General features: G+C 44.8%; 5 protein-coding genes and 1 long non-coding RNA gene across 6 annotated transcripts; 3 read left to right on the plus strand and 3 right to left on the minus strand.

The window, feature by feature from the left end:
- Positions 1-25,595: 25,595 nt before the first annotated feature.
- On the plus strand, positions 25,596-34,492 carry LOC135543287 (cytochrome b-245 heavy chain-like). Its single transcript, XM_064970444.1, has 13 exons — positions 25,596-25,704; positions 25,801-25,893; positions 26,485-26,595; positions 26,700-26,784; positions 26,911-27,059; positions 29,508-29,689; positions 29,910-30,042; positions 30,139-30,231; positions 30,365-30,618; positions 31,014-31,176; positions 31,632-31,778; positions 32,265-32,389; positions 32,542-34,492. Exons 1-13 carry the CDS (start codon positions 25,660-25,662, stop codon positions 32,657-32,659), a joined length of 1,698 nt encoding a protein of 565 aa, XP_064826516.1. The 5' UTR covers positions 25,596-25,659; the 3' UTR covers positions 32,660-34,492.
- Positions 33,626-36,898, minus strand: LOC135543288 (dynein light chain Tctex-type 3-like). The gene is made up of 5 exons (XM_064970445.1): positions 36,758-36,898; positions 36,381-36,422; positions 35,941-36,064; positions 35,697-35,774; positions 33,626-34,860 (listed from the first exon to the last, which is right to left on the minus strand). The coding sequence occupies exons 1-5, from the start codon at positions 36,779-36,781 to the stop codon at positions 34,784-34,786; spliced, it is 345 nt and encodes a 114-aa protein (XP_064826517.1). The 5' UTR covers positions 36,782-36,898; the 3' UTR covers positions 33,626-34,783.
- Positions 36,899-37,061: 163 nt separating this feature from the next.
- LOC135543289 (X-linked retinitis pigmentosa GTPase regulator-like) lies at positions 37,062-52,754 on the minus strand. Its single transcript, XM_064970446.1, has 17 exons — positions 52,499-52,754; positions 51,233-51,358; positions 50,898-50,990; positions 50,406-50,468; positions 47,271-47,429; positions 46,928-47,077; positions 46,565-46,723; positions 46,099-46,254; positions 45,778-45,902; positions 43,762-43,959; positions 42,505-42,697; positions 42,153-42,265; positions 42,008-42,067; positions 38,242-38,403; positions 38,108-38,156; positions 37,855-37,973; positions 37,062-37,726 (listed from the first exon to the last, which is right to left on the minus strand). The coding sequence occupies exons 1-17, from the start codon at positions 52,527-52,529 to the stop codon at positions 37,490-37,492; spliced, it is 2,193 nt and encodes a 730-aa protein (XP_064826518.1). The 5' UTR covers positions 52,530-52,754; the 3' UTR covers positions 37,062-37,489.
- A 1,095-nt stretch (positions 52,755-53,849) lies between these two features.
- On the plus strand, positions 53,850-103,918 carry LOC135543290 (tetraspanin-7-like). The gene is made up of 8 exons (XM_064970447.1): positions 53,850-54,081; positions 95,977-96,165; positions 98,482-98,556; positions 98,794-98,889; positions 99,103-99,258; positions 99,335-99,418; positions 100,435-100,516; positions 102,144-103,918. Exons 1-7 carry the CDS (start codon positions 54,001-54,003, stop codon positions 100,501-100,503), a joined length of 750 nt encoding a protein of 249 aa, XP_064826519.1. The 5' UTR covers positions 53,850-54,000; the 3' UTR covers positions 100,504-100,516; positions 102,144-103,918.
- LOC135543009 (uncharacterized) lies at positions 86,251-87,114 on the minus strand. Its single transcript, XR_010456168.1, has 2 exons — positions 87,000-87,114; positions 86,251-86,766 (listed from the first exon to the last, which is right to left on the minus strand). It is a non-coding gene; the product is annotated as an uncharacterized LOC135543009 (long non-coding RNA).
- Positions 103,919-104,839: 921 nt separating the features above from the next.
- LOC135543291 (mid1-interacting protein 1-B-like) lies at positions 104,840-106,526 on the plus strand. Its single transcript, XM_064970448.1, has 2 exons — positions 104,840-105,025; positions 105,229-106,526. The coding sequence occupies exon 2, from the start codon at positions 105,557-105,559 to the stop codon at positions 106,028-106,030; it is 474 nt and encodes a 157-aa protein (XP_064826520.1). The 5' UTR covers positions 104,840-105,025; positions 105,229-105,556; the 3' UTR covers positions 106,031-106,526.
- The last annotated feature ends 37,653 nt before the right edge of the window (positions 106,527-144,179 follow it).

A 144,179-nucleotide genomic window follows, 5' to 3' on the forward strand; every position in this document is an offset into this window, starting at 1 on the left:
CCTCTAATTTCTAACCTTTCTGGCTCTAGAAGTTAATACTGACAGACAGAAATAGTACCGTTTGGCCTAATGGACTAAATCTGGAATGTATCACTCATTGCGCTTACGCTAAAGAATACTACTGGAGGCGCACTGTAGCCTCTTCAAATGGGAACACACATACAACCAATTTGAATGTATACAAAGCTGTCTGTTCGTACACTTCTGTTTGCACAATTGATATATAGAATTCCACAGCAAAGTCTAATTCTATATTAGATTCCTCACAGGGGGCACCATAAATGTTGTGTCTTTACTATTATTAACTGAAGACTGATAGTTTTTATCAAAGATTCTCTGTAATTAGTTATTACGAGATTAGACTGATTAATCATACTAGGAAGTCGGGGCACCAAGGAAAAATATTCAGATTACAAAGCTATCTTTTCCTAAAATAACTTTTCAGATATTTTATCTGATCAATTATTCTTCGAATTAATGAGTTATTTACTTTACCTCACATTAGTCTCATTACAAACTTTGTAAATGGTTGGTTATCTGCACAAACCCAGTCTTCACTATGAGTCATCCATACATCAACTGTCTTAAATGATGTATTTATTACTAACTAAGTAATTCACAGAAATGCATAAACAAACAAGGTAAATGTGGTTACATGAAATGATTGAGAGAATGTGCCCTAGTGGGCTAAACCGGCATGGCGGCTTGTTAGACATCCCACTTTTCTGTCTTTTTTAATCATCTGCAATGGGTGAAGATGAAAGATCCTGTGCACTGTCCACACTCAACGAAAGCGAGAAAAAAAAGGAAGATGATACAAGCAGATGGTATAACAGTGAGGATAATCACTGGTGTTTGCTGGTGTTTGCGCTCTAACCACAAGGCCATCCACTAGGCTCACATAGCGAGGATTGTTACATTATTATGGTGTGTGAACACGATAATCATCTCCTACAGTTCCGTGATTCTGCGAGCTATCCACACTGCAGCTATTATGGTCTGTAGGTAAGATATTCAAACCCACACATTCAGCACCACTAGTCATAAGATCCCTGCAGACTCCAATTAACCAATGACGCAAGGCATTCGTCTAAAGACATGTGACTCAAATGAGATATAGAGCGTTTTGCTCAATGTTTCATGGGACCTATCCAAGACATCCAGCTCTCTGGTGGGCCTGTGCGGGATGGGGATGCAGCCAAGCGAGAGACAAGGCCGGCTAATGAGGGAGCGGATGTCCTGTCCTGTCCTCTAGGCCTGATGATGTTTAAAAACATCATTTTTTTCCCTTTTAAGCTGCGAATAGCATTTCAGCTTGGTTAACGATATATACTATACCTACAGTAGGTGAAAGACACTGTCTGGTTGTACAAGAGGCTTTCAAAACAAAGCAGGGAGAGGTGGGGGAGTGTGCAGAGTAAAAAGTATTTATTTGAGAGATTGACGTCCTTTCATGGTCATCAAAAACAGGTTTTCCTGTGTAAACAACACATAAGATATTGCAGTACATACCTGCTTGGTTGTACACAAGGCTTCCACCACATGGAGGGGTGGGGGAGGGGGGAATGCAGGTTCAGCAATCTATAATAAAAAACAGTTTTCCCATGTCATGTATTATAGCGCAATATTCTTTAATACATAGGAGAGATTAGTACTCTTTCATGGTCATCAAAAACGTGGATTTATTTTCACTGTATATATTGTAACGATTCTCGTCCTCGTCTGATGAGGAATATGAAGGATCGGACCAAAATGCAGCGTGGTACGTGTTCATATTTCCTTTAATTAACTGAACACTAAATACAAAAGAACAAGAGAATAAATGAAAAGCGAAACAGTCCCGTATGGTGCAAACACTGAAACGGAAAACAACTACCCACAACCCATAGTGGGAAAACAGGCTGCCTGAGTATGGTTCTCAATCAGAGACAACGATTGATAGCTGCCTCTGATTGGGAACCATACCAGGCCAAACACCTAGAAATATAACCCACAGAACCAAAACATAGAATGCCCACCCCAACTCACGCCCTGACCAAACTAAAATAGAGACATAAATAAGGAACTAAGGTCAGGACGTGACATATAGTCGGTAAACATTTCAATATATGGTGTACTCCTGTTGTAGTCTTTCATGTGACAAATAAACTTTGATTTGATTTAATTGTATTCATTGTAGGAGTACTCCCATCAAAATAGGGTGGTTATTTTATATGTAAAAAACAATCAGATATATGAAAATCATTAATGTGAAAACATAACATGTACAAGATGTATATACTGGAGCTCCCCTGTCTGCCCTGGGGAGGCCTTCTGACCGCAGGATGCTCCAGAGGGCAGCTGCTGCTTTAGGACTATCACCATGCACCATTTTAATGGACATCATTACAGGGCTCATCATACAAAAAAATACAAAAGAACAGGTAGCAAATTCTCTCTCCAATTGTTCCAACAAGGAATTGAATCAATGCAGGGATTTAGAGTGATTACTTAAAGTGCCCAACACGGAGTCGCTAAGGTTACACAGTGGCTAGTGCTTACTGCTGGACGGGGATAAGTGGGGAATAGAGCGTCTGTAAACAAAGGTGTGGGGATACAGAGCACAGCCTAGAGTATACCCCAAAATACGAGCTTAGATGGAGAAACAAATGAATGCTGTGTTTTAGACATGATGAGCAATGGAAGGTGTACAATGACTAATGTGTCTGGTACAATTATGCAACTTTCTCCATTGACATTGGGAGGAGCAGACACCAGCTTACATGTATGTGCTTGCAAAACAGTTTCAATTTTCAGAATGGCTTTGGCTGCTTTTCTATGCAAGTCTCTTATTACGCAATGTGTCCAGAACAGACACTCATATGATACATGACACCGGAGAATGTAATTAGGGAAAGATTAAAATATAGTCCAACAATATAGTCCTGTTCATCATCTCACTCTCTCACCTGTGGAGAATCTTCATACCTGAGGCTGACATTGATTCGGTTACAGATGAAAGCAAGTAGGGGATAGATCTAATGCATTCTGATTCATTAGGGAGTAAACTCTCTATCCTCCCCCTCTTTCTCTCTCTCCTCCCCTCTTTCTCTCTCTTTCCTCCCCTATTTCACTCTCTCTTCCTCATAAAATGCCTGATGTGTTGCCTTCACTCTCTCCATCTCTCTCTTTAAGATGGTACCCGCCCTCGTAATGCTTGAGAAGGATGGAGTCTTTGCTGTCGAAGGTCACACACACTTCCCAAAGGCAACAGCAGGGACTTGCTTAGGGACACAGAGATCATAGTTACAAACCAAGAGGTCATATGTTGGATCACCAGGTTCTATTGGCCATGTAGGGCCTCTGGTGCTGTTTTGGGATAGTGGAAGCCCTCTAAAAATAGACTGCCATAATAATTAAATCTATGTTCAACCCTGGTTTGTTTCTGTACAGAAAGTACTCTTCTCTCGCTCTCCACCTCTCCCAGTCTCCTCCTCTCTCTCTTTCTCCCCCTCTCTCTGCCCTGTAGCGGCTGTCAGAATGGATGAAATTCTCTCACATCAGGAAGATGTTCTGGAGTGAGAGAGGGAGTGAGAGGAGAGAGAGTAGAGAGAGAGGAAAGAGGGAGTAGAGAGAGGGAGGAGAGAGGGAGGAGAGAGAGGAGAAAGAGAGGGAGTAAGGAGAGAGGGGAGAAGGAGTAGAGAGAGAGGAGACGAGGAGAGAGGGAGTAAGTAGGCCAGATGAAAGTAAGCTCTGGGGATTCAGGTCTTTTCATTTCAGTCAGATCGTTTCAGTTCTGGACACAAACCGTGTTAGTGGTAGAGATGAGAGTGTGTGTTTACATTGCGTATATTGTCTAAGGGATGAAGAATCAAGGGGTAAAATGCACAGCTTCAAATGTTCACCATTGCACTTATCACCAGATTTTGTGACTTTTCATCACATTTGGTACAATCCTGACCTGTCTTGTATTACTCTGTGGCACTGTGTGATAGGCCAGTGACCCAGTACTAGTGGATGCACAACAGAAACACAAACCAACATTGTTGAGTGTAATGAGCCAACATTAAAATAGAAAGTTCTGACAAACAAAACTTGACCAGAGGTTAGGGAGGCACCGGAGTGGGACTTGATCAAGGCTCATGGGTACTGAGAGCAGTTCATGGGGTTATGAAGAGGCGCAGGGGGGAAATACAACAGAGAACAGAACGCAGGCTTTAGACTGGAGAAGGGTAACATTTGGGATGGAGCCGGAGGCAGCCTTTTAGCCATGCCAGGCTGATTGCTGGGTTGATGATTGCAGTCTGTAGAGTGGCTTCAGGTGAATTGGTTTGGAACTATCGACAGATCTGCAGAAGTGGAGGGCAAAGTCCCCTGTAATGGTGATTGCAGAGTAGCCTCAGGAGGAATGGCTAGTTCAGAGAAACCGGAGGTAGACGGTGGTAAAGGACATGCCTGGTGCCACCGTCCAGGTTCCTGTCATGTGTAGAGGCCTGGAGGTGCTGAAGGGAGAACTTCAGGGTGTGTTTCTCTGGACAGCGGGTACTACTAATACTAATGAGTCCTCAGGATAATAGTCATCATGCGCTAGAATGTTGCAGGGGCTCCATGCAGTCAAAAAGGCAGAACCCGGTTTTAATAAATACCACTGGGGGGAAATCAAGGCATTTTCTCCCTAGAAAGTGAAGACATACCAGGTCACAGATAGTGATGTATCGAGCGTCTTCTGAACACTCAATCACACCATGGATGCACTGTACTGTACAAACATCCAAGTTAACATAACATTTGAAAGAAGATAATATATAATATATATAAGACAATATGAGAAGAAACACTCGAGAGGTCTTCTAATCATGCATGCAGAGAGGAGTTTCCCCCCTGTTAATGAATTTTTAACGTGCCAAGGAGACCATTACATTCCAGTGCATCAAAGACATCCGCCAGTTGTTAGTGACTGGACATTAAATATTTACAGGCCCTGTTCTGTCAGTCAGCTAAGATACATTAGCAGGATCTTTCTTAGGAGCTGACCAGAGTTAATATTCATGACAATGAGAAACGCGAACATAACGAGGAAGGAGAGTTATGCGTCAAGTTAACTTTATATACTCTACCTCCATAAAATAAATTAAGAGCCAGATAATTCAGCACCAAACATTAATGAAATTGTAACTGTATAACTCTACTCGGGGAACATTAGGTCCAGTCATTTAGATTACATTTACATGTCAGCTTTTAGCGTTTAAGATCAAGGTTACAGCGTAGGTTGAATAAAGCTCCTCTTCAATCATTACAGCTTGTATGCAGAACGTAATGAATGCTCAGGGAGAAAACGGTGTAGATTCACACGCAGAGCGCAGCAGGTGTTAATTTGACCTTCACAGAAGGCAAGAATAGTTTTCACAGGCAGGCAATGGTCATACGCAAGTAGGCAAACAAATCAAAACTAGGGCTGAAGGCTATAACTGGTTCTCACAAACACGCTAGGAAAAGGCTTAGTGGAGTCAAAATGAACAATATCTCCCAAAGGCACAAACAGAAAGAACTGAACTAAATAGGGAGCTGATGAGACCAGGTGAAAAATGAACACAGGTGAAATCAATTAACAAAAATGAAAGACAGGGCTACGTTCAAGAACACAAAAAATAGGGCTAAGTTCAAGAACACAACGAAACAGAACATAAGGTTGACTGAGAAAATAAATGCAGAACCTTACACAGAATTAACATGTGATTACTGTACACATGATTGATTTCAACACCCTTGGAATGTAATATCTCATACCAGACTGACATCACCTCTCAAAAATAGCCTTATCTTTTCGACTGGGTATTGAGTTAAACTGAGGCAAATTAAAAACAAGGGTGACCTTTTACTGGGTGTCTGGAGCCAATAAGGACTTGGAACCACAGAGCTGTTGCATTAATATAGATTAGAGCTGCAACACATTCATGCATGACCACCTGATCACTTCAAAGGCTGTAGTCACTGCTGTAGTCTCTGCTGTAGTCTCTGCTGTAGTCTCTGCTGTAGTCTCTGCTGTAGTCTCTGCTGTAGTCTGCTGTAGTCTCTGCTGTAGTCTCTGCTGTAGTCTCTACTGTAGTCTCTAGTCTATACTGTAGTATCTGCTGTGGTCTATACTGTAGTCTCTGCTGTAGTCTATACTGTAGTCTCTGCTGTAGTCTATACTGTAGTCTCTGCTGTAGTCACTGCTATAGTCTCTGCTGTAGCCTATACTGTAGTCTCTGCTGTGGTCTCTGCTGTGGTCTCTGCTATAGTCTCTGATGTGATGTAGTCTATACTGTAGTCTCTGCTGTGATCTCTGCTGTAGTCTATACCATAGTCTCTGATGTGATGTAATCTATACTGTAGTCTCTGCTGTAGTCTATTCTGTAGTCTATACTGTAGTCTATACTGTAGTCTCTGCTGTGGTCTATGCTGTAGTCTATACTGTAGTCTCTGCTGTGGTCTCTGCTGTAGTCTATACTGTAGTCTCTGCTGTGGTCTCTGCTATAGTCTCTGATGTGATGTAGTCTATACTGTGAGTCTCTGCTGTGATCTCTGCTGTAGTCTATACTGTAGTCTCTGCTGTAGTCTCTGCTGTGGTCTCTGCTGTGGTCTCTGCTGTGGTCTCTGCTGTAATCTATACGGTAGTCTCTGATGTAGTCTGCTGTAGTCTATACTGTAGTCTATACTGTAGTCTCTGCTGTGGTCTCTGCTATAGTCTCTGATGTGATGTAGTCTATACTGTAGTCTCTGCTGTGATCTATGCTGTAGTCTATACTGTAGTCTCTGCTGTGGTCTCTGCTGTAGTCTCTGCTGTGGTCTCTGCTGTAATCTATACTGTAGTCTCTGCTGTAGTCTATTCTGTAGTCTATACTGTAGTCTCTGCTGTGGTCTCTGCTGTAGTCTATGCTGTGGTCTCTGCTGTGGTCTCTGCTGTGATCTCTGCTGTAATCTATACTGTAGTCTCTGCTGTGGTCTCTGCTGTAGTCTATACTGTAGTCTCTGCTGTGGTCTCTGCTGTGGTCTCTGCTGTGGTCTCTGCTGTGGTCTCTGCTGTGGTCTCTGCTGTAGTCTCTACTGTGGTCTCTGCTGTAGTCTATACTGTAGTCTCTGCTGTGGTCTCTGCTGTAGTCTCAAATGTAGTCTCAAATGTAGTCTCTGCTGTAGTCTATACCATAGTCTCTGATGTGGTCTCTGCTGTAGTCTATACTGTAGTCTCAAATGTAGTCTCTTCTGTGGTCTCTGCTGTAGTCTATTCTGTAGTCTATACTGTAGTCTATACTGTAGTCTATACTGTGGTCTATGCTGTAGTCTATACCGTAGTCTCTGCTGTGGTCTCTGCTGTAGTCTCTGATGTGATGTAGTCTATACTGTAGTCTCTGCTGTGGTCTCTGCTATAGTCTCTGATGTGATGTAGTCTATACTGTAGTCTCTGCTGTGGTCTATGCTGTAGTCTATACTGTAGTCTCTGCTGTAGTCTCTGTTGTAGTCTCTGCTGTAGTCTCTGCTGTGGTCTCTGCTGTAGTCTCTGCTGTAGTCTCTGCTGTAGTCTCTGCTGTAATCTATACTGTAGTCTCTGATGTAGTCTGCTGTAGTCTATACTGTAGTCTATACTGTAGTCTCTGCTGTGGTCTCTGCTATAGTCTCTGATGTGATGTAGTCTATACTGTAGTCTCTGCTGTGATCTCTGCTGTAGTCTCTGCTGTGGTCTCTGCTGTGGTCTCTGCTGTAGTCTATTCTGTAGTCTATACTGTAGTCTCTGCTGTGGTCTCTGCTGTAGTCTATGCTGTGGTCTCTGCTGTAGTCTCTGCTGTGGTCTCTGCTGTAGTCTATACTGTAGTCTCTGCTGTGGTCTCTGCTGTAGTCTATACTGTAGTCTCTGCTGTGGTCTCTGCTGTAGTCTATGCTGTAGTCTCTGCTGTGGTCTCTGCTGTAGTCTCTGCTGTGGTCTCTGCTGTAGTCTATACTGTAGTCTCTGCTGTGGTCTCTGCTGTAGTCTATACTGTAGTCTCAAATGTAGTCTCTGCTGTAGTCTATACCATAGTCTCTGATGTGGTCTCTGCTGTAGTCTATACTGTAGTCTCAAATGTAGTCTCTGCTGTAGTCTATACCATAGTCTCTTCTGTGGTCTCTGCTGTAGTCTATACTGTAGTCTCTGATGTGGTCTATACTGTGGTCTCTGCTGTGGTCTCTGCTGTGGTCTCTGATGTGGTCTCTGCTGTAGTCTCTGCTGTAGTCTCTACTGTGGTCTCTGCTGTGGTCTCTGCTGTAGTCTACACTGTAGTCTCTGCTGTGGTCTCTACTGTAGTCTATACTCTGGCTTTGGTCTACTGCTGTGGTCTGAAATGGCTCTGCTATGGTCTCTGTGTAGTCTCAAATGTAGTCTCATGTAGTCTCAAATGTAGTGCACTATACCATGAGATCTATGTGGTCTCTGGGAGTCTATACTGTAGTCTCAAATGTAGTCATTAATGACATACCATAGTCTCTTCTGTAGGTGACCCTGCTACATATACTGTAATGTTGATGATGTGCTGCTTTCTCTGCTGTATCTCTGCTGACATCTCTGCTATGGTCTCTGCTGTAGTCTACACTCTAGTCTCTGCTGCTGACGTCCTGTATGACTGCTTTACTGTATACTGCTTTACCTCTGTCTACATGATGTCCTGTATGACTGCTTTACCTCTGTCAACATGATGTCCTGTATGACTGCTTTACTAGAGGCTGTCTACATGATGTCCTATAAATGATTGCATTTACCTCTGAACTACATGATGTCCTGTAGTGACTGCTTTACCTCTGCTACTATATGATGTCCTGTGTGACTGCTTTACCTCTGTCTATATGCACGCTGACATCCTGTATGACTGCTTTACCTCTGTCTACATGATGTCCTGTATGACTGCTTTACCTCTGTCTACATGATGTCCTGTATGACTGCTTTACCTCTGTCTACATGATGTCCTGTGTGACTGCTTTACCTCTGTCTATATGCACGCTGACATCCTGTATGACTGCTTTACCTCTGTCTACATGATGTCCTGTATGACTGCTTTACCTCTGTCTACATGATGTCCTGTATGACTGCTTTACCTCTGTCTACATGATGTCCTGTGTGACTGCTTTACCTCTGTCTACATGATGTCCTGTGTGACTGCTTTACCTCTGTCTACATGATGTCCTGTGTGACTGCTTTACCTCTGTCTACATGATGTCCTGTGTGACTGCTTTACCTCTGTCTACATGATGTCCTTGTGACTGCTTTACCTCTGTCTACATGATGTCTTGTGACTGCTTTACCTTTAAGAACTTTGAATTTAACAAAACTTTGGGGAATTTCCCCGTCAAACCATGACCCATCTCAGTATGACATGGAAATTACATTTTAAGTGCTTGTTAATCACTTCTTATTACTCACACCAAGAACAAGTTACCTAGTAAAACACATGGATGTAAAAGCCCTGTAGGCTTATACCAATGGAAAGAAATCAGTCACATGTGTGCACATTACATTACATAGTGTGAAATTCTTTGGGAGAAATTATTGAGACATTTCCAGTACTTTCTTCTCATAAATATCCCCCTGCCGCTTCCCATATTCTGTGGCTCATATCTTCAGACGGCGCTAGGAAACGCTAAATAACTCATTGAAGTCAGTGCAACTGTGCCCACGCCTGGCCCCAACATGGCTACATAGTGAAAACCAGCTGATTAGCATGCCTTCTACAGTATCTCTAGTACTCCTCATCACCTTGATCAAAACAGCCGGGTTACTACAGCAGGGCCCCACTTATGACCGATCAGAATCCACTTCCACCAATCAGAGCAAATCAGTAACCAATTAGGACAGAGCACGGAGCACTTAATGTTAATTTGCTAAATGAATGCCTCCATGTTGTAGACTAAAGATAAGTCATTTAGTATTGATTGGGAAACTGACATTTGTACCCTCTTTAATCCAATTTAACTCAGAGAGTACAAGCCCTATTTGATTAAATCCAGTAATTGGGTTACAGAGATAAAGTTAGGACATTTTTAATGCAGGACTGCACATAGTGTACCAGAACCTAGTGGGTTATAGTTAAACTGATACTTGGACTCGTGACACATGGACATAAACACACACAATCTCACACACATCATAGGGGTCAAGGGAAAAGAGCACAGAGTAATCTCTAGCTTTGGAAGTTGTCAGGTCAGACTGACTGGAAGGGAGATGGAGAGAGGAAGACATTAGTCTCATGTTGCTACAGATGGGACGGCCTTTCTGCAGAGGGTAGATAAGCCTCGTTCACCTGAAAGTGGCAGACACAACAGCAGCTGGAGGCCTAGATGATATGGCTCATAGACAGATGGAGTGTTGCCGTATCACGGCTACAACTGAGCCGTCTATACAGGGAGAGACAAACAGCGTTCAGCTGCAGAACTTTAGTATATTGCTATAGTAGCATGGTTTAGAAGGGGTGAAAGAGATAGAGAGGGTGTGTGTGTGTGTGTGTGTGTGTGTGTGTGTGTGTGTGTGTGTGTGTGTGTGTGTGTGTGTGTGTGTGTGTGTGTGTGTGTGTGTGTGTGTGTGTGTGTGTGTGTGGGGCCTAAGAGCTAGGAGACAGCAGCAGTGTTGTTACACATCATGAACACACGTTGCCATGGCAAAACATGTGAAGCAATAACAGGGCAGGATTAGTTTGACCTCTAAAACATGCCTGCATTATGTATAGGCTCTGGGCAGTATATGTCCTTTAGATAGAATGGAGAGTTGAACGTGTTTCAGCCGCATGGCCCTTCTCAAGACAATCTCTCCCATTCAGACCACAGGAGGCTGGTGTCACCTTACAGATTTCTTTCAATTGCTAACAAGCATCGGTCAATACTGAAGCCACTTTCTCAAAACACTTCACACAGTCTGCATTACCAGCAAAACACTTCACACAGTCTTCCTTACCAACAAAACACTTCACACAGTCTTCCTTACCAACAAAACACTTCACACAGTCTGCCTTACCAACAAAACACTTCACACAGTCTTCCTTACCAACAAAACACTTCACACAGTCTTCCTTACCAACAAAACACTTCACACAGTCTTCCTTACCAACAAAACACTTCACACAGTCTGCATTACCAACAAAATACTTCACACAGTCTGCCTTACCAACAAAACACTTCACACAGTCCGCATTACCACCAAAACACTTCACACAGTCTGCTATACCAACAAAACACTTCACACAGTCTTCCTTACCAACAAAACACTTCACACAGTCTGCATTACCAGCAAAATACTTCACACAGTCTGCCTTACCAACGAAACACTTCACACAGTCCGCATTACCACCAAAACACTTCACACAGTCTGCCTTACCAACAAAACACTTCACACAGTCTGCATTACCAACAGAACCCTTCACACAGTCTGCCTTACCAACGAAACACTTCACACAGTCTGCATTACCAACAAAACACTTCACACAGTCTGCCTTACCTACAAAAAACTTCACACAGTCTGCCTTAACATCAAAACACTTCACACAGTCTGCCTTACCAACAAAACACTTCACACAGTCCGCATTACCAACAAAACACTTCACACAGTCTGCCTTACCAACAAAACACTTCACACAGTCTGCATTACCAACAAAACACTTCACACAGTCTGCCTTACCAACAAAACACTTCACACAGTCTGCCTTACCAACAAAACACTTCACACAGTCTGCATTACCAACAAAACACTTCACACAGTCTGCCTTACCAACAAAACACTTCACACAGTCTGCCTTACCAACAAAACACTTCACACAGCCTGCATTACCAACAAAACACTTCACACAGTCTGCATTACCAACAAAACACTTCACACAGTCTTCCTTACCAACAAAACACTTCACACAGTCTGCCTTACCAACAAAACACTTCACACAGTCTGCCTTACCAACAAAACACTTCACACAGTCTGCATTACCAACATGCATCTTGGCCAAACAGTTAATCTCACCTCCAAAACTCACTCAAACCATCAAAACACTTCATACATGTCTCAAAATAAGCTCGTTCGACCATAACACTGGCAACAATTCTCACCTAGAAAGCATACATTGTCACTCATAACACACTGCCCTAAAAGGGCACTAAGAACAGGGAGCATTACATAAATCATGAACTTTTCTCTTTGAAGTTTGAATGAATGTATTTAATTATAGAATAAGAATAAAACCTTTTCACTTTATTGACTGTACTAAAGTAATGTATATGTAACAAGAATGAATCAGAAACAAAGCCATTTGCTTCAATAGCCTGTATTCTTTCTATATCTTTGCATATAGTAATTTACTTGTAAAAAAAATGAAAAGTTGAAACAAAAACCAAATTCCTAAAATGCCAGTGCTGCAATTGTAAGGGATTTCTTCCATTGACGGAGAGGCAGACCAAAGCGCAGCGTGGTTATTTTGATTCATGTTTTAATAAATCACTTCACATGAACAAACTTACAAAAACAAGAAATGTGAAAACCCCAAACAGTCCTATCTGGTGCAGACACAGAGACAGGAACAATCACCCACAAACACACAGTGAAACCCAGGCTACCTAAGTATGATACTCAATCAGAGACAACGAATGACACCTGCCCCTGATTGAGAACCATACTAGGCCGAAACTTGGGGAATGCTGCTTTTTAGTTAGCTTTGCGACCGTATAGAAATACCCAAAATATAGAACAAACAAACAGACTGCCCACCCAACTCACGCCCTGACCATACTAAATAAAGACAAAACAAAAGAAATAAAGGTCAGAACGTGACAGCAATAAAACCATAAACATGTATAGTATAAATCACTCATAGTGTACAGTACTGTAAGGGTTCTAGTTCTCATCAACATGTATAGTATAAATCACTCATAGTGTACAGTACTGTAAGGGTTCTAGTTCTCATCAACATGTATAGTATAAATCACTCATAGTGTACAGTACTGTGAGGGTTCTCGTTCTCATCAACATGTATAGTATAAATCACTCATACTGTACAGTACTGTGAGGGTTCTCGTTCTCATCAACATGTATAGTATAAATCACTCATACTGTACAGTACTGTGAGGGTTCTAGTTCTCATCAACATGTATAGTATAAATCACTCATACTGTACAGTACTGTGAGGGTTCTAGTTCTCATCAACATGTATAGTATAAATCACTCATACTGTACAGTACTGTGAGGGTTCTAGTTCTCATCAACATGTATAGTATAATCACTCATACTGTACAGTCCTGTGAGGGTTCTAGTTCTCATCAACATGTATAGTATAATCACTCATACTGTACAGTACTGTGAGGGTTCTAGTTCTCATCAACATGTATAGTATAATCACTCATACTGTACAGTACTGTGAGGGTTCTAGTTCTCATCAACATGTATAGTATAAATCACTCATACTGTACAGTACTGTGAGGGTTCTAGTTCTCATCAACATATGTACAGTACTGTATAATCACTCATACTGTAGAGTACTGTGAGGGTTCTAGTTCTCATCAACATGTATAGTATAAATCACTCATACTGTACAGTACTGTGAGGGTTCTAGTTCTCATCAACATGTATAGTATAAATCACTCATACTGTACAGTACTGTGAGGGTTCTCGTTCTCATCAACATGTATAGTATAATCACTTATACTGTACAGTACTGTGAGGGTTCTAGTTCTCATCAACATGTATAGTATAAATCACTCATACTGTACAGTACTGTGAGGGTTCTAGTTCTCATCAACATGTATAGTATAAATCACTCATACTGTACAGTACTGTGAGGGTTCTAGTTCTCATCAACATGTATAGTATAAATCACTCATACTGTACAGTACTGTGAGGGTTCTAGTTCTCATCAACATGTATAGTATAAATCACTCATACTGTACAGTACTGTGAGGGTTCTAGTTCGCATCAACATGTATAGTATAAATCACTCATACTGTACAGTACTGTGAGGGTTATAGTTCTCATCAACATGTATAGTATAAATCACTCATACTGTACAGTACTGTGAGGGTTCTAGTTCTCATCAACATGTATAGTATAAATCACTCATACTGTACAGTACTGTGAGGGTTCTAGTTCTCATCAACATGTATAGTATAAATCACTCATACTGTACAGTACTGTGAGGGTTCTAGTTCTCATCAACATGTAATCATATAATCACTCATACTGTACAGTACTGTGAGGGTTCTAGTTCTCATCAACATGTATATAATAAATCACTCATACTGTACATCGAATCAAATAAAATAAAATGTTATTTGTCACATACCCATGGTTAGCAGATGTTAATGCGAGTGTGGCGAAATCTTGTGCTTCTAGTTCCGACAATGCAGTAATAACCAACAAGTAATCTAACTAACAATTCCAAAACTACTGTCTTATACACACAAGTGTAGGGGGATAAAGAATATGTACATAAAGATATATGAATGAGTGATGGTACAGAGCGGCATAGGCAAGATACAGGAGATGGTATCGAGTACAGTATATACATATGAGATGAGTATGTAAACAAAGTGGCATAGTTAAAGTGGCTAGTGATACATGTATTACATAAAGATGCAGTAGATGATATAGAGTACAGTATATACGTATACATATGAGATGAATAATCTAGGGTATGTAAACATTATATTAGGTAGCATTGTTTAAAGTGGCTGGTGATATATTTTACATCATTTCCCATCAATTCCCATTATTAAAGTGGCTGGAGTTGAGTCAGTGTGTTGGCAGCAGCCACTCAATGTTAGTGGTGGCTGTTTAACAGTCTGATGGCCTTGAGATAGAAGCTGTTTTTCAGTCTCTCGGTCCCCGCTTTGATGCACCTGTACTGACCTCGCCGTCTGGATGATAGCGGGGTGAACAGGCAGTGGCTCGGGTGGTTGTTGTCCTTGATGATCTTTATGGCCTTCCTGTGACATCGGGTGGTGTAGGTGTCCTGGAGGCGGAGCAATTGTGGGCGGAGCAGTTGCCGTACCAGGCGGTGATACAGCCCGCCAGGATGCTCTCGATTGTGCATCTGTAGAAGTTTGTGAGTGCTTTTGGTGACAAGCCAAATTTCTTCAGCCTCCTGAGGTTGAAGAGGCGCTGCTGCGCCTTCTTCGCGATGCTGTCTGTGTGGGTGGACCAATTCAGTTTGTCTGTGATGTGTATGCCGAGGAACTTAAAACTTACTACCCTCTCCACTACTGTTCCATCGATGTGGATAGGGGGGTGTTCCCTCTGCTGTTTCCTGAAGTCCACAATCATCTCCTTAGTTTTGTTGACGTTGAGTGTGAGGTTATTTTCCTGACACCACACTCCGAGGGCCCTCACCTCTTCCCTGTAGGCCGTCTCGTTGTTGTTGGTAATCAAGCCTACCACTGTTGTGTCATCCGCAAACTTGATGATTGAGTTGGAGGCGTGCGTGGCCACGCAGTCGTGGGTGAACAAGGAGTACAGGAGAGAGCTCAGAACGCACCCTTGTGGGGCACCAGTGTTGAGGATCAGCGGGGTGGAGATGTTGTTGCCTACCCTCGCCACCTGGGGGCGGCCTGTCAGGAAGTCCAGTACCCAGTTGCACAGGGCGGGGTCGAGACCCAGGGTCTCGAGCTTGATGACGAGCTTGGAGGGTACTATGGTGTTAAAAGCCGAGCTGTAGTCGATCAACAGCATTCTCACATAGGTATTCCTCTTACTGTGAGGGTTCTAGTTCTCATCAACATGTATAGTATAAATCACTCATACTGTACGGTACTGTGAGGATTCTAGTTCTCATCAACATGTAATGTCTAATCCAACCCTGGCAGTCTTCAGGAGAAGTGTCTCCACACCCTGTTAGTCTTCAGAAGTGTCTCCACACCCTGGGAGTCTTCAGGAGAAGTGTCTCCACACCCTGTTAGTCTTCAGGAGAAGTGTCTCCACACCCTGTTAGTCTTCAGGAGAAGTGTCTCCACACCCTGTTAGCCTTCAGGAGAAGTGTCTCCACACCCTGATAGTTTTCAGGAGAAGTCTCTCCACACCCTGGGAGTCTTCAGGAGAAGTGTCTCCACACCCTGGGAGAAATCAGGAGAAGTGTCTCCACACCCTGGGAGTCTTCAGGAGAAGTGTCTCCACACCCTGGGAGTCTTCAGGAGAAGTGTCTCCACACCCTGGGAGAAATCAGGAGAAGTGTCTCCACACCCTGGGAGTCTTCAGGAGAAGTGTCTCCACACCCTGTTAGTCTTCAGGAGAAGTGTTCCACAGGAGTCTTCAGGAAAGTGTCTCCACACCCTGGGAGTCTTCAGGAGAAGTGTCTCCACACCCTGTCTCCACACCCTGGGAGTCTTCAGGAGAAGTGTCTCCACACCCTGTGAGTCTTCAGGAGAAGTCTCCACACCCTTCAGGAGAAGTGTCTCCACACCCTGGGAGTCTTCAGGAGAAGTGTCTCCACACCCTGTTAGTCTTCAGGAGGTGTCTCCACACCCTGGGAGTCTTCAGGAGAAGTGTCTCCACACCCTGTTAGTCTTCAGGAGAAGTGTCTCCACACCCTGGGAGTCTTCAGGAGAAGTGTCTCCACACCCTGTTAGTCTTCAGGAGAAGTGTCTCCACACCCTGTTAGTCTTCAGGAGAAGTGTCTCCACACCCTGGGAGTCTTCAGGAGAAGTGTCTCCACACCCTGTTAGTCTTCAGGAGAAGTGTCTCCACACCCTGGGAGTCTTCAGGAGAAGTGTCTCCACACCCTGGGAGTCTTCAGGAGAAGTATCTCCACACCCTGGCAGTCTTCAGGAGAAGTGTCTCTACACCCTGTGAGTCTTCAGGAGAAGTGTCTCCACACCCTGGCAGTCTTCCTAGGAAGTGTCTCCACACCCTGGGAGTCTTCAGGAGAAGTGTCTCTACACCATAGCAGTCTTCAGGAGAAGTGTCTCCACACCCTAGCAGTCTTCAGGAGAAGTGTCTCCACACCCTGGCAGTCTTCAGGAGAAGTGTCTCCACACCCTGGCAGTCTTCAGGAGAAGTGTCTCCACACCCTGTGAGAAATCAGGAGAAGTGTCTCCACACCCTGGGAGTCTTCAGGAGAAGTGTCTCCACACCCTGTTAGTCTTCAGGAGTAGTGTCTCCACACCCTGGGAGTCTTCAGGAGAAGTGTCTCCACACCCTGTTAGTCTTCAGGAGAAGTGTCTCCACACCCTGGGAGTCTTCAGGAGAAGTGTCTCCACACCCTGTTAGTCTTCAGGAGAAGTGTCTCCACACCCTGTTAGTCTTCAGGAGAAGTGTCTCCACACCCTGGGAGTCTTCAGGAGAAGTGTCTCCACACCCTGGGAGTCTTCAGGAGAAGTGTCTCCACACCCTGGCAGTCTTCAGGAGAAGTGTCTCCACACCCTGGCAGTCTTCAGGAGAAGTGTCTCCACACCCTGGCAGTCTTCAGGAGAAGTGTCTCCACACCCTGGCAGTCTTCAGGAGTAGTGTCTCCACACCCTGGGAGTCTTCAGGAGAAGTGTCTCCACACCCTGTTAGTCTTCAGGAGAAGTGTCTCCACACCCTGTTAGTCTTCAGGAGAAGTGTCTCCACACCCTGGGAGTCTTCAGGAGAAGTGTCTCCACACCCTGGGAGTCATCAGGAGAAGTGTCTCCACACCCTGGGAGTTATCAGGAGAAGTGTCTCCACACCCTGTTAGTCTTCAGGAGAAGTGTCTCCACACACTGGGAGTCTTCAGGAGAAGTGTCTCCACACCCTGTTAGTCTTCAGGAGAAGTGTCTCCACACCCTGGGAGTCTTCAGGAGAAGTGTCTCCACACCCTGGGAGTTATCAGGAGAAGTGTCTCCACACCCTGTTAGTCTTCAGGAGAAGTGTCTCCACACCTGTTAGTCTCAGGAGAAGTGGAGTCTTCAGGAGAAGTGTCTCCACACCCTGGGAGTCTTCAGGAGAAGTGTCTTCAGGAGAAGTGTCTCCACACCCTGGGAGTCTTCAGGAGAAGTGTCTCCACACCCTGGGAGTCTTCAGGAGAAGTGTCTCCACACCCTGGGAGTCTTCAGGAGAAGTGTCTCCACACTCTGGGAGTCTTCAGGAGAAGTGTCTCCACACCCTGGCAGTCTTCGGGAGAAGTGTCTCCACACCCTGGGAGTCTTCAGGAGAAGTGTCTCCACACCCTGGCAGTCTTCAGGAGAAGTGTCTCCACACCCTGGCAGTCTTCAGGAGAAGTGTCTCCACAACCTGGGAGTCTTCAGGAGAAGTGTCTCCACACCCTGGGAGTCTTCAGGAGAAGTGTCTCCACACCCTGGCAGTCTTCAGGAGAAGTGTCTCCACACCCTGGCAGTCTTCAGGAGAAGTGTCTCTACACCCTGTGAGTCTTCAGGAGAAGTGTCTCCACACCCTGGCAGTCTTCAGGAGAAGTGTCTCTACACCCTGTGAGTCTTCAGGAGAAGTGTCTCCACACCCTGGCAGTCTTCCTAGGAAGTGTCTCCACACCCTGGGAGTCTTCAGGAGAAGTGTCTCCACACCCTGGCAGTCTTCAGGAGAAGTGTCTCTACACCCTAGCAGTCTTCAGGAGAAGTGTCTCCACACCCTGGCAGTCTTCAGGAGAAGTGTCTCCACACCCTGGTAGTCTTAGGAGAAGTGTCTCCACACCCTGGCAGTCTTCAGGAGAAGTGTCTCCACACCCTGGTAGTCTCAGGAGAAGTGTCTCCACACCCTGGCAGTCTCAGGAGAAGTGTCTCCACACCCTGGCAGTCTTCAGGATAAGTGTCTCCACACCCTGGGGGTCTTCAGGAGAAGTTTCTCTACACCCTAGCAGTCTTCAGGAGAAGTCTCTCCACACCCTGGCAGTCTCAGGAGAAGTGTCTCCACACCCTGGCAGTCTCAGGAGAAGTGTCTCCACACCCTGTTAGTCTTCAGGAGAAGTGTCTCCACACCCTGTCTGTCTCAGAAGAAGTGTCTCCACACCCTGGCAGTCTCAGGAGAAGTGTCTCCACACCCTGGCAGTCTTCAGGAGAAGTGTCTCCACACCATGGCAGTCTCAGGAGAAGTGTCTCCACACCCTGGCAGTCTCAGGAGAAGTGTCTCCACACCCTGTTAGTCTTCAGGAGAAGTGTCTCCACACCCTGTCTGTCTCAGAAGAAGTGTCTCCACACCCTGGCAGTCTCAGGAGAAGTGTCTCCACACCCTGGCAGTCTTCAGGAGAAGTGTCTCCACACCATGGCAGTCTCAGGAGAAGTGTCTCCACACCTTGGCAGTCTCAGGAGAAGTGTCTCCACACCTTGGCAGTCTCAGGAGAAGTGTCTCCACACCCTGGCAGTCTTCAGGAGAAGTGTCTCCACAACCTGGAAGTCTTCAGGAGAAGTGTCTCCACACCCTGGCAGTCTTCATGAGAAGTGTCTCCACACCCTGGCAGTCTTCAGGAGAAGTGTCTCCACACCCTGGGAGTCTTCAGGAGAAGTGTCTCCACACCCTGGGAGTCTTCAGGAGAAGTATCTCCACACCCTGGCAGTCTTCAGGAGAAGTGTCTCTACACCCTGTGAGTCTTCAGGAGAAGTGTCTCCACACCCTGGTAGTCTTCCTAGGAAGTGTCTCCACACCCTGGGAGTCTTCAGGAGAAGTGTCTCTACACCATAGCAGTCTTCAGGAGAAGTGTCTCCACACCCTAGCAGTCTTCAGGAGAAGTGTCTCTACACCCTAGCAGTCTTCAGGAGAAGTGTCTCCACACCCTGTGAGTCTTCATGAGAAGTGTCTCCACACTCTGGGAGTCTTCAGGAGAAGTGTCTCCACACCCTGGCAGTCTTCAGGAGAAGTGTCTCCACACCCTGGCAGTCTTCAGGAGAAGTGTCTCCACACCCTGGCAGTCTTCAGGAGAAGTGTCTCCACACCCTGGCAGTCTTCAGGAGAAGTGTCTCCACACCCTGGGAGTCTTCAGGAGAAGTGTCTCCACACCCTGTTAGTCTTCAGGAGAAGTGTCTCCACACCCTGGGAGTCTTCAGGAGAAGTGTCTCCACACCCTGGGAGTCATCAGGAGAAGTGTCTCCACACCCTGGGAGTTATCAGGAGAAGTGTCTCCACACCCTGTTAGTCTTCAGGAGAAGTGTCTCCACACACTGGGAGTCTTCAGGAGAAGTGTCTCCACACCCTGTTAGTCTTCAGGAGAAGTGTCTCCACACCCTGGGAGTCTTCAGGAGAAGTGTCTCCACACCCTGGGAGTTATCAGGAGAAGTGTCTCCACACCCTGTTAGTCTTCAGGAGAAGTGTCTCCACACCCTGGGAGTCTTCAGGAGAAGTGTCTCCACACCCTGCTAGTCTTCAGGAGAAGTGTCTCCACACCCTGGGAGTCTTCAGGAGAAGTGTCTCCACACCCTGGGAGTCTTCAGGAGAAGTGTCTCCACACCCTGGGAGTCTTCAGGAGAAGTGTCTCCACACTCTGGGAGTCTTCAGGAGAAGTGTCTCCACACCCTGGCAGTCTTCGGGAGAAGTGTCTCCACACCCTGGGAGTCTTCAGGAGAAGTGTCTCCACACCCTGGCAGTCTTCAGGAGAAGTGTCTCCACACCCTGGCAGTCTTCAGGAGAAGTGTCTCCACAACCTGGGAGTCTTCAGGAGAAGTGTCTCCACACCCTGGGAGTCTTCAGGAGAAGTGTCTCCACACCCTGGCAGTCTTCAGGAGAAGTGTCTCCACACCCTGGCAGTCTTCAGGAGAAGTGTCTCCACACCCTGTGAGTCTTCAGGAGAAGTGTCTCCACACCCTGGCAGTCTTCCTAGGAAGTGTCTCCACACCCTGGGAGTCTTCAGGAGAAGTGTCTCCACACCCTGGCAGTCTTCAGGAGAAGTGTCTCTACACCCTAGCAGTCTTCAGGAGAAGTGTCTCCACACCCTGGCAGTCTTCAGGAGAAGTGTCTCCACACCCTGGTAGTCTTAGGAGAAGTGTCTCCACACCCTGGCAGTCTTCAGGAGAAGTGTCTCCACACCCTGGTAGTCTCAGGAGAAGTGTCTCCACACCCTGGCAGTCTCAGGAGAAGTGTCTCCACACCCTGGCAGTCTTCAGGATAAGTGTCTCCACACCCTGGGGGTCTTCAGGAGAAGTTTCTCTACACCCTAGCAGTCTTCAGGAGAAGTCTCTCCACACCCTGGCAGTCTCAGGAGAAGTGTCTCCACACCCTGGCAGTCTCAGGAGAAGTGTCTCCACACCCTGTTAGTCTTCAGGAGAAGTGTCTCCACACCCTGTCTGTCTCAGAAGAAGTGTCTCCACACCCTGGCAGTCTCAGGAGAAGTGTCTCCACACCCTGGCAGTCTTCAGGAGAAGTGTCTCCACACCATGGCAGTCTCAGGAGAAGTGTCTCCACACCCTGGCAGTCTCAGGAGAAGTGTCTCCACACCCTGTTAGTCTTCAGGAGAAGTGTCTCCACACCCTGTCTGTCTCAGAAGAAGTGTCTCCACACCCTGGCAGTCTCAGGAGAAGTGTCTCCACACCCTGGCAGTCTTCAGGAGAAGTGTCTCCACACCATGGCAGTCTCAGGAGAAGTGTCTCCACACCTTGGCAGTCTCAGGAGAAGTGTCTCCACACCTTGGCAGTCTCAGGAGAAGTGTCTCCACACCTTGGCAGTCTCAGGAGAAGTGTCTCCACACCCTGGTAGTCTTAGGAGAAGTTTCTCCACACCTTGGCAGTCTTAGGAGAAGTGTCTCCACACCCTGGTAGTCTCAGGAGAAGTGTCTCCACACCCTGGCAGTCTTAGGAGAAGTGTCTCCACACCCTGGTAGTCTCAGGAGAAGTGTCTCCACACCCTGTCTGTCTTAGGAGAAGTGTCTCCACACCTTGGCAGTCTTAGGAGAAGTGTCTCCACACCCTGGTAGTCTCAGGAGAAGTGTCTCCACACCCTGGCAGTCTTAGGAGAAGTGTCTCCACACCCTGGTAGTCTCAGGAGAAGTGTCTCCACACCCTGGTAGTCTTAGGAGAAGTGTCTCCACACCTTGGCAGTCTTAGGAGAAGTGTCTCCACACCCTGGTAGTCTCAGGAGAAGTGTCTCCACACCCTGGCAGTCTTAGGAGAAGTGTCTCCACACCCTGGTAGTCTCAGGAGAAGTGTCTCCACACCCTGGCAGTCTCAGGAGAAGCGTCTCCACACCCTGCATTCATTGCATCCAGTAAGGACATCTGGTCATGTCGATGGTGGTAATAAACCTTCCACCTCCCTGCAGAGAAAAAGTATGGCTGCAGGAATAATACTGACATCCTGGGATGTGCAGCAAACCAGTCTGTGACTGCAGCAGAGTGGTTGAATGCCACATTATCCCACACAACAACGAAGGTAGGGGGTTTCCTGCCCCTCTATCCTCTGCTGGCACAAGTCCATTATGCAGGTCATCCAGAAAATAAATGAGCCTCTCTGTTGTAGGGGCCAATAAATGGTTTGTGTAACAGCAAACCATCATTGGACAGTGCAGCACACATTGTGATGTAAGCTCCTCTCTTGCCAGTGACATCCACGGTTGCTCTCTGTCCAATCACATTTCTTCCCCTGCGACGTGTTTTTGCCAGGTTGAATCCAGGTTCATCCACAAAGATGAATGTATGTGCAGTTTGCCTGGCTTTCATCTCCATTACTCTCTAAAATACAGTAAATCCACAGTTTTACACTACTTTACATCATGCTTAGCTGCGTATGTGCCTGTTTGGTTATTGAACAGACATCTTACCTGTTTCACTCAAAGTGTAAAGTGCTTCATCCTTATTTTATGTTTCTCTGGGACTCTAGCAATTGTCGTTGTGCTGACCGTATTCACATTCCCAAAAGTGGTATTGTCTGCCAGCACTCTGTCCCAAATTTCCCGCAGTTTTATTGTATTGTTGCCAATTGCCATGTCAACAATGGCAATTTCCTGCGCATCTGATAATACTCTGCCTCTCCCTCCTGTGGGAGGCAACCTTTGTATCCTACTGAAAAACACAAAGATAATCAATATATTTCAAAATGTCAGTACATGTAAAAATGTGAAAATACTGTACTGCACTGTAATATGTAGTTCAATTATCATTGAAGGATGCACATTTCACCTGTTGTTTTGCCGGTGATGATGCAACGTTGCACCCTTAAACCGGCCTCTCTCTCTCAAAGAGAGACCATGGTTTACAACATGGTCAATAATTGTGGCTCTTATCTCATCAGAGACCACCGCTCTTGTTCTTCCTCTCCTTTGTCCTCCACACATTCTCTTTCTCCCCAACAACCTGTCTTCCTTGATCCATGTTTCCAAATGAAATCATTCCCAAGCCATCCTCTTTTGTCTGTTTGGTAACAAGACTAAAAACAGGACACTTGGGTCGGCTTTCAGCTGAAATTGCAGTCAGCTGTGTTTGGAATTATAAAATATTCTGCTGAGATTTTCTATATGCTTCAATCTGGTTACTGCAGAAATGCAAAGCATTTGCCATCATTCTGTTTTGAATGTGTTGCATTTGAAAACATGTGCTGCAAATATACAGTTTTGCAGGTGGTGTATGAATGAGAAATGAATGTATGAATGAGTATGAATGAGAAAAGAGTTCATGGATTTCAGAGAATGTGGTCATTTGTAACGATGTGCGCTGAGAGTCAGGAAGCAAGTTGAGGGAGTGAGTGTTTTAACAAATAAACACAACATAATACAAAACAAGAAACACGAACAACGCACAGACATGAAACAAACAGAAACAATAACGCCTGGGGAAGGAACCAAAAGGACTGACATATAGGGAAGGTAAACAGGGAAGTGACGGAGTCCAGGTGAGTCTGATGACTCGCAGGTGCGCATAACGATGGTGACAGGTGTGGTGACAGGTGTGCGCCATACCCAGCAGCCTGATGCCCTAGGGGCCGGAGAGGGAGCACACATGACATCATTGAATGCATTTTGTGTGAAGCAAAGAAAAATGATTCACAGTTTGGTCCATATACATTTCTGTTTCGCTGACTGTGAAGAGTTTTGACAATGCATGTTAGTTTAACAGTATAACTTTAATCCGTCCCCTCGCCCTTAACCGGGCCGCGTCGCGCACCACTAGCGTGCACCACCGCTAACTAGCTAGCCATTTCACATCGGTTACATTAGCAATTGAAAAAAATAATAATTGGGGAGGACCGGCTTGTGGTAATGGCTGGAGCGGAATCGGTGGAATAGTATCAAATACATCAAACAAACCAGGTGTTTGATTCCATTCCATTTGCTCTGATGCCATTATTATGAGCCGTCCTCCCCCCAGCAGCCTCCGCTGAATCAGAGGCTGTATTGTTTTGTTGGGCATGCGTAACAATGTCCTATACTAGTGCTTTCACGTCATAGTCTTCATAATGTTGCGCTACAGCTGGAGTGAATGCTATCTCTATGGCAGACTAGTATAAGAATACAGTCAGGTAACAACTGTAGGGTTACTGTGAATGAGTCTAATGACAGTCTGTTAAGTGACTCAGAGTGCGACTGGCTGCAACTACAGTGAGGTTTCAAAGGCAAAGAGATGATGATGAATGATTTTCTGTCTGTCCTCCATTTCCCTTTCATCAATCTGTAGAATCACATTAAGTCAATATACTATTTCTTACTAGGACACACGCAGTAGACAATTCTACAGGGGTTTTGCTGAGAGAGGTATCAATTCACAGACATTGGATGATCTAATTTTGCATCAGTTATCAACACTTCTTAATTGGGAAATGAATTAGGTCTACTTTGACCATTCCTTTTTAACGTCTTGTCCAAATGAATCAAGAACATGTACTTGTAAGAGGAGGATACATCCATTGAAATACTGATGTGATATAGTGACCTCTTGTGGTCATACGGGGCTCTCACAGGGTTGTTGTCTGCTTGAGTTAGATCAACGTCTCACCATTTGTGGCCTACTTCTTTGGAATACTTAATATTTCATGATATTTTCACTTAGTCTGACTGAAAAAGCAATGCAATCAAACTAGTTAAGCATAATGACTAGACATCATTATCTGATATAGGTTTAGTTTGTCTTTCATATGTTATATATTTACATACATTACATACACCTTTAAATATATACTTGTTTTTATTAATGAAAAACTACATACAAGTTGATTAGAGATTTCACTTCTCCTGTGGAAATCCTTCACTTCTGCTGCATGGAAGACAAAGCGGTCCAGCCGATGGTCAAATAAAGAAATAAAAGCCTGTCATTGTGCAATACCTTGGGATGACAAAAGAGGTTGCTACATGTACTTCCCTAATGAAATAGCATGCAGTATGGGTGCATCTCATACTGAAGTGGCTTCCTTTCCTTTCCTCCTTTCCTTCATCCCTACTAGGCACACACAGGTTGAATCAACGCTGTTTCCATGTCATTTCAATGAACCAAAGTGGAATAGATGTTGAATTGACGTCTGTGCCCAGTGGGTCTGCACATATGTCATTGGATAAAGTTGGACAGGTTAAAGCAAATACCTGATGAAGGTAATCACCATGTTTCTTTCACCTTTGCTTTATTTTCAGATCAGTGCAGACGAGGAAGTTGAGAAGAAAAGAGGAAGCAGCATTAGACTATTGAGATGCACCCTCACTCACAGGGGTAGTGGTGGAAACCACATGTCCTGGTCTCTAGTCTATATAACTCAGCACATCACTGTCCCCCTTCCACTTTTCACTCTCTCTCTGTCTCTCTCTCACACACACACACACACAAACTCAATCATCATTTCACCATGGGCAACTTTGCTGCCAACGAGGGACTTTCGGTCTTTGTCATTGTAAGTCTGCCAAATTCAATTCTATAATTACTCCACATTTCTGTTTTGGGGTGTAATGTCCTACTGATCTAACCAGGTGAATTGGGTCTGTTTTAGCTGGTATGGCTGGGAATCAACGCTTACCTGTTTGTCCAGTTCTACATGAACTTCCTGACTGAGAGATGGTTCTACACACGGGTCCTTCTCGGGGTAAGTTTGAGAACCAAAGTCCTTTTCTATTGAAGAAATGATTGAAGAAATGGAGGTCAGTTTAAGATGTCATACTCTGCTCTTAGTGTATTAGACATCTCGGCAACCCAGAACCAAATATGGAGTGCTGTTGTCATCTGTCAGCAGGGCCTGCTGTATTACATATTTAGCACGTAGACCTTAATTCTTAGTTGATTTTATATTTACATGTATATTGTACAGTTAGTAGGTCATTCATATTGAATATGTGTAGTCCATATTATGCCTTAACCCCTCTTGTCTGACAGAGATTGAAACAAAAAAGGAATCACAAGTTGATGTGATATCTTTACTCTGTGGTTACAGCTGTGTGTATGACTGACTACGTGTTCCTCACAGGAAGCACAGGTGGCTAAACTAAAAGTAGCAATGACCAGAAGTGAAACTGAGTCTTCCCTCTCACTCCTGCTCAGTCCCTGAGGGCCCCTTTCAATTGAAACCAGTAACCAGAAGTTAAAAAAACCCAGATTCAAACTGTAAAAAATGGTGTTGTTCGACTAATTATTCCCACTTCCTCTCCCTCTCTATCAACCCTACTATCACTCCCCTCAGGATGCCCTCTCCTGGGCCAGGGCTCCTGCAGCCTGTCTCAACTTCAACTGTATGCTTATTCTGCTGCCAGTCTGCCGGAACCTTCTGTCCTTCCTGCGCGGCTCCATTCAGGTAACACAGACACACCCCGACCCTATTTCATTCAAATGTGTATGGGTAGTCATCTATAAATAATAGCTGTATCACACTTTTTCAAACTTTTCCTACACATTCAGTGTTGCAGTCGCACAGCTGCTCGACAACTGGACAGAAACATCACCTTTCACAAGCTGGTAGCTTACATGATAGCATTTCACACAGGTACCCTACTCACTAACTTAGTTTGCTTTACATTTGCCTTTGATCGTCTTCATTCGTCTTCATTGTTCATCAAACAGATGTCTCTGTACAGATTGTAATCTTCACTTTGCCTTTGTCCTTGCCTAGCGGTCCACATCATCGCCCACCTGTTTAACTTTGAGTGGTTCATGGGAGCCCAGCTATACAGGAACAGCAGCTCTCTGCCCTTTGTGCTGTCCCAGATTGGCACCGGAGACAATGCCTCCTACCTAAACCCCATCAGGACTGACCAGACCGTGAGTATTCTATTAGCCACAGATTTTCATTGTTCATTATGTCTATGACTACCTAGGACACTGCGTTCATTACGTTTATAATTGCCTAGGACACTGTGTTCATTATGTCTATGACTACCTAGGACACTGTGTTCATTACGTTTAAAACTGCCTAGGACACTGTGTTCATTATGTTTATAAATGTCTAGGACACTGTGTTCATTATGTCTATGACTACCTAGGACACTGTGTTCATTACGTTTATAACTGCTTAGGACACTGTGTTCATTATGTTTATAACTGCCTAGGACACTGTGTTCATTATGTTTATAACTGCCTAGGACACTGTGTTCATTATGTTTATAACTGCCTAGGACACTGTGTTCATTATGTTTAAGACTGCCTAGGACACTGTGGTCATTATGTTTATAACTGCCTAGGACACTGTGTTCATTATGTTTAAGACTGCCTAGGACACTGTGTTCATTATGATTATAACTGCCTAGGACACAGTGTTCATTATGTCTATGACTGCCGAGGACACTGTGTTCATTATGATTATAACTGCCTAGGACACAGTGTTCATTATGTCTATGACTGCCGAGGACACTGTGTTCATTATGTTTATAACTGCCTAGGACACTGTGTTCATTATGTTTATAACTGCCTAGGACACTGTGGTCATTATGTTTAAGACTGCCTAGGACACTGTGTTCATTATGTTTATAACTGCCTAGGACACTGTGTTCATTATGTTTATAACTGCCTAGGACACTGTGGTCATTATGTTTAAGACTGCCTAGGACACTGTGTTCATTATGTTTATAACTGCCTAGGACACTGTGGTCATTATGTTTAAGACTGCCTAGGACACTGTGTTCATTATGTTTATAACTGCCTAGGACACTGTGTTCATTATGTTTATGACTGCCTAGGACACTGTGTTCATTATGTTTATAACTGCCTAGGACACTGTGTTCATTATGTTTATAACTGCCTAGGACACTGTGTTCATTATGTTTATAACTGCCTAGGACACTGTGTTCATTATGTTTATAACTGCCTAGGACACTGTGGTCATTATGTTTAAGACTGCCTAGGACACATTGTTCATTATGTTTATAACTGCCTAGGACACTGTGTTCATTATGTTTATAACTGCCTAGGACACTGTGGTCATTATGTTTATAACTGCCTAGGACACTGTGTTCATTATGTTTATAACTGCCTAGGACACTGTGGTCATTATGTTTATAACTGCCTAGGACACTGTGGTCATTATGTTTAAGACTGCCTAGGACACATTGTTCATTATGTTTATAACTGCCTAGGACACTGTGTTCATTATGTTTATAACTGCCTAGGACACTGTGGTCATTATGTTTATAACTGCCTAGGACACTGTGTTCATTATGTTTATAACTGCCTAGGACACTGTGTTCATTATGTTTATGACTGCCTAGGACACTGTGTTCATTATGTTTATAACTGCCTAGGACACTGTGGTCATTATGTTTATAACTGCCTAGGACACTGTGTTCATTATGTTTATAACTGCCTAGGACACTGTGTTCATTATGTTTATGACTGCCTAGGACACTGTGTTCATTATGTTTATAACTGCCTAGGACACTGTGTTCATTATGTTTATAACTGCCTAGGATACTGTGTTCATTATGTTTATAACTGCCTAGGACACTGTGTTCATTATGTTTATAACTGCCTAGGACACTGTGTTCATTATGTTTATGACTGCCTAGGACACTGTGTTCATTATGTTTATAACTGCCTAGAACACTGTGTTCATTATGTTTATGACTGCCTAGGACACTGTGTTCATTATGTTTATAACTGCCTAGGACACTGTGTTCATTATGTTTATAACTGCCTAGGACACTGTGTTCATTATGTTTATGACTGCCTAGGACACTGTGGTCATTATGTTTATAACTGCCTAGGACACTGTGTTCATTATGTTTATGACTGCCTAGGACACATTCCAATGTCTTATGTAGTGCTATAAAGGCTTTAGGAATGCATAACGTGTTACAGAGTATTCTGTATTTAATGTAGCTATGTCAAGAGGTCAGTTCTGACCAAGGACAGAATGTTGACAATTGATAGCAGATTATGACAGAGAGGAATCTCCCAGCATAGAAATAGAATGAATAGAATGATAATGTATTTCTATGTTCCTCAGCCCATAACACACCATTACTCATAGGCTGCCTCCTCTGAACAGAGAGATATAATATTTGACTAAAACAGATCGAAAAATGGAAGGCAAATGTCCCACTTCTTGTAATATTAGAGCAAGTTCATTATGCTGAGTCAGAAGGAAGCATTTCTGAACATTACCGACTTCCCTAAATAGGTTGAGCAGATAGTCCCAAACACAGCCTCCACACTCCCTCCGAGGCAACAACATGACTGCATTACTCTGAAATCCCCCTTCTCTGATTGGGTCAGAACCCAACCATAGTGATGTTCACTACCATTGCGGGTTTAACTGGCGTGGTCATCACCTTGGCCCTCATCCTCATCATTACATCATCCATGGAGGTCATCCGCAGGTCATACTTTGAGGTTTTCTGGTACACCCATCACCTCTTCATCATCTTCTTCATCGGACTCGTCTTCCACGGCTTCGGGTGAGTCAGTTAAAACTCACAAAAATGTGCACATTCATTGTTTCTCCATAATACCCCGTTTGAGTCACTTGAACATTTCCTACAGACATAACATATTATTAGCCTCATTTTAAGGTGTTAAAAGGGTTCATACATGCTTATAACAAGTAATACAAGTATTATACCTGCAGGTAAAGCCCTACCGTTTTATTTGAAATCTCTCTAAAACGGTTTGCCACAGGCGAATTGTCCGAGGGCAGACCGCTACAAGTCTCCTGGAGAACAAGCCATCGCAGTGTGCAGATCAGTTTGAGTCATGGGGAAAGAACGGGACCTTTTGCCCTAAGCCAGAGTTTGCTGGGAACCCTCCTATGGTGAGCTATGACAGCTCGTTGTTTTTTTTTTTACATGACTTAAGTGTGCTGCTTCTTTTTTGTAAAGAACATTTTCTCTGTTGGTTTCCTCTTCAGACATGGAAGTGGGTGGTGGGGCCTATGATCTTGTATGTGTGTGAGAGACTGGTCCGATTCTACCGCTCCCAACAGAAGGTGGTCATCACCAAGGTCAGTACTGTCCTTCAAGCCAGCTTGTACACTCCCAACAGGCAATTTCTCTAACGGACAATTTCTTTTATCCAACAGTTAGTTGTCTCTTTTGGCCTCCATCTTGTTTTTCTCCCGTCCTTCTCCTCTCCAGGTGGTGATGCACCCGTCCAAGACCCTGGAGCTCCAGATGAAGAGGAAGGGCTTCAGGATGGAGGTCGGCCAGTACGTCTTCATGCAGTGTCCCTGCGTCTCCCAGCTGGAGTGGCATCCCTTCACCCTCACCTCCGCCCCCGAGGAGGATCACTTCAGCGTCCACATCCGTATCGTGGGCGACTGGACCCAGGGCCTGTACGAGGCCTGCGGGGGGGACAAGAACGAGACCCAGGAGGCATGGAAACTGCCCAAGTATGTGCTTGAATGCAGAGCTAACATTTTCTACGTCCCCGTCCCCTTAACTAATCTTCGGTTAAATATCCATTAGGTTGAATGTCAATTAGGTTTTTGTACTGCTATTTCTGCACTTCATGTCCCTACTTGACATCATAGTGTAGTTAGTGGGCTGTCATTTAGAACGTGACGATGGGGTAGTAGTGTTTCTTTTTACTGTGAAATAACGGTGAGGGGAAGTGCCACAGAGGAATGTGGTTTTCAGCAGTAGTACATTTCAACAATCGCAACATTGTGTAATTGTTTAACGAGAAAGTATCCAGTATATTAGATTCTGTCATGTTTTTACCATATAAATGTAATTAGAAGACTATTAAACTGTTATATGACTGTAACTCTCTCCCTGGATGCAGAATGGCGATAGATGGCCCGTTTGGTACGGCCAGTGAGGACGTGTTTGGCTATGAGGTGGTCATGCTGGTGGGTGCTGGCATCGGGGTCACCCCCTTCGCCTCCGTCCTCAAGTCAGTGTGGTACAAACACATCCAGGAGAACCAGAACGTCTTCACCAAAAAGGTGAGAGAGGGACTCTGTCTGTCTGGTTTATTGTCTTTCCAAATTGCAGTGTAGGGTACCCATTTCATTCCACCAATGTTTCAACTAAAATGTTCTTCATTGCATTGTGATTTGCTTTTCTATTTCATTTCATCAAGTGAGAGTAAATCTCACTGCTATGAGTGCAATGTTCATTTATTTTCAACGTTGACATCGTTCTTTTAGGCTGCTCTTTACTTCTTGTTATATGTCCAATTTGTAAATTCAAAAGGGCACTCGCACATCTGAGCTATCTTTGTTGCAGGTGCACGGTAACAGTTGAATAAGATGAGGAAAAAGGAGAAACCCGCACACTGCTCTTGATAGTATCACTGCTCTTTATTAAGCTTCACGCTGCGGCCTCAAGGCCTTCGTCAGAGCTTTGTTTCGTCCAATATGTGAAACGGACATTCTTTCTTCCATCTCCTCGATGCCAGATCTACTTCTATTGGCTGTGTCCTGAGACCCAGGCGTTTGAGTGGTTTGCTGACCTGCTGCAGTCTCTGGAGGGACAGATGACAGAGAAAGGCATGGTGGACTTCCTCAGCTACAACATCTACCTGACCCGCTGGAAAGAAACCGAGGTCAGCACACCACACTTTTCAGCAGGAGCGCAACTTTGGTTTTAGAAGCGGGGGGGGACATCTTTAAAAAATGTATATATATCCAGTCGGAAAAAACACTCCAAACAGCCTACCCGACCACTCGGAGATGTCCTCATGGTCCTAAAGCACACCTTCGCCACATTTTGTATCACATTCCAATGATAAAACTGTGGGGACAAAAATCTAAATTCAGAATGTGGTCCTCCACCCGTCCACAGAGAAAGTTGTGCCCCTGCTTTTCAGAGTAATGCTGAAGAGAACTAACATTTTCTTAAACTCAAAAGACACACCGATGTACAGATACACAGCACTAACACACACATATTTATGTTGTATGTACAAGGATGAAAGCTAAAAAATCTGCGTTGTCTCAAACTGAATAACTATTGCCCATAGATGAGAGTGGGACAATGCATAATCACAAAATTAATCTCAAAAAGTGATATTTTTTTTTTTTTACAAAAGGCTGCTCACTTCAGAGTTCACCATGAGGCAGAGAATGACCCTATCACAGGGCTGAAGCAGAAGACTCTGTATGGGAAACCTAACTGGGACAATGAGTTTACTACTATTGGGACAAAGCATCCAGAGTGAGTGCCTTTCAGCCTCTTCTAATCCAAATTACAGCCAACAGAAATGCCATATTCCAGAGAGACACATGAGTAAATTACTCAAATTGTAAAATGTGTTACATGTATAGTTCACAACTTGTGGACTATTTGTAATTAATGTGTGTGTCCAGGAAAAAAGTAGGAGTGTTCCTGTGCGGTCCCACCCAGCTGGCTGACGTCTTGGAGAAGCAGTGCCTGTCTCACTCTGAGGCTGGTGTCAAGTTCATCTTCAACAAGGAAAACTTCTGAGACCCCAACACCCCTCCAAGAGCACCAATTATTCCTACTTTATCAAAGGTAGCTTTCAATATTGCTCAGACCCAGAGTATCTTCTGGCTTGTCAGCATTTTCACATTCCTAAACTGTTGTGTTGTTATCCCCAACATAAACAATCAATGGTTTTTATATGGATTCTTTGGGTGAAACACATTTTTTTTTAAACTTAAGTGCCCTTATCTCACAACAGTTTATCAGATCATAGCAACAAAAATGGAAGTAAACTACACTGTTCTAATGATCATGACCTTCCACACCCCTCCTCAGTGACACCTCACAATGGGTTTCTTGCACAAATCTGTGAAGAAATGACCAAACCTACCCGCATTTACCACAGAGGCCAGAACGTTATTCTTGTTCTGCAATACAACATGCAAACACAGAAACTCTAGTGTCAAAACTCTCTAGTTCCACTTCCTCCTGTTTCTGGTGGTGTATTTACAAGTTAGTATAAGCAAAATAACATGCATAAAGTTTACTTCATTTAAAATAATATTTTCTTTTCACTGCACCAGGGAGTCTACCAGACATTTTGCCTTTGCAGCTTTCTTCAGTGTGTAGGTACAACAGACGTTTGTCTAAAATGAAAATGAGCAGCAACAAAAAGCTGTTTGGGATGTGATATTGTAGTTACCCCAGCTGCAGCTTCTCCTGCTGGACTCAATAGCAGCTGAGAGTTTCTGTAGGCTGGCCAAGTGAGTGATACATTGCAGCTACCAGTGAGCACACTGAGTCAGTCCTATGTGTGTACGTGTGGGAGTTCAGCGTCTCTTTTTACTGAGGTCAGTCAAATAAACCTAAAGTGCTGGTGAGGAAAAGTCTTGCAGCGTGTGGCTGATCAACTAGACTGCCTAAAGTATTGTGATAACGCTTGGCTAGAGTTGTTCTGCATGGTGTTGTATTTGTGCTGCTTGATAAGTTATACACGGACATCTTAAAAAGGTTTAATTTGAACGTTTAATGACATTCAGCTATGGGTCCTACAGTCTATTGATGGCACCTTCCACCCCACAAAATGACAGGCATATTACTATTTCTATGGAACTTGTTATTTTATTCTTCATCTGTTTAAACAATGATTGCAACTTGAAATCGTGTCTGTATACAATATCCTGTGATCGGTTTACATAGCATTTCCTAAAGCAAGTTCATCTGATCTGTGATGTAAAATAATGTACATAATAAACACTGCTTTTCCTCACCGTATATCAAGGAAGTGGGACAAAAGGACAAATATAAGCACCCACCAAAATAATTACTTATTCATTATAAGTAAAGCCAACATTATAGTTGGAACATTGGTATCGTAAGGTAGCAGCTTTGAAGACAAGCTGTCATAATAGGAATATTTCAACTGATGCATTTAAAGTCAATGAATAAAGTGTCTTCGGGGTGGACAGCATTTCAGCCCATCCAGAGCATTTCAATAGATGCAGTAGATCGGTCAATGGAACGCAGACCGTGGGGATAGAAGGACGCAGGATTGGCGCACATTCAACAAATCTAACAAAGTAGATATTTGTCAAATCCGTCATGATTGATGTATTGTAACGGGCCCACAATGTGGTTACTAAAGTTCGATTTGGATATATTTGGCTGTTTTCACTGCATAACGTTCAGAAGTTGTCCATTTTCAGGTTTAGAAGAAGTGACCGCTAAATGCTAACTCCCATTCATATAAGCTGGTAGCATAGCTAGCATACAGAAATCAGTGGTGGTCATCAGTCGGTTTTTCTTCTAGTATTACATTGTTTTTGATTATTGCATTGTTGGATTTTGAGTTTGCAATAAAGGCATTTCACTGTACTTGTGCATGTGACATAAAAAATGTGACTCTTGATGACATGATCATGTCTTGTCAAATATACAAATAACCACATTTTTCTGGAGGGCAATTAGGAGAGTCGGGATCTTTCCTACAAGCATTTCCATTGTTTTGGTCGAGTTCCATTGACCCCTTTACCACATCTATAGCCGTATCGCTGCTTGTCCCATTCAGCATAGAATGTACAGTGAGCTACTGATTACTGAATATCTCCCCTGCAGGATGGGTGAAGCATTGCACCTTCTATAAGCAGTATCAGGGTTGGTCCTGGTCTAGGGGGTTAAGGCCACAGCAAACACACTGACCACACAGTACATGGTGCGGTTCTCCCATTTCACTGTGCAGCTCCCTGAGAGAAAGGAACAGACAGTGCATGAGTCAGTTTGATAAGCAGTGTTTCCTAGGCAGCTGGGGAGGGCTGGTTTAGTGCCCCAGGACTACCTGACATGATGACTCCTTGCTGTCCCCAGTCCACCTGACCGTGCTGCTGCTCCAGTTTCAACCGTTCTGCCTTATTATTATTCGACCATGCTGGTCATTTATGAACATTTGAACATCTTGGCCATGTTCTGTTATAATCTCCACCCGGCACAGCCAGAAGAGGACTGGCCACCCCACATAGCCTGGTTCCTCTCTAGGTTTCTTCCTAGGTTTTGGCCTTTCTAGGGAGTTTTTCCTAGCCATCGCGCTTCTACACCTGCATTGCTTGCTGTTTGGGGTTTTAGGCTAGGTTTCTGTACAGCACTTTGAGATATCAGCTGATGTACAAAGGGCTATATAAATAAATTTGATTTGAAGAGACATGTGGTTCCACCCCAAAGTGCCGCATGTCATGATGACACCTGTTTTGTTGAATGAAAGAAGATTTGAGATAGACAAGATGGCAGCATACACATTGATGATTACTTCATGGAGTTAAACTTTTTTTATTTTTAATAACGGCGCATTTTCTAAATTAAAACACCACCTGCCACTGGACATTTCATAATATACATGTTTGGCTGAATCAAGAATGAAGTATCGCCAAGTTAAGGTTGGTTGAAAATTCTCTGTGCTACCAAACAGTACTTAACCTGTAACTCCCAGTAATTGACACCAACAATCTTTAGTTAAATATCATTATCCGGTGTAAGAATTTGTAACTAGAAAACCCTTTGAACTGAGCAGTGGTGGATGTTATCTTACCATCAGTAACAGTGTCCCAGTAGCAGGAGTTAGCTGTGTGGAGACCAGCACCACTCTTCTGCATGACAGCACAGCTGACTGTAGAGAGAGGAACAGGCAGGGGTCAAATTATGATCATTGTTAACAAAATATCAGTAAGCAATTGTGTTTTTTCACATGTTCTTCACCATACAATAAGTTTGCATGCTGGATTTACAGCAAAATGAACAAGTCTGTGTTCAATAGGAGATGAAGGCAGCCATACCAATGTACTTGTATGACTTAGTCTGTTTGACCAGCAGGGTGAGGGCTTGCTCCACAATCTTGGCTGTCCACTGGTTCACAGTGTCCTGTCTGTAGCTCTCTTCACCAATGATACTCTGAATACACTGCAAGACAGACAGTTTGGACACAGACACACATCTGAGAAGGCAGGCCCCTTTAGGCATGTGGGGAGCATGGGACCTGATGTGAACAGTGCTGTATTCAGAGTCACGTCTATACTGGGGATATGAGCGTTTGTCTTGAGTAACCAGGGGACAAACAGACTGCGAAACTGGATGCTGTTTCACATGATACCTCACTGTCAATTTACACTTAGTAATAGCTAGCTAAATCCATATTTCAAAATCCATCTTAAATATCCATATTCCCATTTGGTTATTCAAAGGTATTGATGCTGAATCAATAGATAACGTTAGTTACCTCTTTCACGGAGTTACTGGCCTCTTCAGAGTTGAAAGAGCCCTAGAAACAACGATGTGTCAGACTTGCACTGGCATCTCTTCAACTCATCACACCTTTTACTGCAGTTAGAATGGTCAAAACTCTAGGACTAAAACTGAAATGCAGTAATATCAAGGTAGTTAGGTAAATGCTGTAACGCAGAGATCGTCTTGGTAGTTTAAATTTTAAATAGTATCTAGCTAGTTGTCTTTTCCACTGTAATTGTATGGCTATTTGGCTAGCTAAGAAGATAACTCGGCTAGCTAACAGGCGTTGTTGTGCCAGCCAGTTAGCTATCTACATTCTGGATTTCATACTCAAGAGACGAACGAAATAGTTGGTAACATATTCAGTACCTCTTCACCAGAAAATTCCTCCATCCTCGCCTTCTTAAAAGTGATAGAAATAACTGCTTTTCCAGTGAAAATCTGCTCGATAAATGTTTGAGATTTCCTGTTTGCCGTCACAGGTAGTTAACGAGTGGAGGGAAGCAGGTCACAACCCCAAGAAATGACCCGAGGTTCTGTGAACACTGCCACCTAGCGGGCGAGCCTTAAAATAACACAGGATTAAAGAGGACGGCGCTTTCCAGCAATCTCGTTGGATTAAAGTGAAAAATTTTACTAGTATCCAAATCATGAGATGATTGTCACACAAGAACCAAGTTCAAACGGTTTATGAGACGATGAAAATAACATATCAGAACACACACAAATGTCATATTTCCCTGAAAAACACACAATAAGGTTACATTTAAAGTGCAATTGTGCATTTGGGATATTTCAGTCAGCAATAAATAGTATATCTTCACAGTTTATAACACACAACTACGTTATAAAAACACAACCAAAACACACTGTGGTTAATTAAAGACATTTTTGTGCACGTTAAATACAAGTATACACATTTATAATACACGTTTCGCATATGGGAAGTTTGGGAACTGAATGTCAATAAATAGGTCACTTTGTGAGAAGTTCGCTAGTGTTCAAAGTGGAGTGGTTGTTTGTTGTGTACAGTCAATGTGCATCCTCTTCAAGGGTTTATTGGTGCTGCCAGTCCAGTTCTCCAACACCCAATGAGTGGCGTCACAGTAGGGTGCAGGTGGTAGAGCGGGAACCTCTCGCACCAGAGTCCGAGGGTACTCTCAGAGGGGGCTGTGCACCACTAGCGCTGGTCTCTGATGGATCTCTGTTCTCCAGCCCTGCAGAGGGACCCTTGGCACTGGCAGGCAGCTCCCCCATGCCGGTGCCCTCTGCTGGGGCTTCCGCACTGTCCTCTGTCTGCTTGGCTTTGGAGGAGGACAGGCGTTTGAACAGCAACAGCTGAGGGCAGTAGAGAGGAGAGAACACAGTGAGATCTGACCTACTCAATCACTGACAATCACATAGCTTTATGAAGTGGTTCTGTTGTTTAGCTTATGCCTCTTTGTTCTAATGACTTTCTGTCATACCTTTCTGTTGGTCCTTGGTTGGTTCTTGGGTTTGTCCTCTGTTGTTTGATTCTGCAGCTGAGTGCTGGATGCAGAGCTCTCCTCTGTCGGAGCCAAAGGACTGGGCTGACCTGAGTCCTCTGCAACAGACAACAGACACTTCATGTTAATCCATCCACCCGTAGCACAGAAACAGTAAAGCATTAACCACAAATAGTTCAAGACAAAGTTCACCTGTTTGTCAGACATTTCAGAAAATCTCTTTTATGCTCACCTTTCTGCACACCGTCTGGGAGAGTTTCTTCTTTCACACCCTCTGGTCCCTAGAAAGAGGGAATTCTGTTTTAGAAGTTAACAAACATACAGGTCCTAGATCTGTAGATTAGGGTCATCGGTAGGGTAGCGTACCTGGAGGGGTTCTGCTGTGGACTGGCTCTGACCCTGTAATGATTGTCCCTCCATGTCCTCAGATTTCTCTTTCTCCTCTGCTTTGTTGTTCTCCTCCTTCTCTTCTTCCTCCTCTTCTTCTTCATCATCCTTATGTCCTTCCCCCACTTCAGCTCTTAAATCCTGCAAAAAGGGATGAGAATGAGTGGGGCAGACTGGTTAAAATAAGCGATAGTAAGTTAGGTAACAGATTCAACTTAGTCACAGGGGAGAAACTGCACACTGGCGCACACACACACACACACACACACACACACACACACACACACACACACACACACACGAGGGAGAGTCAGCACTACAGAGACGTGAGGAAGACTAGAGGTGGGAGCTTCACATTGGATATGGATAGTGGAGTCACAACAGGGAGCTAAGGTATTACAGACGGGGATAAAGGAAGAAAGGGATCCCACCTGTCACTGGAACAGTTTAATGCAAACAGCACTATGTATTCATGTGTAGAGAATGTGTTCAACACAAATTATATCATACGTGATGGGACTAGTTCTTGACACTGATTTTGATAGTTTTAGAACAACACATATTTATTTAAACATAAATAAAACTATTCTGTAATATTCATTATATCAAACAAATCATGATAAAGAAAAAATTTAACAAAATCGTTGGAGGGCATGTCTGGAATATAGTAGCTACTATTAGTAAATTGTCTTTACAGAAGAACAAAGTTGAAAAGGGTATTTAAAAAAAAACATTTTAGCATCAAATCTTAACTGCCATGTAAAATGGTAAAGGACTATACAAGGAGATTGAAAGACAAGGCTGTGGACATTCAGTTGATACAGTAAAACAAAATGGAAGTCGTGAATAAAAACAGTGAGACTGTAAAGGCAGTTGATATACAGTAAAACAAAATGGAAGTTGTGAATAAAAACAGTGAGACTGTAAAGGCAGTTGATATACAGTAAAACAAAATGGAAGTTGTGAATAAAAACAGTGAGACTGTAAAGGCAGTTGATATACAGTAAAACAAAATGGAAGTTGTGAATAAAAACAGTGAGACTGTAAAGGCAGTTGATATACAGTAAAACAAAATGGAAGTCGTGAATAAAAACAGTGAGACTGTAAAGGCAGTTGATATACAGTAAAACAAAATGGAAGTTGTGAATAAAAACAGTGAGACAGTAAAGGCAGTTGATATACAGTAAAACAAAATGGAAGTCATGAATAAAAACAGTAGGAGAAAAATCAGACAGCACTGGTTTGGAACAGAACAGATAGGGCTATCATTTGAGATTGAGGTACTGAGGTAAAACATTGTCCCAGAACTCTTCCCCTTTCCCTGACCTCTGTTTGGACCCGTTACCTCTGGCCACAGCATTCTGATGACTCTCCTGGCCTTCATTAGCTTTTCCTTTGTCAACCACCTCTTCTTCCTCCTCCTCCTCATCTTCACTCTCCTCCTCCTCCTCTCTGGCTTCATTTTCTTCTTTCTCCTCCTCTTTTCCTTCTTCTTCCTCACCTTCACTCTCCTCCTCCTCTCCAGGTTCTTCTTCTTCTTCCTCATCATCTTCACTCTCCTCCTCCTCCTCTCCAGGTTCTTCTTCTTCCTCATCATCTTCACTCTCCTCCCCTCCAGCTTCTTCCTCACCTTTACTCTCCTCCTCCTCTCCGGGTTCTTCTTCTTCTTCCTCATCATCTTCACTCTCCTCCTCCTCCTCTCCAGCTTCTTCCTCATCTTCACTCTCCTCCTCTCCGGCTTCTTCTTCTTCATCCTCCTCCTCCTCTTCACTCTTATCCTCTTCTTCCTTCTCCTCTGCAGTACTGCTCTCTTCCTCTCCTTCCTCCCCTGCCTCTGTTCCACTGCCTGCCTCATTCTCATCTTCCTCCTCTATAGATCCTACACTCTCATCCTCACCTTCCTCTTTCTCTCCATCTTCTTCATCCTCCTCTTCATAATTGGATTCCTTACTCTTGCTCTCAGTGTCACTATGCGATACTTCCCCACTCTCTTCCTCCTCCTTGCTCTCTCCCCCCCCTTCTTCCTCCTCCTCCTCTCCCACACTCTCTCCCTCTCCTCCCACTGGGCTACTTGTCCCGCCACCCTCCTCCTCTTCCTCCAGTCCACTCTCCTCTTTCTCTGCATCCTCAAACTCACTTTTGTCTCCCTGATCTGTTTCAGTCTTACATGGCTCATCTCCTCCCTCGCTCTCCTCCTCTAATTCAGAGATCCCTCCATCTTCCCCCTCTACCTTCACGGTGTCATCATCCTCACTGTTTTCCTCATCTGTCACCTCATCACAGCTCTTGGCCACTTCTTTTCCACCCCCACTTTCTGCCCTCCTCATTTCAACCCCTCCCTCACTCTCTTCCTCTTCACCCTCACTCTCCTGCTTGGCCGGTGTCTGATCGTCGCTGCTCCCTGTCTCGTCTCCACTCTCCTCCCCTCTCCTCTCCTCCTGTTCTCTGTTGTCTGGGGGACCAGAATAGGACCTGCATTGCTCCTCCTCCACCCCCTGATCAGAGCTCCCCTGGGCGGGGATGATGTTGATGCGGACTGCTGTTCTCTTGCCTCCTGGTTCGGAGGATGCAGATGACTGGCTCCAGGAAGACTGGGCGTCCTCAGCACTCTGTCTGCTGAACCTCTGGGTCCTGCTCTGACTCCGGACTGACTCACTGTCTGAGGGAGAACCAAACTGTCTGGCTGTCACTAGCCCCACACCTGACCCCAGAGAGGACACTCCGGTCAGTAAGCTGCGCAGCGGTGTTTGTTCAGGTGGTTCAGTCTTTGGTTTGCTCTTTTCTCTTTCTGTGTTTTCATTCGTTGTTTTTTGTGGCACTTCAGACACCAGGTCTGGTTCAGTTGTCTTATCCACAGGCAGTGCATCAGTTAGCTTAAGGCCTTGTGAATGTCTCCCACGCTTTCTATCTGGTGTCCTAACAGCTACATGTTGACTTTTCACCTTTGTAGATATAGAGTTGACCTCTAAGAGAGTCTTTTTGACCTCTGCACTTTGATCTTTGGCTGCGCCCTTTATTTGGATTGACTTAGAATCCACGACAAATCTCTCCCTAACTTTTCTCTCAACTGCTAACAGTTGTTTTTTCTGTGCGGACAGACAGGGTTTGGACTTGGCCGTGCTAATGTCCCCTATGCTGGAGGGCTTGGCAGGGCCAGCCTTCGGCTCAGCAGGCTTTATCGCCTCCAGAGCCACAACGAGGTTCTCCTTGTCACTGCCTTTGCCCTGGGCAGTCCTGTGGCGTGGTCTCTTCTCTACCACCAGAGACCTGTCACTGGAGCTCCTCAGCAGCTCTGTGGGCAGTGCCCCCCGTGGGGTGGGATCCACCCTCCTAGGGGTACAGAGTTCTGGCTGTTCCCCAGCCTTACCATGCCCTTTCACAAGCTTACCCTTCCTCTATCACCAGCACCAGGAAGCAGAGGATGAAGAAAATATGAAATAGTTAGAGGAAAATAGTAAACATGCAGAGAAAACAGAGTGAAGAACTCAATAGAGCTCAACGCTGAAAGAAAAACACAGACAGATGGTAGATAGTCACTGTAAATGGTACAGGGAAGCAGAATGGCTAGCGTGACGTAAATGAAAGTGCATGCCCTGAGTTCCTCAGTCAGACCGTCCCTTGTTCAGGAAGACATATTGATAGTGCCGAGTAATTTTGCAAGGAGCTTGCTGGTCAGTGCGCAGAAGCTGCTTGATCATAATAAGAAAAATCCTTAGTTGACAGTTATGCTGTGTGTGCATCTTACCTTCTGTACAGGGGACAACGTCAACGTCTTGTCACTGGGGTCCATTTTCATCACATGAGTCTGTCACAAAGAAGAGACTTTTGTACAGAACTTCTGTATGAAAGCGCCACAGAATGTACAGGACAGAATTGGGTTGGTGACTCACCATGTTGAGGAAGTCCGTGGTGTCTCCCAGATCTTTAACACTCTCGTTGTCCATCATGTTCTCCACAGTGCTGCTGTCTCCCTCATCCCTTCCCTTCTCAGCTGACCTCTTTTCTGCCACCAACAAAATATCACAAGAATCTTTTCACTTCTTAAAAAGGAATATATAGGCTCAAGAGAAGTTAGGAGAAATGTGAAGAACTGCATTGTGATGTGATAATGAAAAAGGGACCATGCTAGCTGTTGAAAATGCAATGCTTCACCAAGGAATATGCGTGTTTTCTAAATAGTTCAACATTCGAAACAGATATGCCTGCAATGTAATGTAATGCAATGTAGTTCAGTGTAGATACCCTTCTTGTTAGACCCAGTGCTCCTGTGTTGGTGAATGCCGTTGTGCACCTTTCTGTTGGTTAGCTCCTTGGGGGGCAGACTGGAGGGGATGGTCTGGCTGGACACGGGCAGGGGTGCGGAGGTATTGAGGTGTTCGGACGTCAGGGGGGGCAGGGTCCGGAACATGAGCCCAAACTGCTCTGGTGAACGCTCCTGAAACAGAGAACACAGGGTTAGTTAGCTGTGTTAGCTTAGCTAGCTTACTTATATCCACAACTTGTTAGGCCCATGATTAGGCTCCAGGTTGTTACTTATATCCACTACTTGTTAGGCCCATGATTAGGCTCCATGTTGTTACTTATATCCACAACTTGTTAGGCCCATGATTAGGCTCCAGGTTGTTACTTATATCCACAACTTGTTAGGCCCATGATTAGGCTCCATGTTGTTACTTATCTCCACTACTTGTTAGGCCCATGATTAGGCCCAATGTTGTTACTTATATCCACTACTTGTTAGGCCCATGATTATACTGCATGCTGTTACTTATATCCACTACTTGTTAGGCCCATGATTATACTCCATGCTGTTACTTATATCCACTACTTGTTAGGCCCATGATTAGGCTCCATGTTGTTACTTATATCCACTACTTGTTAGGCCCATGATTAGGCTCCAGGTTGATATTCATCTCCACTACTTGTTAGGCCCATGATTAGGCTCCAGGTTGTTACTTATATCCACTACTTGTTAGGCCCATGATTATGCTCCAGGTTGTTACTTATATCCACTACTTGTTAGGCCCATGATTATGCTCCATGTTGTTACTTATATCCACTACTTGTTAGGCCCATGATTATGCTCCATGTTGTTACTTATATCCACTACTTGTTAGGCCCATGATTATGCTCCAGGTTGTTACTTATATCCACTACTTGTTAGGCCCATGATTAGGCTCCAGGTTGTTACTTATATCCACTACTTGTTAGGCCCATGATTATGCTCCATGTTGTTACTTATATCCACTACTTGTTTGGCCCATGATTAGGCTCCATGTTGACAGTGCTAAAAGGTGAAGGATGTCTAGTTAGGGATCTCCTTAGAGAACCAGGCCACTAACATTAAAACAAACACTGACTCAATAGTTTCAGACAACTATCTGAGGAACTAGACCGCAACATCCCAGGGACATGTGGCGGTTCAGGGACTGGATGTTGAGACTCCCAACACTCCCACTTTTACATGTGTGGACCCCCAGGCCAGTACCCAGTACCCACCCTCTCTCTCCTCCTGACCCGGGCAGAGAGGCTACTGTTCAGGGAAGCAGGGGTGGAGGTGAGGGTGTCCCCTAAGAGCTCTGTGTAGGACTTCTCCAGGTAGTCCTCTGTGACATCATTCTCCTCCAGAGTCACTTCCTGGCAGCTCTTGTCTCTGGGCTTGGCTAGAACCAGCATGTGGCAACCTCCGCATGTCACCTGGAACAAAGACAACATGTAATTGACCTGAATCTTGCACGAGACAAAATTATAAGATAAGACTGGATGTCCAACTATCATCACTTTTTTACGCTTTCAGGGAAAAATCTAAACTTGAGATAAATGTGCAAAATTTTCAATTTGGCATCAGCGATGCTATGATGTCAAAGTGAAATTCTGAAATTACAATTCAGCCTTCAGTTGAAAACATGAGGTACAGTTGAAGTCGGAAGTTAACGCACTTAGGTTGGAGGCATTAAAACTCGTATTTCAACCACTCCACAAATGTCTTGTTAACAAACTATAGTTTTGGCAAGTCGGTAAGGACATCTACTTTGTGCATGACACAAGTCATTTTTCCAACAATTGTTTACAGACATTATTTCACTGCATCACAATTCCAGTGGGTCAGAAGTTTACATACACTAAGTTGACTGTGCCTTTAAACAGCTTAGAAAATTCAAGAAAATTATGTCATGGCTTTAGAAGTTTCTGATAGGCTAATTGACATTTGTGTCAATTGGAGGTGTACCTGTGGATGTATTTCAAGGCCTACCTTCAAACTCACTGCATCTTTGCTTGACATCATGAGAAAATCAAAAGAAATCAGCCAAGAACTTCGGAAAAAAAAATGGAAGACCTCCACAAGTCTGGTTCATCCTTGGGAGCAATTTCCAAATGCCTGAAAGTACCACGTTCATCTGTACAAACAATAATATTCAAGTAACACCTTGGGACCACGCAGCCTTCATGCATTCTGTCTCCTAGAGATGAGGTACTTTGGTGTGAAATGTGCAAATCAATCCCAGAACAACAGCAAAAGACCTTGTGAAGATTTTGGAGAAAACAGGTACAAAAGTATCTATATCCACAGTAAAACGAGTCCTATATCGACATAACCTGAAAGGCAGCTCAGCAAGGAAGAAACCACTGCTTCAAAAACTACATGAAAAAAGACAGACTACGGTTTGCAACTGCACATGGGGACAAAGATCATACCTTTTGGAGAAATGTCCTCTGGTCTGATGAAACAAACATAGAACTGTTTGGCCATAATGACCATTGTTATGTTTGGAGGAAAAAGGGGGAGGCTTGCAAGCTGAAGAACACCATCCCAGCCGTGAAGCACGGGGGTGGCAGCATCATGTTGTGGGGGTGCTTTGCTGCAGAAGGGACTGGTGAACTTCACAAAATAGATGGCATCATGAGGAATTTAAAATTATGTTGATATATTGAAGCAACATCTCAAGACATCAGTCAGGGAGTTAAAGCTTGGTCGCAAATGAGTCTTCCAAACGGACAATGACCCCAAGCATACTTCCAAAGTTGTGGCAAAATGGCTTAGGGACAACAACGTCAAGGTATTGGAGTAGCCATCACAAAGCCTTAACCTCAATCCTATAGAACATTTGTGGTCAGAACTGAAAAAGCATGCGCAATCAAGGAGGCCTACAAACCAGACTCGGTTACACCAGCTCTGTCAGGAGGAATGGGCCAAAATTCACCCAATTTATTGTGGGAAACTTGTGGATGGCTACCCGAAACGGCCCACGCTAAACAATTTAAAGGCAATGCTACCAAATACTAATTGAGTGCATGTAAAACCTGAGCCACTGGAAATGTGATGAAAGAAATAAAAGCTGAAAGAAATCACTCTACTATTATTCTGACATTTCACATTCTTAAAATAAAGTGGTGATCCTAACTGACCTAAGACAGGGAATTTTTACTAGGATTAAATGTCAGCAATTGTGAAAAACTGAGTTTAAATGTATTTGGCTAAGGTGTATGTAAACTTCCGACTTCAACTGTACATACCGCTTGGACGTTGTACTTGAGGAAGCGTGGACAGAGAGTGGGCTTGAATTGATTGGTGAAGTTCTCCTCTCCAAGACCCAGCTTCCCATGTCTCCCGTCCCCAAAGGTATAGAGAAGACCATTGTCTGAAACCATGACAACTACGTGTCAGTCAACTTAATAGACGCGAGCAATGTTAATCATGGCAAATAGAAATGGAGTTTATTCATAAAATGCTAGTACCACTGTTGTATAAAAGTTTGCACATTTACAATATCTTTGTAACATTTTCTGAATTATAACTGTTTTGGGGTGAAAATGGTGTCCGCTAAGCCTGTTTACCTGTGATGACAGCAGTGTGGTTCTCCCCACACATCACCTGTCGTACTCGGCCCTTCCTGAAGTGATCCACCGCTCTGGGCAGCCTCGCCTCAAAGATGAAGGTCCCCTGGCCCAGCTGACCAAACTGACCCAGGCCAAAGGTGTACAGGTCCTCCTCTAGAGTCAAATCAAACACAGCGCTACATGGTTAACCCACTATCTCCTGATGCTTTGTGCCATGGAGAAAAACCCCAGACAGTTTCATTACGCATATAAAACATAAAAGTAGTACACAACCACAAACAGGTACAACAAAATCTTATAACAATGTGCATTTAGACTTTACACGACCTAACTTCACTATTTGGATAAATACGAGCATTTTAAGGACACTCTCAAAATGGGACCAAAACCTGTTCATGGGACATGCAGAAAGCCACAGCCTTGTGAGAGTCAACTGTCCATTGGTTGACACCAAGCTGCCTACCTGTCACAGCCACGGTGTGCCCACCTCCACATGCCACCTGGGTCACCTGGTCTGTGATGCCCTTCACCAGCTGGGGCATGCGGTGTCCATGGAGCTGACCCGTGGCCAGGCCCAGTTTGCCGCTGTCACACTCCCCAAATGTGTACAGGCCCCCGTCAACTGTGACAAAAGAGATTCCCTGTTGATTAATTGCATTAACATATTTACCTATTTTTATATCTATATCTAGACATTATTCTACCAACCCAAGAAAAATGACATGTTCATACACAATGGGGTAACTCCCTATTCCTACAAAGTTGTGGAATCATGTGACCTGCCACACTGACAGTGCTGAAGTAGGCTATACCATTGTCCCCTCACCAGTGACGAAGGCAGAGTGGTAGTACCCACAGGACACCCAGGCCACTGGCCGACCCACAGTGACCTCCTGGGGGGTCAGGGCACTGCTCTCCTTCCCCAGGCCGATCTGACCCTCAGTGTTGTCACCCCACATGAACAGCGTTCCACTCTCTAGAACAAGGACATCATCACCGTGATTATTTACAGCAAAAACCAGGTGAGGAGGAGCAACAGAAATATAGACAGTTGATAGTAAATTAGTGCAACTCTGGTCTATGAAGTAAAAATGTTTGTCATCAATATGAACCAGAAGACACTCATAGTTGTAACTCAGAGGTTATGACTTATAACGGGAGATTCTTACCTGTGAGGGCAGCAGAGGTGTTGGAGCCGGCAGCAAGCATTTTGATTGGTCCATGTGAACTGAAGAAGTCCACCAATTGGAAGGCTGTCCTCTCCTCACAGTCTCCCAGACCGAGCTGACCTTCGTTGTTTCCACCGGTAGAGTACACGTTTCCCCGAGCTGTGGACAGGACACATACATGAATCAGTCTCAGTTCTACTACCACAAGGATTATAATATAAAACATTAAAGGCTAAACTTCACTTTCCTGTGTTTATTTATTTATATATATATATATACACATCATACGTTTTAGAACACCTATGCATTCAAGGGTTTTTACTTTATTTTGACTATTTTCTAAATTGCAAAATAATAGTGAAGACATCAAAACTATGAAATAACACTTATGGAATCATTTAGTAAACAAAAAAAGTGTTAAAGATAATCAAAATATATGTTCTATTCTTCAAAGTAGCCACCCTTTGCCTTGATGACAGCTTTGCACACTCTTGGCATTCTCTCAACCAGCTTCATGAGGTATTCACCTGGAATGCATTTCAATTAACAGGTGTGCCTTGTTAAAAGTTAATTTGTGGAATGTATGTCCTTCTTAATGCATTTGAGCCAATCAGTTGTTTTGTGACACGGTATGGGTGGTATACAGAAGATGGCCCTATTTTGTAAAAGACAAAGTCCATATTAAGGCAAGAACAGCTCAAATAAGCAAAGAGAAACAATAGTCCATCATTACTTTAAGACGTGAAAGTCAGTCAATACGGAAAATTTCAAGAACTTTGGAAGTTTACTTCAAGTGCAGTCGCAATGAGTCGGTGTCCAAATCTTTGACTAGTACTGTACTGTATGCATGTATGTATGTATGTATGCATGTATGCATGTATGTATGTATGTATGTATGTATGTATGTATGTATGTATGTATGTATGTATGTATGTATGTATGTATGTATGTATGCATATATGTATGTATGTATGTACAGTGGGGCAAAAAAGTATTTAGTCAGCCACCAATTCTGCAAGTTCTCCCACTTAAAAAGATGAGAGAGGCCTGTAATTTTCATCATAGGTACACTTCAACTATGACAGACAAAATTAGGGAAAAAAATCCAGAAAATCACATTGTAGGATTTTTAAAGAATTTATTTGCAAATTATGGTGGAAAATAAGTATTTGGTCACCAACAGACAAGCAAGATTTTGGCTTTCACAGACCTGTAACTTCTGTCCTCCACTCGTTACCTGTATTAATGGCACCTGTTTGAACTTGTTATCAGTATAAAAGACACCTGTCCACAACCTCAAACATTCACACTCCAAACTCCACTATGGCCAAGACCAAAGAGCTGTCAAAGGACACCATAAACAAAATTGTAGACCTGCAGCAGGCTGGGAAGACTGAATCTGCAATAGGTAAGCAGCTTGGTTTGAAGAAATCAACTGTGGGAGCAATTATTAGGAAATGGAAGACATACAAGACCACTGATAATCTCCCTCGATCTGGGGATCCACGCAAGATCTCACCCCGTGGGGTCAAAATGATCACAAGTAAAAATAAAAAGTAAAAATCCCAGAACCACACGGGGGGACCTAGTGAATGACCTGCAGAGAGCTGGGACCAAAGTAACAAAGCCTACCATCAGTAACACACTACACTGCCAGGGACTAAAATCCTGCAGTGCCAGACGTGTCCCCCTGCTTAAGCCAGTACATGTCCAGGCCCGTTTGAAGTTTGCTAGAGAGCATTTGGATGATCCAGAAAAAGATTGGGAGAATATCATATGGTCAGATGAATCCAAAATACAACTTTTTGGTAAAAACTCAACTGGCCCTGTTTGGAGGACAAAGAAATGCTGAGTTGCATCCAAAGAACACCATACCTACTGTGAAGCATGGGGGTGGAAACATCATGGTTTGGGGCTGTTTTTCTGCAAAGGGACCAGGACGACTGATCCGTGTAAAGGAAATAATGAATAGGGCCATGTATCGTGAGATTTTGAGTGAAAACCTCCTTCCATCAGCACTGAAGATGAAACGTGGCTGGGTCTTTCAGCATGACAATGATCCCAAACAAGACACATTTCGAGGTCCTGGAGTGGCCTAGCCAGTCTCCAGATGTCAACCCCATAGAAAATCTTTGGAGGGAGTTGAAAGTCTGTGTTGCCCAGCAACAGCCCCAAAACATCACTGCTCTAGAGGAGATCTGTATGGAGGAATGGGCCAAAATACCAGCAACAGTGTGTGAAAAACTTGTGAAGACTTACAGAAAACGTTTGACCTCTGTCATTGCCAACAAAGGGTATATAACAAAGTATTGAGATAAACTTTTGTTATTGACCAAATACTCATTTTCCACCATAATTTGCCAATTAATTAATTAAAAATCCTACAATGTGATTTTCTGATTTTTTTTTCTCATTTTGTCTGTCATAGTTGAAGTGTACCTATGATGAAAATTACAGGCCTCATCTTTTTAAGTGGCAGAACTTGCACAATTGGTGGCTGACTAAATACTTTTTTGCCCCACTGTATGTATGTATGTATGTATGCATGTATGTATGTATGTATGTACACTACCGTTCAAAAGTTTGGGGTCAATTAGAAATGTCCTTATTTTTTAAAGAAAAGCACATTTTTTGGTCCATTAAAATATCAAATTGATCAGAAATACAGTGTAGACATTGTTAATGTTGTAAATGACTATTGTAAGTGGAAATTGATTATTTTTTATGGAATATCTACATAGGCGTACAGAGGCCCATTATCAGCAACCATCACTCCTGTGTTCCAATGGCACTTTGTGTTTGCTAATCCAAGTTTATCATTTTAAAAGGCTAATTGATCATTAGAAAACCCTTTTGCAATTATGTTGAAGCTTAAAACTGTTGTTCTGATTAAAGAAGCAATAAAACTAACCTTCTTTAGACTAGTTATGTATCTGGAGCAGCAGCATATGCAGGTTCGATTACAGGCTCAAAATGGCCAGAAACAAAGAACTTTCTTCTGAAACTCGGCAAAAGGCCTACTTAAAGGCATAGTCCTTGCAGGACACAAAGAGTCAACTTTCACTTAGTAATATGATCATAATTTGGTACATGTCATCATTTATATTGTACCTGTGGTCATAACTGTGTACTTACAAGTGTAAACTATAGTGTGATTTCTTCCACAGGCTGCAAGCCGCACCTTTTCAGACTTCAAAGCTTAGAGAAAACAAGAATGAGAAAGACACCCATTTTCAGATTGCAATCAGCCACAATAGCAGGCCAACCCTCTCTTTCTCTCCTCTGCTGCCCTCCTGCTCGGAAGATTAGATTATTCCAGATTACAGACCCCTCCAGATTGGGATTACAGCAGTGACAAATCTCTCTTTGTCTCCTGCTACTAGTATACCCATTCACAATTTACAAAACAACAGCATCATTACTTAGTTTAAGCCACAGAAAATCCAACTAATTTTGTGGGGGAAAAACATCATTGGACATTTGATTTCAGTAGCTATATTGTCTGTCGTCGTCCCCCACTCCCTCTTGTCTAGTACATTCAAGGGGAGATAAGTAGCTGTGTATGACAGCAATACAAGAGAGTACTGCTTTTGACCCAAAACAAAGGGAGAGCAAATTTAGACCCACCTTTCACACAAGTGGGCTTGTTCACCATGGTCTTTGATCCCAAACCCAGCTGACCCCAGTTGTTACTGCCAAACATGAAAAGCTTGCCATTCTCTGTTGAAAAATAAATCAATAAAACCACTTGAGAAAGCTACAGGAACAGCGACATTAATACTAATAGAAGCTGCAGTTGAGCAGCATTTCATTTGCATAAACATTTATTTGAAATGTGTGATTGGTGTGTTAGCAAATGATTTTATCCTACTTCAGGTGTTGCATGTTCTTCAGAATTGCAGGCCCATTGTCATATGGCTCTGATCACTACCATCAATTAGAAAATGTGATCGGTCACTGACCTGTGATCAAAGCTGTGTGCTCATCTCCACAGGCTACTTTCAGAGGTACATCATTTTTCAGCCAAAATTTACTGGGGACGTTATCTGCAAATTTGCTTTTTCCAAAGGTGAAGACTGCTCCCGTTTCTGTTAGAACACAAACAACATCGATCACACTTCAAACAGCTAGATAGCCAGCTAATAATACACAGTCATGGCTAGATGGGATACAAATTGACATCAAATTATGCATTTTACCTAACCCCAACCCAACATTTTATTTTTTTAAATTAACTAGGCAAGTCAGTTAACTACAAATTCTTATTTACAATGACCGCCTACCCCGGCCAAACCCGGACGACGCTGGGCCAAAGGTGCGCTGCCCTATGGGACTCCCAATCACGGCCAGATGTGATAGAGCCTGGATTTGAACCAGTGACTGTAGTGATGCCTCTTGCACTAAGATGCATTGCGTTAGCCCGCTGCACCACTCAGGAGCCCGAAAAGTTCCAATACAGCCATTTTTTTTTTTTTTATCTCAATATCAAATAATTTCTGGGTAACAATGAAGTACCTTAATGTGATTGTTTTCAATTAAAATAGTCAAAAATAAACAAAAATAGTTAGAAAATACTAGCAATTTCTCAAACAATTTAACTAGGACTGTCGGTGTGGTCTGAATGGGGAGGGGAAAACTGAGAAAAAAAACTAGCTGTTATTGGCAGAGGTTTGGAACTCTTTCTTATTGGTGTTTTAACTCATTTATCCCCAAACTCCATCCCACCAAAGCAGGCTGAAATTACAAGTGTGTTTTTTCAAACAGCTAAAAGGACATTGTCATAATTTCCACAATTTCACAGTATTATTGCAACCTCATAGTATGGAAATATATATAAATAAAACACTGGGAAATCACGTTGTTGGTTGCACTGGCCCTTTAACCCAATTCTCATAACCTGCTACTCAAAGTCCACTCTGATATAAACTGTATCCCATCTAGTCCAAACAATAATACACCACTAGAAGCTAATTTAGATAGCTTACCACATTCTCCGTGACAGACGTAAACAACGGCGCACACGGCGGTTGTCCCTTGTTGCCAGCTTGTTAGCTAATTTTAACTAGCGTTATCTTGCCTGGCTACTTTGCTCATGCGTGATAGTTTATGTTAGCTAGCCCACTAGCTAACGTTAGCAAGCAATATATTTCATGTTCATTCCGAAACATTTTCAAACGGGTGAAATAATGTTAACTAGTTAACGTTAGCTATATAGCGAGCTATCTTACCAGGTATCTCGTCTTCTGTCTCCCCTGCCATCGTAGTGTCAAATCGGCTTAGCAACTACACTACACAGGGTTAGCTGCTTCTATGCGTGTTGTGTGTTGTTTTCGTCCGAAACAACCCGGATGTAAACAAAATTTCACCTGTAGCAACCAAGGTTGCATTTCATTTTGATTCGAGTCGCACCCTCCCCTGTGTCATTTGGTCAGTCCCCCTCGCACATCTGGGGCGTCTGTTGAAAGCAATTGGCAGAAATAATGTTCCCTTTTTGCTTACATTTATCCAGCGGTCTCAGATCTGAAGGGGAATGAGGCAGGGCAGAGGGGAGGAAGCATATTATAAACTGAAAACCAGCGCAGGGATCAACTTCTATTATGCAGCCATACGTTACGTTCCCTTAGTCAACGAACGGTTGCGTGCAACGTCATCGATTGTGTCATCGACTGACAGATTGCTATAACATTATGATGCGGTTAGCTGATATGTTAAAGACCTATCCAGGCGTTGTAAGATGTGGCAGGCGTAAGGAACACCTGGGCAGAGGAACGTGCCGACAGATAAGTGGGTAAGATGGTTACCGGTGTCTTTTGTGCGGTCAGTGCCAGGGGTGTATTCATTAGTCGGATACCGTTTACTCCAAACGTAAAACCAATAGTTTTTATTGGACAAATTCAGTTAGGCATCTCCCCGTTTGGTTCAAACCGGTTTTACAACAGACAATTAACTGAATCAACTAATAATACACCCATGGTCAAAGATGGTGTTTAACTCTGTGGCTAGGTTTCCCTTAGTCTGGCTATAACACCTAACTCTCGAAGTCCTCCTGACTTCACAGTTAGCCTGGACGAGGTGAACTGGCCTATTAGACTATGTTTGTGGATCCTATGCCCCCGTTGGTTGCTAAGATCTTCCCCTTGCAGTTTCACGATACGTTGCAATCTCACATGGAACACCAGCCTGTCAATTCTGTTACCAGTCTGTGAACACTTTTCACACCTTGTCAGATGATCACATGAACTTTAGTCACTCTCCAAATGGCAATACCTCCTTTGCAGCCAACCATCTTGCTTTTACATTGAGCAAAAGACTTGTGGCTTAATTTGTGGATTAATTTATTTTCAATAGTTGTACCCCTAATAGTTAAAAAAAAAACAAGTGCAATAAATAGGCTTTGACTTTAAACAAGTATTATAATGTTTTGTAACGACTTTCACATAAAATGCAACACGTATTTTAAAATGATTCATTTACTTTGTAACACCTGTTATATACACCCCATAATAGTCATTGATCAGGGTTTTCACAGTAACCCGTGAACCCCGCCAGACGGCGCATGGTGAGGTCCGAGGCCTGTAGAACCACCTGCAGCTCATTCATTTACGGCCAGTGAGGAGAGAGCGACTGCGCTGTGAAAGACTGCGGGTGGATCAACTGAACCAACAAAGCCCAGTGGAGAATCACAGCAACGCAGCCCCGCTGAAAACCCAGCGCCCCATTTTACAGTAGAATGGCGTCAAGAAGAATGGAGACCAAACCAGTGATAACCTGCCTCAAAACGCTCCTCGTCGTCTATTCCTTCGTGTTTTGGGTAAGCAGACATGACAAAGCCATAGTTTATTGTCGTCCTAAATGTAATATGTAGGTAATAATCTAGTTTGTGAACGGTATTATTGAATAGTTTACGTTGGAAAAAAACGGATGTTGTGCCGTGCGCACAGGCTGCTGCCTTGGAACAAGTGCATGTTTATTAGTGGGCGCGCTGCGTGGACCGTTATCTTTATTATAGCCTGGCATTATTATAACGTTTGAATAGTTTTTTCCTCTTCTATGGGCTAGGAAATATATTTGTATTAAGTAGGCTATAAATTTTGAAACTAATGTTGATTATGTGAAATGTCGTTAATATTTTTTCACTAATACTGACGAAGCCATATTTATTATATATGTATATTTTTTACATTTCCTTTTCTGTGATTTTGTAAGTGGACAATAACATTTGCATGCTGTTGTAAGAATGTTAAGAATAGTCCAACAGGTAACCTAATCAACATCTGGTCACACTTTATTTGGATAGTCCGGATTTTCCATCTGTAGATGCTCTACAGATGGTCATACTATCAACAAACTATCTGTTGATAAGCAACTGCTTCATAAGGTACCGATTCAGGTTATGTTTAGAATAAGGGTTAGAGGTTAGGCTTAGAATAAGGGTTAGGGTTAGGATAAGGGTTAGGGCTAGGGCTAAGGTTAGGGTTAGTAGATAGTTAGTTGAAATGTTACTGATAGCCTGTAGATAATCTGTAGAACATCTCCAGATGGACTATCCAAATAATGTGATACCCAACGGTGGGAGGTTCAATGCATCAAATGGCGGCAGGTTCTCAAAGTACCATGATGGACACTGTGCACATTAAAGCAAAGGCGCAAACTCTCCTGTAGCACCACCCCAATTGGTTGAATTATGTGTGTGAGACTGTTTGAGTGTTATGCCTCTTATTTATTGAGATAGTCTATAATTGTCTCACTGTATTGGATGAATGATCTTATTGCTTTTCAGGAAGGAAATGGGGCTGGAGTCCCTTACATGAGGCATAGCAGCAGTGGTGGAAAAAGTACTCAATTGTCATACTTGAGTAAAAGTAAAGAAACCCTAATAGAAAATGTCTCAAGTAAAAGTATTATTGCTTCTTCAATCAGCACAACAATTTTCAGCTGTGCTAACATAATTGCAAAAGGGTTTTCTAATGATCAATTAGCCTTTTAAAATTATAAACTTGGATTAGCTAACACAATGTGCAATTGGAACACAGGAGTGATGGTTGCTGAAAATGAGCCTCTACGCCTATGTAGATATTCCATAAAAACATCTGCCGTTTCCAGCTACAGTAGTAATTTACAACATTAACAATGTCTACACTGTATTTCTGATCAATTTTATGTTATTTTAATGGACCAAAAAATTGCTTTTGTTTCAAAGCAAGGACATTTCTAAGTGACCCCAAACCTTTGAATGGTAGTGTACTCATACTTGGGTTATCACCTTTCAACAGAAAAAGAGAAAATCACTGGAGGATGTCTTTAAGGAGTACATCGACGACAGGGCATTACCACTTAGACTGTGATTGAACAGAAAGACCCACTCCAATGAGATAAATTGCTCCGATTATATGTAGTGGACCGGTGTTGTGTTCACTCTGGGATGCAACATTACAATACAAGAATGTGGAGGGAGTCGGATACAAATATAATTGGCTCATTCATCATGACACAATAGGACCAGTAATCGTAGTTCTGATCACATTTTCTCCCCATTCAATTTTGACATGTTATTCTCTGTGTTTATTGGCTTCTTGAAGTTGGGTTGGGCTTTGGAGGGATGTTTGATGTTATAGGTCCTATGCACAGCGCAACAGCAACAACCTACGTTTCTATCTTATTGAATATTATAAACCCGGTGGTTTGAGCCCTGAATGTTGATTGTCTGAAACACCGTAAACCACGGGTATGATAAAAAAGTACATTTTACTGTTCTAATTAAGTTGGTAAACAGTTTATAATAGCAATAAGGCACCTCTGGAGTTTGTGGTATATGGCCAATATACCACGGCTAACGGCTGTATCCAGAACAGCCCTTACCTGTGGTATAATGGCCATATAACACACCCAGTTGTGCCTTATTGCTTAAACAACCAAACCAGACCCAACCACCATGACCCATCCACCCAGCCAGCCACCCTGACCCATCCGCCCTGACCCATCTGCCCTGACCCATCCGCCTTGACCCATCCGCCCCGACCCATCCACCCTGACCCATCCGCCCTGACCCATCCGCCCTGACCCATCTGCCCTGACCCATCCACCCTGACCCATCCACCCTCACCCATCCACCCACCTTGACCCACACTGACCCATCCACCCTGACCCACCCACCCACCTGACCCGCCCTGACCCACCTGCCCTGACCCATCTGCCCTGACCCATACACCCTGACCCACCCACCCACACTGACCCATCCACCCTGACCCACCCACCCATCCACCCTGACCCACACTGACCCACCCGCCCTGACCGATCCGCCCTGACCCACCTGCCCTGACCCACCTGCCCTGACCCATCTGCTCTGAGGAGGTTGTTTGAGAGCTTACCAGGAGGAGGTTGTTTGAGAGCTTACCAGGGGAGGTTGTTTGAGAGCTTACCAGGGGGAGGTTGTTTGAGAGCTTACCAGGGGGAGGTTGTTTGAGAGCTTGGCAGGGGGAGGTTGTTTGAGGCCAGCTCAGCTGTCATTCTGCTCTGGGTGCCAACTCTTTTTGTCTCTAACTTCTATGCCAAGAGCTCCAACCCCAACAATCGCTACATTCTTAGAAAAAAGTGTTCCAAAGGCATTTTGTGGCTGTCCCCATCTGAGAACCCTTTTTGGTTCAAGGTAGGACAGTTTTGGGTTCCATGTAGAACCCTCTGTGGAAAGGGTTCTACATGGAACCTAAAATTGTTCTACCTGGACCCAAAAGGGGTTCATCAAAAGGTTCTCCTATGGGGACAGCCGAATAACATTTTTGGTTCTAGATAGAAATAAATGTGCTAAGAGTGTACCTAGAGCCTGGCTATCTATCTGTTATGTACTGCTGTTGCCTGGACCAGTACCAGAAAGGTTCTTTGCATGGTTACTGTGAGACTATCTGACACATTTGGCATAATTACTCAGCACTTCTCACTCCGTTCGTCACATTGTAGTAAACCAAGGGCTTAGCATTGTGTAGCGTATATGCCGGGAGTCAGCAAAATGGTGAAGAAGGTGATTTTAATAAAGAACCGAAGCAAATGAACAAACATGACACAATAGGACCAGTAATCGTAGTTCTGATCACATTTTCTCCCCATTCAATGTTGACATGTTATTCTCTGTGTTTATTGGCTTCTTGAGGTACATAACGTGAGAGAAAACAATAACACCTAGTGACTGAAGACAACTGAGGGATAAATAAAGGGGCGTTAATCAAGGAGAAAACTGTGGGTTGCCAGGACCGGTGGTTAGTAGACCTGCGATGTCGAGCGCGGGAGGGAGGGCGTGACACATTGTTAGATTTACTACTGTTATTTTGGAGAAATATCGTTTTGGGTACAAGACTGTCAGTGTCAAGACAACAAATAACTTTTATTTTGAAATGCTGTTTTGAACAAGCACCTTTTAATCATCTAATTAACCTGATAATAACGTGTAACTCTGCTGTCTAACATGGTAGCTGGTAGGGTCAGGCTATTAAAGGCTTCATTTAATGTCAGGCCGGAAGTGTCATTTCCTCAATTAAGATTTCTGCAGGGACTGAAGATTGACCGAGTTGTCGTTAGGTTTGTGGTGTAAATGTACACCATCACCATTGGCCAGACTTATTTTTATGGGTTGGTTTTCAACTTGTACACTCTTAGAAAAAAAGGTGCTACAAAGAGACAGGAACAATCACCCACAAACACACAGTGAAACTCAGGCTACCTAAATATGGTTCCCAATCAGAGACAATGACTAACACCTGCCCCTGATTGAGAACAATATCAGGCCAAACACAGAAATAGACAAACAAGACATCCAACATAGAATGCCCACTCAGATCACACCCTGACCAACCAAAACATAGAAACATACAAAGTAAACTATGGCCAGGGCGTGACAGTACCCCCCCCAAGGTGCGGACTCCGGCCGCAAAACCTGAACCTATCGGGGAGGGTCTGGGTGGGCATCTGTCCGCGGTGGCGGCTCTGGTGCTGGACGAGGCCCCCAGTTCACCGCAGTCTTCCCTCACCTTGTCCGCTTCCGTGACCTCCCAGCCACGGCAACCCTACTTAACAACACGGGACAGAGGGGCAGCTCGGGACAGAGGGGCAGCTCGGGACAAAGGGGCAGCTCGGGACAGAGGGGCAGCTCGGGACAGGCGGGAGACTCCGGCAGCAGCTCCGGACAGGCGGGAGACTCCGGCAGCAGCTCCGGACAGGCGGGAGACTCCGGCAGCAGCTCCGGACAGGCGGGAGACCCCGGCAGCAGCGCCGGACAGGCGGGAGACCCCGGCAGCAGCGCCGGACAGGCGGGAGACCCCGGCAGCAGCGCCGGACAGGCGGGAGACTCCGGCAGCACAGGAGAGGAGGAAGACTCTGGCAGATCCTGGCTGACTGGCGGATCTGGAAGAATCTGGCTGACTGGCGGATCTGGAAGAATCTGGCAGACTGGCAGATCTGGAAGAGTCTGGCAGATCTGGAAGAGTTTGGCTGACTGGCAGATCTGGAAGAGTTTGGCTGACTGGCGGATCTGGAAGAGTCTGGCTGACTGGCGGATCTGGAAGAGTCTGGCTGACTGGCGGATCTGGAGGAGTCTGGCAGATTGGCGGATCTGGAGGAGACTGGCTGACTGGCAGATCTGGAGGAGTCTGGCTGACTGGCGGATCCTGGCAGACTGACGGCTCTGGCTGCTCCATGCTGACTGGTGGCTCTGGCTGCTCCATGCTGACTGGCGGCTCTGGCTGCTCCATGCTGACTGGCGACTCTGGCGGCTTCTTGCAGACTGGCAGCTCTGGCGGCTTCTTGCAGACTGGCAGCTCTGGCTGCTCCATGCAGACTGGCAGCTGCAGACTGGCAGCTCCATGCAGACTGGCAGCTCCATGCAGACTGGCAGCTCCATGCAGACTGGCAGCTCCATGCAGACTGGCAGCTCCATGCAGACTGGCAGCTCCATGCAGACTGGCAGCTCCATGCAGACTGGCAGCTCTGGCTGCTCCATGCTGACTGGCGACTCTGGCTGCTCCATGCTGACTGGCGACTCTGGCTGCTCCATGCTGACTGGCGACTCTGGCTGCTCCATGCTGACTGGCGACTCTGGCTGCTCCATGCTGACTGGCAGCTCTGGCTGCTCCATGCTGACTGGCGACTCTGGCTGCTCCATGCTGACTGGCGACTCTGGCTGCTCCATGCTGACTGGCGACTCTGGCTGCTCCATGCTGACTGGCGACTCTGGCTGCTCCATGCTGACTGGTGACTCCGGCTGCTTCTTGCAGACTGGCGACTGGCGGCTTCTTGCAGACTGGCAGCTCTGGCGGCTTCTTGCAGACTGGCAGCTCTGGCTGCTCCATGCAGACTGGCAGCTCTGGCAGCTCCTTGCAGACTGGCAGCTCCATGCAGACTGGCAGCTCCATGCAGACTGGCAGCTCCGGCTGCTCCATGCAGACTGGCAGCTCTGGCAGCACCTTGCAGACTGGCAGCTCCTTGCAGACTGGCAGCTCCATGCAGACTGGCAGCTCCATGCAGACTGGCAGCTCCATGCAGACTGGCAGCTCCATGCAGACTGGCATCCCTGGCTGCTCCATGCAGACTGACATCTCTGGCTGCTCCATGCAGACTGACAGCTCTGGCTGCTCCATGCAGACTGACATCTCTGGCTGCTCCATGCAGACTGACAGCTCTGGCTGCTCCATGCAGACTGACAGCTCTGGCTGCTCCATGCAGACTGACAGCTCTGGCTGCTCCATGCAGACTGACAGCTCTGGCTGCTCCATGCAGACTGACAGCTCTGGCTGCTCCATGCAGACTGACAGCTCTCGCTGCTCCATGCAGACTGGCAGCTCTGGCTGCGCTAAACAGGGAGGAGACTCCGGCAATGCTGTAGAGGCGGAAGGCTCTGGCAGCGCTAAACAGGTGGGAGACTCCAGCAGCGCTGTAGAGGAGGAAGGCTCTAGCTGCGCTGAACAGGCGGGAGACTCCGGCAGCGCAGGAGAGGAGGAAGGCTCCTGGCAGCGCTGGAGAGGTGAGGCGCACTGCAGGCCTGATCCGTGGTGCTGGCACTGGTGGTACTGGGCCGAGGACACGCACAGGAAGCCTGGTGCGGGGAGCTGCCATCGGAGGGCTGGTGTGTGGAGGTGGCACAGGATGGGCTAGACCATGAAGGCGTACTGGAGATCTTGAGAGCAGTGCTGGCACAGGACATGCAAGGCTAGGGAGGTGCACAGGAGGCCTGGTGCGTGAGGCTGGCACCAACTTCACCAGCCAACTAACACGCACCTCAGGATGAGTATGGAGCGCTGACCCAGGTGCCATCAAATCCCCGACACACTCCGTCGGGCAAATTCCATACTTAAAGCACCAACATAGCAACTCCCTCATTACTCTCTCCTCCAATTTCCCCATTAACTCCTTCACAGTCTCTGTTTCGCTCACCTCCAACACCGGCTCTGGTTCTGGTCTCCTCCTTGGCTCCTCATGATAAACAGGGAGAGTGGGCTCAGGTCTGACTCCTGACTCTGCCACACTCTCCCTGAGCCCCCCCCCCCCAAGAAATTTTTGGGGCTGACTCTCGGGCTTCCGTCCATTTCGCCGTGCTGCCTCCTCATACCGGCGCCTCTCCGCTTTTACCGCCTCCAGTTCTTCCTTGGGGCGGCGATATTCTCCAGGCTGAGCCCAGGGTCCTTCTCCGTCTAATTCGTCCTCCCATGTCCATTCCTTTTTTTGTTGCTCCTGCTGTTGCTTTTGCCTGTTACCACGCCCTTGGTCCTGTTGTGGTGGGTGATTCTGTCACGGCTTTCGTTGTGGGAAGGAGGAGTGGACCAAAATGCAGCGTAGTTGTGATTCATTTTATTTGAAAAGGAAACTATACACGATTAAACTAACAAAATAACAAACGTACGAAAACCGAAAACAGCCCTATCTGGTGCAAAACACAGAGACAGGAACAATCACCCACAAACACACAGTGAAACCCAGGCTACCTAAATATGGTTCCCAATCAGAGACAATGACTAACACCTGCCCCTGATTGAGAACCATATCAGGCCAAACACAGAAATAGACAAACAAGACATCCAACATAGAATGCCCACTCAGATCACACCCTGACCAACCAAAACATAGAAACATACAAAGTAAACTACAGACTACAGATGCAGTACATTGATAGACAATCCCATAGCCTCTTGGTACTAGGCTTCTCTGTGTAGTAGAAATGGCAGCTTGTTCAGTATGCTAAGAACAGAGAGACGCCCTAAGACTTGGCCTAATTCATGCTGTGGAGGCATATTATTAATGCCCAGATTGGAATAAGAAGCATAATGTATTGTGTGCTTTGTGTTCCCTCTGTACCAGGCTTTTGTTGGGGCTTATTCCTCTGAGAATGTGATTGTGCGTCTTATTGTACGGCATTTAAATGGCTGTGCTCAGCTAAAGTTATTTCTAAATAATCATAGGAGATTGGCTAGGCTGCCAACTGATCAAAGACATCAGATCAATATTCAATTTTGGCTCATATATCATTGTCAACAAATGTGAATTAAACTTCAAAAAAATACTTTAAAAAAAACTAATGTTGATTCTGTGTTAAAATATGGGTTAAAATGTCATCAAGAGAAGTTGAAATAACAAGGAGTTAAAACCTTTACCCATCTACTTCAGCCATCTAGAAGTATGTTTAACAGAGACAAACAGTTATACTCCACCAGCCCAGCACACATCTCCCAGGCAACCATATCAGTAGTCACCTCCTTGTCCACTCTGTTAGCGCTGCTCATACAGATGTGGGATCTTCCTTTGAGACAGTTTGCTACAGCAGGAAAATAATCCTGCAGCAACAGGACATGTTCATTATTATGTGGATTATAATTAATGGAAATTCTTGTTGGGGTTAATACATTTTTTTGTAAGGGAAAAGTGGAAATTACAAACTTCAGAAGCCTTTTTATACCTGAAATTCACCACAAGAAAGGTGTCTTGCAACAGGTTGATCAAATTAAGATCCTACATGTATCTGTTTCTCAGTATTCATTACAAATCCCCCTCTACACTATCATCATCTCCACCGTCTGGTGGACTCCCTCCTCAGACTGACATTAGCCTAGCTAGCTCACCTCTGTCTGAAACCCATTATTGAAGGCCTCAAGAGGAAACAACCTCTGGTCTCCAGGCTGAAAGCTAGGCTGTAGAAGCTCCAGCTAAAGCATACAATGTGTAAGGCTTAGCCTCGGCTGTGTTAACGAACGGGTAATGCATTTAAATCTGCCTGATAGGAGCTGCCTGGATCTGATCTGGATCTGGCCTGGCACCGCTTAGTTACATTGGTTGCTTGGCGACAGCATTTACACTGGTCCAAAGGTCATTTATTTTCTTCTCAGAAAGGGAAAACAACGTAAATGGGGCAATCTGCAGTTTCAACATTCCTTTTTTAACTCATAAATTAATGATATGTACCCATTGATTAGTGAAGAATATAACTTATAAAAGCCTCATGAGGTTTGTTCAACTGTTGTACCCCATCACTACCCACAATATAACCTTGTTTTACTCCAATGTTTGTAAACAAAGTAAATGTAAACAAACATTGTAAAGCCTCAAAACATGGTTTAAATTATACTTTTGATATGAGTTATTTTGCATACATAGCTCTGTCTATTAATTTGAGAGTGGTTACATTTCTCCAGCACCACCCCCAGCTTTTTACCGAAACAGTGGCGGGGAACACACTTTGTTATTGTTTCAACTGCGGATTGCCCATTTAAAGGGTAAAACACAAGGAGAGTGAAGGTTACAGGGGAATTGAATGAATAAGACCTCGCCTCCCTTGCAGAAGAGATGATTAATAAAAGAGCCTAAGGACTACACTAACACTACACAAGAGACTGAAGAAAGTAAGGGATTTAGAGTGAAGGACTTCTGGTCTCGGTGCGTATAGATCTCTCCGGGCAGCCGGGATACTGCCCATCACTGAGGCAGCTGGAAAATATCTCATTAAGAACTTCCCTTCAGACTTCCAACCGAGTGGGTTCAAAGGTGAAATAGCCACAGAGGTCATCCAGTGCCGGCCATCCAACCAATTAGTCTGTGATTGAGGAATTCCAAGATGGCTGAAAAATCCAGTAATTGTGTGGTGTGTTAGATTTAGAACCAATAGACGTTGAACAAACAGTGTCTCTGACTCTTAGTCAGGGCTTTACATGTTGCCGGTAATGAAATATGGCCTAAACTTAGCCTGCAGCCTGGGAGGAGGTGCTGAATGCTTTGGATTGACTTTGATCACTCTCCATCATTCCCTATGTGTGAGTGAACACAGTAGAGTGAGCAGGCAGCTGTTAGCATCTCAGCTATGTTCAGCATGTGGTGATTTGGACGCTCACCCAACAAACGCATTCTCAATGGCTGGGTCATTCGACTCTTTCACAGCACTACCGATTGTCATTATGGGAAATGTACAGTAGTTTAACAGTTTGCTTGTCACAAATCAACACTCTGGATGAGCATTATATTGTAGACTAGTGATCACCTGTATAGATTCAGCTGTAGACCTACTGACAATATGCACCGCAGTGTTGTTGTAGCATATGTCCTTCATTGTTGACGAGTTAAAGCCATATATCCAAATCTGTATTGCTTTGAAAGCAGACCTTTAAACCTCTTGCACCTGGCCTTTAATCCTTTGTTTTGCCTCTTTATCTTTTAAAACATGATATGTTCCTTGTAGTAGATACACTATGTTTGCATGAATTTAGATCCATTTCAGAAATTGGGTTGTTTTTTGTCGTACTCAACCAACTCCCAGAATTAGCCTCTAAGGCAACCTCAGAAGGCCGTAGCTAGTGTATGGCTGTGTGAGGTTAGGCAAGTGACCGGCCAGGGGCAAGGCTAGCTATGGCTGGGGGTTGCTTGATCTCCCAATAAGTGATGTGGCATTCATAGGGGATCTTGCTATTCCCTTGTCTAGTAGGAAGGCTATATCCGACAGGAAGACATTAAACATGAGTCATTGTTGACCCGTGGACCAATGACAGTGAGCCGCTGGATCAGGGGGAATATTAAGTGCACTGACGTCTGTTTGACTGGGACTTCGGTCCCTGAAAATGAGACCGTCCTAAATGTCCAGTATGTTTGGCCACTGTGGTATGGGCTCCACTGTGAATTGTGTGCCAATAAAATGTCTCAGGGCCAACCATTTGTTTGGGGGTCACACTGACAGCCACCTGACTCAGCAAGTGGAGGGGAACAGGCTCCTCACTGGCTGGCTTGTCACCTGTTGTGAAACATTTGTGTCGTGTTTGTGCTAGCTAGCAACTCACAAGGCCTAATGTCACGCTGGACTCCAGGTCAATAAAAACAGGCTTATTTCCAGACACCATACCTCCACTGGAGATAAGTAAACAATATGAAGTATATGTTATCTATTCCATACCAGGAAGTCTCACAGGGCACAGGCAGAGGAGAACATGGATGCTGCTAATCCCCCAGTAGGACTGGAGAGCCAGGCAGTGCAAAACCCCAAAAACGCTGCTGCCTGTTATTACACCTATCCAATAACGACACTGCTGCCTGCCAGGCTGCCTGTTATTACACCTATCCAATAACAACAATACTGCCTGCCAGGCTGCCTGTTATTACACCTATCCAATAACAACACTGCTGCCTGCCAGGCTGCCTGTTATTACACCTATCCAATAACAACAATACTGCCTGCCAGGCTGCCTGTTATTACACCTATCCAATAACAACAATACTGCCTGTTATTACACATATCCAATAACCAGGCTGCCTGTTATTACACCTATCCAAAAAACAACAATATTGCCTGCCAGGCTGCCTGTTATTACACCTATCCAATAACAACAATACTACCTGCCAGGCTGCCTGTTATTACACCTATCCAATAACAACAATACTGCCTGCCAGGCTGCCTGTTATTACACCTATCCAATAACAACAATACTGCCTGCCAGGCTGCCTGTTATTACACCTATCCAATAACAACAATACTACCTGCCAGGCTGCCTGTTATTACACCTATCCAATAACAACAATACTGCCTGCCAGGCTGCCTGTTATTACACCTATCCAAAAAACAACAATATTGCCTGCCAGGCTGCCTGTTATTACACCTATCCAATAACAACAATACTGCCTGCCAGGCTGCCTGTTATTACACCTATCTAATAACAACACTGCTGCCTGCCAGGCTGCCTGTTATTACACCTATCCAATAACAACAATACTGCCTGCCAGGCTGCATGTTATTACACCTATCCAATAACAACAATACTGCCTGCCAGGCTGCCTGTTATTACACCTATCTAATAACAACACTGCTGCCTGCCAGGCTGCCTGTTATTACACCTATCCAATAACAACAATATTGCCTGCCAGGCTGCCTGTTATTACACCTATCTAATAACAACACTGCTGCCTGCCAGGCTGCCTGTTATTACACCTATCCAATAACAACACTGCTGCCTGCCAGGCTGCCTGTTATTACACCTATCCAATAACAACAATACTGCCTGCCAGGCTGCCTGTTATTACACCTATCCAACAACAGCAATACTACCTGCCAGGCTGCCTGTTATTACACCTATCCAATAACAACAATACTGCCTGCCAGGCTGCCTGTTATTACACCTATCCAATAACAACAATACTGCCTGCCAGGCTGCCTGTTATTACACCTATCCAATAACAACAATACTACCTGCCAGGCTGCCTGTTATTACACCTATCCAATAACAACAATACTACCTGCCAGGCTGCCTGTTATTACACCTATCCAATAACAACAATACTGCCTGCCAGGCTGCCTGTTATTACACCTATCCAATAACAACAATACTGCCTGCCAGGCTGCCTGTTATTACACCTATCTAATAACAACACTGCTGCCTGCCAGGCTGCCTGTTATTACACCTATCCAATAACAACAATATTGCCTGCCAGGCTGCCTGTTATTACACATATCTAATAACAACACTGCTGCCTGCCAGGCTGCCTGTTATTACACCTATCCAATAACAACAATACTACCTGCCAGGCTGCCTGTTATTACACCTATCCAATAACAACAATACTGCCTGCCAGGCTGCCTGTTATTACACCTATCCAATAACAACAATACTGCCTGCCAGGCTGCCTGTTATTACACCTATCCAATAACAACAATACTGCCTGCCAGGCTGCCTGTTATTACACCTATCCAATAACAACAATACTACCTGCCAGGCTGCCTGTTATTACACCTATCCAATAACAACAATACTGCCTGTTATTACACCTATCCAATAACAACAATACTGCCTGCCAGGCTGCCTGTTATTACACCTATCTAATAACAACAATACTGCCTGCCAGGCTGCCTGTTATTACACCTATCCAATAACAACAATACTGCCTGCCAGGCTGCCTGTTATTACACCTATCCAATAACAACAATACTACCTGCCAGGCTGCCTGTTATTACACCTATCCAATAACAACAATACTACCTGCCAGGCTGCCTGTTATTACACCTATCTAATAGCAACACTGCTGCCTGCCAGGCTGCCTGTTATTACACCTATCCAATAACAACAATACTGCCTGCCAGGCTGCCTGTTATTACACCTATCCAATAACAACAATACTACCTGCCAGGCTGCCTGTTATTACACCTATCTAATAACAACAATACTGCCTGCCAGGCTGCCTGTTATTACACCTATCCAATAACAACAATACTACCTGCCAGGCTGCCTGTTATTACACCTATCCAATAACAACAATACTACCTGCCAGGCTGCCTGTTTTTTACACCTATCTAATAACAACACTGCTGCCTGCCAGGCTGCCTGTTATTACACCTATCCAATAACAACATGGCGCAGAAGAAAAGTATTAGATGTGAAAACAGGGACAATGGCAGGTTATAGTGAGACCAACACAGCACAATAGTAACTCTCATGGCCACGCAGACTGGCTGGCAGGCAGGCTGCTGAGACTGCCGTTGCCAGGGAGATGAACTCCCCCGTTGGTTCTGTGTATTGCCTGGTTTAGTTTGGTGCCTTCACTGTAGAATGGACCCACAGCTTTGCTGAGAGAGCAAGGGAGCCTTGTTGAGCTTATGGTTTAATTCCCAAGAATCGTACTTTATTTGGCACCATGTTGAGCCTTTAATGAACTAATGATCAGTCCAACTCAGAAACCCTGCCAGCACTAGTGAATAATGTGAATCTCTCTATCCCCCTCGTTCTGCCATCTCCGTTTTGTCTCACATTTTCTCTGCCTCTCTTTTTGTTTCTCTCTCCCTCTCTTTGTCCCTGTTTCTCTCTCTGTCTCTTTGTCTCTCCCTCTCTCTGTCTCTCTCTCCCTCTCCTTCCCTCTCATTAATCAAAAGTGAACAGACATTTACATATACATCATGGTTGAGAGGTACCCTTACCTTCAGTCTCTGCTAGCTGTTTCAGCTACTACTGTATAGCTCAGAGTAGTCAACCCCAATGTGCAGTATAAATGCAATCATTTCCATCTTCCTTTTCCACTTCGGAAGCACAGTCAATCCCTCTGGGTTTGAAGAGTAGTGCTGAGAAGGAAGCCTATGGTGTGCTCAGCCAAGGATGCACAATATGGCTGTCACTTTAAGGACAATTTTAGGATGTCATTATCCACCTTGACGAGCACAACACCGTCTTGTCTTCTTTGTCTGTGTTCGTTACCTCCAATGATGTAGAGAATTCTGTCGTTGACCCCCATCAACATGCATTACAGAGTCATCTTGGAGTTCTATCATTGTTGTAGTTCCAGTTGGTTATATTAGAAGCACAGATTCACTCTAGAAACACCAAAGTTCTCTGGAGTAGAATGTTTGTATTTCAGAGGTGAATGTTATTGACCACTCACTACACAGGCTGAGTGAATTTAATGGCCCGCAACAAAGCAATCATTGTAATACTGTTAGGGCTGCCATCAAGCGAAATCAAACTTTCTGATCCATGCTGTCACGCACACACAAATTAATTACTGTAGTGTTTTTGCAAACATTGCTGTAGTATTTACTATAGTGGTTTTGTAGGCACTACTGTATTATTTACTATAGTGGTTTTGTAGACACTACTGTAGTATTTACTATAGTGGTTTTGTAGACACTACTGTAGTATTTACTATAGTGTTTTTGTAGACACTACTGTAGTATTTACTATAGTGTTTTTGTAGGCACTACTGTAGTATTTACTATAGTGTTTTTGTAGACATTTGCTGTAGTATTTACTATAGTGTTTTTGTAGACATTGCTGTAGTATTTACTATAGTGTTTTTGTAGACATTGCTGTAGTATTTACTGTAGTGTTTTTGTAGGCATTGCTGTAGTATTTGCTAAAGTGTTTTTTAAAACACTACTGTAGTATTTACTATAGTGTTTTTGTAGACATTGCTGTAGTATTTACTATAGTGTTTTTGTAGACATTACTGTAGTATTTGCTATAGTGTTTTTGTAGGCATTGATGTATTATTTTCTATAGTGTTTTTGTAGTCATTACTGTAGTATTTACTATAGTGTTTTTGTAGACATTGCTGTAGTATTTACTATAGTGTTTTTGTAGGCATTGCTGTATTATTTACTATAGTGTTTTTGTAGGCATTGCTGTAGTATTTACTATAGTGTTTTTGTAGGCATTGCTGTATTATTTACTATAGTGTTTTTGTAGACATTACTGTAGTATTTACTATAGTGTTTTTGTAGACATTACTGTAGTATTTACTATGGTGTTTTTGTAGGCATTGCTGTATTATTTACTATAGTGTTTTTGTAGACATTGCTGTATTATTTACTATAGTGTTTTTGTAGTCATTACTGTATTATTTACTATAGTGTTTTTGTAGTCATTACTGTAGTATTTACTATAGTGTTTTTGTAGGCATTGCTGTATTATTTACTATAGTGTTTTTGTAGACATTGCTGTAGTATTTGCTATAGTGTTTTTTTAAAACACCACTGTAGTATTTACTATAGTGTTTTTTTAAAACACTACTGTAGTATTTACTATAGTGTTTTTGTAGACATTGCTGTATTATTTACTATAGTGTTTTTGTAGACATTGCTGTAGTATTTACTATAGTGTTTTTGTAGACATTGCTGTAGTATTTACTATAGTGTTTTTGTAGACATTGCTGTAGTATTTACTATAGTGTTTTTGTAGACATTGCTGTAGTATTTGCTATAGTGTTTTTTAAAACACTACTGTAGTATTTACTATAGTGGTTTTGTAGACACTACTGTAGTATTTACTATAGTGTTTTTGTAGGCACTACTGTAGTATTTACTATAGTGATTTTGTAGGCACTACTGTAGTATTTACTATAGTGGTTTTGTAGACATTACTGTAGTATTTACTACAGTGGTTTTGTAGACACTACTGTAGTATTTACTATAGTGTTTTTGTAGGCAATACTGTAGTATTTACTATAGTGGTTTTGTAGGCATTGCTGTAGTATTTACTATAGTGTTTTTGTAGACATTACTGTAGTATTTACTATAGTGTTTTTGTAGACATTGCTGTAGTATTTACTATAGTGTTTTTGTAGACATTTGCTGTAGTATTTACTATAGTGTTTTTGTAGACATTGCTGTAGTATTTACTATAGTGTTTTTGTAGACATTGCTGTAGTTGTTATGTACTTGAGTGAAGACCCAAAAGCGGTTTTAACAGAAAACAGAGTTCTTTAATGAAAAAACAGGAATGGCATAAATCCTCTTCCAACGTAGTCAATGGAACAAAAAGAACGTTAGTATAATGCAGGATGCACCTGCCAGGCAGACTCCGACAGGATAGGACAAGGTGGAAGCAAACAGGGCTGTGGTTGGACGACAGCTTGCTTCTGGCATCAAAAACACAAACAAGAATCAGACACTGAAAGTAGCAGGAACAGAGAGAGAAATAGAGACCTAATCAGAGGGGAAGAGAGAACAGGTGGGAAAGAGTGAAAGAGCTAGTTAGGGGAGATGTAGAACAGCTGAAGAATGAGAGACAGAGAAGGTAACCTAAAAAGACCAGCAGAGAGAGACAGAGTGAAGAGAAGACAGGAACAGACATAACAAGACATGACAGTAGCTTCCCCCCACTCACCGAGTGCCTCCTGGCGCACTCGAGGAGGAAACCTGGCGGCAACGGAGGAAATCATCGATCAGCGAACGGTCCAGCACGTCCCGAGAGGGAACCCAACTCCTCTCCTCAGGACCGTACCCCTCCCAATCCACTAGGTACTGATGACCACGGCCCCGAGGGCGCATGTCCAAAATCTTACGAACCCTGTAGATGGGTGCGCCCTCGACAAGGATGGGGGGAGGGACGAGAAGAGGGGCGCGAAGAACGGGCTTAACACAGGAGACATGGAAGACCGGGTGAACGCGACGAAGATAGCGCGGGAGAAGAAGTCGCACTGCGACAGGATTAATGACCTGAGAAATACGGGACGGACCAATGAACCAAGGAGGGGGGGCCAACTTGCGAGAAGCTGTCTTAAGGGAAGGTTCTGAGTGGAGAGCCATACTCTCTGACCGTGGCAACAATATCTAGGACTCTTGGTCCTACGCTTATTAGCGGCCCTCACAGTCTGCGCCCTATTACGGCAAAGTGCCGACCTGACCCCCTTCCAGGTGCGCTCGCAACGCTGGACAAAAGCCTGAGCGGAGGGGACGCAGGACTCGGCGAGCTGAGATGAGAACAGCGGAGGCTGGTACCCGAGGCTACACTGAAAAGGGGATAGACCGGTAGCAGACGAGGGAAGCGAGTTGTGGGCGTACTCTGCCCAGGGGAGCTGTTCTGACCAAGACGCAGGGTTACGAAAAGAAAGACTGCGTAAAATGCGACCAACAGTCTGATTGGCCCGTTCGGCTTGACCGTTAGACTGGGGATGAAAGCCGGACGAGAGACTGACGGAAGCCCCAATCAAACGGCAAAACTCCCTCCAAAATTGAGACGTGAACTGCGGGCCTCTGTCGGAAACGACGTCAGACGGAAGGCCATGAATTCGGAAAACATTCTCGATAATGATCTGAGCCGTCTCCTTAGCAGAAGGGAGCTTATCGAGAGGAATGAAATGAGCCGCCTTAGAGAATCTATCGACAACCGTAAGAATAACTGTCTTCCCCGCTGATGAAGGCAGTCCGGTGATAAAATCTAAAGCGATGTGAGACCACGGTCGAGAGGGAATGGGAAGCGGTCTAAGACGGCCGGCAGGAGGAGAGTTCCCAGATTTAGTCTGCGCGCAGACCGAACGGCAAAGTGCCGACCTGACAAGCGGCGACAAATCGACGCGCGTCACGTTCCCGAGTGGGCCACCAGAAACGCTGGCGAATGGAAGCGGAGGCGTACCCCGAACGCCGGGGTGGCCGGCTAACTTGGCAGAGTGGGCCCACTGAAGAACGGCCGGACGAGTAGGAACGGGAACGAACAGAAGGTTCCTAGGACAAGCTCGCGGCGACGGAGTGTGAGCGAGTGCTTGCTTTACCTGCCTCTCAATTCCCCAGACAGTCAACCCGACAACACGCCCGTCAGGGAGAATCCCCTCGGGGTCGGTGGAGACCTCAGAAGAACTGAAGAGACGAGATAAAGCATCAGGCTTGGTGTTTTTGAGCCCGGACGATAAGAAATAACAAACTCGAAACGAGCGAAAAACAGAGCCCAACGAGCCTGACGCGCATTAAGTCGTTTGGCTGAATGGATGTACTCAAGGTTCCTATGGTCAGTCCAAACGACAAAAGGAACGGTCGCCCCCTCCAACCACTGTCGCCATTCGCCTAGGGCTAAGCGGATGGCGAGCAGTTCGCGATTACCAACATCATAGTTACGTTCTGACGGCGATAAGCGATGAGAGAAAAACGCGCAAGGATGGACCTTGCCGTCAGAGAGAGAGCGCTGAGAAAGAATGGCTCCCACGCCCACCTCTGACGCGTCAACCTCAACAACAAACTGTCTAGAGATGTCAGGTGTAACAAGAATAGGAGCGGATGTAAAACGATTCTTAAGAAGATCAAAAGCTCCCTGGGCGGAAACGGACCACTTAAAGCACGTCTTAACAGAAGTAAGGGCTGTGAGGGGAGCTGCCACCTGACCGAAATTACGGATGAAACGACAATAGAAATTAGCGAAGCCCAGAAAGCGCTGCAGCTCGACGCGTGACTTAGGAACGGGCCAATCAATGACAGCCTGGACCTTAGCGGGATCCATCTTAATGCCCTCAGCGGAAATAACGGAACCGAGAAAAGGGACAGAGGCGGCATGAAAAATGCACTTCTCAGCCTTCACATAAAGACAGTTCTCCAAAAGGCGCTGGAGGACGCGTCGCACGTGCTGAACATGAATCGAGAGAGACGGTGAAAAAATCAGGATATCGTCCATGTAAACGAAAAACAAAAATGTTCAGCATGTCTCTCAGGACGTCGTTAACTAGTGCCTGAAAGACAGCTGGAGCGTTAACGAGGCCGAAAGGAAGAACCCGGTATTCAAAGTGCCCTAACGGAGTGTTAAACGCCGTCTTCCACTCGTCCCCCTCCCTGATGCGCACGAGATGGTAGGCGTTACGAAGGTCCAATTTGGTGAAAAACCTGGCTCCCTGCAGGATCTCGAAGGCTGAAGACATAAGAGGAAGCGGATAACGATTCTTAACTGTTATGTCATTCAGCCCTCGATAATCCACGCATGGGCGCAGGGACCCGTCCTTCTTCTGAACAAAAAAAACCCCGCTCCGGCGGGAGAGGAGGAGGAGACTATGGTACCGGCGTCGAGCGAAACCGACAAATAATCCTCGAGAGCCTTACGTTCGGGAGCCGACAGAGAGTATAATCTACCCCGGGGGAGTAGTTCCCGGAAGGAGATCAATACTACAGTCATACGACCGGTGTGGAGGGAGAGAAGTGGCCTTGGAACGACTGAACACCGTGCGCAGATCGTGATACTCCTCCGGCACCCCTGTCAAATCGCCAGGCTCCTCCTGTGAAGAAGAGACAGAGGAAACAGGAGGGATAGCAGACATTAAACAGGTCACATGACAAGAAACATTCCAAGATAGGATAGTATTACTAGACCAATTAATAGAAGGGTTATGGCGCACTAGCCAGGGATGACCCAAAACAACAGGTGTAAAAGGTGAACGAAAAATTAAAAAAGAAATGGTTTCGCTATGATTACCAGAGACAGTGAGGGTTAAAGGCAGCGTCTCACGCTGAATCTTGGGGAGAGAACTACCATCTAAAGCGAACAAGGCCGTGGGCTCCCCTAACTGTCTGAGAGGAATGTCATGTTCCCGAGCCCAGGTCTCGTCCATAAAACAGCCCTCCGCCCCAGAGTCTATCAAGGCACTGCAGGAAGCAGATGAACCGGGCCAGCGGAGATGGACCGGAAAAGTAGTGCGTGATCCAGAAGGAGAGGCCTGAGTAGTTGCGCTCACCAGTAGCCCTCCTCTTACTGATGAGCTCTGGCTTTTACTGGACATGAGGTGACAAAATGACCAGCGGAGCCGCAGTAGAGACAGAGGCGATTGGTGATTCTCCGTTCCTTCTCCTTGGCCGAGATGCGGATACCCCCCAGCTGCATAGGCTCAGCATCCGAGCCGGCGGAGGAGGGTGGCAGTGATGCGGCAGGTGGCAGTGATGTGGAGAGGGGAGCAACGGAGAACGCAAGCTCCTTTCCACGAGCTCGGCGACGAAGATCAAACCGTCGCTCTATGCGAATAGCGAGAGCTATTAAGGAGTCCAGACTGGAAGGAACCTCCCGGGAGAGGATCTCATCCTTAACCTCGACGAGGAGACCCTCCAGAAAACGAGCGTGCAAAGCCGGCTCGTTCCAGTCACTTGAGGCAGCGAGAGTGCGAAACTCAATAGAATAATCTGTTATGGATCGATTCCCCTGACATAGGGAAGACAGGGCCCTGGAAGCCTCCTCCCCAAAAACAGAACGGTCAAAAACCCGTATCATCTCCTCCTTAAAGTCTTGATACTGGTTAATACACTCAGCCCTCGCCTCCCAGACTGCCGTGCCCCACTCACTCGCCCGTCCGGTAAGGAGAGAAATGACGTAGGCGATGCGGGCTGCGCTCCTGGAGTAAGTGTTGGGCTGGAGAGAGAACACCACATCACACTGAGTGAGGAATGAGCGGCACTCAGTGGGCTCCCCAGAGTAACACGGCGGGTTGTTGATCCTGGGCTCCGGAGACTCGGAAACCCTGGAAGTGGGCGGTGGATCGAGGTGGAGTTGGTGAACCTGTCTTGTGAGGTCGGAGACTTGGACGGCCAGGGTCTCAACGGCATGTCGAGCAGCAGACAATTCCTCCTCGTGTCTGCCTAGCATCGCTCCCTGGATCTCGACGGCGGAGTGAAAAGGGTCCGGAGCCGCTGGGTCCATTCCTGGTCTGATTCTTCTGTTATGTACTTGAGTGAAGACCCAAAAGCGGTTTTAACAGAAAACAGAGTTCTTTAATGAAAAAACAGGAATGGCATAAATCCTCTTCCAACGTAGTCAATGGAACAAAAAGAACGTTAGTATAATGCAGGATGCACCTGCCAGGCAGACTCCGACAGGATAGGACAAGGTGGAAGCAAACGCGACGACAGCTTGCTTCTGGCATCAAAAACACAAACAAGAATCAGACACTGAAAGTAGCAGGAACAGAGAGAGAAATAGAGACCTAATCAGAGGGGGAAGAGAGAACAGGTGGGAAAGAGTGAAAGAGCTAGTTAGGGGAGATGTAGAACAGCTGAAGAATGAGAGACAGAGAAGGTAACCTAAAAAGACCAGCAGAGAGAGACAGAGTGAAGAGAAGACAGGAACAGACATAACAAGACATGACAGTAGTATTTACTATAGTGTTTTTGTAGGCATTGCTGTAGTATTTGCTAAAGTGTTTTTTAAAACACTACTGTAGTATTTACTATAGTGTTTTTGTAGACATTGCTGTAGTATTTACTATAGTGTTTTTGTAGACATTACTGTAGTATTTGCTATAGTGTTTTTGTAGACATTACTGTAGTATTTGCTATAGTGTTTTTGAAGTCATTACTGTAGTATTTACTATGGTGTTTTTGTAGGCATTGCTGTATTATTTACTATAGTGTTTTTGTAGACATTGCTGTAGTATTTACTATAGTGTTTTTGTAGGCATTGCTGTATTATTTACTATAGTGTTTTTGTAGTCATTACTGTAGTATTTACTATAGTGTTTTTGTAGACATTGCTGTAGTATTTACTATAGTGTTTTTGTAGGCATTGCTGTATTATTTACTATAGTGTCTTTGTAGGCATTGCTGTAGTATTTACTATGGTGTTTTTGTAGGCATTGCTGTATTATTTACAATAGTGTTTTTGTAGTCATTACTGTATTATTTACTATAGTGTTTTTGTAGACATTGCTGTAGTATTTGCTATAGTGTTTTTTAAAACACTACTGTAGTATTTACTATAGTGTTTTTGTAGACATTGCTGTAGTACTTACTATAGTGTTTTTGTAGACATTGCTGTAGTATTTACTATAGTGTTTTTGTAGACATTACTGTAGTATTTACTATAGTGTTTTTGAAGTCATTACTGTAGTATTTACTATGGTGTTTTTGTAGGCATTGCTGTATTATTTACTATAGTGTTTTTGTAGACATTGCTGTAGTATTTACTATAGTGTTTTTGTAGGCATTGCTGTATTATTTACTATAGTGTTTTTGTAGTCATTACTGTAGTATTTACTATAGTGTTTTTGTAGACATTGCTGTAGTATTTACTATAGTGTTTTTGTAGGCATTGCTGTATTATTTACTATAGTGTCTTTGTAGGCATTGCTGTAGTATTTACTATAGTGTTTTTGTAGGCATTGCTGTATTATTTACTATAGTGTTTTTGTAGTCATTACTGTAGTATTTACTATAGTGTTTTTGTAGACATTGCTGTAGTATTTGCTATAGTGTTTTTTAAAACACTACTGTAGTATTTACTATAGTGTTTTTGTAGACATTGCTGTAGTACTTACTATAGTGTTTTTGTAGACATTGCTGTAGTATTTACTATAGTGTTTTTGTAGTCATTACTGTATTATTTACTATAGTGTTTTTGTAGACATTGCTGTAGTATTTACTATAGTGTTTTTGTAGTCATTACTGTAGTATTTACTATAGTGTTTTTGTAGGCATTGCTGTATTATTTACTATAGTGTTTTTGTAGACATTGCTGTAGTATTTACTATAGTGTTTTTGTAAACATTACTGTAGTATTTACTATAGTGTTTTTGTAGACATTGCTGTAGTATTTACTATAGTGTTTTTTAGGCATTGCTGTATTATTTACTATAGTGTTTTTTAAACATTGCTTTATTTACTATAGTGTTTTTTGCTGTAGTATTTACTATAGTGTTTTTGTAGACATTGCTGTAGTATTTACTATAGTGTTTTTGTAAACATTACTGTAGTATTTACTATAGTGTTTTTGTAGACATTGCTGTAGTATTTACTATAGTGTTTTTGTAGACATTACTGTAGTATTTACTATAGTGTTTTTGTAGACATTGCTGTAGTATTTACTATAGTGTTTTTGTAGACATTACTGTAGTATTTACTATAGTGTTTTTGAAGTCATTACTGTAGTATTTACTATGGTGTTTTTGTAGGCATTGCTGTATTATTTACTATAGTGTTTTTGTAGACATTGCTGTATTATTTACTATAGTGTTTTTGTAGACATTGCTGTATTATTTACTATAGTGTTTTTGTAGTCATTACTGTAGTATTTACTATAGTGTTTTTGTAGACATTGCTGTAGTATTTACTATAGTGTTTTTGTAGTCATTACTGTAGTATTTACTATAGTGTTTTTGTAGGCATTGCTGTAGTACTTACTATAGTGTTTTTGTAGACATTGCTGTAGTATTTACTATAGTGTTTTTGAAGTCATTACTGTAGTATTTACTATGGTGTTTTTGTAGGCATTGCTGTATTATTTACTATAGTGTTTTTGTAGACATTGCTGTATTATTTACTATAGTGTTTTTGTAGACATTGCTGTAGTATTTACTATAGTGTTTTTGTAGTCATTACTGTAGTATTTACTATAGTGTTTTTGTAGACATTGCTGTAGTATTTACTATAGTGTTTTTGTAGTCATTACTGTAGTATTTACTATAGTGTTTTTGTAGGCATTGCTGTATTATTTACTATAGTGTTTTTGTAGACATTGCTGTATTATTTACTATAGTGTTTTTGTAGACATTGCTGTAGTATTTACTATAGTGTTTTTGTAGACATTGCTGTAGTATTTACTATAGTGTTTTTTAAAACACTACTGTAGTATTTACTATAGTGTTTTTGTAGACATTGCTGTAGTATTTACTATAGTGTTTTTGTAGACATTACTGTAGTATTTACTATAGTGTCTTTGTAGGCATTGCTGTTGTATTTACTATAGTGTTTTTGTAGGCATTGCTGTATTATTTACTATAGTGTCTTTGTAGGCATTGCTGTAGTATTTACTATAGTGTTTTTGTAGGCATTGCTGTATTATTTACTATAGTGTTTTTGTAGTCATTACTGTAGTATTTACTATAGTGTTTTTGTAGACATTGCTGTAGTATTTGCTATAGTGTTTTTTAAAACACTACTGTAGTATTTACTATAGTGTTTTTGTAGACATTGCTGTAGTATTTACTATAGTGTTTTTGTAGACATTGCTGTAGTATTTACTATAGTGTTTTTGTAGACATTACTGTAGTATTTACTATAGTGTTTTTGAAGTCATTACTGTAGTATTTACTATGGTGTTTTTGTAGGCATTGCTGTATTATTTACTATAGTGTTTTTGTAGACATTGCTGTATTATTTACTATAGTGTTTTTGTAGACATTGCTGTAGTATTTACTATAGTGTTTTTGTAGACATTGCTGTAGTATTTACTATAGTGTTTTTGTAGACATTGCTGTAGTATTTACTATAGTGTTTTTTAAAACACTACTGTAGTATTTACTATAGTGTTTTTGTAGACATTGCTGTAGTATTTACTATAGTGTTTTTGTAGACATTACTGTAGTATTTACTATAGTGTTTTTGTAGGCATTGCTGTATTATTTACTATAGTGTTTTTGCAGTCATTACTGTAGTATTTACTATAGTGTTTTTGTTTTATTATTTTTATTATCTTGCTGGACAAATTCTAAAAGAGCAAATTTTCCATAACCTGTAGGTAGGTAGGACTGGAGTCTGAATGGATAGTTGAGAGCTTCAGTTCTTTTCTATAACACAATATATGGTCTATACTGTACTTGGCATGTAGGTTTCTCACTTATGGCTGGCACAAATTGGGATATGGGGGAGGGGAATAGGCAAGTTATATGCAAATTAAAACTGTACTGTTACTATAGTTAAAAAACTGTCGTGTTTTTACGGACTGTTGTGTTTTTGCGGACATTGTGTTTTTTGGGGATAATACTGTAGTATTAACTATAGTATTCTACAGTGTACTACACAATTCTATAGTAAGTACTACACATGATTGAGGGATACTACAGTGTGTTGTATAGTATTCTACAGTATACTACAGAAATCTATAGTAAGTACAGTGCTGTCACGCCTTGGTCTTAGCATTTTGTGTTTTAGTTAATTAGTTGGTCAGGCCAGGGTGTGACATGGGTTTATGTTATTGTGTTGTCGTATTGGGGTTTTTGTAGGCATTGGGATTGTGGTTGATTAGGGGTGTGTTTAGTTTAGGTTTGGCTGCCTGAGGCAGTTCTCAATCAGAGTCAGGTGATTCTTGTTGTCTTTGATGGGGAACCGTATTTAGGTAGCCTGGGTTTCACTGTGTATTTTGTGGGTGATTGTTCCTGTCTCTGTGTAGTTTCACCAGATAGGCTTGGTCACTTTGGTTTTTCTTTTTACTTGTTTTGGAAGAGAAGAGAACGAGAGCCATTCTCCTTGCGGAGATGGTGCTAAATACATCAACACGGTCGGTCCCTGGGATTGGGCTGGCCAACACGATTCGTTTTGCTTGGAAGGAAAAGGAGTTGGAGCCTTTAGGACGGGAATCTTTTGGAAGGATAATATTGATGGGGATTCTAAAGCTGACGGTGAAGGACGTGTTTTGTTTCCAAGGCAACTCGTTGGAGGGACCATACGACGTGGCACTATATACAGAGGAAAAACACGAAGCTATCCTGAGAAGGGCAAGAGCAGTGGGAGGTGAGAGGCCGATGTGCCACTACGAAATATCAAGCCTGGCAAAGAATAACTTTAGGGTTGTAACTGTCAACATTTACAACCCTTACGTTAAGGACGAAGAGGTGAGGGCTTTTCTGGGGAGATACATGGATAACGTCTCCTCAGCAAGGCACCTCAAAGACTCCCTTGGGTTTTGGAATGGGAGGAGAGGCTTCCAGGCCCTCCACAGAGAGGACCCAAAGGGACATGGTGGCTACCTCCATCCTCCTGCTATGTTCTCCCTAGGGGCTGACAAGGGGACGTTGTTTTATGCACGTCAGCCCCCATTTTGCAGGCGCTGTATGGCCTATGGTCACATATTCGCCTCGTGCAGCATGAGAAAATGCAGATTTTGTGCATCTGAGGATCACGAGGCGAGGGATTGTGACAAGTCTAAGACATGCCATGGGTGTGGCTCGTCAGCACACCTGTGGCGGGGGTGCCCGGCCCGTCAGAGGTCATATGCGTCTGCGGCTGGGGGGGGAGCAGGAGCGGGGGATGGGGGAAGAAGAGGAGGGGAAGGAAGCACGCCTCATGACCAGAGTACAGGTCCAGAGGGGAAGGCCACAAGGAAGGAAGAGGAGCAAGAAGCGGCGGATGGAAGAGAGAAGGAAACGGAAGGCACGGGAGTAGGAGAACCAGGAAAAGCGGCAGAAGAAGGCAACCGAGTGGTGGAGCATGAGAGAGAAGAAAGCGAGGGAGGAGTGGTGGAGAAGGAGACGGTGGAAGAGCAAGTGGACTGGGGGGAAAGTGCCCTGGTGGAAGAGATGAGGGGTATGGTGGAGGAACTGGCGGGGGGGGAGGGTGGTATCTCTCCACTGCCGCCATCACCAAAGAAGAGAATGAAGAGGAGAGTGCGATTGGCCGACAGTGAGGGGAAGGGGATGGCCAAGAGAGTGATGGGGGTGGGAGAAACCTCTGGGTTGCTGCTGGTTTCCCCAGGCCCTCAACTTCTGTTGGGTGGGGACACACCTAACGAGACTCAGGACTGGGTACAGGAGGAGGTGGGGAGTTTTTTGTTTGGGGACTCAGCCTCCCCAATTTTTTTCCAAACCAGCTGCAACACTGGGGAGGGGGAGGATTGTGGGGGTAGACCCAGGGTGCAGGGCACCCCGGAGCCAAACACTATTCCTGCATCCTGGGATGGTGTGATGGAGGAAGAGGGGGGGATGTCGGGATTACGGATGGTGTTCTCACCGGTAGATATGGAGCAGGGGAGCATCGGGTGAGTCTCCTGTTTTTGTTTTTTTTCTGTCTGGATTTAGAATTTGAGTGTATTACATGTTTTTATTTTTTCATGGAGTCTAATTTTACTTTTGTTAGTTTAAATGTAAGGGGTTTAAGGGATATTGTTAAGAGGAGGGCGGTTTTTAGTTATTTGGAGGGTGTGGGGTTTGATTTTGTTTTTTACAGGAGGTTCACCTGAGGGATGGAGGGGATGTTAGTAGGTTTAAGAGGGAGTGGGACAAGGGGGAGTCGGTTTGGGGTGTTGGGGGGTGCACTCATCGGGGGTAGGGATTTTGTGTGGGCACAGGGAGGTAAAAGTGGAGGATTCTTTTGTGGTAATGCAGGGGAGGGTTATAGGGGTGGATGTCACGATAAGGGATTGTAAATTTAGATTAGTGGTGGTGTATGGGCCACAGGTGGTGGCAGACAGGAGGGAGATGGTGGACTGTCTGACGCCCCTGTGTGTCACAAATAGGAAATTAGTGATGGGGGGGATTTTAATACAGATTTAGGAAGAGGGGGGGATAGCAGTGCAGGCGCCATTGCCAGGCTAATGGCTTGCCATGGACTGGTAGATGGTGGTCTGCACACTACTCCGAAAATGGAGGGTCCAGGGGGGTTGAGCGGAGGCTCGACTATATTTTTGTACCCAGGTCTTTGGGTAAGTTGTCTGGGCGGCTGTTGCCTGTTTTCTTTTCGGATCACGACGGGGTGCTCCTGCAGGTGGGGTCGCCAGTCTGCCTCTTTGGTAGGGGGTACTGGAAGCTAGATCGGGATGTGCTGGAGGAGCAGGCTTTTGTTGACGGGTTTTATGGTTTCTTTTGGAGGCTTGAGGGCCTCCGGTCCATGTGCGAGGGGGTGTTAGAGTGGTGGGAATTAGTTAAGGTGAGGATTAGGGCTTTTATAATAGGGTATTGCAAGAGGAAAAAAAGGGAGGAGAGGAGGGAGGTGGATCGTATCCAAAGGTTAATTGAACTCGAATACGAGGCAGGCAATCTCGGCGGGTCGTTTGACTGGGAGAGATCCGCAACCCTAAAGGCGCAGCTCAGGGAGTTGCAGGAGCGGAAGGCTCGAGCTTTCCTGGAGCGAGCGCATAGTGGCTTTCTAGAACATAATGAGACTTGTTCTGCTATGTTCTTTAAGTTGGTTAGGGCAAGACAGAGTAGGAAGGTAATGCATGGTGTTAGGGAAGAAAATGGTAGTATAGTTAGAGAACCAGAAGATATGGTCAGGGTGACAACTGATCATTTCCAAGGTTTATTTAAGGAAAGGGAAATAGATGTAGAGCAGGGAAATGTGTTTTTAGAACACTTGTCCAGGCGGTTGCCGGAGGACATTAGAGAAGTGATGGAGGCCCAGATCTCACTAGAAGAGGTTGAGAGCGTTCTTAGGAGGATGGGAAAAGGGAAGGTGCCTGGGATGGATTGGCTGCTGGCTGAGTTTTATCTCAAGTTTTGGTGTATACTTGGACCAGTGGTCCTCGAAGTCTTGAAGGCCATCCTTGAGACGGGGGTCCCGGGGGGATCAATGGCTGTTGGTGTGCTGTCACTTTTATATAAGAAGGGGGAAGTAACAGACCTTGGCAACTGGCGGCCGTTGACCATGCTGTGTGTAGATTACAAGCTACTTGCAAAGGTTTTAGCAGACCGGTTGCGCACAGCCCTTCCCTACGTCGTTCATGAGGATCAGACGTGCGGGGTAGAAGGCCGCTCTATTAGATGGAACCTACAGTTAATCAGGGACTCCATCGCTTGGTTTGAAGATAGAGGACTGCCTTTTATGGTAGCAGCGCTAGATCAGGCGAAAGCCTTCATTCGCGTGAATAGATCCTTTTTATTCAGTGTTAGGTCGATTAGGATTTGGGGAGAAGTTTATAGGATGGATTCGTACATTATATGTCGGAGCGGGGTGCCGAGTTAGTGTAAATAGTCACTTGGGTGACGTTTTTGACCTCTCGTCTGGGGTCAGGCAGGGGTGCCCACTCTCGGCTCTCCTCTTCGTTCTGTACATGGAGCCTCTGGGGGCTGCCTTTAGGGCAGACACAGGGGTGGAAGGTTTGCTGATCCCTGGAAGTGGTGGGCTGCGTGTTAAGATGACGCAGTATGCCGACGACACTTTCTTGCTGTTGTGCAAGGACTCGTGCCTGACAAGGTCCCTTGCCATCTTTGGGGATTTCACCCGAGCGTCGGGAGCAGTTCTGAACCATGCAAAGTCTTCCGTCAAGTTTTTCGGAAGATGGCGCGGTAGAACGGATGCGCCTGGGGGGTTATCTCTCTGTGAGGGGGCCCTGAGGATTCTCGGGGTCCATTTTGAGACCTCCGGCTCAGCGACACTAAACTGGAACATGCGTATCGCAGTGGTACAGAGGAAGCTAGCAATGTGGAAAGCTAGGTATTTGTCTTTTATGGGCAAAGTCCTGGTCCTAAAGGTGGATGTGTTGCCGTCTCTTTTGTTTTTGGCGTACATCTACCCATTGCCGGCTTGTCTGAGGAGGCCTCTAGTGAGGCTTGTGTTTCAGTTAATGTGGAGTGGCAGGTACGAGTGGGTCGCCAGGGCACGCATGATCTGTCCCATCGGGGAGGGAGGTAGGGGGGTACCACATTTCCCCCTCAAGCTGGACACAATTTTTGTTTCTTTCTTGTTAACGGAGCTTGCTCAGCCAGTGATACACCCGTCCGGTTACCTCCTGCGGGTGTTTTTCTCGTATCAGGCGAGAAGCATAATGGTGTGGTCTAACACGGGTCCTCCGGCGGAACAGCTGCCGTGGCACTTTGGTCATGCAGCCAAGTGGCTGCGTGCGCACCCTGAGGTTGAAGTTGCCCGAGTAGGTTTAGATCATAGGCACCTGTACGAGGAGGTCAGAAAGGCAGGGAGTCCGGCGCCTGTAGTGGGCATCTCGGAAGTGGTCTGGGAGGGAGTGCAGGCGCGGGGTCTGGACAACAGGCTCAAGGACCTGAATTGGTTGAGCCTTCATAAGTGTTTGCCGGTACGTTCCATCTTGTACCGGTATAGTTTGGTGCAATCCCCCACCTGTCCAAGATCCTCTTGTGGCAGGGAGGAGACTGTGCGCCATGTCTTTTGGGACTGTGCCTTTGCCGGAGTAGTATGGGCTAGGGCACGGGTGTTGTTAGGTTTGGTAAAGGGGGATTTTGTATTGACGTGGGCCAGGATAGAGAGGGGTGTAGGGAGAGCGAGAGGGACGGATAGGGACAGGTTTCTGCTCTGGCTTCTCATGAGTCTCTTTAAACGGGGGCTGTGGGAAGCAAGGCAGAACATGGTGAAGACAGGGAGAGATTGGGGGGTGGAAGGGATAGGAGGAGGGTGGAAGGAGATTTGAGGGGAGGATGAAGAGGGAGGAGAGGAAGTGGGGGCAGCATGCTGCTCGGGAGAGGTGGAAGGGGGGTTTAGGGCTGGGTGTCATTTAGATTTGTAAGAGGATAGATTAGGGACGGGGAGATAGGGAAAGGTATTTTGTAGGTTGACGGGGAGGGAAGATGCTCCCCTGAGGTTTTGTTTGGGGTTTATGTTTAGTTTAATTAGTTTAATTAAAATACCATTATTTGAGTATATATGTAAATTATGAGTTGTAAAGAATGAATGGTATTGAAGATAATAAATACATTTTTATTAAAAAAATAGGCTGTAATTAGGTTTCACGTTCCATTGTCATTTGATTCATTCATTAAAAACATGAGTAACCACCACGCTGCATTTCGGTCCGACTTTCTTGCTACAAACGAAGAACGCCGTTACAAGTGCCTTGCGAAAGTATTCGGCCCCCTTGAACTTTGCGACCTTTTGCCACATTTCAGGCATCAAACTTAAAGATATAAAACTATATATTTTTGTGAAGAATCAACAACAAGTGTGACACAGTCATGAAGTGGAACGACATTTATTGGATATTTCAAACTTTTTTAACAAATCAAAAACTGAAAAATTGAGCGTGCAAAATTATTCAGCCCCTTTACTTTCAGTGCAGCAAACTCTCTCCAGAAGTTCAGTGAGGATCTCTGAATGATCCAATGTTGACCTAAATGACTAATGATGATAAATACAATCCACCTGTGTGTAATCAAGTCTCCGTATAAATGCACCTGCACTGTGATAGTCTCAGAGGTCCGTTAAAAGCGCAGAGAGCATCATGAAGAACAAGGAACACACCAGGCAGGTCCGAGATACTGTTGTGAAGAAGTTTAAAGCCGGATTTGGATACAAAAAGATTTCCCAAGCTTTAAACATCCCAAGGAGCACTGTGCAAGCGATAATATTGAAATGGAAGGAGTATCAGACCACTGCAAATCTACCAAGACCTGGCCGTCCCTCTAAACTTTCAGCTCATACAAGGAGAAGACTGATCAGAGATGCAGCCAAGAGGCCCATGATCACTCTGGATAAACTGCAGAGATCTACAGCTGAGGTGGGAGACTCTGTCCATAGGACAACAATCAGTCGTACATTGCACAAATCTGGCCTTTATGGAAGAGTGGCAAGAAGAAAGCCATTTCTTAAAGATATCCATAAAAAGTGTTGTTTAAAGTTTGCCACAAGCCACCTTGGAGACACACCAAACATGTGGAAGAAGGTGCTCTGGTCAGATGAAACCAAAATTGAACTTTTTGGCAACAATGCAAAATGTTATGTTTGGCGTAAAAGCAACACAGCTCATCACCGTGAACACACCATCCCCACTGTCAAACATGGTGGTGGCAGCATCATGGTTTGGGCCTGCTTTTCTTCAGCAGGGACAGGGAAGATGGTTAAAATTGATGGGAAGATGGATGGAGCCAAATACAGGACCATTCTGGAAGAAAACCTGAAGGAGTCTGCAAAAGACCTGAGACTGGGACGGAGATTTGTCTTCCAACAAGACAATGATCCAAAACATAAAGCAAAATCTACAATGGAATGGTTCAAAAATAAACATATCCAGGTGTTAGAATGGCCAAGTCAAAGTCCAGACCTGAATCCAATCGAGAATCTGTGGAAAGAACTGAAAACTGCTGTTCACAAATGCTCTCCATCTAACCTCACTGAGCTTGAGCTGTTTTGCAAGGAGGAATGGGAAAAAATTTCAGTCTCTCGATGTGCAAAACTGATAGAGACATATCCCAAGCGACTTACAGCTGTAATCGCAGCAAAAGGTGGCGCTACAAAGTATTAACTTAATTAAGGGGGCTGAATAATTTTGCACGCCCAATTTTTCAGTTTTTGAATTGTTAAATAAGTTTGAAATATCCAATAAATGTCATTCCACTTCATGATTGTGTCCCACTTGTTGTTGATTCTTCACAAAAAAATACAGTTTTATATCTTTATGTTTGAAGCCTGAAATGTGGCAAAAGGTCGCAAAGTTCAAGGGGGCCGAATACTTGCGCAAGGCACTGTATTTCTTCATGTGGGCTGTCAGTTATGCAACATAACATTTCTTGAACACCACATTGGAGTTTCAATAAAACGCAGTCAGATGTCAAGATTTCTGTAACAGAATTCAGATTGGGGTTTCATTTTCACTCTGATTCTAGTCCCTCTTCAATCCCCCCAATCCTAAAGTAAACAAATAAATAACAACAACAAAAACCATTTTATTTGAACAAGATTCAACGATAAGAGCCTGGCTTTGAGCGCCCATAGAACAACAGTACCTTTGATCATGTCTCTGCTAAGGGGAGAAGGAGGGGTGCGCTTCCCCTTTGAAATCTAAAGTGCTTTTTTCATTTCTACATCACCCTCCCTGCCAATTCTCCCGCTCTGCCATCCAGTGAGCGACTGTTCTGGGGACACACTGAGTCCCTGTATCTCCCACAGCTTCTTTTGTCTGTCTGGTTTGATTGTAGCCGTGTTGTTTTTAAAGGAAAAAGGCTAGATGAGGGTGTGAGCCAGATGAGCGGCTTGTTAAAAGGTGCTCTGTTGTTGTTGGTGGTTTCCTCCAGGCATCATTAATGTGCTGTGTATAATCTGTCAGGAAGTGGCTCAGTGTTGTTTAGATGGCTCCTAGGGGAGGCTGGAGTGTGACTGTAGTCCTGCTGTGAGTGGCTGGAATCCTATAGGGAACATAGGGGTGTGGCTCCCCCTGCTTCCCTGCTCCAGGAACATCCGGATCCAAAGAAACAGAGCAGAACCAAACAGAGAAGAGCAGAAAAGAACAGAACAAAGCACAACAGAGCTGAACAGAACAGAACAGGGCTGAACAGAGCAAAACAGAACAGAGCAAAACAGAGCAGCAATTCCTGTTGATGCAACACCAAAGCAAACACAAGTGCCTTGCTTGGCTTTCAGATACAGAATAATAATGATCCAAGAGGGTCTCCTACCTAAATGCCTTACATGTGTGTCTCTTCATCATGTTCCCGCAGCTCACAGTGGCACAGCATAAAGGTGCGATGTCGTCTCATGTTTGCATGAGCGTCAGTGCACCTGCCAGGGCAGATGGTCAGACCGTTAGTCAGGCCTCTGCCCCAGCCCCCTCATTTATACATAGAGGCACCTCCAATCACAGTCCCTGCCCAGTGGTGGTGGATGACGTGTGTTTCCTCTTACACAATGTGAAGCGTCTAGTCTGAGCATCTGGAAAAGCTCTCTAAATCTAATCAATTATTCACTATTGTTTGGTGACAAATCTCTTTCTGTTAGTGTTTTTCTGTGGATGTATCACTGAGACAGTCTTTTGAGGAGTCAGGAGAGTGCTAGAAGAGAGCAATAAGTAAGACAATCAAAACATGTTGAACAGTTGTTGCTGTCGGCCCAATACCTCAGCTCCAGGACAGGATTCTGACACCTCTACGTATCACACTATGAGATGTGGAAGTGAAATCATACGAGAGTACATATCGTGCCACCTCAGTTCTTGGAAGTCTAGTCCTGTCTAGAAAGGTTTGGGGTGAGTTGTGGATCTTTTCAAGCTAGCTCAGCCAACTAGGCCGCTACATTACATTTCAGCTACATCAAGTGTCTCTGGATATGAGCAATCCTGACATCAAAAACATTTAGAGCTCAACCTTCAGTGGCAACTCTGCTTGGAACAACGTCATGACATAAAAATCCCCAACTGTTCATCCTAATCTGTCTGAGGAGTTGTCATGGTGCTCTTATTTCTAGTTCCTTTCTTGTTCTGTATATTAATAACAGCCACAAATGGTTTGCTATCAACCAGATGTATTGGGACTGCATACGGGTGCTGGTAGCTTGCCAAGAAATATTACCTCGAACCCATCGTCAGTAAAAAACAGCATGTGGTTGTACCACTATCTTCACAAACCTCATTTTGTATTTCTGCGAGGCCGGCAGCTGCAGCGATAGACGGATGAGGAGAATGTCCGGAGGGAAAATTGTCATAGCTGACGAATTCCATTACCTCTGTCAGGCTGTGTGAAGACTCCAATCTGGTGTTGAAATGAAACTAGCTTCTGTGCACCATCCGCGACGGACTCTGATAAAAGTGGCTTACTTTAACAGACTGGGAACTTCAGTGTTTATAGGTAAAGTGGCTGACTTACCTATTCCTACTCTGAAACCCCTAGTTCACTCAAAGTCAAAATCAACATAGGCTACATACAGTACATCACATTGTAAAGGGACTTTGTCATCTAGGATTGTGTTCATTTGTGTTTCAGATGTTGAATTTATTGCTACTGTAACCGAAACACGTGCAGTGTAACTAACTGGCAATAAAGGGTTGAAACCCTATGACCATGTCTCATGACTGTGGTGTAACGTCACAGCTGAGATAATATACAGTACACATAAATACTTAAACACATAGCCCTGCTGAGTTAACTGAGGCCAATATGGTTGCCGACTGCAACACACCCCACAGGGCCTCTGCTTCATGTTAGCCGGGGCTCTTTTTGTCAGTCCCCTCACACACGCACGCGCACGCACACACACACACACACACACACACACACACACACACACACACACACACACACACACACACACACACACACACACACACACACACACACACACACACACCCTCTCCCCTTAATCCCTACTGCCTAGGATGGTACCCCCTGCTGATGGAGCATGTAGGGGAGGGAAGCCCCTCGCTTGCTACAGCAGATGGCTCCATGAATCATTCATAGTGTCACGTTGAATAAGACATGAACACTGTAGAGGAGAGGAAACTGGGGACAGGGGAATGGTACATTACAGGGAAATTAACCTACCGCTGCTCCCAGACATTACTAGAAAAGGAATGGTGGATGGGCAACACTTCCGGCGCCGACAGAGATGGCCGCCTCGCTTCGCGTTCCTAGGAAACTATGCAGTATTTTTTTGTTTTTTATGTGTTATTTCTTACAATGCTACCACAGTTTTATTACATACAGTCGGGAGGAACTATTGGATATAAGAGCAACGTCAACTCACCAACATTACTACCAGGAATACGACTTTCCCGAAGCGGATCCTCTGTTTGGGCCTACCACCCAGGACAATGGATTGGATCCCAGCCGGCGACCCAAAACAACGATGCAGTAGAAGCTGCAGACGGAGCGGTCTTCTGGTCAGGCTCCGTAGTGTACATAGTACGTACATAGTACCCGAGCATACTACTAGCTCCCGAGCATACTACTAGCCAATGTCCAGTCTCTTGACAACAAGGTAGACGAAATCCAAGCAAGAGTTGCCTTCCAGAGAGACATCAGAGACTGTAACGTTCTTTGTTTCATGGAAACATGGCTCACTCGAGACACACTATCTGAGTCGGTACAGCCACCTGGTTTCTTCACGCATCACGCCGACAGAAACAAGCATCTCTCTGGTAAGAAGAAGGGCGGGGGTGTATGCCTTATGATTAACGAGACATGGTGTGATCATAACAACATACAGGAACTCAAGTCCTTTTGTTCACCTGACTTAGAATTTCTCACAATTAAATGCCGACCGCATTATCTACCAAGAGAATTATCTTCGATCATAATCACAGCCGTGTATATTCCCCCCAAGCGGACACATCGATGGCCCTGAAAGAACTTCATTCGACTCTATGTAAACTGGAAACCACATATCCTGAGGCTGCATTTATTGTAGCTGGGGATTTTAACAAGGTTAATCTGAAAACAAGGCTCCCCAAATTCTATCAGCATATTGATTGTCCTACCAGGGCTGGCAAAACACTAGATCACTGTTATTCTAACTTCCGCAACGCATATAAGGCCCTCCCCCGCCCTCCCTTCGGAAAAGCTGACCACGACTCCATTTTGTTGCTTCCAGCCTATAGACAGAAACTAAAACAGGAAGCACCCGCACTCAGATCTGTTCAACGCTGGTCCGACCAATCGGATTCCATGCTTCAAGATTGCTTCGATCACGTGGACTGGGATATGTTCCGCATAACGTCGAACAACAACATTGACGAATACGCTGATTTGGTGAGCGAGTTTATTAGCAAGTGCACCGGTGATGTTGTACCCACAGCGTCTATTAAAACATTCCCCAACCAGAAACCGTGGTTTGATGGCAGCATTCGCGCAAAACTGAAAGTGCGAACCACTGCTTTTAATCAGGGCAAGGTGACCGGAAACATGACCGAATACAAACAGTGTAGCTATTTCCTCCGCAAGGCAATCAAACAAGCTAAGCGTCAGTATAGAGACAAAGTGGAATCGCAATTCAACGGCTCAGACACGAGAGGTATGTGGCAGGGTCTACAGTCAATCACGGACTACAAAAGAAAACCAGCCCCGTCGCGGACCACGATGCCTTGCTCCCAGACAGACTTTGAGGACAATACAGTGCCACTGCCACGGCCCGCTACCAAAACCTGCGGGATCCTCAACACGGGGTCCCCACAAGGGTGCGTTCTCAGCTCTCTCCTGTACTCCCTGTTCACCCACGACTGCGTGGCCATGCAAGCCTCCAACTCAATCATCAAGTTTGCAGACGACACTACAGTGGTAGGCTTGATTACAAACAACGATGAGACGGCCTACAGGGAGGAGGTGAGGGCCCTCGGAGTGTGGTGTCAGGAAAATAACCTCACACTCAATGTCAACAAAACAAAGGAGATGATCGTGGACTTCAGGAAACAGCAGAGGGAGCAGCCCCCTATCTACATTGACAGGGACAGTAGTGGAGAGGGTAGTAAGTTTTAAGTTCCTTGGCGTACACATCACGAACAAACTGAATGGGTCCACCCACACAGACAGCGTAGTGATGAAGGCGCAGCAGCACCTCTTCAACCTGAGGAGGCTGAAGAAATTCGGCTTGTCACCAAAAACACTCACAAACTTTTACAGATGCACAATCGAGAGCATCCTGTCGGGCTGTATCACTGTCTGGTATGGCAGCTACTCCGGCCACAACAGCAATGCTCTCCAGAGGGTAGTGAGGTCTGCACAATGCATCACCGGGTGCAAACTACCTGCCCTCCAGGACACCTACACCACCCGATGTCACAGGAAGGCCATAAAGATCATCAAGGACAATAACCACCCGAGCCACTGCCTGTTCACCCCGCTATCATCCAGAAGGCGAGGTCAGTACAGGTACATCAAAGCGGGGACCGAGAGACTGAAAAACAGCTTCTATTTCAAGGCCATCAGACTGTTAAACAGCCATCACTAACATTGAGTGGCTGCTGCCAACATACTGACTCAACATTAGCCACTTTAAAAATGGAAAAATTGATGTAATCAATTTATCACTAGCCACTTTATATAATGCTTACATACCCTACATTTCTCATCTCATATGTATATACTGTACTCTATACCATCTCCTGCATATTGCCTATGCTGTTCGGGTATCACTTATTCATATATTTTTATGTTCATATTCGTATTCTTTCCTTTACACTTGTGTGTATAAGGTAGTTGTTGTGAAATTGTTAGGTTATATTACTTGTTGATATTACTGCATGGTCGGAACTAGAAGCACAAGCATTTAGCTACACTCGCATTAACATCTGCTAACCATGTGTATGTGACAAATAAATTTGATTTGATTTTGATTTGAGATGGGGACAGCCAGAACTCACTCATATGCTATCTCTCATATGTGTTCTACAGCGCTGTCTAAGTGTCTTGCTACATGTCAGACAGTGACTCATCTCTCACTCTCTTTAATCTCTCTCTCTCTCTTCTATCTCGCACTAAATACACTCTCTCTTCCCTCCCTTTGTCTTCCTCTCTTTCGTGCTTTGTTTCTCACTCCATCTCTGTCTCTCTCTCTCTCTCCCCCATCTCAATCTCTCTCTCTTTCTCTCCCCCATCTCACTCTCTCTCTCTCCCCCATCTCACTCTCTCTCCCCCATCTCCCCATCTCTCTCTCTCCCCCATCTCCCCATCTCTCTCTCTCTCTCTCTCTCTCTCTCTCTCTCCCATCTCCCCATCTCTCTCTCTCTCTCCCCCATCTCCCCATCTCACTCTCTCTCTCCCCTCCTTCTCCCCATCTCACTCTCTCTCTCTCCCCCATCTCCCCACCTCACTCTCTCTCTCTCCCCCATCTCACTCTCTCTCTCCCCCATCTCTCCATCTCACTCTCTCGCTCTCTCCCATCTCACTCTCTCTCTCTCCCCCCATCTCCCCATCTCTCTCTCTCTCTCTCTCTCTCTCTCCCTGTGTCTGTGTCTGACTCACTCCATCTGTCAGAGTGTTGCTGTTCCTTCTGATGCTGTGTTCATGGGTAATCAGGCAGACAGAAAGGGAGGGAGACAGACAGACAGACAGGGAGGGAGACAGACAGGGAGGGAGGGAGGCAGGCAGGGAGGAAGGGAGGCAGGCAAGTAGACAGGGAGGGATGGAGCCAGGGAGGGAGGGAGAACGGCAGACCGGGAGGAGGCAGGCAGGCTGCTCTGTATGTGTCAACAGGCCTCCGTCGCACAACCAGCGCCAGACATGCTCAGAATCACAACAACATTTCCCAACGCATGGTGGCTACAGGGAAGTGACACTTCCCAAATGACACCCTATTCCCTATATATATTTTGACCAGAGCCCTATGGGAAGTGCACGATGTAGGGAATAGGGTGCCATTTAGGATGCAGAGGCTGTGCCACTGCTCGAGGTAGATGTTGCCCTTTACCACAGATCTAGGATCAGATCTCCCTAACTCCTATCCTAAGCTTAACCATCAGGGGAATGACAAAATATCTGACCCTGTATCAGTGGTTAGGTAACCTTTTTCCATGTGCTTCCTCTTTGCCGTGTTCATTGTCATGTTAACCATGAGGCATAGCAATGATAAGGGAATTCTCTGCTGCTGTTCTGTGGGGGTTAGACACATATTGGTTTGGGGCGGCAGGTAGCCTGGTGGTTAGAGTGTTGGACTAGCTAGATCAAATCCCTGAGCTGACAAGGTAAAAAAATTGGTTGTTCTGCCCCTGAACAAGGCAGTTAACCCACTGTTCCTAGGCTGTCATTGTAAATAATAATTTGTTCTGAACATTTTGAATAGGCTGATATTTATGGCAGAGCACTGGTGGGCAAAGATTCTTATGATACTGTGTTCAGGTGAGATAAGATAAGCATATTTAGTTATGGTTGAGGGCAGGGGTGATGCCATTGCTATGCTAGTAAGGGACGACTAGCCGCCTTAACAATGAAGAAAACCTTGACCCAACCCTGCGAACTGCTAACTGGTTTTACAAAGAAAGGAACTCCAGTTATTGTCATTTTAGATGTAATCCTGATTCCTGATCTTCCCTACCACACATATGTTAATTAAGGACTAAAATATGCATATATTAATAATAATGGAGAGATAGAGAGAGGAACTCCATGGAGTACCCAGTCCTTGAGTGGAACCCCTGCTTTGAACAAGGACCACAAATCCCCAAGGTGAATACATTAACCCACTTTTCACTCCACATTAATTTAATGATATGGAGGAGGAGATTCATTTTTTTATTTTTTATTTTTGTTTTAGATTCTGTCTCTCACAGTTGAAGTGTACCTAAGATAAAAAATTACAGACCTCTACATGCTTTGTAAGTAAGAAAACCTGCAAAATCGGCAGTTTATCAAATACTTGTTCTCCCCACTGTATCTGTCATGTTTTTTGTGTATGTGCATATGTGGGGCTCCCGGCGCAGCCGTCTAAGGCACTGCAGCTCAGTACTAGAGGTGTCACTACAGACCCTGGTTCAATTCCAGACTGTATCACCATGGGCTGTGATTGGGAGTCCCATAGGGTGGCGCACCATTGGCCCAGCGTTGTCCGGGTTAGGGTTTTGTCGGGGTAGGCCGTCATCGTAAATAAGAATTTGTTCTTAACTGACTTGCCATGTTAAAGAAAAAAATATAATTTACCAGGTACATGTTGAGGTTAGATAGTACCAGTAGTAGCCTACCTTTCTAGACCCACAATCTCTCACTGTTCAAAACAGTTTGTATGATTTTGTTCCTCATCAAAGGGAATGGCATCTTCTCCTCTGGACAGGTGGACGTGCCACTGCTGTTTTCCTGCAGCTGTTCTTGTCTAATGATGTTCTGTATTATGTCAATCTGTATTATGTTTCATGTTGTGTGTTGGACCCCAGGAAGAGTAGCTGCTGCTTTTGCAACAGCTAATTGGGGATCCTAATAAAATATCAAATACCAAATTCCAGTCTTTACCAATAACCACAGCACCATCTGCTGGTTCAAGAACACACTACTAGAGGGCTCTCCACAGAATTGTCTGGTGCACACAATTATTTATTTATACACTAGATGACTGATAGGGGGCGCTGTGTTGGCACTCCCTCACTGTTGTGAAACACATTTTCGAAGCAATAGAAATGCATGTATTACTGTGTACATTTGTTTTTGCCTCGTTTATTCTGTTACAGACACATTTATGCATACTATTATATTATGTGAGCTAAACATAAAATAACAATATATGAAAACATTTTCCTTAAAGTATCATTTGTTTTATTACTAATGTTATTGTCCCCACTTCAACAAAAAAAGACTTAAATGCATGTTCTTGAAACATTTAACTGAAATGCAGTAGCATCCCATTTATTCCTATGGAGGACTGGTCCTACTGGGGAGTGCCAATATGGCCGACAGGTGGCTTCAAAGCCTCTCAATGGCCAATACATAGAAATCACAATCCAGGGTTTATATACATCATTGGGTGCACATAATAAGCACTAGTAGAAACACACAAATATAACAAAACAACATAAAAGAATGGGAAGATGGTTTTGTATGATGCACTGACAAAATGCATCATAACCCAGGGTTAGAGCCAAGATGGAGGTACGGATGCTTCAACACAGCGTCCCCTATTAGTCATCTAGTGTTTATATCACAGAGAGAGCAAAGTGTTCAGTCTACAGCGACTAATGCATGCTGGTGTTGGGTAGGCTTTTGGAAGGCCTGCCTTCACCCAGTCACTCTTTTCACGCCACTTCGATACAAAGTGATTTTCATAGTAGGTTAGGAGAGCATTTTCGCTAAACCTAACCCTAACCAATTTCCTAACCTTAACCTCATTTCCTAACCTTAACCTCTCCTGACCCGCTACATTAATTATCCTAACCTGTGGCGTAAGTTCTACTAACCTTCTATGAAAAAAAATGTTTTTCACCTTATGAATATGGAGTTTTTCCTGGTCACGACACATGGTCAGGAACCAGTCATCATTCATGAGTAGGGCCAAAGATGGTGGAAAAATCAAGATATCCCATAAAGGCTGTTTGCCATTGAAACAAATGTTCACAGTTCCCATCTACTTAATGGAATTGGTATTTGTTTCATTGACCCATTGTTGACATTGTTCCAAAATGTTTTGCTTGTCGGCACTTATGTTTTTACGATATGTATCTTTCAAAATACAGAAATCATCATACGGTATGATTTCTGTATTTTGAAAGTGAAATATCTTGAAAACTTGACAGCAGCTGGGTCTGGTCTACTTAGTAAATATTGTTATTTTTAACCAGAAAGAGGAGCCTATAAAATATCTCGCTTTCTCTTCTGTCTCATGAGCCATGCAGTGAGGATTCAGTTTCTTTCATTGGGTGGCAGCAAAGAGCTATCTCCAGTGCCACTAACATCATCATAGTAGATCGGCAGTGTATCATTTACAGTGTTATCAATGGTTTATTTCACAGAGAAATTGACTGGTTTTATGGACGACTGCTTAAACAGACCACTGACATTTCATATCATAAGAACATGTCATTTCGCATGAAGCTGTGATGTTTGTGTTACAGTTGGTCCACCGATCATCTCTATGGGTCTGAAACCTCCAGTGATGCCCTTGATGACATTTTAGTGACAGGGCTCTAATGCTCTATCACCTTCTCTCACCCCTCTCTCTCTCTCTCGCTCTCTCTTTCTCTATGTCCAGATCACGGGGGTGATCCTCTTAGCTGTGGGACTATGGGGAAAGTTTATGCTAGGTGCGTACATATCTATCATCGCTGACAGCTCCACCAACGCTCCTTATGTTCTCATCGGCACCGGAACATGCATCATCGTGTTCGGACTGTTTGGATGCTTCGCTACCTGCCGCGGGAGCCCATGGATGCTCAAGCTGGTGAGAGCTAGGAGAAGTTGGTGAGAGCTAGGAGAAGTTGGTGAGAGCTAGGAGAAGTTGGTGAGAGCTAGGAGAAGTTGATGAGCGCTAGGAGAAGTTGATGAGCGCTAGGAGAAGTTGGTGAGCGCTAGGAGAAGTTGGTGAGGGCTAGGAGAAGTTGGTGAGAGCTAGGAGAAGTTGGTGAGAGCTGGGAGAAGTTGGTGAGAGCTAGGAGAAGTTGATGAGAGCTAGGAGAAGTTGGTGAGCGCTAGGAGAAGTTGATGAAGGATAGGAGAAGTTGATGAGAGCTAGGAGAAGTTGATGAGAGCTTGGATAAGTTGATGAAAGCTAGGAGACGTTGGTGAGAGCTAGGAGAAGTTGATGAGAGCTATGAGAAGTTGGAGAAGTTGATGAGAGCTAGGATAATATAATGAGAGCGAGGAGAAGTTGGTGAGAGCTGGGAGAAGTTGATGAGAGCTAGGAGAAGTTGATGAGAGCTAGGAGAAGTTGATGAGAGCTAGGATAATATTATGAGAGCTAGGAGAAGTTGGTGAGAGCTAGGATAATATGATGAGAGCTAGGAGAAGTTGATGAGAGCTGGGATAATTATGAGAGCTAGTTGATGAGAGCTAGGAGAAGTTGATGAGAGCTAGGATAATATTATGAGAGCTAGGATAATATTATGAGAGCTAGGAGAAGTTGGTGAGAGCTAGGAGAAGTTGATGAGAGCTAGGATAATATTATGAGAGCTAGGAGAAGTTGATGAGAGCTAGGATAATATTATGAGAGCTAGGAGAAGTTGATGAGAGCTAGGATAATATTATGAGAGCTAGGATAATATTATGAGAGCTAGGAGAAGTTGATGAGAGCTAGGATAATATTATGAGAGCTAGGAGAAGTTGATGAGAGCTAGGATAATATTATGAGAGCTAGGAGAAGTTGATGAGAGCTAGGATAATATTATGAGAGCTAGGAGAAGTTGATGAGAGCTAGGATAATATTATGAGAGCTAGGAGAAGTTGGTGAGAGCTAGGAGAAGTTGATGAGAGCTAGGATAATATTATGAGAGCTAGGAGAGTTGATGAGAGCTAGGATAATGATGAGAGCTAGGATAATATTATGAGAGAGCTAGGAGAAGTTGATGAGAGCTAGGATAATATTATGAGAGCTAGGAGAAGTTGATGAGAGCTAGGATAATATTATGAGAGCTAGGAGAAGTTGATGAGAGCTAGGAAAAGTTGATGAGAGCTAGGAAAAGTTGATGAGAGCTAGGATAATATTATGAGAGCTAGGATAATATTATGAGAGCTAGGATAATATTATGAGAGCTAGGAGAAGTTGATGAGAGCTAGGAAAAGTTGATGAGAGCTAGGATAATATTATGAGAGCTAGGATAATATTATGAGAGCTAGGAGAAGTTGATGAGAGCTAGGAGAAGTTGATGAGAGCTAGGAGAAGTTGATGAGAGCTAGGATAATATTATGAGAGCTAGGATAATATTATGAGAGCTAGGAGAAGTTGATGAGAGCTAGGATAATATTATGAGAGCTAGGATAATATTATGAGAGCTAGGAGAAGTTGATGAGAGCTAGGATAATATTATGAGAGCTAGGAGAAGTTGATGAGAGCTAGGAGAAGTTGATGAGAGCTAGGATAATATTATGAGAGCTGGGAGAAGTTGGGGAGAGCTGGGAGAAGTTGGGGAGAGCTAGGAGAAGTTGATGAGAGCTATGAGAAGTTGGAAAAGTTGATGAGAACTAGGATAATATTATGAGAGCTAGGAGAAGTTGGTGAGAGCTAGGATAATATTATGAGAGCTAGGAGAAGTTGATGAGAGCTATGAGAAGTTGATGACTGCTAGGAGAAGTTGGTGAGAGCTAGGAGAAGTTGGTGAGAGCTAGGAGAAGTTGGTGAGAGCTAGGATAAGTTGGTGAGAGCTAGGATAAGTTGGTGAGAGCTAGGAGAAGTTGGTGAGCGCTAGGAGAAGTTGATGAGAGCTAGGAGAAGTTGTCATCCGAACAACTCAAATTTGTCTATTTCTTCCCACTGGGGAAGAAACAGAATTCAACATCTGTTCCACATTTGTTCAAAGTAATATCATTGAAATGACGTGGAAACAATGTTAATTCAACCAGTGTGTGCCCAGTGGGTTTGTTTCTGTCTTTGTTTCGTTTTTGATTTCTTTGCTTCTAAAAATGTCTTCCTTTCCTACTGTCAGTCAACGTTCCTTGCAGTGTTTTGAGAATCTTATCGTGAGCAAAGGGTGAGAAAGTCTGCAAAATATACACAGTAACTCAGTGGCCGTTTTGTGGCGCCCTGTGTGCCCTCTCTCTGCAGTATGCCATGTTCCTGTCCCTGATCTTCCTGGCAGAGCTTGTGGCTGGCATCTCCGGCTTTGTCTTTCGTCATGAGGTAGGTGGCCCTGCCATACCTGCCTCTGGCACTCACCCACAGGATCATGAGTACCCACCCACTTGGCATAGATGTCAATTCAACGTCTATTCCACGTTAGTTCAACGTAATTATGTTGAACTGACGTGGAAACAATGTTGATTCAACCAGTGTGTGCCCAGTGGGCAGAATTCATCAGTCAGAGTGTCCATCTGTTCACAACAGGAACACAACAAGAACTTTGTGTGTGTGTTCCAGATAAAGGGAACCTTCCAGAGGACCTTCAGTGAGGCAGTGAAGAACTACAATTCCCAGGACGAGAGGAGCCTGGCTGTGGACAATGTGCAGCGCAGTGTGAGTGACGGTCATTTTGACAGCCAAATTAGGGTTGTGATTAAAAACGGACTGTGATAAATCTCTCTCTCTCTCCAACCTCCCTTTCTCTTGCTCTCTCCATCTCTCTCTCTCTCCCCTCACTCTCCATCCCTCTCTCTCTCCCCTCACTCTCCATCCCTCTCTCGCTCTCTCTCCCTCTCCATCTCTCTCCATCCCCCTCTCTCCCTCCAGTTGAAATGCTGTGGTGTGTTGAACTACACCAGCTGGTTGTCCAGTATCTGGTTCCCTAACAATGGCATCCCACCCAGCTGCTGTGCCAGCATCTCTGACTGTAACGCTTCTGACCTGCACAATGTCACCATAGCCCCCAGCAAGGTCCACCAGCAGGTCAGACACACACACGGACAGACAGACACACACCGTACACACTGACAAACACACTCACTTGTCTTGTCTTCTACAGGGCTGTTATGATCTGGTGACTGACTTCATTGAGACTAACATGGGGATCATTGCTGGAGTGACATTTGGAATAGCTGTCTCACAAGTAAGTAATAGTATAGGCCAGCTGTTCTTCCACTCTCCGTGTGTGTGTGTGTGTGTGAGCGTGCGCCCAGTGCAGGTTAATAATGATTACACATGGCTGGGGTGATGTTCACCGCTGCTCCTTCAGACCCAATCAGCTAGTCCGCCACTCAGAGCCTGTTCCATCACACACATACCATTCAGGCGCGCCTCGGGAACTATTATGCAGACCAGAGTACAGGAGCACACACACACACTCTCCATCCCTCTCGCTTTTCCACATATGCATACAGACACACGCACACTCTCTCTCTCTCCCCTAGCTCCTTCTCTCTCCATTTCTCCTCTCTCTCCCTCTCTCCTCATTTCTCCTCTCCCTCCTTCGCTCTCTCCTCATTTCTCCTCTCTCTCTTTCTCTCACTCTACTCTGCGCGAGTGTGGTCGTTACCTCCTGCTCGGGCTGACATGCTCGATTAGCCCCACAGTGCCGCTCGTCGTCACAGCGACCCCCTCCATTACCCTTAATGGGCCTGGGGGAGGTAGGTAGAGAGAGTGAGAGTGTGTGTGTGTCTCCGTGGACGCTGTGACCTGCGACGGCCTGCTCTTCTGCAGTCCCGAGCCCATTAATTGCACCGTAAACGTTATGGAGGGAAGCGGCGAGGGGAGAAGGAGGGGTGGCAGAGAGAGATCAATGACACCTCTTAGAGGAGCAGCCACCCCTTTAATGTATCTTATCCCTATCCGTCCTCTCTTCCTTCCCTGATCTCTCCTCTCCTCCTTCCCTGATCCCTCCTTGGCCCTCCATCCCCTGGCAATGAGGATGGAGGAAGAGGGGGAGGGTGGAGGGAAGAGGGGAAGGGTGGAGGGAAGAGGGGGAGGGTGGAGGGACGAGGGGGACGATGGAGAGAAGACAGGACCTCTAAGAGAGATGATTTATTGTGTGCTGTTGGAACTGACTCATTTTCATCACCACCCCCTCTCTTTTTCTCTCCCACTCTCTCTCTCTCTCTCTCTCTCTCTCTCTCTCTCTCTCTCCAGTCAATTGGTATGCTGTTGGCATGCTGTCTGTCGAGGCTTATCACTGCCAACCAATATGAGATGGTGTAGCAGTGAGGTGCAGGTGAGTCTGACACACACACAAATACTTTATTTGAATCCACCAATCAAATTTACAAAACAAGGATCCAAACATGTCAAAGGTCCCTGTATACATGACACTCAAGGGTACAGAAAGCACATCCTTCTCCAAACAGCTAGGCTGCCCATGACAGCTGAAACAGAGCAGTACCTAGCCAATTGCTTTGCCCTAGTTTTTGTCAGGCCTGCAATCTGGAGGCCACACACTGCAAGCCTGTGTACGTGGCCGAGACTCCCAAATATCAGCCCCACCAGCTTGCACCTCCACCCCAGGCTGTCCCAGCATGCCACGAGGGGCTGGTATTTAAGCAGCTTCTCAGTAAAGGCCTGCTCCATGTAGCCATCCAATGAGCAGCCCACTTCCAAAACAAACACCTCCCCCTGGTCTCTCCCCACAACAACAACATCTGGCACACAGGAAAAACGTCATCAATATCAAATGAGCTTCCATCACACAAGACTGTTTATGCATGCGTGCTGTTGGTGAGACCACTTGTCCCACCTCGCTGGCTATCAGGTCAACAAGACGGTCATGTCTAGCAATGTATAAATCCTTGTATGATCCCCAGCGATTCACAACATGGGCAATGGACTCCATTTCATTTGACTCATGTAGAATACAAAATGGGTCATTATCTGCAGGGTACCAGAGTGTTACACACACACACACACACACACGCTTGTGTAGTGCTATTTGTCTCTGTGACTAAGTGCAATGCATCCAGTGTAATAAGGGGTTGTGTCACAGACCTCCATGGCTGGAACCCCTACAGCCCCCTGCAAGTCACAGTCAAACACACACACACACACACACACACAATTGTGATCTCACTATGCAAGGTGGTTATCGCTAGCTCACACCTTCCCAGTAGGCCCCTCTAATTGGCCGTCCCCGACTGTGCTGCTGTGGATTATAAATAAAACTGTTTGGCTCACAATTAAACACTCTGATTTATACCGTGTTGGCAGGGCTGTGTGGTGTGATTATGCCTTAAAGAGTTAGAATCCCCCACTTCTCCCCCCTATGACACACTGGCTTAACCTCATAGGATTTAGCCTCATAGGGTTTAGTCTGATAGTGTTTAGCCTGCTAATGTTTAGCCTGCTAGCGGTTAGCATGGCCGAGCTTCACCAGAGCGTCATTGTCAATTCAAAGCTTGCAGAAACTGTTACTGGCTCCTATCCACCAGACACTGGTTGGCTGTTTTGTCACTTCAGAAGCCTCAGGGCTCTAAATAGACCAGAAGCCTGGCACTGGAGGCTCCGGGAGGGTTAACCGACAGACTGCGTTCTACAGGTGCAGAGAGAGAGAGAGGCATTTAGGCTTCTTACACACATCACAGTCCAAAGGCTCCGCTCATTACAGCAGACAAATGGCTATCCCTCTGGCTGTGTGGCGGCCCTGCAGAGACTTCTCAGGGAGATCTGTCTTCCAAAAGCTTCAGGTGACAAGTTCCAAAAGAGAGGATCCCCTCGTTGTCACTGATTATGGGTGGAGGTGATGGTGTTTTCAGGGAATGTAGTCACACATGCGCAGAGACACACGTACACACACAATCATGTTGAGTCTCTCTGTGATTGTCGGCAGCTTTGTTCTTGTTTCCTTCCAGGGAGACCAGGAGGAGGAGAGAGTACACGTCACCTTGGAAACTGTGGAGGAACACACCCAAACGCTCCATTCTTACTTTTCCACTCCTTATCTTTCTTACTTTATCACTCTCGTTTTCTCTCTTTCATCTCTTTGAACACATTCCTTAATATGCCACCATGCCATAATTAAAAATGTTACCTTTCAAGACCTTAATTCTTCTAAAATGAATGGTTGTCGATTAGCACCTGCCTCAGCCATATGCTCTGATCCAGGCATGCCATGCCTAATTCAAACAGTACCAATCTTCACTTACACAAGTTGACAATATTCCTAAGAAATTGCCTTGATGCAACATAGCAGTGGAACGAAGAGCTATCTTCCCCAGTCTAAATTTCCTGAAAATCATTTTAGAGATGCCATCAGAATTTCTAATATGAGGTTTTTGAAAGAAACTTGAGCTCACTCAGAAGGGACTGAGTCTCTCTAACTGACACACACACACACATGCATACACACACACACACCGTCTGCTTTTTGCTGCTACATGGACTACAGTAAACCTACATCCTGCTTCTAATGACTATCACTCTAAATGACCTTGTGCAAGTTGCTCTCTGTGGATGTGTATTTGTGATGCGTTTAGATCCTCTGTATTCAGTCCTGTACTTGGTGATCTCTGCCACTCCCTCCCCTGTGCCTTCTGTCTGTCAGTCATAATCAGTTATAATGTTGTTTTGTTGTTGTAATATTTCATTTCATTTTAAAAGTCTTAACTAGTCATGTGTGTTTCTATAACAGTAGTCTGAGACACAGACATTTTTCTGGTTTAAACCCCAGTTTTGGTGTTCAAAAGTTTTTACACATTCACCTTCTGCTTGAGATCCCACTCTATTTGACTATCCTTGTCCATTCTCCAGCACATCCAGTTCTCTCCTCTCTCTCCACCGCCACACCCCAGTACATTCGGTTCCAACACCCTCCCCCCTGACTGACGCATATTGCTGCACAAACTAGAGTTTCACTGAGTCAGCACTGCTTTCTGATGATGAGAGAAGACTATTCTACTTCCTGTCTTTTGTCGTTGCCGTTTGCTTCTCACTATATGGGATTGGTAGACAGAGAGAGAGCCAACTGGGCACAGACTGGTTGAATCAACGTTGTTTCCACGTCATTTGTGGAATAGACGATGAATTAATGTCTGTCCAGTGATAGAAAGAGAGAGATTCATTCTCAGTGGCAGGACTTGAGGTGTTCGAGCTCGATTTGGTCTGTCATTGCTCTGGCTTGGAACAATCAAATGAAATACCACTTTTTGAAGATTTGCCACTTTTGTGTATTACTTAAATGGAGAATCAGTAATATGACAGCAACCTCTTAGGTGGTAATGACTGTAGGAATACTACGCTTTAGCGAGGGCCTGGGGGTAGAATGGAGTGGGGCAGACCACTGAGGTCACTGACAGTGTTACTGGTTTCATTCCACTGTCATGTGAGTACAGAAAACTGGTTCCAAGATTCTATTTCTGTAATTACTAGGATTCTTTTAGATTTTTGTTGTTTGTTTTTGGGGTTTTGAGCATTCTGAAGTAGCTCTGTGTTTTCGGGGATCAGTATACAACCAATGTACATGATCAATTTATCTCTCAATCCAAAATTGGACAGATGAAATAAGACTGTATAAAAAACAAAGAGAACGTTTTAAAATGCATCACCAGCTAGCATGCCAACAAATGTATGTTGATATTGTGAACAATTGTGGTCTTGAATCTATGAATAAAATGGTCATTACATCGTTTCAGTTGTGAGCTTCTGTTGTGAGATATTTACTCGCTCTTTTGTTTCTAGAACCGAGTATTTTTGTTGTTGTCGATAATAAGGTGGGTAGTTAATCGTCATTAATTAATTCTGCCCCTGATAGATCCAATATAATTTACAGGTAGCAATAATATTTTTTACCCCACGGTGTCACTATCACATCTATGAAAAACGTATTCGCGATCCCGTCTAGAAAGGGTGTTCGTGAGGCAGGTTTGACCATAGAATTAGCTATTAGAATAATTTAATTAGAGTAATTTAATAGGGTTTTTATGGGCTTGACTGTAAAAAAAAAATACGAACAAGAACAACATCAAATGAAATCCTTACCGTTTGTTACAATGTAACGTATTCACACAATGGACATCCGTATTCGTGATCATGAATCTGATACAGCATAAACAACTAACTACTTTGTTGATAGTGTATACATTGTTAAAATTGTCACGAGTACACCTACTACTTAAAGTGTTTTTGTTTGGCAGGAATGACGCAACCCCCGCCTGAATTAAATTCCTGCTTCAACACGTCGCCAGCTTCCTCAGATGAGCCTGCTCTATTCCACAACCCAAATTGCATAATTATGATTCCTTCCTCGCCTCAGTATTTCTTTGAAAGGATGTCATTTGAGGCCCTCAATTCAAACGTACACGAGCCCTGGTTTTACTAAAACTGTGAAAGCAAGTTTGTCACAGTACACATTTGAGTCATCAGTATTGAAGTGACATTGTTATTTTCTTCATAATCTCTCCAAAGAGGAAATATGGAAGGAAGGTAAAGATTGGTGTTTTTGTTGAAGGAAGTAAACATGTTCTAACCGTGAGTTGACTTGGCAGAAAATCAGCGGGGTGTGTGAGAGACCGGCTAAAATCTGATTGGCTGAAAACGGAGTTACCGCTTGTGGGCTGACACAAGTACGCCACTCTGCATCTCACCGTCCTCCTGCTGGTGCTGAGGATTTATTAAGCTAGCAAGCTGCAATCGGTCGCTTTGCTCACAAGCTGTCAAATTAAGACTTTATGCCTTCCACAGAAGTTTAACAGGTGAAGTGGTTATTCGGAAAAATACCAGGGACGATAACATCACGGTGAGTTTGTACTGCTTGAGCTAAATTTGTTCTCCACATATGGCTAGCTAGCTAATGTTAGCTGTTAATTCAGTGAGTTGAGAACGGAAGCATCTATTGGCCAATGTGACGATTTCTTAATTTTTGGTAGGCCTACTATGCAACTAATGTTACGAATATAACGTTACTTGAAGTAACTAACCGTATGGTGTCTCTTATTTCAGGTCGTGCATCCAGTTACTTTAGCCTGAGGGGAAACATTCGACTGAGACAGATCCGGGAACGCCCTTAGAAAAAAGACACTTGTTAGTCAATTAGTGAGTAACGTTAGGTAGTACAGTTCTCACAAGGCAGGCAAGACGTTTGAGAAGTCTGGACGTTTCTCGGACTGAGTAAGCTTTTGCAGCAGCTAAATTTGTAATTGTAATCCGATAAAGAGCATTAGCTAGTTAGCTTGCTAAGGTTGATTTCAGACTGACAGAGTAAAACTGCATTATCATCGGTGACGCGAGGTAACTAGATTGTCTGCACGCGGTCAGGTTTCTCGCAAAAATGATGCACATTTCGGATTCGTACAATCAAAAGAATTCATTGTTCAACGCAATGAACCGATTTATTGGTGCTGTGAATAACATGGATCAGACGGTGATGGTTCCTAGTCTGCTAAGAGACGTGCCTCTAGACGAGGAAGAAGAGGTGAAAACTATATCACCGATTAGGACCGCTAGCAATGGGTCAACCACCTATTTCCAGGACGGGGACATGTACAATTACTATGTGCTATTAAAATCGATCAGGAATGACATCGAATGGGGGGTCCTACAAGCCGACGACAGGCGGAAAGAAAAAATGGGGGTGACCGCGTTGGACATATCCAGAATAGAATCCGATGATGATGATTTGGAGAAACAATTTCATTATCATTTGACCGGACTACACACGGTTCTGTCCAAGCTTACCCGGAAAGCAAACACCCTCACGAACAGGTACAATCAGGAGATTGGAATAAGGGGCTGTGGACTGTGACTACTAGAAAGTTGAGTGTGTCAGACCATAACGTCAAAAGTCATTCGTGAACAGTGGAATTGGGGGTGGGGTGTGTGTCCTAGTGAATCGTTTGTATTTATTCCCACAGTGGGAATAAATACATGTAACCTACTAGACGTGTTTCATATTCATTGTTAATCATTTCCCATCTACTGTTTGAAGGATTGTTTGCACTAAGTCTTGTGTATTAACGGATTATTGTATGGATGGTCTGTCCACCTTAACAATTTTTGTTGTTGATTGGGCAACATTGCATAATGCCTACTGACAGTGATTTCATATGTTATGGTAGCAATGAGTCATTGCCATACCATTGACTAAATCATATGCTTGATGAACTGGAATCAAATGATAATCATTTTGAATTTGAGTGATTCCAAGAGATTAATACCAACTGTAAACATTTATTATTTAAGCACCATTTTATTTTTCTATAGAAATGACGGCTCGGCGATTAAACACCTGCTTATTGTTATGTTGTGATCAGTTTATTTGACACAGTCACTGGTTTATTGAGAGGTACACAACTTCGGCGTGATAGTTTTGTGACTTGATTAAACAGTAAGATTGTGATATAGAAAGTCACCACCCCCTTTCAAAATGTTCACCTTTTGTTGCCTTACAGCCTGAAATGTAAACACATGTATTTAGACTTTTCCCAGCTTTATTTACACACCATAACCCACAACATCCAAGTGAATCTTTCTCTTCTAAACTCAATGTAAAACAGTAAAATACCCTATTTGGATAAGTGAACCCCCACCCCCCACCCCTTACAAATGCAAACTTGTTTTCCATCTGTGATCCACTTTAGGACTTTGATCACTTCAGAATAAAAACAGTTTTTTTATAGAGGACTCCACTGCTCAGTAGTGCAATTCAAAGCAAAGAGTCCACTATGGTAGGAAAGGTACTATCAAAACATCCATGAGATAAAATTGTGAAAAGGCACAAGTCGGGCTGGATATAAAAATATTTCAAAGGCTTTGTCCCTTGGAGCACAGTTAAGACCATTATTATTTGTTTTTATTTAACTGTTAGTTTACCAGGTAAGTTGACTGAGAACACATTCCCATTTACAGCAACGACCTGGGGAATAGTTACAGGGGAGAGGAGGGGGATGAATGAGCCTATTGTAAGCTATTAACAAGTGGTTAAGGTGTATGGCACCACCCAGACCCCGCATAGATCAGGTCATCCCTCCAAACTGGAAGACCGGGCAAGGAGGAGACTGATCAGAGAGGCTACCAAGAAGTCATTGGCGACTTTGAAGGAGTTTCAGGCCTTTATGGCAAAGACTGGTCAATGTGTGCATGTGCCCACTATCACAAGCGCTCTACAAATCTGACCTCTATGGGAGGGTGGTAAGAAGAAAAAACCCATTTCAAGTCTCGTTTGAGCTTTGCCAAAAAGCACACTGTAGATTCTGAGGCAAAGTGGAAAAAGATGCTGTGGTCAAATGAGACCAAATTGAACTTTTTGGTCTGAATGCAAAAATATATGTCTGGAGAAAACCCAATACATCTTTCCACCCAAAGAACGCCATGCCAACAGTAAAGAACACCATGCCTCTACAGTAAAGAACACCATGCCCTACAGTAAAGAACACCATGCCTACAGTAAAGAACACCATGCCTACAGTAAAGAACACCATGCCTACAGTAAAGAACATCATGTCTAAAGTAAAGAACACCATGCCTACAGTAAAGAACACCATGCCTACAGTAAAGAACACCATGCCTACAGTAAAGAACACCATGTCTACAGTAAAGAACATCATGTCTAAAGTAAAGAACAGTAAAGAACACCATGCCTACAGTAAAGAACACCATGCCTACAGTAAAGAACACCATGCCTACAGTAAAGAACACCATATCTACAGTAAAGAACACCATGTCTACAGTAAAGAACACCATATCTACAGTAAAGAACATCATGTCTACAGTAAAACACTGTCTACAGTAAAGAACACCATGCCTACAGTAAAACACTATGTCTACAGTAAAGAACACCATGCCTACAGTAAAACACCATGTTTACAGTAAAACACACCATGTCTACAGTAAAGCACATCATGTCTAAAGTAAAGAACAGTAAAGAACACCATGCCTACAGTAAAGAACACCATGTCTACAGTAAAGAACACCATGCCTACAGTAAAGAACACCATGCCTACAGTAAAGAACACCATGTCTACAGTAAAGAACACCATGCCTACAGTAAAGAACACCATGCCTACAGTAAAGAACACCATGCCTACAGTAAAGAACACCATGCCTACAGTAAAGAACACCATGCATACAGTAAAGAACACCATGTCTACAGTAAAGAACATCATGTCTAAAGTAAAGAACAGTAAAGAACACCATGCCAACAGTAAAGAACACCATGCCTACAGTAAAGAACACCATGCCTACAGTAAAGAACACCATATCTACAGTAAAGAACACTATCTACAGTAAAGAACATGTCTACAGTAAAACACTGTCTACAGTAAAGAACACCATGCCTACAGTAAAACACTATGTCTACAGTAAAGAACACCATGCCTACAGTAAAACACCATGTTTACAGTAAAACACACCATGTCTACAGTAAAGCACATCATGTCTAAAGTAAAGAACAGTAAAGAACACCATGCCTACAGTAAAGAACACCATGTCTACAGTAAAACACCATGTCTACAGTAAAGAACACCATGCCTACAGTAAAACACTATGTCTACAGTAAAGAACACCATGCCTACAGTAAAGAACACCATGCCTACAGTAAAGAACACCATGCCTACAGTAAAGAACACCATGCCTACAGTAAAGAACACCATGTCTACAGTAAAGAACACCATATCTACAGTAAAGAACATGTCTACAGTAAAACACTATGTCTACAGTAAAGAACACCATGCCTACAGTAAAGAACACCATGCCTACAGTAAAACACCATGTCTACAGTAAAAACACCATGTCTACAGTAAAGAACACCATGTCTACAGTAAAGAACACCATGTCTACAGTAAAACACTATGTCTACAGTAAAACACTATGTCTACAGTAAAACACCATGTCTACAGTAAAGAACACCATGCCTGCAGTAAAGAACACCATGTCTACAGTAAAACACCATGCCTACAGTAAAGAACACCATGTGTACAGTAAAGAACACCATGTGTACAGTAAAGAACACCATGTGTACAGTAAAGAACACCATGTGTACAGTAAAGAACACCATGTGTACAGTAAAGAACACCATGTCTACAGTAAAGAACACCATGCCTACAGTAAAGAACACCATGCCTACAGTAAAGAACACCATATCTACAGTAAAGAACACCATGTCTACAGTAAAGAACACCATATCTACAGTAAAGAACACCATATCTACAGTAAAGAACATGTCTACAGTAAAACACTGTCTACAGTAAAGAACACCATGCCTACAGTAAAACACTATGTCTACAGTAAAGAACACCATGCCTACAGTAAAGAACACCATGTCTACAGTAAAACACCATGTCTACAGTAAAACACCATGTCTACAGTAAAGAACACCATGTCTACAGTAAAGAACACCATATCTACAGTAAATAACACCATGTCTACAGTAAAACACCATGCCTACAGTAAAACACTGTCTACAGTAAAGAACACCATGCCTACAGTAAAACACCATGTCTACAGTAAAACACCATGTCTACAGTAAAGAACACCATGTCTACAGTAAAGAACACCATATCTACAGTAAAGAACACCATATCTACAGTAAAGAACATGTCTACAGTAAAACACTATGTCTACAGTAAAAACACCATGTCTACAGTAAAGAACACCATATCTACAGTAAAGAACACCATGCCTACAGTAAAACACCATGTCTACAGTAAAGAACACCATGTCTACAGTAAAGAACACCATGTCTACAGTAAAGAACACCATGTCTACAGTAAAACACCATGTCTACAGTAAAACACCATGTCTACAGTAAAGAACACCATGCCTACAGTAAAACACTATGTCTACAGTAAAGAACACCATGTCTACAGTAAAGAACACCATGCCTACAGTAAAGAACACCATGCCTACAGTAAAACACTATGTCTACAGTAAAGAACACAATGTCTACAGTAAAACACCATGTCTACAGTAAAACACCATGTCTACAGTAAAGAACACCATGTCTACAGTAAAGAACACCATGTCTACAGTAAAGAACACCATGCCTACAGTAAAACACGGTGGTGGCAGCATCCCATTGTGGAGATGTTTCTCTTCAGCAGGGTCAGGATAGAAGGGAAAATGGTCAGTGCAAAATACCGATAGATTCTTGAGGAGAACTGACTGCCCTCTGCCAGGAAGTTGAAAATGGGAAGATGGTTCACTTTTCAACATGACAATGACCCAAAGCACACTGCCAAAGCAACCGTACAGTGGCTGAAGGACAAGAAGGTGAATGTCCTTGAGTGCCTAGTCAGAGCCCCGACCTAAATCTCATTGAGAATCTGTGGAATGACTTGAAGAGTGCAGTCCATAAACGGTCACCATGCAATTTGACTGACCTTCAACAATTCTACAAGGAAGAATGGGCAAGTATTGCACAGTCAAGGTGTGCAAAGTTATTAGAGACATATTCAAAGAGACTCATGACTAATTCAAACAAAAGGTGGTTCAACCAACTCTGTTCATTTATTCGAATAAGGTATTTTGCAGTTTTAATTTGAATACATTTTTTGTAAGAATTATTTTAAATTTTGTTTACTTGGATATTCTGGGTTACTGTGTGTAAATGTAGCCTGAAAATACAGTTGCTAGCTAATTTGTCCTGGGATATAAACATTGGGTTGTTATTTTACCTGAAATGCACAAGGTCCTCTACTCCTACAATTAATCCACACATAAAACGGTCAACCAAGTCGTTTCTAGCCATCTCTCCTCCTTCCAGGCCTTTTCCTCTTTGGACTTTATACGGTGATTGTCATCTAACTTTCATAATAAGGTGTATTACCACGACCGACTGACCTCAGTTCATCATTCAATGACCCACGTGGATATAACCAATGAGGAGATGGCACGTGGGTAATGCTTCTTTAAACCAATGAGGAGATGGGAGAGGCAGGACTTGCACGCTTTCACTGTCACAAATAGAACTGACTTGCAAGCAGATGCTTGTTGGCGCACGTGAGCAGTGTCAGTGCAATGATTGAATAACATGTATGTGTACATTTATTTTGCAATGCTTGCGCACGCGACACGAGCGATGTGTGGTCAGCATGTCAGGCAACAAAGGGTGAACATTGTATATTCTGTATATTCTGGGCAAATATGAATTTGTCAATAAGGTCATCTGAGGTCATACAAAGGTCAGGCATAATGTAATCAAACATTCACAGGAACTCAAACAGGTCCATTTCCAGTTGGCAAGAAATACCTCTTATGCAGTACTGTTGATTCCAAGATTCTTCTAGGTTGTGGGATTCCATGTATCCGGGATAAAACTATTAGACAGTCGATCTCTGAGATACAAGATTCAAATCCTTCAGATACTTGATCTTCCTTGAACCCCTTTCCCCATTGGGCTTATTTAAAGAGTTGCAAACCACATATGGCCTGGTGTGGTGTGGTGCTGGGACAACTATTAGGCCAGTGCAGTACTGTATGTCTGGACATGAGATTAAAGTCACTGTGGCCAGATTTGGACCTGGCTGTAATTGAGGCTGTGACACAGCCTTTCTACTTCACTGTCTGCCAGACATGCTGCCATTCACAGCCAGATCCCAGATATCTCACCAGCCTCTCATCTCCATCCACTTCAATAGAAAAAAATAAAGAAATGAACACAAATTGGAATTCTACACTGTTTAGGTCTAATACAGCTGTATTATGGTCAGTAGGCCTTTAGTATTGTCATTTAGTAGGGGATTGTTTTGATTCACTAGGCCTTTGGATTGCTGTGTGTCCTGTGCTTAAAGTTATGGTATGCGTTATGGTTAGCATTCTAAACCAAAGTCATGAGACGGTAGTTTCATAACTCCTAGAGTTAATTGCATCATCTACCTCTCAACTCCAGTGGATGCAGCAACTCTGAAATGGACAAATTCCTTTGAGATGGAAAAGTGTTCAACACCTATCCACTTACTCTCTCATTTCAAAGGTTGCCTTGACAACGGCCAAACCCCTTGACCCTCTCTGACAGCACAGATTATTCTGTATATCTAGTCAGACAGGTACAGTAGGTGACCTTCACCCTCAAAGGGAGAGGTGTCACACCTGATAATCTTATATGAGGTGGCATTGTGCTGGCAAAGCATCTCTGCCAGTCAACAGGGATGACTGTTGCTGTGGAGAAATAGAATCTAGGCAGTACTTTGCCATCTATTGTAGTCAATCACAACAGGTCTGACTCTGTTTTCAGTTATTTTCTCCACATACAACACTGTCACCCCAGTTCACCCGGGTCTTGTTCGATGATATCACACCAGTGTACCACAGTTCAACCCATTTGTTTGATTGTCTCAGACGTGACCACAGATAATGCAGTAGTGGCCAACTGTGTTAAGTAGCAATGGAAAGGATTAAATGTTCACTGTTAATATAATAATAACCATGTCATTTAGCAGACGCTTTCATCCAAAGAGACTTACAGTCATCCGTGCATTCATTTTACGGGTGGTCCCGGGAATCAAACCCAATATCCTGGTGTTGCAATCGCCGTGCTTTGTCTTAAAGGTCTTTGTCTTAAACATACATGCAGTGGGTTTCTATACGGAAGGATCTGTTCAGGAGAGCAGCGCTACAGTACATGATGAATACAATGCTAGCATTGAGCTACATCCTCAGGTCAGTTTGGCTCACGTTCCAGACTGTATCAACTGAGGTTGTCTTTGTGAGCAAACATCTGAAGGGATGTAATAGGATAATTCACCCAAATTGCAAAATGACGTGTTGGTTTCCTTGTATGCAGTCTATGGACAAGGTATGACAGCAGACTTAGCTGGTTTAGCTTCCCTGGCACTGTTTCCATGCGCGAAAAATACTCATATCAGGACCATGACGTGAATGCGATTTATGCCACAAATGCTAAAACGTTAACATTTAGAAGCTGTGCCATGGAAATAAAAGCAAAGCATGAATTGCTGTCATACCTTTTACGTAGACTGCTTATAGGGTAAGGAAACCAATGTGTCATAGTAATCTGGGTGAACTATACCATTAAGACGTAATGTCCCTTGGAAATAGTTATAGGATTGTGGTGAGATGCATCACTGTAGTCTTTACACCCACATGAGAGAAAAAGACAATGTGGCATGAGTTTGGAAGTCTATAGTGAAACTGTGTAAAGGGAAGTTGATGAAGCTCATGATTTGTAGCTAGCATGACTTGTACTGTACCTTTAAAGGCCTATTTGACACACAGGATGCTAAATTGGCCATGACAAATAAGAGTGTGATTAAACTCAGTCATAGAACGACAGACTGCCAGTCTGTAAATAAGTATACTGCTTTTTGGCACGTTCCTAACTTCCTCTTGAATTAGAAATCATTATAGGCCCTTTCCCATTTCAGCACATCAGCAATATTTCTATGTCTGCCTTCGTTAAGGAAAGTGGAGCAGTAAGCAGTGGATGTAAGATATGTCATTAAGCTGATATTCTCTCTCTCTTTCTCTCTCCCTGTCTCTCTTTCTCCCCTTCTCTCTCTTTCTCTCTCTGTCTCTCTTTCTCCCCTTCTCTTTCTTTCTCTCTCTCTGTCTCTCTTTCTCCCCTTCTCTCTCTGTCTCTCTTCCTCCCTTTCCCCTCTCTCTCTCTCTCTCTTTCTCTCCTTCTCTCTCTGTCTCTCTTTCTCCCTTTCCCTTTCCCCTCTCTCTCCCTTTCCCCCTCTCTCTCCCCTTCTCTCTCTCTCTCCCCTTCTTTCTCTCTCTCTGTCTCTCTCCTGTTCCCCCTCTCTCTCCCTTTCCCTCTCTCTCCCTTTCCCCCTCTCTCTCTCCCCTTCTCTCTCTCTCCCCTTCTCTCTCTTTCTCTCTCTCTGTCTCTCTCCCTTTCCCCCTCTCTCTCCCTTTCCCTCTCTCTCCCTTTCCCCCTCTCTCCCTTTCCCCCTCTCTCTCTCCCCTTCTCTCCCTCTTTCTCTCTCTGTCTCTCTTTCTCCCTTTCCCTCTCTCTCTCCCTTTCCCCCTCTCTCTCCTTCTCTCCCCTTCCCCATCTCTCTCTTTCTCTCCCCTTCTCTCTCTCTCTCTCTCTCTCACTTTCTCTCCATTCTCCATTTATCTCCCTTTGAATGTGGCTAATTTGCATGATTTTTAAAAGAGCTGGCGAGTTAGAGAGCTGTGTGTGGGGAGCGCAGGAAACGCGCAAGCGAGGAGAATATGGATATTAAAAGAAGGGAGTAGGGTGAAGTGGGGAGGTGTATTGGTGCCTCATAATTGGTAATGTGTCTCTCCCATTGGACGCAGATAGTGCAAGTCTCTATCCAATTGGAAAATTGTGTTCGGCACAGCGGAAATGGAGACGCTGGCCTTTATTTTCTACCTAATTAGCTTTTAATTAACCCTTTACCTCTGGGGCTAGACTGGGTGGGTGGGGATCCTCTCCAGTGTCCCCTTGAGAGGCCCCCTCACACACACACACACAAATACACTCCGTCACATCACACACACCTCGGCCAACAGCTCGATCACGTCTATGAATGTTCATGTTTCCCAGTGCAGACAGCATTGATTTGTATTGACGCCATAATGACAGGACTATTAGCTGTGTTCTTCCTGAGAGGCTGAGGGTATTGGTGTGTGTGTGTGTGTGTGTCTGTGTGTGTGTGTGTGTGTGTCTGTCTCTCTGTCTGTCTCTGTGTGTGTGTGTGTGTGTGTGTGTGTGTGTGTTAACAGAGTTGTGAAGGCCAGAGGACTGCAGTACAGTGTGATTGGGCCTTCTATCTCTCCAGGGGACACCACACTGGTCTGCTTGGCTCCAGAAGATGAGTGATGGCAGCGATAACTCCACCGCCCTTGAGGCTCTGTGCTACAAGAGCGCAATCACTGGCCCTGTGTGTATCTGACAGTCTGGGGACATACCACCCTAGTCCTGAAATGAAAGAGGAAACAAGGTCTTTGAGGTTTCTGCTAGCTGTGTGGGCTAACACAGTCCATTCCTGCCACTGCAGACCTGGCTTTCAAACCACTGGCTCTCTGAACAGAAAGGACTGCTGATGGGCTGCAGCTACTGAGCACTGCATTTCTGTTCAATCAAAGCTGACCAGCTGACTCAGAACCTCCACAACACTGGAGGGATGTCTCAGTTGGGTTATACAGAGTTATCAGCATCCTATTTTGATTCACCCCTCCTCCCCTCCCTCTTGCCCCTGACACACACTCCAATCCTCCCCCTCCCTCTTGCCCCTGACACACACTCCAATCCTCCCCCTCCCTCTTGCCCCTGACACACACTCCAACCCTCCCACCTCCCCCCTCCTTCTTGCCCCTGACATACTCCAACCCCCCCCTCCCTCTTGCCCCTGACACACTCCAACCCTCCCACCTTCCCCCTCCCTCTTGCCCCTGACACACACTCCAATCCTCCCCCTCCCTCTTGCCCCTGACACACACTCCAACCTTCCTCCCCTCCCTCATGCCCCTGACACACACTCCAACCCTCCCACCTCCCCCCTCCTTCTTGCCACTGACATACTCCAACCCCCCCCTCCCTCTTGCCCCTGACACACTCCAACCCTCCCACCTTCCCCCTCCCTCTTGCCCCTGACACACACTCCAACCCTCCCACCTTCCCCCTCCCTCTTGCCCCTGACACACACTCCATCCCTCCCCCTCGTATAATTTCTCACCCCAGAAGCCTGTCTCTGGGGATGGGTGTTGCTTTGAATCAAAGCCCTACTAATCAATTCTGCCCATCGCCGCTCTCTCTCTTCCCCTTTCTCGCTCTCTGTCTGTGTTGGTGCGGTGCCGCGTAATGATTATCTACAGTCCTTCATCAGCCAGCCAGCCAGTGAGCCAGCCAGCCAGGCCGATTGCCAGGACAGAAGTGGCTAATTCAATTAGTGCCGACCTTCTTTCCCGTGCCGGGTGCTCTTAAGCACGGAAACACGCGCACGGAGCAGGCTTGAGAACATGACTCACACCGAGAGAGAAGTAGGGGATTGAACTGTGAGTCGCCATGACTACACACACACAAACCAGTGGAGGCTGCTGAGGAGAGAACGGCTCATAAGAATGTCTGGAACGGAGCAAATGAAATGGCATCAAACACCTGGAAACCATGGAAACCATGTGTTGATGTATTTGATACCATTCCACTGATTCTGCTCAAGTCATTACCTCTAGCCCGTCCTCCCCAATTAAGGTGCCACCAACCTCCTGTGACACAAGCTGTAGCCAGACTCCTGCTGATGATAACTTCTCCTACAGGGATTATCATGTGTATTAATGCTAGAGGAACAAACTGAACAACATGTTTTACTGTGAGGGAGGTGTGAATGTACTGATGGCTTGTAGAACATCTAGACAGAGAGAGAGAGACAAAGGGAGAGAGGGGAGGCTGGTTTAATTGGTGTTGTTCAGTGGAAAAGATAATGACTGTATACCTGTGTGTTTGTGTGGATGCATGCGTGTGCATATTGTTATACCAGTCTTTTAGTATTGGCACCAGGGTTGGGTTGTGATTTGAAATTCAACTTGTCAACTACAAACTCCAGGGTGGGAAATAAGGGACCCTTTTCATGTCTTGAATTGGAATTCCAATTATTCCCAGTAATGGACAGCATCTGAATGGAACTGACCCCAACCCTGAAGGCATTGGTTTTATATTCCACTTGACCACATGGTCAGAAGTGACATTTATCAGTGGCTGACAATCTGTGCCAAAAATCAATACATGGACCTAAAGATGTTACAATGTCATTTAGAGTGCAATCCATGGTGGGTCAAGTCTTTTGACCTCTCTTGACCCCAACTGATTGTTATTGGACATACAGTACCTATACGTGTATGGCTCCTTATTGGATGATTTCAACATCCATTAGGTGACAATTAGATCTGGTTAACATTTAAGATTTAGCTGTGATGTGTGATGTGTGTGCAGAGGAGGCCATGTACGGTAGGTTAGGTCTGTGGATCGGCATCTCTCTCTCTCTCTCTCCATCGCTGTCTGACAGCTGACAAACTCTGCTCTCTGCCCCAACCACTCTACTGTGTCTGAGTGACCGACAGCAGAGAGGGGGAGCAGACCAGGGGACAGAGAGGAAGAGTGTGGGAGCAGACCAAGGGAGAGAGGGGGAGCAGACCAGTGTGAGAGCAGAGAGAGAGGGGAGCAGACCAGGGGGGAGCAGACCAGGGAGAGAGAGGAAGAGTGTGAGAGCAGACCAGGGGAGAGACCAGAGGAGAGAGGGGGAGCAGACCAAGGGAGAGAGGGGGAGCAGACCAGGGGAGAGAGAGGAAGAGTGTGAGAGCAGACCAGGGGAGAGAGGGAGAGCAGACCAGAGGAGAGAGGGGGAGCAGATCAGGGGAGAGAGAGGAAGAGTGTGGGAGCAGACCAGGGGAGAGAGGGAGAGCAGACCAGAGGAGAGAGGGGGAGCAGACCAGGGGAGAGAGAGGAAGAGTGTGGGAGCAGACCAGGGGAGAGAGGGAGAGCAGACCAGAGGAGAGAGGGGGAGCAGACCAGGGGAGAGAGAGGAAGAGTGTGGGAGCAGACCAGGGGAGAGAGGGAGAGCAGACCAGAGGAGAGAGTGGGAGCAGACCAGGGGAGAGAGAGGAAGAGTGGGGGAGAGAGATATTTTCTCCATCCCTTTAAGCCTATCCCCTCTGAAGTTATTTCCCTTGAGAGGGGACTGAGCATAAAAGCGAGGTTATATCTGAGCTAGCCGGTGTGAGAGGAGCACAAAGGGTTAAGTCTGAGTACCTCTCCCAGGGGAGGGAGGGAGAGAGAGGGATTGTCCCAGCTCCACCTCTCCTTCACCTCTCCTCCCTCGCTTTGTCCTCTGGCAGTTTCCTGGGAGGGTTGCTAAGTAACCACCAAACCTACTGTTAGAGAGAGAGAGACTGGTAGAGAGAGAGAGAGAGAGCGAGACAGACACAGATAAAGAGAGATAGAAAAGTGGGAGAGGAGTGGAAAAGCAATTAGAAAGTTGTTGGTTTCAGATGGTTCATTACTATGTTCGTGAGAACATATTGGCTCCTTAGACAAAGTTACTCTGAAGCTTTTATATAAACATGTGGAGCCATTGTCCTATTGTTTAGAGAACTGATGAGAGAACTCTTCTGGTAACACACTAGGTGTTTGTCAGTGGATGCTGGTGGGAGGAGCTATAGGAGGACAGACTCATTGTAATGACTGGAATGGACTGAACCTCTACGAGATCGGTGTCCCCCCGTGGGACGGTTGAGCTAATGTGATTAGCATGAGGTTGTAAGTAACAAGAACATTTCCCAGGACATATCTGATATGGGCAGAAAGCGTACATTCTTGTTAATCTAGCTGCACTGTCCAATTCACAGTAGCTATTACAGTGAAAGAATACCATGCTATTGTTTGAGGAGAGTCAGTTATGAATTTAAAATGTATCAATAAACCAATTAGGTACATTTGGGCTTGATGCAACATTTTGAACAGAAATGCAGTGGTTCATTGGATCAGTCTAAAACTTTGCACATACACTGCTGCCAAAATCTAAATTGCACATAACCTGGAAAAATACATGATGGCCTTTCTCTTGCATTTCAAAGATGATAAAAAATAAAACTGCATGTTTTTTCTCTTTGTAATACATTTTACAAGATCTAATGTGTTATATTCTCCTACATGAATTGCTTCAGGTCCTGAGCTACAGGCATTTAGATTTGGGTATGTCATTTTAGGCGAAAATTGACAAAAATGGTCAAATCCTTAAGAGGATTTATTAGTGGAACAGAGTCAAAACATGTGGGGCACAGTGGGTAGCATCGCAGTATGCTCATGTCTGTCACGTACCCTCACTTCTACATAACCCTCTGAGCAATATCAACTACTGGCACTGTGACCTGAATGCTTTTGTCTTGATTTGGGGTGCTGGGAGGGGGGTGGGGGTTAAAAATCAATGTAAAAGAATCCCCTTTTTAATAAAGCGTCTATAATTGCATTTGTGTAGTCGCACACAGTTGAGCAGGATTTCCACACAGGATTTCTTGTTGTTGCAGGGTCTGGAAAAACATTTCATGTAATTCTACATCATTTACATGATAGAAGACATTAGCCAAATCTTTTGTAATACCACAAAATGAGTGGCTACTCTCACAGTGACAAACTAATAGCAATAAAAACAATAGCCCAGGCCAATGAAGAGACACACTGATTGTACAATATTAGGAGGAATATACTGTGTCTATATATACTGTATAGTGGAGGCTATATATACAGTACCAGTCAAAAGTTTGGACACACCTACTCATTCAAGGGTTTTCTTTATTTTTACTATTTTCAACATTGTAGAATAACAGTGAATACATCACAACTATGAAATAACACACAAATATATTTCTGATTTTAGATTCTTCAAAGTAGCCACACAGGTGACAGCTTTGCATACTCTTGGCAATCTCTCAACCAGCTTCATGAGGTAGTCACCTGGAATGCCCTTCCAACAGTCTTGAAGGAATTCCCACATATGCTGAGCACTTGTTGGCTGCTTTTCCTTCACTCTGCGGTCCAACTCATCCCAAACCTTCTCAATTGGGCTGAGGTCAGGGGATTACGGAGGCCAGGTCCATCACTCTCTTTCTTGGTCAAATAGCCCTTACACAGCCTGCAGGTGTGTTTTAGTCCCAATAAGTGCAAACCAGAAGGGATGGCGTATCGCTGCAGAATGCTGTGGTAGCCATGCTGGTTAAGTGTACCTCGAATTCTAAATAAATCACAGACAGTGTCACCAGCAAAGCACCCCCACACCATCACACCTCCTACATGCTTCATGGTGGGAACCACACATGCAGAGATCATGCGTTCACCTACTCTGCGTCCCACAAAGATATGGCGGTTGGAACCAAAAATCTCAAATTTGGACACATCAGACCTAAGAACAGATTTCCACTGGTCTAATGTCCATTGCTCGTGTTTCTTGGCCCAAGCAAGTCTCTTCTTCTTTTTGGTGTCCTTTAGTAGTTGTTTCTTTGCAGCAATTCGATCATAAAGGCCTCTCCTCTGAACGTCTCCTCTGAACAGTTGATGTTGAGATGTGTCTGTTACTTAAACTCTGTGAAGCATTTATTTGGGCTGCAATCTGAGGTGCAGTTAATTGCCGATTTCTGAGGTGCAGTTAACTCTAATGAACTTATCCTTTGCAGCAGAGGTAACTTTGGGTCTTGGAATTAATGCCTAAACTTAACTGTTGCAATCTGACGTTTATCCCCCCTGGACAAACATTGAATACTGAAGAGGTCTGGTTGGTTAAATAGGATGTACATATATTTTAGTCAAAGCCAAGAGGAAGGATGAGATACTCTTGTACGAAACAAGTGAGACAGTGTTGATTTTATTATTAAGGAGCCTATCAACAAACAGGCCAGCGACCGACGGTAATAGCTGTGCCCAGCTACCTCTGCTTTTTATCTGAGAGAGAGAGAGAGAGAGAGATTCAAGGACAACACAAGACAAAGAGAGTTGGCTGATAAATGAATAGAGGAATAAAGGTCTGGAATTATATTTTCTGCGGCCAGGGTATCGATCCCATATGATCCTCAGATGCAGGATAACACAGTGGGCTGTGTGTGTGTATGTCTCTCTCTCTCTCTCTCTCTCTCTCTCAAAAAAAAACCCCTCACATATGGGGGAGGGGTGGGCGGAAGAGAGGCACTAGGACCTTTCTGTTTGCTCAGGGAACAGACGAGACAAGCCTTCCAGGATTCCTAGGAAATGGGGCTGAAAATATTCTCATTCTCCATGACACTCCTTCACTCCCTCTCTCCTTCTCATCCTCCTCTGATAGAGGGAGTGGGTAGGGGGGGGCATTCTATTTCTGCCAGTCCCCTCCTGGCACCAGAGTGGTTGTTTTCCAGAACGGGTTCGTGTGAAGACTTGTTTTATTACCGTATCCACAACCTATAGCACCTAAAATCGATAGTTACATATCTCAATATTATTTTGGACAATATCATATCGATAATTTGAATCAAATAATCGATTTCCAAATAATAATATTGATATATGTATTTTTTGTTGTTGTTGATCTTTAGCGTCAGCGAGAGCTAATCGGCTGTACCTGCGGCAAAACTCTGGTGTTTCCATCCTATAGCTTGTTTTCTAGCAAACCTCTGGTGTTTCCATCCTATAGCTTGTTTTCTAGCAAACCTCTGGTGTTTCCATCCTATAGCTTGTTTTCCATCCATCCTATAGCTTGTTTTCTAGCAAACCTCTGGTGTTTCCATGCTATAGCTTGTTTTTTCTAGCAAACCTCTGGTGTTTCCATCCTATAGCTTGTTTTCTAGCAAACCTCTGGTGTTTCCATCCTATAGCTTGTTTTCTAGCAAACCTCTGGTGTTTCCATCCTATAGCTTGTTTTCTAGCAAACCTCTGGTGTTTCCATCCTATAGCTTGTTTTCTAGCAAACCTCTGGTGTTTCCATCCTATAGCTTGTTTTCTAGCAAACCTCTGGTGTTTCCATCCTATAGCTTGTTTTCTAGCAAAACTCTGGTGTTTCCATCCTATAGCTTGTTTTCTAGCAAACCTCTGGTGTTTCCATCCTATAGCTTGTTTTCTAGCAAACCTCTGGTGTTTCCATCCTATAGCTTGTTTTCTAGCAAACCTCTGGTGTTTTTAAATGGTGAGCCAACATGTTTTCAGCACTTTATTTCCATGACTGATACAATTTTTTTTTAAAGATATTCTCTCTTGTCTCTCTGTAGCAGACATATAGAGAGCAATATGTTTCCATCATCAAATCACAATAAAATCGCAGTATCGAATCACGATACATATAGAATCATGTGAATTGCAAAACATATCGTATTTGCACCTAAGTATCATTATATAATCATATTGTGAGGTCCCTGGCAATTCCCAGCCCTACAGTTGACAGTTTTGAGTGCATGTCCTTCTCCTTGGCTGAGGCAGACCTAAACCACTAGCTGTTCCTGGCTGAGGCAGACATAAACCACTAGCTGTTCCTGGCTGAGGCAGACATAAACCACTAGCTGTTCCTGGCTGAGGCAGACATAAACCACTAGCTGTTCCTGGCTGAGGCAGACATAAACCACTAGCTGTTCCTGGCTGAGGCAGACCTAAACCACTAGCTGTTCCTGGCTGAGGCAGACCTAAACCACTAGCTGTTCCTGGCTGAGGCAGACATAAACCACTAGCTGTTCCTAGCTGAGGCAGAGCTAAACCACTAGCTGTTCCTGGCTGAGGCAGACATAAACCACTAACTGTTCCTGGCTGAGGCAGACCTAAACCACTAGCTGTTCCTGGCTGAGACAAACCTGAACCATTAGATGTTCCTGCCTGAGGCAGACCTGAACCACTAGCTGTTCCTGGCTGTGGCAGACCTAAACCACTAGCTGTTCCTGGCTGAGGCAGACCTAAACCACTAGCTGTACCTGGCTGAGGCAGAGCTAAACCACTAGCTGTTCCTGGCTGAGGCAGACATAAACCACTAACTGTTCCTGGCTGAGGCAGACCTAAACCACTAGCTGTTCCTGCCTGAGACAAACCTGAACCATTAGACGTTCCTGCCTGAGGCAGACCTAAACCACTAGCTGTTCCTGGCTGAGGCAGACCTAAACCACTAGCTGTTCCTGGCTGAGGCAGACCTAAACCACTAGCTGTTCCTGGCTGAGACAAACCTGAACCATTAGATGTTCTTGGCTGAGGCAGACCTGAACCACTAACGGTTCCTGGCTGAGGCAGACCTAAAGCACCAGCTGATCCTGGCTGAGGCAGACCTGAACCACTAGATGTTCCTGGCTGGGGCAGACCTGAACCACTAGATGTTCCTTGCTGAGGCAGACTTAAACTACCAACGGTTCCTGGCTGAGGCAGACCTGAACCACTAGATGTTCCCGGCTGAGGCAGACCAGAACCACTAACGGTTCCTGGCTGAGGCAGACCTAAAGCACCAGCTGATCCTGGTTGAGGCAGAACTAATCCACTAGCTGTTCCTTGCTGAGGAAGACCTAAACCACTAACTGTTCCTTGCTGAGGCAGACCTAAACCACTAACTGTTCCTTGCTGAGGCAGACCTGAACCACTAATGGTTCCTGGCTGAGGCAGACCTGAACCACTAGATGTTCCCGGCTGAGGCAGACCTGAACCACTAACGGTTCCTGGCTGAGGCAGACCTAAAGCACCAGCTGATCCTGGTTGAGGCAGAACTAAACCACTAGCTGTTCCTTGCTGAGGCAGACCTAAACCACTAGCTGTACCTGGCTGAGGCAGACATAAACCACTAACTGTTCCTGGCTGAGGCAGACCTAAACCACTAGCTGTTCCTGCCTGAGACAAACCTGAACCATTAGACGTTCCTGCCTGAGGCAGACCTAAACCACTAGCTGTTCCTGGCTGAGGCAGACCTAAACCACTAGCTGTTCCTGGCTGAGGCAGACCTAAACCACTAGCTGTTCCTGGCTGAGACAAACCTGAACCATTAGATGTTCTTGGCTGAGGCAGACCTGAACCACTAATGGTTCCTGGCTGAGGCAGACCTAAAGCACCAGCTGATCCTGGCTGAGGCAGACCTGAACCACTAGATGTTCCTGGCTGGGGCAGACCTGAACCACTAGATGTTCCTTGCTGAGGCAGACTTAAACTACCAACGGTTCCTGGCTGAGGCAGACCTGAACCACTAGATGTTCCCGGCTGAGGCAGACCAGAACCACTAACGGTTCCTGGCTGAGGCAGACCTAAAGCACCAGCTGATCCTGGTTGAGGCAGAACTAATCCACTAGCTGTTCCTTGCTGAGGAAGACCTAAACCACTAACTGTTCCTTGCTGAGGCAGACCTAAACCACTAACTGTTCCTTGCTGAGGCAGACCTGAACCACTAATGGTTCCTGGCTGAGGCAGACCTGAACCACTAGATGTTCCCGGCTGAGGAAGACCTAAACCACTAACTGTTCCTTGCTGAGGCAGACCTGAACCACTAATGGTTCCTGGCTGAGGCAGACCTAAACCACTAGATGTTCCTTGCTGAGGAAGACCTAAACCACTAACTGTTCCTTGCTGAGGCAGACCTAAACCATTAGATGTTCCTGGCTGAGACCAACCTGAACCATTAGATGTTCCTGGCTGAGGAAGACCTAAACCAATATCTGTTCCTGGCTGAGGCAGACCTGAACCACTAACGGTTCATGGCTGAAGCAGACCTAAAGCACTAGCTGATCCTGGCTGAGGTAGACCTGAACCACTAGATGTTCCTGGCTGAGACAGACCTAAACCACTAACTGTTCCTGGCTGAGGCAGACCTGAACCACTAACGGTTCCTGGCTGAGGCAGACCTAAACCACTAGTTGTTCCTGGTGTGTGTGTGTGTGTGTGTGTGTGTGGGGGGGGGGGGTGCAGACAGTTAGATGGCTTCATAAATCAAGTAGACAGCTATTCTGTTGAGCTGAAAACTTTTCAATGGGACCGCTGTCAAAGATCTACTGCCGGCGCTGCTGCTATACTCTGACTCAGAGCTTCAGCACACTATAGACAACGGAAAATAAATAGCACACTTTTACATTAAGGACTTTCTCTCTTTCTCTTTCCGTCTCTCACTCTCTCTCGCCACACACATCCACACATGGTCACACACAAACGCACAAAGCCAAACATTCCTAAACTGTGTATACATGTGTGTCTGCATGTGTGTATGCATGTGTGTGTGCGCACCCTTGCCTGCAGTTATGTGTGTGACCTCCCCAGTCTATTGAGCACACACAGTAACATGTGGCTCTTCCTAACTGAACATAATCAACAACAACCCGTCTCTGCCGTCACCACTCTGAGGAAATGATTCTATTAGAGAATGGATTGGGCCTGGGAGCTGGAAATCCCCATGAATCCACATGGTACTGCAGCCCCAAGCCTCATTTACCGGCTCCGCTATTGGACAGCACCGTAACCCTCCCCTCCCTCTCATTCCACAATCCTCCCACTCCCCCACTTGTCAATATCATCATACCGGCCCCCAGTCATCGAGCTAACGTCTGACTCAGTTGATGGAAACAGGAAGTGTGGAAGGTGGGGACTTTTTCATAATTAGTCATCCCAGGTCTGTTGTTTGCTTAATATAGCTGCTACATAGTGTGTGTTCTTTAGACGGTGGGTTTCAGCCAACACAAAATAACCCAGACCTATGAATAGATTCCATGTAAACAAAACATGGTAGACCACGACAAGAGAGCATGGCTCAAGAGTGTACTGTGTGTGTGTGTGTGTGTGTGTGTGCATGCATGCCTGCCTGCCTGCCTGCCAGCCTGCTTGTGTGTGTGTGTGTGTGTGTGTGTGTGTGTGTGTGTGTGTGTGTGTGTGTGTGTGTGTGTGTGTGTGTGTGTGTGTGTGTGTGTGTGTGTGTGTGTGTGTGTGTGTGTGTGTGCGTGCGTGCGTGCGTGTGGCGAGAACAAGCTGCTTTTACCCAGCTTGGTGCCGTTGATAAGCTGTCGTTTTATTGGCTATTTAAATGCCACCTACTGACTGTGTGATATATCACTATTTTTTACATTTTATATATTTCTTTTCTCCCATTTTTCTCCCCAATTTCGTGGTATCCAATTGGTAGTTAGAGTCTTGTCTCATTGCTGCATCTCCCGTTTGGACTCGGGAGAGGCGAAGGTTGAGAGCCGTGCGTCCTCCGAAACAACCCAAAACAAGCCGCACTGTTTCTTGACACAATGCCCATCCAACCCGGAAGCCAGCCTCACCAAATGTGTTGGAGGAAACACTGTGCACCTGGACACCGTGTCAGAATCTCTAGTGGCACAGCTAGCACTGCGATGCAGTGCCTTAGACCACTGCGCTACTCGGGAAGCGTGATATATCACTCTTGTCACTGAGACGCAGAAACCATCCCCATCACGTAATGTAGAGGCCTGGGAAATATCACACTACTGCTGCTACTGGCCAGTCCAACATGCTATTCATATTTTACCCATAATCCCTTATGGGTTATCAGCCCACCAGCTGAAACTGCATGTTGATGATAAAGAATGTACTTATAGGAGCAAGTTACTGTATAGTTCAGCAGGACTGGCAAACATAATGTGAAAATCTTCATGTTTGAGAACCTGTTGCAGTGAAAGCAAATGACTGTAAAAATGGACTGTTGTTTACAGGATAGTACAGTGTACTAAAGTTACATGCTGCAGTACAACATTATACCACACCACTCTTATCTCTCTGGTTAGACAGATATAGAAATGACTTAAAGTGAAAACACTAAGGGGCCTCTGGTATGGGAGCCGTTACCCTCGGGCCCCTGGATACACAATGCTGAGGGATAGACTGTATTGATGCAGCTCCTGTCTCTGTGTACACTAGCTAACCAGCTCAGACCACTCTCACCCCACCTATGGGAGAAAGGCAGGTTGCTGACACAGACCATACAGAAGCCAAGACATGTCACAATGTCCTCCAGCTGATCTACCACGAGTTGCACTCTGGGCCGCTGCATGGCTGTGAGGGACTAGGTCAATGTTTTGAACGTGATCAACTTGTTCTCTCTGTCCAGAAGTCCTATCTAGGGTCAGGTCAAGAAGTAAGTTAGATTACTAGATGTACTAAGCAACTCTTTTAGAAGAAAGTAACTTTCTCTATTACCTCAACCTTTTACCTTATTTTGGGGGTTTTGTTTACTCATGCTGCAGTAAAATGGGCCCAAGACAGACGTCATGGATTTTGCATCAAACCATATATTCTTTACACAAACTATCATACCAATCTGATTACAGTGTACTGGAGTGGTTCCCAACCTTTTCTGTTACTGTACAAACAGTAACCTTATGATCTACAGTCATTTTGGTAATTAACAGAATATCTATGGCAATCTATCGTCACTTTGGTAATTTATACTTGAATAACTGTAAAAAAAATAAAAATATTCGCATAGTATTCATTTTTACATCTGTGTCCCTATTGTCCATGAGTTTCTAGTAGATAGACCATATGGTTCAAGATAAAATAGCCTAATTAATGTAAAAAGCATCTAATCAACAATGTCATTCTTTTCAATTACCTCTGCAACTGGTCTAACTATTGACTTGTTTTCACAACTGCCTCCAGTTTGACGGCAAAACATTTACAACAAAGACGTATTGACATAGTAAAATAAGAAATGCTAAGGATATTTCATGCTGAATCCTTCATATTAAACACCAAAGGTATTCAATAAAATGATTGTTTTCATTTAGGATAATGTTTTACAGCTTTGTCATTCCATTTTTTTATTTTAAAATCATCTTATTTCATTATTTCATATATTTTACATTTGATAAGGCCACACGGAGGGCCAGAGATGATGAGACACCTGATAATCTGAAGTACCCAAAATAGCCTCTAATTGTTTTTTGAAAAACATGAAATCCTTCAAAGACAAGAATTCTGCTAGGTTACTGGTCAACTTTGAAAGTTTCCAGTAATATACCCTCCTTGGTAACCCTCGTACTGAACCCACAAGGCTATCTCCCAGGAAGATTCTACCTGTGTTCCCCTAGCCTGTCTATTATCAGAGTCAGGCCTCCAGTGTGGGTGGTGTGTGTTCCCCTAGCCTGTCTATTATCAGAGTCAGGCCTCCAGTGTGGGTGGTGTGTGTTCCCCTTGCCTGTCTATTATCAGAGTCAGGCCTCCAGTGTGGGTGGTGTGTGTTCCCCTAGCCTGTCTATTATCAGAGTCAGGCCTCCAGTGTGGGTGGTGTGTGTTCCCCTAGCCTGTCTATTATCAGAGTCAGGCCTCCAGTGTGGGTGGTAGGTGTTCCCCTAGCCTGTCTATTATCAGAGTCAGGCCTCCAGTGTGGGTGGTAGGTGTTCCCCTGGCCTGTCTATAGTCAGAGTCAGGCCTCCAGTGTGGGTGGTGTGTGTTCCCCTAGCCTGTCTATTATCAGAGACAGGCCTCCAGTGTGGGTGGTGTGTGTTCCCCTTGCCTGTCTATTATCAGAGACAGGCCTCCAGTGTGGGTGGTGTGTGTTCCCCTAGCCTGTCTATTATCAGAGTCAGGCCTCCAGTGTGGGTGGTGTGTGTTCCCCTTGCCTGTCTATTATCAGAGACCGGCCTCCAGTGTGATTGGTGTGTGTTCCCCTGGCCTGTCTATTATCAGAGACCGGCCTCCAGTGTGATTGGTGTGTGTTCCCCTGGCCTGTCTATTATCAGAGACCGGCCTCCAGTGTGATTGGTGTGTGTTCCCCTGGCCTGTCTATTATCAGAGACCAGGCCTCCAGTGTGGGTGGTGTGTGTTCCCCTGGCCTGTCTATTATCAGAGACCGGCCTCCAGTGTGATTGGTGTGTGTTCCCCTGGCCTGTCTATTATCAGAGACCGGCCTCCAGTGTGATTGGTGTGTGTTCCCCTAGCCTGTCTATTATCAGAGTCAGGCCTCCAGTGTGGGTGGTGTGTGTTCCCCTAGCCTGTCTATTATCAGTCAGGCCTCCAGTGTGGGTGGTAAGTGTTTGGTGGTGTGTATTATGGGTGCCATTATGACAGGCCTCCAGAAGGGTGTGTGTTGTCTATTAACATCAGGACTCCAGTGTGGGTTGTTCCCCTTGTCTGTCTAGGCCAGGTCAGGGTGTGTTGTAACATGACTCCTGTTTAGTCTGACAGGCCAGGGGGGTGTGTTTGGTGGTGTGTACTGGGTGCCTCCTGTTTGTTGTAACATGACTCCTGTCTGACAGGCCAGGTGGGGGTGTGTTGTAACATGACTCCTGTTTAGTCTGACAGGCCAGGAGGGGTGTGTTGTAACATGACTCCTGTTTAGTCTGACAGGCCAGGAGGGGTGTGTTGTAACATGACTCCTGTTTAGTCTGACAGGCCAGGAGGGGTGTGTTGTAACATGACTCCTGTTTAGTCTGACAGGCCAGGAGGGGTGTGTTGTAACATGACTCCTGTTTAGTCTGACAGGCCAGGAGGGGTGTGTTGTAACATGACTCCTGTTTAGTCTGACAGGTCAGGAGGGGTGTGTTGTAACATGACTCCTGTTTAGTCTGACAGGCCAGGAGGGGTGTGTTGTAACATGACTCCTGTTTAGTCTGACAGGCCAGGAGGGGTGTGTTGTAACATGACTCCTGTTTAGTCTGACAGGCCAGGAGGGGTGTGTTGTAACATGACTCCTGTTTAGTCTGACAGGCCAGGAGGGGTGTGTTGTAACATGACTCCTGTTTAGTCTGACAGGTCAGGAGGGGTGTGTTGTAACATGACTCCTGTTTAGTCTGACAGGCCAGGAGGGGTGTGTTGTAACATGACTCCTGTTTAGTCTGACAGGCCAGGAGGGGTGTGTTGTAACATGACTCCTGTTTAGTCTGACAGGCCAGGAGGGGTGTGTTGTAACATGACTCCTGTTTAGTCTGACAGGCCAGGAGGGGTGTGTTGTAACATGACTCCTGTTTAGTCTGACAGGCCAGGAGGGGTGTGTTGTAACATGACTCATGTTTAGTCTGACAGGCCAGGAGGGGTGTGTTGTAACATGACTCCTGTTTAGTCTGACAGGCCAGGAGGGGTGTGTTGTAACATGACTCCTGTTTAGTCTGACAGGCCAGGTGGGGTGTGTTGTAACATGACTCCTGTTTAGTCTGACAGGCCAGGAGGGGTGTGTTGTAACATGACTCCTGTTTAGTCTGACAGGCCAGGAGGGGTGTGTTGTAACATGACTCCTGTTTAGTCTGACAGGCCAGGAGGGGTGTGTTGTAACATGACTCCTGTTTAGTCTGACAGGCCAGGAGGGGTGTGTTGTAACATGACTCCTGTTTAGTCTGACAGGCCAGGAGGGGTGTGTTGTAACATGACTCCTGTTTAGTCTGACAGGCCAGGAGGGGTGTGTTGTAACATGACTCCTGTTTAGTCTGACAGGCCAGGAGGGGTGTGTTGTAACATGACTCCTGTTTAGTCTGACAGGCCAGGAGGGGTGTGTTGTAACATGACTCATGTTTAGTCTGACAGGCCAGGAGGGGTGTGTTGTAACATGACTCCTGTTTAGTCTGACAGGCCAGGAGGGGTGTGTTGTAACATGACTCCTGTTTAGTCTGACAGGCCAGGAGGGGTGTGTTGTAACATGACTCCTGTTTAGTCTGACAGGCCAGGAGGGGTGTGTTGTAACATGACTCCTGTTTAGTCTGACAGGTCAGGAGGGGTGTGTTGTAACATGACTCCTGTTTAGTCTGACAGGCCAGGAGGGGTGTGTTGTAACATGACTCCTGTTTAGTCTGACAGGCCAGGAGGGGTGTGTTGTAACATGACTCCTGTTTAGTCTGACAGGCCAGGAGGGGTGTGTTGTAACATGACTCCTGTTTAGTCTGACAGGCCAGGAGGGGTGTGTTGTCAAAATGTACTGCCTGCTCCCTGACAGCCAGCTTCAGCAGTGATAGATAACCACCCCTCTCTCTTCCTACACCCTCACTCCACATCCTCACATGCTCAGAGGAAAGGATGGAGAGAATGAGAGTGAGAGAATGAGAGCGAGTGAATGAGAGCGAGAGAGAGAGAGAACACTCCCACACATCTGGAGTTTGTCCTTGACAAGGTGAATTCATTCCTCTGCTCACGCCTCCACACAACTCACCATCCTTCCATCATAGGACAGAGAGAGAGAACGAAAGAGAGATCCCTGCCCGCCCCCTTCCTCCCTCCTTCTCAACCCCTTAATCTTCTGTCAGGCTGTCAAACTATTTCTGCTTGGAAGAAAAGTTACTGAGAGAGAGAAAGAGAGGAAGAAGTGGAGTTGCCAGGTTTATTTGTTTTCCCTCTCTCCTCTCAGTGTTGCGCTCTCTGTTGTCAGCAGCCTCTCAGGCTTCATTAAGTTGTTAAGGAGCCTGCTTTGCTGCCAGAATCACAAGGCTTCAACCCAAATGGCACCCTAGTCCCTATTTAGTAAACAACAGCGCTGGTCAGAAGTAGTGCACTAAATATGGAATAGTGTGCCATTTGGGACAAACTCAAGGGTTCTCTAAAAGCACTCAGGAGGAGATGGAATAGGACGTTGAGGAACACTTCACTTCAGTGGTCATTTTCATTTTCCACCAGGTGTTTGTTTTGCTTCTGTTTGTGTGAAAGGGTGAGACCATGTTCACGGAGAAACTGAGACAGTTTGTGCTTTCAGCTACTGTACAACAACACTGTCTCGCTCCTGGTTACTGTACAACAACACTGTCTCACTCCCAGTTACTGTACAACAACACTGTCTCACTCCCAGTTACTGTACAACAACACTGTCTCGCTCCTGGTTACTGTACAACAACACTGTCTCGCTCCTGGTTACTGTACAACAACACTGTCTCGCTCCTGGTTACTGTACAACAACACTGTCTCACTCCCAGTTACTGTACAACAACACTGTCTCACTCCTGGTTACTGTACAACAACACTGTCTCGCTCCTGGTTAATGTACAACAACACTGTCTCACTCCTAGTTACTGTACAACAACACTGTCTCACTACCGGTTACTGTACAACAACAGTCTCACTCCTGGTTACTGTACAACAACACTGTCTCACTCCTGGTTACTGTACAACAACACTGTCTCACTACCGGTTACTGTACAACAACACTGTCTCACTCCTGGTTACTGTACAACAACACTGTCTCACTACCGGTTACTGTACAACAACACTGTCTCACTCCTGGTTACTGTACAACAACACTGTCTCACTACCGGTTACTGTACAACAACACTGTCTCACTCCCGGGTTACTGTAGAACAACACTGTCTCACTCCCGGTTACTGTACAACAACACTTTCTCACTCCCGGTTAATATACAACAACACTGTCTCACTCCCAGTTACTGTACAACAACACTGTCTCACTCCTGGTTACTGTACAACAACACTGTCTCACTCCTGGTTACTGTACAACAACACTGTCTCACTACCGGTTACTGTACAACAACACTGTCTCACTCCCAGTTACTGTACAACAACACTGTCTCACTCCTGGTTACTGTACAACAACACTGTCTCACTCCTGGTTACTGTACAACAATACTGTCTCACTACCGGTTACTGTAAAACAACACTGTCTCACTACCAGTTACTGTACAACAACACTGTCTCACTACCAGTTACTGTACAACAATACTGTCTCACTACCAGTTACTGTACAACAACACTGTCTCACTACCGGTTACTGTACAACAATACTGTCTCACTCCTGGTTACTGTACAACAACACTGTCTCACTACCGGTTACTGTAAAACAACACTGTCTCACTACCAGTTACTGTACAACAACACTGTCTCACTCCTGGTTACTGTACAACAATACTGTCTCACTACCGGTTACTGTAAAACAACACTGTCTCACTACCAGTTACTGTACAACAACACTGTCTCACTCCTGGTTACTGTACAACAATACTGTCTCACTACCGGTTACTGTAAAACAACACTGTCTCACTACCAGTTACTGTACAACAACACTGTCTCACTACCAGTTACTGTACAACAACACTGTCTCACTACCAGTTACTGTAAAACAACACTGTCTCACTACCAGTTACTGTACAACAACACTGTCTCACTCCTGGTTACTGTACAACAATACTGTCTCACTACCGGTTACTGTACAACAACACTGTCTCACTACCAGTTACTGTACAACAACACTGTCTCACTACCGGTTACTGTACAACAATACTGTCTCACTACCGGTTACTGTACAACAACACTGTCTCACTCCTGGTTACTGTACAACAACACTGTCTCACTACCGGTTACTGTACAACAACACTGTCTCACTACCAGTTACTGTACAACAACACTGTCTCACTACCGGTTACTGTACAACAATACTGTCTCACTCCTGGTTACTGTAAAACAACACTGTCTCACTACCGGTTACTGTACAACAATACTGTCTCACTACCGGTTACTGTACAACAACACTGTCTCACTCCTGGTTACTGTACAACAATACTGTCTCACTACCGGTTACTGTAAAACAACACTGTCTCACTACCAGTCACTGTACAACAACACTGTCTCACTACCGGTTACTGTACAACAATACTGTCTCACTACTGGTTACTGTAAAACAACACTGTCTCACTACTGGTACTTGTGAAGTGAAGGAGTTGTTGTAGTTTCTAATGTTTGATAATGTATGTACACTAGTTGGTAGGTGATGTGTTCACTTGGAATTGGTCCAATTCCATTTAATCTCAAGGCAATGAAAACATTCTATTGTATGTATGAAGCGTCCATCTTGTTCGTATTTCCATTAACTTCCACAGTGGATCTGTTTCATCTTCTCCCTGTGTTCTGTTCCGAGCCCTCTGATGACCTGCTCTTTCACTGTGTAGGACTGGCCTTTCAGACAACACGTAAAGGGATGTCGGAGAGTTGTGTATACCTGTGTGTGTGTCGCTCTTTCTGACTGACTGTGTGTATGTCCGTATTTGTTTCAGTCAGTCTCTGTCTGGGTGTTGGTTTGTGTGTGGTTGGTTCTTACGTGTGTGCTGAGCTCTCCTCTCCCTCCTGTGTGTGTGTGTGTGTGTTCAGGTGCCGCTCGGCATCGGCGCGGCGGATTAGGCAGGCTGTTATCTTGACACTTGCAGGCACTGAGCGAGAGGTAGACCGCACCGCTCCCGTTTACACACCTCCTCGACTGTGTCTGCCGCTCTCCCCCCTCCTCTCTCATCCCCCCTCTGTCGCCACGGTAATTGAAAGCAGAAAGAGAGCGAGCACGTGGAGAGACGTGCCCTGTGTGGATAACACACACTCAGACACACTCAGACACACACACACACACACACACACACACACACACACACACACACACACACACACACACACACACACACACACACACACACACACACACACACACACAGAGTGTACTGCCACTGTCTCCAGTCCCAGTCAGTCTTCAGAACAGCTCAACAGTACTGCTACTTTGTTTTAAAAGCAGCTCTCTCTACTTATTTTCTTCCAGTGTTGCCAGGATATAAACACACAGCTGCTGCTCCTCTGGTTGTGTGTGTTTTGTCCGTCCGCCTGTCTGGTGGTCTGTCTGTTAGTCTTTATATCTGTCCGTCTGTCTGTCCGTCTGTTAGTCTGTGTATATGTTCGTTGGTCTGGCCGTCTGTCTGGCCGTCTGTTAGTCTGTGTATATGTTCGTTGGTCTGGCCGTCTGTCTGGCCGTCTGTTAGTCTGTGTGTATGTCCATTGGTCTGTTAGTCTGTCTGTTAGTCTGTCACTCTGTCCGTCTGTTAGATTAACAGACTAAAAGACTGTCTGTTAGTCTGTCTGTCGTTCTGTTGGTCTGTTAGTCTATCCATCTGCAAAGTTGGACTCTGTGTTGTCTATATCCCCATTGGCTGAGACTGTGTGTGTGTGTGTGTGTGTGTGTGTGTGTGTGTGTGTGTGTGTGTGTGTGTGTGTGTGTGTGTGTGTGTGTGTGTGTGTGTGTGTGTGAGCGTGTGTGTGTGTGCGTGTGTGTGTGTGTGAGCGTGCGTGCGTGCATGCGGGCATGTAAATGATGAGGTCCCTGTGGCTTTAAGCTGGGTGACTTTACACCCTGAGCAGCATTACTCCAAACTCCAACACAAAGGAAGCCCTGGCTGTGTGTCATTTAAGCAATAATGCCCAAGGGGGTGTGGTATATGGCTCAGGGCTGTTCTTTGCATGACACGATGCAGAGTGCCTGGACACAGCCCTTAGCCGTGGTATATTGGCCATAAACCACAAACCCCTGAGGTGCCTTATTGCTGGTATAAACTGGTTACCAACATAATTAGAGAAGTAAAAATACATGTTTTGTCACACCCGTGTTATACTACGACTGTCAGCCAATCAGCATTCAGGGCTCGAACCACACAATTTATAATGAAGGACATACAGCACCATGAATCATTCACACACCCCTGATTCTAATGCTGCTGTGTTGGTTTGGTCCTCTGTCTGTCTGACCTGGCCCTGTGGGGTTCTGTAGATGCATTTCAGCCTATAAGATCAGACGGTTTTAAACTGTCCAAGGCAAGACAGAATGTCCCATAGATTGGTTAAATGGACTTACAAGCTGCCGTTGAAGAAAATAATTATTTCAGCAATCGTGGCTCGCACTGAAATTTATTCAGGATCTCTATGGTGGCCCCTTCCCACAACTGCAGATATGGTAATTAGGTAATTATATTGGAGCAGACTGGACTATGTCCTCCTGAACACTGATAGGTTTGTCTGAGTTTGACTGGTTGCTGACATTTGCTCTGCCTCTGCTTGACACGCACTCACACAGTGTGAACAGTGCCAAGCTCTCAGCGCCCACTGTGTGTGTGTGTGTCAGTGTCTCTCTCTCTCTCTTGGTTTCTATATGTGTGTGCGTTTCTGTCTCTGTTTTCTGTGTCTGTCAGAGGGTCTTTGTAGGACCTGGCGGGCCTCCAACACAGTGCCTGGACAGAAAGCTGTGACAGAGAGAGAGAGGAACAGTGTCCGAGCCAGGGGTGAGAGGAGGGGAGAGTGAACCTGGTGATGGGAGCACCGGGTTCATCCATTGTTTGGTCTGGGTTGGATGGATGCTTACGATGTGAATGCTTTGTGTTTGTGTCTATGTGTGTATGAAGTAGCCCAAGGACAGGGTAGTCCACTGTCTGTACCATGAGCCTCCCTCCATCTCTATGACTGAGAGACAGTCATAGAGATCAAAAGCCCCTTAATGATTCAGTCTGCATGTGAAACAGGGTTGAGCTCAGATCCTTAAGCAGCCATGGTGACGATGAATGACAATGGTTTTATTTATTTACAATGATGGCGTACTTGTAAAGCGCCCCCCCTCCTCAGCCAGACCCCTCCCATAACCCGGGCGACTCAGGGCCAATTGTGCGCTCCCGATCACGGCCGGTTGTGATACAGCCAGGGATCGAACACGGGTCTGTAGTGACACCTCTAGCAATGCAGTGCCTCAGACCGCTGCACGACTCGGGAGGCCAAATGCCACACAGGGTTTAAAACCATTTCATGCACCGGCCTTTTTGTGAGATGTATGTGTGCATGTACCCTGGTGCATGTATGGTGGTTGACAGGGTTTTTACACAGAGAGATAGAGGGAAAGTATCTGTGTTTTTAGGTAGGCGATTAAAGTGTGTGTGTGTGTGTTTAGACTGCTGCTGTGTGTATTGCGGTCTCCTCACTCCGCAGTAGCCGTCACACTCTGCAAACAGCTGGTTTCCCCTGGAGACATATGAGACCGCCAGCTTTCTGGCACCACATGCTCACATCACACGGTGCCACGACACTCTGCACCACACAAACAGGAAACACATCATCGCCACTCGCCTCCTTCTTACATAACCAACCGCCTCAAACACACACAAACTCTTCCCTCTATTGTTTGGGTTAAGTCAGGACAGCCTCTTTGTGTTGCCATGGGTTACAATGCTTGTTGGGCTCCACAGAAGCTCTTTGTAGAGGATGGCGGTACATTGTGTGTGTCTTTTCATGCTAAACTCTCCTAGCATTGAAGGGAGGCAGTAGTTCTTCTCAGTCTGCTGTCTTGGATGGCTTGAAGCAGCCCAAAGTCAGGTTTTTCTTCACTTATTTCTTCCATTGAATCAATGCTTGTATAGATGAAAACCAGGGGGTGTTTTAGAATTCATGACAAGAACAGAGAGAGAGCTTGAGAGAGGGAGAGCTGGCGCAGAATGGAGCAGAGAGAAAACAAGCAAGAATTTCCATGTTCGGCAGCGAGTCAGGGTCTAGTCATTACAGGCAGGGGGAGCTGCTGTAACGCTGAGCTCCGTACCTCTGAGCTCCATACCGCTCTCCTCTCATCTCTCAGCTCCGCTGTTCACAGACACACACTCCCATCCTCCACTCCGCTCCCCTCAGTGCAGGAGCCTCTCCCTCCCTTTCTCTATCGCTCTACAGCTTTGTCTCTCTGTCTCTCTTTCCTGCTGTCTGTCATCTTCAGCGGCACTAGAGCAAGGGAGCGTGACACTATCAGACAGGTGTGTGTGTGTGTCTGGCTCTCTGTTGAGCAGCGGAGCGGATGCCTGGCAGCTTTGTCTGGCCTTGTGTATGTACAGGTGCATAGTGTGTTTGTGTCTTTCTCTGAGTGCACACTTGTCCGTGTATGAGTGTGTGTGTGTCTCCGTAGTGAGTGTTGGATGCCCGGCAGCTAAGTGTGCTCTCAGCAGGGGGGCTTCCATGCAGCATGGCAGGGGGCACAGCGCAGTGTGTGTCTGTGTGTGTGGCGAGCATCGTATCCCCTCTGGCTCAGCAGAGAATGGCAGAGGCCATCCCAGTTCACTGACAAAGACCCATCTTTTCTCTGTTCCTTCTTTTCCTATTTTCTCTCTTTTTTCCTCTCTCTTGCCTCTGCTCTTTCCCCTCTACTCTCTTTCCATTATCCTCTCTCTCCCCTTTCTTCTTTCTCTCCTCCTCTCTCTCAGCTCTCTCCTTCCCTCCCTCCTCTTCACGGATCAATAAACCCATGATGAGAGGAAAGTGGAGCAGTGGAGTAGAAATGAGATGTCCTTAGCCTTGCTTCCCCTCTCTCCTTTACCTCTGTCTTCACTGTCTCTCCACTCTACATCCCAGGAACGGAAACAGCATCCCAACACTGTTCTTGCCAATGCTGTAGAGTAGACAGGCTTTAGGTTCCTGGAGGTTAGTCTGTGCAGACACCTGATCGATGCTCTTCAGAGAGGGAGAGAACAGTCAGCCCATCCATATCGACTTCCCCTCGGCCAAGTATTGATGCATGCTGAGAGGCCCGCAGTTTAACGCACACACACAGAAACACACAGTGACACACACGCAGCCACACAGGCGTGCAGGCAGGAAGGAAGGCACGGACGCACCAACACTCCTTGTCTCTCTTCACTATTTCTCTCTCTACCACTTTTTCTTAGTCTCTTTCACTCTCTCACTCTCGCACGTGTTTTCTCTTCCTTATCTCTCTGCCTCGGTCTGTGTCGTGTCCATGAAGAATAGGATAATAGGCATATAGGAGAGATGACTTACCCTAACCCTAGTTCAACCTTAACCCTACCTTCATGTCCACATCCTGGTTCCATCCTAACCCTAGTTCAACCTTAACCCTACCTTCATGTCCACATCCTGGTTCCATCCTAACCCTAGTTCAACCCTAACCCTACCTTCATGTCCACATCCTGGTTCCATCCTAACCCTAGTTCAACCCTAACCATGCCTCCATGTCCACATCCTGGTTCCATCCTAACCCTAGTTCAACCCTAACCCTACCTTCATGTCCACATCCTGGTTCCATCCTAACCCTAGTTCAACCTTAACCCTACCTTCATGTCCACATCCTGGTTCCATCCTAACCCTAGTTCAACCCTAACCGTACCTTCATGTCCACATCCTGGTTCCATCCTAACCCTAGTTCAACCCTAACCATGCCTCCATGTCCACATCCTGGTATAACCCAAACCCTAGCTCCATGTCCATGTCCTGGTTCAAACCTAATCCTAACTTCATGTCCACATCCTGGTTCAACCAGAACCTAGCTTCATGTCCACATCATGATTCTACCCTACCTTCATGTCAACATTCTGGTTCAACCCTAACCTTAGTTTCATGAGGCGGCAGGGTAGCCTAGTGGTTAGAGCATTGGACTAGTAACCGAAAGGTTGCAAGTTCGAATCCCTGAGCTGACAAGGTACAAATCTGTCGTTCTGCCCCTGAACAGGCCGTCATTGAAAATAATAATTTGTTCTTAACTGACTTGCCTAGTAAAATAAAGGTAAAATGTAAAAAAAATGTCCACATCCTGGTTCAACCAAAACCTAGCTTCATGTCCACATGCTGATTCTACCCTACCTTCATGTCCACACTCTGGTTCAACCCTAACCCTAGCTTCATGACCCTAACCCTAGCTTCATGTCCACATCCTGGTTCAACTCTAACCCTAACTTCACGCGCACATCCTGGTTCAACTCTACATTCATATCCACATCCTGTTTCAACCCTAGCGCGATGTCCATGTCCTGGTTCAATCCTAGCGTCATGTCCACATCCTGGTTCAACTCTATCCCTAGCTTCATGTCCACGTCCTTTTTCATTCCTAGCTTCATGTCCACGTCCTGGTTCAACCCTAACTCTAGCTTCATGTCCACCTCCTGGTTCAACCCTAACTCTAGCTTCATGTCCACCTCCTGGTTCAACCCTAACTCTAGCTTCATGTCCACCTCCTGGTTCAACCCTAACTCTAGCTTCATGTCCACCTCCTGGTTCAACCCTAACTCTAGCTTCATGTCCACCTCCTGGTTCAACCCTAACTCTAGCTTCATGTCCACCTCCTGGTTCAACCCTAACCATAGTAAACCCCCAGAAGAGGAAGCCACAAGCAAATCTGTTTTTTTTTCACAGAGATTAAAGATTACGATTATATTTATACATAGAACATTTGGGATTATACCACCGCAAACCTCTACCTCTTGAGAGCATTGAACTTTTGAACTTTGTCTGTGGGCGGTTGTTTGAACAGAACAAAATCTGTCCCTGGTACTGGGTGACATGACGTATGGGGTCAAATTTCTTCCCTGTCCCTTTACATTTGTGTGTGTGTTCATGTATGTGCTTGTGTTTGTGTGTGTGTTCTGCAAGGGGGTCAAAGCCTGTGGTCACGTCAGGGGTCCTTCAGCTAAACTGAATGAGTGAGGGGTGTGTGTGTGTATGTGTGTGTGGTGCATAGCCTCAGCTCATAGCTCTGTGAAATAAAGCAGAAGCCATCTGCACTTTGTATCTGTAGTGACTTACTGAGAAGAAAACCTAGAGGGATGTGGTCTAATTGACTGAAGGGTGTGAGCGCATGATTTGCCACATATGGTTTTGCATACTCACTGGGATTTTTATAGTGTGTGTTTTGTTTGTGTGTGTGTGTGTGTGTGTTTCTCTCTTCATCTACAGGATGGGGAGTTGTCTAGGACACACATGCATCAAAATGCAACAGGCACACACACACACACACACACACACACACACACACACACACACACACACACACACTTTGACTCTTTTGCAGAGAGCTGCTCCAAAAAGTGACTGCCCCAAAAAGAGGGCTCTGCAAACAGATTCTCTCTGCTTTGATCTGAACAACTTTACTGTCTTGCAAGGCATTGCATAAGGGAAGGGGGTGATAGAGAGAGAAAGAGTGAAATAGAGAGAAAGAGAGAAGGGGGAGTGAGACGGAGAAAGGAAGAGAGAGAGAGAGACGGGGAAAGTTTAGGGGGAGACTCCTGTGTCCAGTTGTTCTCAGAGCCAAGGCCTCATTAAACGTGTTTCCTTAGGGAACATTCACCTGGCCTTGAGTGTTTGAGGGCTGTGGATGCCTAGCGAATGTACTGTGGGAGCAGCTGGGGTCCATATGGTTGGCTGTTAACCTGTCTGGGAGGAGGGGAGAGAGAGAAGGAAGAAGGGAGAGAGACGGGAAAGGAGGGGGTATGGGGGGAGCAGAGGGAGAGAAAAAGGGATAGCGGCAACCCTGGAGCTCTTCAGCAGATTTATTTCTCCCTTCCTAAAGGGGTCATCCCTCCATCCATCCCTCCGTCATCCCTCTCGCAACATCAAACACTCCTCCTCTGGGCTCTCAGTGGTCTTCTTTCCCACAGCGCTGCATAAACAAACACACATCTCTTATATCTCCCCCTGGAGTCTCTTCCTTTTAACTCTCTCACTAACTCACACTCATTCCCTCTCTCTCTCTTCAACTCTCTTTTTCTCTCTCGCTCACAATCGTTCTCCTCCCCCTCCCATCCCATCCCTCTCTCTCTCTCTCCACCTCTGCTCCTCCACCATAATGAAGACAGCCCAGTCCTTGTACAGCTGTGACCACTACCAGCCAATAAGACAAGAGAGAGACGACATAACCTGAGGGAGATTCCTCCCTGCCCCCTTACAGGAAAACATCTCCGCGCTAGCTGCTGTACACCGACAATTACTGTCGCCCACAGGCAGTCAACCTCACACCTGAGCCATGGGTGGAATCGGGGGCTTTGCTTTGGGGAGACAAAAGCAAATATTTGAGTCAGCCCACCAAGTTGGAGCATTGCTGGTGGGTAAAGTCCAGGTGGGTGGGGGGCTTGGAAGGTTGGCAGGCACTGTGTATGGGGGGCTTGGGAGGTTGGCAGGCACTGTGTAAATAGCCATATCGTCGTATAATGTCTAGCTAGTGTGGATAAGCTGACATGTACACAGACACAGCCAGAGCCAGGGCAGTCCATCTCCCTTTTGTGATAAATGCAATGTGCCCCCACCCACCCTCGTCGATCAGCAGAACGGAGAGATCCGTCAATACAGTTTGTTTGGCTTGGCAAAGCTCAACGTTTCCCCTGCTGCTGCTCTTATCCACCGATCCACAGATTCTCATGGTGCAATTTCTCATGCAGAGAGCCTGAATAATCAGAACACTCGGAGAGGTTGCCAAGAAAGAGGATTGGAGCGAGAAAGAGAGAGAGAGAGATTGTATGCAGAGTAGATCTGGGTTCTCTCATTGCTGCTGCCACCCCCTCCTTCTCCCCCCTCCACCCCCCAGTGCTCTCAGTTGTGGCCGAGCGTCATCTTTCTTCCTGGCAGATAATATCGTGCAATTACCAGAGGAGAGGAGCGGGGCTCCGGCTGTCTGCCTGCCTGCCGACTGACTGTCCCCCCTCCCTCTGCTCTTCCTCTCTTTCTCTCCTCTCCTCTCCTCCATCTCCCTCTCTCTCTCTACCACTGGGCCACAGGGAAGCTGTTTAGGTCTGCAGAGACAGACTGTATATCTAGACAGACAAGCTACTTTTAAAAAAATTAAACATGTCGTGAGCTGCTCATTTTGTTTTAGCTTTCAAATAGGAGCATTCTTCTAATCTTAGCTTTCAAATAGGAGCATTCTTCTAATCTTAGCTTTCAAATAGGAGCATATTTCTTAACTCTTCCCCAGGTCCTGAGTGTACAAGAGAAAGTAGTGCACTATGTTGTCAACTCTTCCCCAGGTCCTGAGTGTACAAGAGAAAGTAGTGCACTATGTTGTCAACTCTTCCCCAGGTCCTTAGTGTACAAGAGAAAGTAGTGCACTATGTTGTCAACTCTTCCCCAGGTCCTTAGTGTACAAGAGAAAGTAGTGCACTATGTTGTCAACTCTTCCCCAGGTCCTTAGTGTACAAGAGAAAGTAGTGCACTATGTTGTCAACTAAATTTTTGTTTTTCACACTTAAAATTAAAATTGTTCTTAGAGAAACAATGAAATTGGATGTTCTGATTCCATGTCACATCAACATTTTTTTTATTAGGTCTGGAAGAACTTTTATTTCACTGTAATTCCCCTTTAATTGTGCATCTGGCCCTTTAATTGCGCATCTAGAGAGCGAGGGATGTGCCATCTAATGTTCTGGTCTAGTGATGGTTCTGTACTGCTGCTCATCCCATGGCAAAGTTTGCAAATAACACATAATAGATACAAATAATATACTTCCTCATGATACACTTCTGCCAGCTAAGACTACTTTGGTTGACATTTTAATTGAGAAGGTTTTGGGGAAATTATTTTTGTCAACCCATAAGATGGTTATCACATCAACTGGTCACACACTGAGTGATAGACAAACGCGTTCACCACAGAGAAACAGGGGCAATATTGCTGGAAATTTGGCAGATATTGCATTAGGTTTGGCCAATAGTGGCTAACCAGGGGTGGGATAATGTCAATGTTGTTTTGATTTGATCGTAGCTGGGAGCTTGCAGTGTCTGATTCATGTGAGATTTGATTATGACAGTTTGCATGTTCTTTCTGAATTGTTTGGCGAGCTACTGGTAGCTGGTCTAGAGACTTACAGTGAATGTGTCAGTCTCTTGGGAGAACCCCCCTGCCCTCCACCACCAGTAAACATATGCCTTCCTATTGTACCTGGGTGTCTCCCATCTCCCAGAACTGTGATGCTGGAGATTAGGCATGGAGGACCATGAATCTTCATTACTTCTGATGAGGCCAAATGAGAACAAAGGTTTTGGGAGGGAGGGAGGGAGGGAGGGAGGGAGGGAGGGAGGGAGAGGTGGCTATACCACTTGTATGCCAGTTTGCAGTGACCCCTGCCATGGCTAATCACAGACAAGAGCTAGAGGGGCGTAATTTGGCAGGGGTGCAATGAGGGTAAGCTCACCATGAAGAGCAGGAGGGGTAGGATTTGGCAGGGGTGTTTAGGATGGCTGTGTTGAGTGGAAAACATTCTCTCTACCTCGATCTGCTCCCGTAGTGTGAAGCTGGTGCTGGCAGCGCTGTCGGCAGGCGCCGTTGTTGCCGTGACGCCTGGTGCCAGCGCTTGGCAGCGTCGCTCTGATTAGACACCTCTCCTGGGTTGGCTGTCACACTGAATAAACCTGCTGCCACACAAACGCACAACACACACGCACTTACACGCACACATGTGCGCTTACACACACACTCTTACACATACACACAAATGCAAACTACTTGCTGTGAGCGATTGAGACAGAAAAAACAGCAAGCGAGAGCACTTAATGTGGACCATGTATCTCCAGCCAGCTCACACTCTTTCTCCATCTCTCCATAACTATACCTCTTCATAACTACACCTCTTCATAACTATACCTCTCCATATCTCCATAACTATACCTCTCCATATCTATACCTCTCCATAACTATACCTCTCAATCTCTCCATATCTATAACTCTCCATAACTATACCTCTCCATCTCTATAACTCTCCATAACTATACCTCTCCATCTCTCCATATCTATAACTATACCTCTCCATCTCTATAACTATACCTCTCCATCTCTATAACTCTCCATATCTATACCTCTCCATAACTATACCTCTCCATCTCTCCATATCTATACCTCTCCATAACTATACCTCTCCATATCTATACCTCTCCATAACTATACCTATCCAAATCTATACCTCTCCATAACTATACCTCTCCATATCTATAACTATACCTCTCCATATCTATAACTATACCTCTCCATCTCTATAACTCTCCATATCTATACCTCTCGATCTCTCCATATCTATACCTCTCCATAACTATACCTCTCCATA

This window comes from Oncorhynchus masou, chromosome 7, assembly GCF_036934945.1.
Source record: "Oncorhynchus masou masou isolate Uvic2021 chromosome 7, UVic_Omas_1.1, whole genome shotgun sequence".
NCBI classification, from domain to species: Eukaryota; Metazoa; Chordata; class Actinopteri; order Salmoniformes; family Salmonidae; genus Oncorhynchus; species Oncorhynchus masou.

Excerpts from the sequence above, each read along its gene's own strand:
- LOC135543287 (XM_064970444.1), top strand. The coding sequence starts at position 25,660 with ATGGGCAACTTTGCTGCCAACGAGGGACTTTCGGTCTTTGTCATT. Across the intron at positions 25,894-26,484 it reads ACACACGGGTCCTTCTCGGG|GATGCCCTCTCCTGGGCCAG; the intron begins GTAAGTTTGAGA and ends CACTCCCCTCAG. Across the intron at positions 30,619-31,013 it reads GAGGCATGGAAACTGCCCAA|AATGGCGATAGATGGCCCGT; the intron begins GTATGTGCTTGA and ends CCCTGGATGCAG.
- LOC135543288 (XM_064970445.1), bottom strand. The coding sequence starts at position 36,781 with ATGGAGGAATTTTCTGGTGAAGAG. Across the intron at positions 36,065-36,380 it reads CCAGTAACTCCGTGAAAGAG|TGTATTCAGAGTATCATTGG; the intron begins GTAACTAACGTT and ends TCTGTCTTGCAG. Across the intron at positions 34,861-35,696 it reads CTGGGACACTGTTACTGATG|GGAGCTGCACAGTGAAATGG; the intron begins GTAAGATAACAT and ends CCTTTCTCTCAG.
- LOC135543289 (XM_064970446.1), bottom strand. The coding sequence starts at position 52,529 with ATGGCAGGGGAGACAGAAGACGAGATACCTG. Across the intron at positions 51,359-52,498 it reads GACAGAAGACGAGATACCTG|AAACGGGAGCAGTCTTCACC; the intron begins GTAAGATAGCTC and ends GTGTTCTAACAG. Across the intron at positions 47,078-47,270 it reads CACCTCTGCTGCCCTCACAG|AGAGTGGAACGCTGTTCATG; the intron begins GTAAGAATCTCC and ends TCCTTGTTCTAG.
- LOC135543290 (XM_064970447.1), top strand. The coding sequence starts at position 54,001 with ATGGCGTCAAGAAGAATGGAGACCAAACCAGTGATAACCTGCCTCAAA. Across the intron at positions 98,890-99,102 it reads TGGACAATGTGCAGCGCAGT|TTGAAATGCTGTGGTGTGTT; the intron begins GTGAGTGACGGT and ends CTCTCCCTCCAG. Across the intron at positions 99,259-99,334 it reads CCAGCAAGGTCCACCAGCAG|GGCTGTTATGATCTGGTGAC; the intron begins GTCAGACACACA and ends TGTCTTCTACAG.
- LOC135543291 (XM_064970448.1), top strand. The coding sequence starts at position 105,557 with ATGATGCACATTTCGGATTCGTACAATCAAAAGAATTCATTGTTCAAC.